The 131,702-nt window shown below is 39.5% G+C and overlaps 1 protein-coding gene across 2 annotated transcripts; it reads right to left on the reverse strand.

The window, feature by feature from the left end:
- Positions 1 to 2,366: 2,366 nt before the first annotated feature.
- Positions 2,367 to 111,366, reverse strand: LOC126335168 (cryptochrome-1). 2 transcript variants are annotated; one of them, XM_049998150.1, is made up of 11 exons: positions 110,982 to 111,366; positions 110,676 to 110,892; positions 110,419 to 110,562; positions 88,041 to 88,213; positions 60,331 to 60,492; positions 52,409 to 52,513; positions 44,936 to 45,180; positions 28,655 to 28,919; positions 27,594 to 27,841; positions 22,688 to 22,844; positions 2,367 to 11,715 (listed from the first exon to the last, which is right to left on the reverse strand). In XM_049998150.1, exons 3-11 carry the CDS (start codon positions 110,558 to 110,560, stop codon positions 11,590 to 11,592), a joined length of 1,623 nt encoding a protein of 540 aa, XP_049854107.1. In that variant the 5' UTR covers positions 110,561 to 110,562; positions 110,676 to 110,892; positions 110,982 to 111,366; the 3' UTR covers positions 2,367 to 11,589. The 2 variants fall into 2 exon arrangements, with proteins under 2 accessions (XP_049854107.1, XP_049854106.1); XM_049998149.1 differs by having other exon boundaries at positions 111,046 to 111,106.
- Positions 111,367 to 131,702: the final 20,336 nt, after the last annotated feature.

The raw sequence follows: 131,702 nt of genomic DNA on the forward strand, positions 1-131,702 counted from the left end.
CAGATTTAATAAATTGTTCCAGCACTGTCTTACAAAGGTTTTATTTTGAGGCAACATACCGTTTAGCAAGAATCTTTCATTGTGCAAAAGCGTTAACATTCTTTTTTTGTGATTTAAGCATTTTTCCCTTGAGAAGTGGCTACACTTTGAAAGTTGTTAATAAAAACATATTATTGCCTTGGTTTTACAGTTACAATTTGCAAAGGTTTGCTTCAATCGTACTACAGTGATAACTCCCCCCCAGTCATTACATTCTTCAACAACAACAACATACAACTAACCATTACCTTTTTTTTATAATGACATTAACAATTAGATATTTAGAGGAGTTGTGGAAGGCCTAGAGGCCATTTCATGGTCAACTAATTTATTTGATTTAGCTGGGAAGTTATCCTCTTGCAGCTTCTACACTGTACTTCAAAAACCAATACACAAAAGTAATACCACGAGTGTTATAAGGTTAAGATCAAAGGTGCAGTTAAGTTGCCGCATTAAATGAAGTCACAACACCTTTGTTTTGATTTACATTAATTTGGCAACTAAAATGAGTGCTTGCTGTTGTCTTTCTTAGTGACAATGTGAGTCATAAATACTTTGAAATTTGATATTCCATCTGTATTTAACGTAACATGGTTAAAATGAAATCTTTAATTGCAGTATTATGTATGACTTTCGAAAACTGATTCTCTTATGAAAAGGTAAACACAAAGGAAACAACACTGGTGATAAGAAAATGTTTAAGTGCTTACATTTATTAAACAGTAAATGGAATTTTATTTTGAAATTCTTGTTATAGATCAGATCACATAACAATGTTACACTTAGAATAGAATTTTTCAAATATATGTGGTTTCTGAAGACAATCAGAAAATATTCTTCACATTAACCTTTTAATGCCTGAATAAATTTCTAGATGAAAAATAAAAGTCAAACATTGTGGTGCTTTAGAGGTACCAGAAACACTCAGGAGACTGCAGCACTTGTCAGAAGCATTGATAGCTTCATGAAGAATCAGCATCTACTGGCATTGGCATTCAAAAACAGTTAACTTTCCAGTTATTAGCACAGCACTTGTATGATATGAAATAGTGATACTCAGCATTACGGGGTTAAATGAATTTTCTGTCAGAACATGACAGAAAAATTACATAGGAAACACATTCTTGATGTTCTGGAATTTCATCAGGTGATCAAATAAACAATATTTTACTGAACACTTGGAAAATGTTTTCTATTTAAAATAGTTTAGCAGACTTACAGTTTGCATGATGTCAAACAATTTTCATCACTATTCTTAGTCCATAAACTACAAAACCAAAACTTCACAAAAATATCAACACCTAATATTTCTAATATTATTAGTCAAAGTAACAACACATTTAGCAGAAAACAGATATTGCAATAATTAATTATGGCTATGCTCACCGTACATGAAAATATGTGAAAATTGTGGCCAAACACACAATATTAATTAAAAATATGTAATGTATTTTATACTTTTTCAATCACAGTTTTCATCCACTTAGATATTATCATATGTACAATGAGATTCTGGTAAACTGCACCACATCAGTTTCAGGATGAGATTCTTGGAGAGCTTCACAGCAAACACTGCTCCAAGAAGTAGCCTCAGCAATGAGGCCAAATGTTGCGAATAAATAGTTTGCCCTAAAAACTGAGGCAATGCAATTACCCAAAAGTTTGAAAGTGTCTGCACATTCCACACTTTCTTCTCTATGTGGGTGTAGCCTGTTGACCTGTCTTGGGCCTTCAAGGCTTGTACAAGGAGTTCATTATGGGTGTAACCTTACTGTAAAGTGCTACTGACTTTTGATAAAGCCTGAAGACAATCTATTGCTGTTGTCTACTTCTCTCTCAGAAATTAAACAGTTGACTGGGCAGACAATGAAATATAAATGTTTTTATTTGTCTTCCAAATAAGTATGAAAATATAAAGGTCAACTAGCTGATTGCTGAGTCGAGCTCTGCATCATCTCTGAAGTTGGAAAAGAAGTTTTCCCGTGGTAACCAAACTAATTATGGTGATGGTGAAACCAATTAACACACAAGTGGACTGCATTCGGAGGAATACTGCCAAGAAGCAGTTATGTGATATCACATGAACTGCTCATAAGGAAAAGCTTTTGTATCATATGGCTGAACATTAATTTTGATTCAAACATCTCATTCTTAATGAGACAGGTAATAGAGATAGAAGAACTATAGCCAAATGGCATGAATAACATCAAAGAAAACATATGCACTATAACTAAGGGTCACAAGAATTTTTGCAAGAAAGCTCTGATCATTTCTTTTTGTTATGGCACAGAAGTGTGAGGGAATTAAGCCTTCAGTTCTGAGATTCTCCATCCTGAGCCCACCAAAATATAGTGTTGAATGAGGCCAACAAACTGATATGCATTAAAGGGAGTTAGGGAAAATATATCAGTGACTACACCTAATTACATCAATCTCGTATAAATACAGTCTGAAAAGTTTTCTGAAGGGCACTCTGTTTGTTATGTTGACCTAATGGCACTGTCTTAACATGGAGTGTGGGAATTGAGATTTCTTTAAACTCTGGTATTGTTACATGCTGTGGTCATAATATTTCTCAGTAGAATGGGAGTTATATTGCATGTGTTGACACTAATAGTAAATTTATTTGGTTGGTGAGCAAAGCCTTTCACATTTATTTACGTTCACTAACAAAATTGTTTCTCCAGAAAAATATTACACTTTTACTGAGAAGATGAGGCAAATACAACTTGAATGTTACATTTTATACAATTCTCTTATGCAGTATACTCATTACAATCACAAAGTCATGATAATACTTAACATATTGGAGTTACATGATGAAACTCTAAACTATCTATTTTCAGTCTCAATTAAAGCTTTGCAGTGCTAAAATATAAATGACACACTCTGGATTTAAGCAAAATTATGGGAATTTTTACAATAAAGATGAAAAAAGGGACTGGAATGCAACAAAAATCACACAAGAGAATCAAAATTATATTGTATCAGCAGCAATGGGTCATTTTCTAATTACCACTGCAAGTCTGCATAATGTGTAAACATTTTTGTGTGATTTTTCTACATGTTAAAAATAGAACAATTTTAAATCTACCAATAATAAAGTCATAAAACAGGTAATATAAAAAACATTGATCAACACAATTTTTTTACTTTATTAAAAAATTAAAGACTTGTACTTTCCTTAGAGCACAGAACTGCCAGTCACATTGTTTTCTCTAATGAGATACATGAATAAACTCAAATCACACAAACTGTTGTCAAGCATGTTTTACACGACAAATATGTATCTATGTGTGTCACAGGAACAACATTAAATTTGTTAAAAATCCTCTAACAAACAATTAACACTAATACTACATTTGATACCCTATACACAGCCCATCTGATGACATCAAACAAGAAATATTATCACAGCCTGTAACTCGATCATTATCATTTAATTAAATCTGATATAATAATATATATTTTATCTGTGATTAATTTGAATAGAAATCATTAATGCAGAAAAAGAAAACGATCTGTCTAACATCTGCTGAAACTGGGACAAAATGGGCATGACTGATAAGGCATACTAAGAGTTACAAATATTAAAGCTTGAGATTTTGGAATGAACAGTTTCTTTGTCAGGAAAAAGGGGATGCCTCATGTGCAAGAACTGCATAACCTGAGAATGCAATCTGCCTGACACTGTAATTTATGGGGCTGAAGAGCTGGGAGAAAGTCATAGAAGCACAGCAGAGTGTGGTGAGGAGACCACACACAGTGCATCTGGAAGCCTTCAGGTGGCACACAAATAATAAATTTTTAATGCAGCAGGCACATATCAGGACTGTTTGCCCTCTACGTCTCGGCGTAACAGAGTGCTCAATGATTATATCATATTAATTTTCCACTTGACTGTGTTTGTTGTATACTTTAGTTGCAGTCAATTTTGAAGCTTTTTCCTGTTTCATCTCCAGGCATTTTGGTGCAGCTATCAAAATAGTATACACCTGGAAGTATATCCTGTTGTTGTACCACAGCATTAAATGCCTGAATATGAAGCAATAGTAGGTTTTGAAATCTACTGCAAATCAAGTACAGCAAATGCAGTTAAGAGGAAAATTAATAATAAAATTACCTTCATACATCACAGCAAAGCACTCCACAGATGATGTGTCCAATATTCAACAACAGGGAAAAGCAAGTTAGCCAATAGTTCTTCTCAGCATAGACCAATTTCATACTGCCAGGAGGCTTCTTGACAAAATGGGTCACTGTTTTCTATGGAATGTGGATAAGAAAGAGTCACCGTTACTGGGCAGCACCTTGGATTTCGACACCATGTGTGGCAGATGACATTGTGACCACATATACAAGGTAGGTATTCATCATTTACAGAGTAGTAGCTGCGTGCGAAAGAGTCGGTTTAGAGGGACTCAGTGTTGATCAAGCCTCAACCCTGGACTTGAATCCTGCTCTTGTTGTGCTACTCAATATTTAGCTATCCATACCTCCTCAGAACTGATTTTGTCTCTGATCTGCAGTTAGATCCTGTAGCTTCATAGTGTTCAACCAGACAAACGTTAAAGCAGTTCAGGTGACATTTATTGTTGTTTGTACTTTCCTCAGGAGTTTATTAGATTTTTTAAAAAAAAAAAAAAAAAAAAAAAATTATCTAGCACCGCTTTGCAGCTAGCTAAACCATACCTCCTCAATAAGTGTCAAGCAACATCTAGACAATTTACTGGATGCGACAGAGGACATGAAAAACATGAAAATATGAAACATTCCAATGGCACAGTTAAAGAGTACAAATCAAGCAAGTACAGGAGGTTCAGAATCAGTAGCCTTTTTTGTTCTTATTAAACATGTCCCATTTATCCCAATTTTTGGCCACAGCTCATTTTGATTATCTATGTGTTCATACACAGATCAAATAATATTAAGTTACATTTATTAATGGTAATTTTAATGCTTAAAATATTTCCACACTATAGTAATTATACAAACTGAAATGACTTCAAACAACGGTTAAAAGAAAGCACATTAGCAGAGTGGTTGCCCACTGAGCTAGTAAAAATACTTGCTGAATGCTTTGAAAAATACTTACTCTTACAGCTTTAACAATTAAGTATGCAACATGTTATATTTATCTTCACAATTTCAACTAAAGAATTAGTCCATACTGCTACTCACTTATGTAGCCAAGCCCGATGTAATGGTGATACTTAATTAACAGTACATACAAAAATAAATCTTCACTATCCTGACAAAATGTTGGACCTCCAACTGTTGGTCCTCATATATAAACAAATATATCACCCTGAAGTCTGCTAAAAAATTAAATGCATTTTCAGTCTACTGTTTTAGTCAAATGTAACATGAGAATTATATTAAAAATACAGCTTATTTTTCATACTCAAATGCTTGATCAAAAATAAAGATGCACTGTTATGTCTTTTTATTTCCTTTTGATTTGTCAAATTTTAAAAAATAAATCTGTTTCCTTCGCTTTCTTGAGGAACATTTCTTTCGTATATAGTACATGTAATCTGTACAAAACAGGTCCTCTTTACTATGGGATGGCCACTTTCATAGATGAAAACTTTGAAAATAATAATAACACTGCAAAATCATGAAAAATATTCTTGGCCCCCACTTAATGGAAGACGGCTACAGGTAAAATCCCACAAAACAAAAAATTTGTCCAGCCTTGTGGCAGACATTCGAAAAGGAAGATTAAAACACCTAGTAACAAGACTTACCCACAAAATCATAATCAAACAATAGAAAATCCAGTTTGGAATGTCAACAGTACAAGATAAAGACAGATTGCTATTTGCCATAAAGATGACACATTAAGTTGCAAACAGGAACAATGGCACTGTGGTCTGAGCTGCCAGAGATGGCAGTCATGTGTGCGTGAAGTGTGCTTGCTTGCATGAATGATTGTGTTTGTTTCCTTTTCTGAGGAAATCTTGGCCAAAAGCTAAAGTGTAAGTGTCTTTTTGTTGTTATTGTCTGCAACTTAACATGTCATATTTGCAGTAAGCAGCAAGCTAACTTTTCCTTATATTGTCCCCAAAACCAGAACAAACAAGGGATGACTGAAAACTACATCCTGGAGTCAAATCAGAAAAGATGTAGAAAGAGCACAGATAAATTCCTCAAGATTTTAAGTAGAAATTCTTATACATAAAAAAGTGGCATTTGGGAAGTGCATTTGGAGAACATGCAAAGAATGTATGAATAAAGTGGACTGAAGAAAAAAAAGAGAATGCATGGATAAAAAAAGAAAGAAAGGAGCAGACAGGAAACTCAGACTATTGAATCCTACAGCTATGCATGATCTGATAGGGTCTAATAACAATAATAAAGGTAAAGTCTGTGGCGCAAGCCCATAACTGTGCTACTGGACAGACTGCAGGTACAGTTTAGCCTTTATTTGCTGCGGCACTAAGAGGGGTCAGGTGACAAATGCAGCATCATTGGAGCATTTTACCACTGAGAAGGATCCCTGGTACTCATTTGATAGTAACTGAGTGGACCTGGCACCATCCAGAGGGTCAGGAATGAGGAAAAATCCACACCCTTACCCAGGACTGAACTGAGGATCTTCAGGGCCAGAGTCTAGTACTCTACCTGTTAGACCACAATAATTTCAATAATAATAAGCTAAGTGTTAATTTCTGCTTTTTCTTACACACAGAGAATATTGTTAAGTTATTGACAGACTTTTGCAAGAGGGAACAAACACCTAGGAGCAGTTAGGAGGGAGCTCTCATACAAGTAAGCAGTTTAAATGAAAGGATTGGTAATTACAAAAGCTATAATTTTTCAAGAGGTCAAAACTAACACTTCTGTTTCTCATGATGATATAGTTGCTTGAAAATGGATGAAAAGCTTATTTTTAATACCAATTGTATCCTGGCCTAAAGTATCATGGTTTGGTGTTCATTTTACAAGATTCCTCCTAAGAAACACATAACTTAGTGAAGAAAAAGATTCAGCATGATTACAAAGCTCTTTCCAAATGAAACAACATACAGCTGAGGTGTTGAGCCGTTAAAAAATACATAAACAGGTTGAAAACATTGTTGAGCATTCAAATAATATCCTTCTTCAGACTGAACTAAATTGCCCCCCCCCCCCCTTTCCCCCGTACACACACACACACACACACACACACACACACACACACACACACACACAATCCTGTCAACATCAAGGTCATTAGGGAGGAGCACAACCTGGGATCGTTTCAAGGAAGGAGAAGTAAAGTGGCTGTGCCCTTTCAAAGGAATCATCCCAGCATTTGCCTGGAATAACTTAAGGAAATCTTGGAAAACCTAAATCAGGTTGTTCAGATGCAGATTTGAACTATCATCTTCCTGAATGTGACTCCACTGTGCTAACCACTGTACCCCCTCATTTCGTCGGTCATGCACGTGCACCCTCACACACACACACACACACACACACACACACACACATGCACGCAGAGAGAGAGAGAGAGAGAGAGAGAGAGAGAGAGAGAGAGAGAGAGAGAGAGCACTTAAGTAACTGGGATTGCACAGTAAGAGTATCTTGTGGAGGAATTTGACAGCATATCAGGAACAGGCTGTGGGGTTAGGACTTGATTAGGGATAGGGATGATTTTCTGAGTTCACACTGACAGATGGAGTACAGATTCATTAAAAATAGAATGTATCTATAAGGAGAGAAGAAAAGAAATGATATGGGTGTGAACACAATACAGGAACACTCCAGATTAAACTGGAAAGAACATGCTAAAAGGAAAAGCAATGAAATAAACATGGGGAATAGAAAAATAAATACATGAAAAGCCCGTAAAAGGTTTGAAGGGGTAAGCAATGGCAACATAAACAGAAACTATACAGTAGGCTGTAGGATAGTTCCATAGAATGAGAATATTTCATGTATGATTTAGGACTGCCGTGCAGGGAAAGGTGAGGAAAATAATGAGCAGGAGAAAGGTGGATAGATCAGGGGATGACACACAATTATTTGATGATTAAATACTATTAAAAGATATCCAATTGTCAGGACAATGTAGCCATGCTTGTGCATGTTTATATTACTGTGCCTGAAGACTGCTGAATATCTCAGCTATATGGTGAATAGTTGCCTTTACTCCGTCCATAATTTATATTCTGCCCAGGACATTCCAACACCATTTGGAAAGAAAAGAAGTAAAATGACTTCATCATCAATGCAAGAGTCAACAGAACAAAAACATTTCACTGCTGTATTTCTGAATTATTTTATTGATGGTGGAGTACTCAGCTGCCATTACTGAGGAGAAAAAGAGTGCCGGCTGGGAGATATTATTAATACTTTAATTTATCATAGTTACATATAAATTAAATAAAATATGACCCACACTAAACATAGATGAAACAGCCAAAATTGACAAGTAATCAAATGTGACAGCTGACAGCAACAACAGAAAGTGCTTGATTAATCTCAGCATTTTAAGCCACTTCTCTGGAAGTATATGTGGGAACAGGGAAGATACAAATAATAATGTGTCATCAAGCACCAAACAGAAAACTGTATTCATTTATGTGATATTTTTTGCAAATTTTTGTTTGTTACATCTCCTTTCTAATTTTTAAAAAAAGTTATCATTGTTTCAATCACAACTTTCACATGTGCCCACTAAATCCTCATTTTCAAGGACAACATAGTGGCTGGCATTGTCAGTCCAGTCTGCTTCTCTGTCATTTGAGATCATTGGAAATGCCAAGAGCCTTTAACAGATAGTTGTAAAATGAACAATGTAATTTCACTAAAAATTCTCAGATACATTTTTGATTCATACAGAATTGATTTGGTCCCATGTTATGGCTTTTTTTAGGATATACTAGGAGAGTTTTTTTAGACTGTGAAATTATGCACAGAAAAAAAGACAGGTCACTAGTCAGTAAGGAGCTGAAGTTGTGACCAGTAAAGAGGGACTCTTAACAGAACAAGAGGTAATGGCACAGTAAGAACACTTTACACATTTTTCTATTTTTCAAATTCATCATTTTTTCCCTTCTCATCTGTAACAGACCACTTCAGCTTCATTCACATTATTCACAGTTCATTTTTAAACTGGATGTTGACCTATTGTTCTACAGCAATTAAAAACCAAACACTGATTTTGCAATTTGTCTTGAAATGAACTAACAAAAACAGCATACTGTGTTTTTCTGTGAAAGAAGACATCAAGAGATCTCTGCCTCACAATCTACACAGCAAAAGACAAACTAACTGTAGAGAATCCCACAATATATTTTGGTGTTTACATAATCTCCATTCAAACACTTTTCTTTTTCATCTGCTAAATATTTTTAGTCTTTGCTATATACATGAAAACTACTTATACCATCAGCTCATGTGAACATTATGTGAAGATATGGAGAACTGCATTAAGTTGTTTCTTTAGCTTTTAACAACAGTGATGTGTATGCAGCATATTAACCACCACATAACACACTCAATCTTTGTTACCAACAATTTCCATATAATTAAGCAGCATAACATCATGAAAGCAGTTTATTTTAATTGACAGTACTCCATAGAAATCCAATTAACTATTTGGTTTCTAGTTTTAATTGCTCTATGTCTCTTTCTTAGACATTTTTACAACTACTAATTTCATTGTGACTAAGTTTAGCACATCAACTAAGAACATAATGACATCTAAACATACAAGGAGCAGTGATTATGTTATTAACAAAATACATGGAAACACACCTGTCAGACATGTAGAGTATTTGAGTTTTTACCCCTATCTAATAGATGGTATCCAATAATGTACTACATTAGTAATTGAAACATTTTTCTACAAATCCATGTAACTATGTCTGTAACATTTACTATTTAGCATTTATGACTTCTACCTTTTTTATGAAATGGTATTCTAAATGTCATGATGATTAATATCAGTACACATATTTATAGGCTTTGATGTTTTGTTCTCTTTTCCGCAACTTTATCAATGACTCAATACTTCAGCTAACACAAGAGTAGTCACCTTCATTCCTAAATTATTTACATTGTGTCAGAACTTGCCTTACATATATAAATGGGATAATATTTAATAAATGTCATCCACAAGGATAATATCATGAGAGATTACATGAATCCTGCAGTAAATATCAAATTTTGGATTTTTAGCTATGATTTTCTTTTAAAGGAACTACTAAAAAAGGCAACTGAGAAAGAAATATGTGCAAGAATGATACAAGTAAGAGAGGAAACACAAAATCCTGTATGAGGAGAAACAAGAGATATTGTTTGTATTTCTTGTAAGGATATGAAAGTAATACAAAAAGTAAGGAGTATTTCATCACAGACCCTTAGCTCCAGTTAAGTTTTTACCGTTCCTTTGTTTTTCATGCTAAGTTAAGTGTAGAACCATGTGTAGTGCTATTCATTCAATGGGTCTGTTCCTATAGTAAAGTGTCATCCACTGTGAAATGTTACTTGTGATTGGCTTTTATGCAGCTGGAAAATGTTAGATGCACTAGCATGTATAGCAGACTTGATGTTGTATTTCACAGTACTGCAGACTTGTTACTGTTTATGGTGACGTTGTTAGTGCTTGATGATTAAAAACAGGTGAACAGATGTCAATGATAAGCAGAAATGGTATTATCAACTGTCATTTTGGACTGACAAGGAACAGGTGAACCGCAGCAGTAAAAGAATAAATGACTTCATGAATAATGCACATAATCATTGTTCAGCACGTACAGATTTGTGTGTGAATTTCTAAGAACAGATCAATATCTACCAATTTTTGTACTTTGAATGACCAAGCAAGTGCGTATTATCTGAAGGAATTGCTTAGATGGTGTTGGCAAAAGTGTGAATGTTCAGGGTGTTTATATGGAGTGGCACATAAAAGTACATAAAGTTGTGCTTGGCCTGTTTTTGCAGTGTTAATACACTTATATGATGAAATATTCTTCAATTATTAAATGACCCTTAGTGTTAGTTAATAATGAAGATATATACAGCTGTCCACTAAATGTGAAGCTGGCTTACAGACCAAAAACATTTAGTAATAATATATTAAATCCTCCTCCAGACAAACAGCTACTTTCCAAGGACATCCCCTAGATCATAGCTTTCAAGCAACTTTGGTGTAACAGTTAAACTCAAAACAAGTAAATAAGTACATAATATGATTCAGCCCAGTTCTCTCTCACTGATCAGTATTTCTACTTTTTTTTTACACCTTCTCGTGTTTGCGAATCTTATAAATTATTTAATACCACTGATTATATATTGACAAAACTGTGGAATCACTACAAAAAAACTTTGAATAAACAGTAACAACTCTGCATTCAACTGTCAATGACAAAAGGATGTGTTCATACTGGACAGAACAGATAATGTGCATCTTTACTTAATTTAACTTACAGCAATGACCACTTGGTTCTGAAGCTATTTCTACATACACATACAAAGGAAATTCTGCCGAGGAACAATGGTACTTTAAGATGCTAAGGAGATTTTTAATTAACATTTCCTTACAGTAAAAGTTTACTAAGCATGCAGTACATGTTCCATGCAGCTTTCTGGCAACCACATGAACTGCCTGGTCTCCTCCTCATTAGATGGGCAACAATGTGGAGGAGCTTTCATCAGCATGTCTCGGACTTGCTGCATGTACTAAAATTTAAAGAGAGAACAGTAAATATTAATGGACATTAAGTCCCTGCAAAAACACAATAATAAAGATTGTCAAAACTGAACTGAATTTTATTTGATCCTGTATGATTACATTGTGTATTGATACTGTATGACTACATTGTGTACATTAAATTTTTGTGTACTACGGGACACTTTTTATGAATAAAACCATCTATGTCATGTAATAAATTTCTTTATTTACTATGCCATTTCAGTTACTGCCATCACAGATATCTGCAGTCAATATTAAATGAACAAAAAGAGCAATAGGCATTTTTTATAATCCAGCTACTAAAGCTCATTCATCAAAAAGAGTAGGACTTGAAAAACAGCCTTCAGTTTCAGTGTTAAAAACCCATGCATAATCTGAGTATCAACTAACAAACTGGGTCAAAAAATTACAAATAGATGTAAGTTCCATCCAGCAGGTGAACCCAGTGTGTTGGATGTTGTCTTCAAATTTTACTTTCTTTTCTTTATTTTTCCACCTCGATGATTATAGCAGCTCCATCTTGCAGAAGAACCAGTAGCCTGCTCCCTGAGGTAGATAACTTGGCATGCAGGCATCAGGAGGTCTGCACATGTCACACTAGCAATCCTCAAAAAATATCAAAAAACCTGTTACGGCTAAATTAACTCTCTGTTCAAAACTGTTTGCAGAGCTCTGTTTCTGTGGGTAAAAATTTCTAGGTTCTCCAGTACATTCTAGGCATGTCCCTTTAGGGCTCTGTGCAACATTCCCATGCTTTCAATTAAGTTAGGTCTCGTAGTTGAAAGCATGGAAGTGTTGCACGGATCCCCAAAGTATGTGCCTTAAGCTTACTGAAGGACCTAGATATTTTTACCCACTAAACAGAGCTCCATAAACAATCTAGAATGAAGAGTGAATTTAGATATAACTGGATTCTTTGACTTTTTCAAGAGTTGTTAGTGAGATGTGGGCTAACTGTCGTGCTCTACTGCTGATGTCTGGGCCAAACCTAATCTCACACTGAAATTAAAACTGCAAATGGACCACTTGCATAGTGCATACTTATGAAATGATTGGCTACAGCTCTGCACAAGGAACTTGTCGTCTGTTCCTGGAACAACACAGGAAAAATGGAAAACCTAAGTCTGCTAGGGATCCAACTTCACACTGGCAGAATAATAGATGAAACACTGCACACAAGTTAACTGTCCACTGTATTTCAGAGATAAAGACTAACAAAAATGCTACTATCCAAAAGCAGCTTATTTTATGACCTCATAGTTATATGTATCCACAAAACAAAGAAAAATATATAGTATATGCGATGATAGGAAAATGCATATATCAGAAGCAACGTTTATATCATGGAAATACTACTTTCAGACAACTTGTAACAATTGAAAGAAAGTGCTGTTTCACAACTGTTCAGTGCCTGAGAACAAAAACAATAAAAACATGATGCCATGTTAGCTACAGCTGAGTTTAAGATGCACAAAACTACTACCTGCATCAAGAATATGCACAAGTGAATAGCCATCAGTAATTTTCTCAAAAAGGAAGTATGATTGGGACACATAATTTCTTAGACCTTCCAAGTGATTCACTGTTATCCGCCAGCGTTCCATATCTTTTCAACATGATATTTCGACGTCATAACTCATTGTCTTCACCAGGCGCTTCATGAGACTGGTTGGCAAGGTGACTAGGTTCCATAAGAACAGTTGACAGAAGATCTAAGGAACGCCAAACCCATACCAAGCTACGATAGGCCACTAAATCAGCAATAGCAAAACATTGTCTGGAACTTGAACACACCATGAATTATGAAAAAAATCAGGATCCTGTCTCAAACCCCCAGATTAATAAATCTATTCAAATCAAGATGGCAGAGAACCTGAACAACTGGGAAGCATGCCATATCAGTACAGTGTGGAATCCAGCTTTGGTACTACTATAAAAACAACGGAAGAAATTTCCCTTCACCTATAATGGACCTCAGATGACCAGGGGCAATATTAATGAGATCAAACCTCTTAGGGAGCACCAGGCAGCGACTAGCTCATCAGGAGACAGCCACAGAGGTCACAGACAAGTTTGGGAACAACATCAACCACCTGACACCTCAGGCACCACACAACCTGCGAGCAGACATAGGATAAATCGACACAGTTGCTGCAGCACGCATGGACATAATATGCAGCTCCTACAGCAGCCCGATGCTGCAGGAAATGCATCTTGCAGGCGCAGGGCAGGAAAATGACGCAGTGAAGCGAGAAAGCCGCAATGGTCACAAACAGCATAATAAATGTCTACTGCATTATGATTGTGCTAGGAATGCACCTGGTGAGCATGGACCTAATATGGAACACAACTGGATGGCTGGCACAGGGGAAAACAGCCACAACAGGCATGGACATAAGACAAAATGCCTTAAAATGGATATCACTGCCACAAATGACCATAGCGGGTGCAGAAGGCACAGTGAGCACCAGACACAGTCCTTGCATTGATATAGGACCCGATCAATGTGTGAACGAGTCTCAGGACACCTGATGAAGACGTTGAGTTATAACGTTTAACTATCATGTTGGAATGACTCTGAGCACTGGCAGTACACCTGATCCTACAAGATGACAATGAATTGCCAGGAAAGTCAAGGAAAATATAACTCAAGACCCTATGGGGATGAAATGTGCAAGAAGATGAAGCTACAGGGCACACTACAACAGTGCAAAGAGGCTGATGAGCTCACTCCACTTTCTATTCAGATGCAGAGAAAGAGACATCAGGCCTGTATTGCCAAAATTAAACATCATATCACATCTAAGGCGGCTAATAGGATTAAGCATTGTGCCAGTATGGTTCTGGTAAGGGAATGGATCCATGATATGCGGCATAGAGTCTATGTCACTTCCAGGGAGCTACTACATCTACATCTGGACTAGGAAAACAACTTACCACCGGAGGACTTGGGCAGGATGGACTGTATGTCACGGTCACTGGCAGCATGCATCAAATACAACACTACAGATTGACAATTGGCAAAATTTGAATGCATAAATAAGTGTAACAAATACAATACCCGCAAGACGGCAAATCTAAGTACTTGGAAAGAGTCTCAACTTTGCAGACCCTCCTATCAGTTTCCAGCTTCAACAGCTCTGTGAAGCAAGTGTTTAGTGCACTAACATTAATTGTTACAAAATATATTCGGATAGAGACATGCAGGGCACTAACCAGAGACAGGATGCCCAAAACAAACATTCCAGAGGTGAGAGGATGGTCCTCAAGAGTTGCAAGAAGATGAAAGCTCAGTGGTTTTACCCTTGGAAAAGGGGAACTCTGTCATACAGCTGAAGACAGATCTTGACTAGATGTGTCAACTTTTACAGGGACCTGCATACAGTCCATTAGAAAATGACCCCATGAACAGAATGGACAGAAAAACTCAGGCTCTGCTTAAAGAAACAAGACTGTTTGAGAAAATCGTCAAGCACCTAAAAGCTAAGACACCGGTACCACCCATACTATATGGCACCCACACTATATGGATTACCCAAGGGCCACAAATATGGTTTATGGCTTTGTCTGATTATAAGCACTATCAATGCAGCCACATACCCTACAGCCACCCATCTTCAGATGATGTTAGCACTATATGAGTGAAAGTGCATCCATTACACCCTCAACTCCTCGGACTTTGTGAAACATCTCAAAAATATACACATCTTGAACACAGACATCATAGTCAGCTATGATGTTGTGTTTCTTTCCACCAGGGTATCAGTTCAGGACACACTCGATTTAATCAGTGAGAGGTTTGACAGAGATCTGCTTTATCTTTTCAAGCATATTTCAACATCAACTACTTCCAACATGGAGGCCAATTCTTGAGCAAACTGGAGGAGTGTCAATGGATAGCCCCTTATTTCTGGTCAGGGAAAATCTGTATATGGAAAAATTTGAGGATGAGGCACTCACTACTCCTGCCTACCAGCTGATGTGTTTCTTCAGATACGTTGATCATTCGTTCATCATCTGGCCACATGGCTGGAAAAGTATGGACGAGTTCCTGGTCCATATGAACTCAAGACATCACCATGGTACTAGCAAATGATGGTCAACTCCTGCTCCTGGATGTCTGGTGAAGTGGTAGGCAGACAGCATGTTAGGCTACAGTATGTATAGGAAACTGACACATACTGACTTATATCTAGAGGCCAACAGCTGTCATTACCAGCACAGAAAAATAGAGAGCTGAAACATTTGTACACCAAGCCAAAACACTGTCCAACCTAGACAGCTTGACAGCACAGTTAGAACATCACAGCAAGAGTTCACAATGGTTAATCAGGGAAGTCCAACAAGTGCTGTATCTCATCAGATGACCTGATACAACTGGAAAGGAACAAGACGAAGAGACTAGGAAGGTAGCTTTTTTGCTGTAAGCAGGGCCTATATCTGCTAAGATCAGCAAAATCCTGAAGAAACATTACATAAAAGTGTGTTCTGTAAACAAGATCAGGGTGATCCTCCGATTGGTCAAGAGCGATCTGGGGTTAGAAAACTTGTATCTACCATATACCATCAGAATGGGGTATGTCTTACATCGGTCAAACCACAAGAACAGTTGACATAAGATCTAAGAAACATGAAAGACATACCAGGCTATGATAGGCCACTAAATAAGCAATAGAAGAACATTGCCTGAAATTTGAATCCACCATGAATTACAAGAAAACCAGGATCCTGGCTCAAACTCTCAGATTTTGGGATAGGGTAACTCCATGTCAATTCAACCAATTTGCGAAAATGTTCCAGCTGGTAGTCTCAGAAAATGTGTCTAAGAACCATGAAAGACATACCAGGCTACGATAGGCCACTAAATCAGCAATAGAAGAACATTGCCTGAAATTTGAATCCACCATGAATTACAAGAAAACCAGGATCCTGGCTCAAACTCTCAGATTTTGGGATAGGGTCATTCCATGTCAATTCAACCAATTTGAGAAAATGTTCCAGCTGGTAGTCTCAAATTTGGCTGAAATTTTGCACACCAATGCTACCAAGTGTAGAACACTCATGTATAAAAATTTTAAGTTCCCCTGCCAATTAGTTCCAGAATTATGGCCTGTGAAAGAAGGTAGAGTGATCCGGAAATTACAACCTGCATCTGGCAATCTATCTTCAGACCCAACTTCAGGTCTTAATAATTTTGGAACTATTCCACACAATCCAGTGAAATTTTTACAAACCAGTAACATCCATTTAGAGAACACACTCCATGAATCAAAACACCAACAACATATTTCTAAGGGAAAACAAAAAAATCCAAAATGTGATTTAAAAAATGTAATATGTTAAAAGGTATATATTGTAGGTGCCCTCTATGTGAAATATAATTCACTCAAAGAAAGTATAAATCTTTTTCTGGTAAGCTTAATGTGGCCTAAACATACACAGAACTCATCTTGCCATATCAGTAACACAAACTGAGTTACATGCACATGAAAATACAAAAACTTGAAAAATTACCTGAAAAACATGGATTTTCTAAGTGTGGTAGCACAAAAGGGACAAGTGATATCCAAGCCAAATTTCAAATACTGCATAAGAAGACCATAATATAATATGTGGCAAAATTTCAATTTTTTTTTGCAAGGCATTTGTGTACAATAAAAGTTGACAGAGATGTATTTGGTTATGTTTCTTTTAACACGTTTTAGCAAGTAATAGGGACAGAATGAGTCATTGTTAGGCAGGAACAACAAACGAAACATGCAACAATTACAGGTTACTCATGTTTTTTAAGATTCTAGTTCAGACTGGTCAGTACTGTTGTGGAAAGTCAGTATGGAGGCAGAAGAGTGTACCAGTGGTGCTTTTGTTCAAACAAGTTGCAGTATTGGCAGAGCACAAGCATCTGAATGTCATAAAACAACATATGGAACAAAATGTGGCATTCGCTTTGTACTGTATGATCTGGATGAATCGGACCAAGATTTGTTGCTATGGAGATCCGGGATACACCCTGTGGGCAAAAGAAGTACAGTTCCAGGAAACTTTAGTGTTTGTTATCACCATATGAAAGTGTTTCTGGATAAGTATTCTTTCCTACAAAGAAGTTGTTTTGATCCATTTCAGATTCATAAGAAGACAGTGAAGTGTAGCTTCAGAGAATTTGATATAAAAACAGTATTGAAAGTGAATCAGTCCGTGGGACTTAACATGAAACCAGGACAAAAGTTATGTTCCATGTGTTTTACACTGCTAAAAAATGAAAAATATTCTGATAATTTACATGAAAGTGACGAAGAGTATCAGCCACCTACAACCACAGCCGATGAGCAAATTAAATACTTCAGTGACTGCTCTTGGTTTGTCTCCCACAAAGATGGGAAAAGAGACAGGCCCAGCTATGGTAGAAGAAAACTACAAGAAGCTCAAATGGAATTAAAACACAAAATAGCTGACATATTAATGGTGGAAGAGGAAGAACTATCTGCGCCAAAGGAACAGAAATTATGCCAGAAATGCTCTGATTTGGACAAAATGGTGTATGATTTGAGAGAAAAATGTGCCACATCCACACGCCAAAAAAAAGTAGCCATTCTTACCCTTGCACCTTCCAGCTGGTCTATTGACTACACTGCAAAGGAATTCAATGTTTCCACATATATGGTAAAGCGAGCTAGGAAAATAAAAGCAACCCAAGGAGTGCTTCCACAACTTCAGCAGGCTCAGGGTAAGCAACTGAGTTCAAAAATTAAGGTGCTAGTGTTGAAGTTTTATGAAAATAATGACCACAGTCAAATAATGCCTGGGAAAAAAAGACTATGTAATGGTGAAAATGGGAAATCTACGTGTCCAGATGCAAAAAAGACTGTTGCTATGCAACATATCAGAACTATATGTAGAATTCACGGAAAGTATCCCAATACCAAAGTAGGTTTATGGTCTTTTTGCAATCTTCGGCCAAAATGGGTTGTGCCTGTAAGTGCAAGGGGACACACAACGTTTGTGTATGTGAGACCCATCAAAAGCTGATGTTTGTTGCTATAAAGGATTCTGGCCCGGATTACAAAGGTGCAATGAAGTTGCTAGTGTGTGACATAAATTCCTACCAGTGCATGATACACAGGTGTGAAAAGTGTCCTGGTAAGGCAAATCTTGCAGAGCACATGAATAAAAAACTGTATGGTGAACTCCTTATGGATGACGATGAACTTGTTTGTAATAAACAATAGACACACCTGGATTGCACAAGTCTTGAAACAAAGCAAAGTACAGTGGAAGATTTTGTTGAAATGTGTTGTCAAAAAACGGACAAACTGACCACACACAGCTTCACAGCAACAGCACAATCGGCTTATCTCCAGTTTTGTAAGGATAATTTGAAACAAAATGAAATTATAGTAATACTAGACTTTTCTGGAAATTATGCATTTATAGTTCAAGATGCCATCCAAGGATATCATTACGCCAGCAGTCAATCAAGTCTCCAGCCATTTGCGATTTATTATAGAGGTGAATCAGGTGATGTGTCTGTCATGAACCTGTGCATTTTTAGTGACTGTTTAATTCACAATGCCACTGCAGTTCATGCCCACATTCGCACTGTCATGGCATATGTGAAAAACAAGCTGCCTCACATACATTTTGCGAAATACTTAAGTGATGGGGCAGCTAGTCAGTACAAAAACTGTAAAAATCTAAAAAATTTATGCATGCATTACCATGATTTTCATATTCACGCAGAATGAAATTTTTTCACAAGACATGGTAAAAATGTTTGTGATGGTATTGGTGCTACCATTAAGCACATGTCATCATGAGCTAGTCTGCAGCACCCTACAGAAGGTCACACTCTATCACCTCTTCAATTATTTACCTGGGTACAGAAAAATATCTCTGGAATACAATCATTCTATGTTTGAAAGATGAGATGAAATCACTCAAAGAGTTGCTAAAAAGCATACTAGAACACGTTAAAACTGTTGCAGACACAAGGAGCCACCATCACTTCTCTCCAGCGGACTCTGACAATGTGCAGATGAGCAGACTGTCCGGTTATAACTATAGGTTCACGCCCAACATATGTCTCCATGTGTGTCAGACTCAGGATTCAGAAGCAAAAGCAGCAACATACAACCAGGTTGCTATATTACTGCTGTTTATGATGACAAATGGTACTTAGGATGTGTTGCAGAGTGCTGTGAAACAGAAGGTGATGTATTTGTGAACTTCATAGCACCAGCAGGACCAGCAAGATCATTTCATTGGCCACGTTTGGCAGACAGGTGTTGGATTCCCTTTGAACATATTCTTATGACAGTACCAGCTCCTACCACAGTGTCAGGAAGACAGTACAATTTGCCACTCAATGTACAGAGTACAGTAGCTAAAGTGTGGGAGAACTTCTGTTTGAAGCACAATCGACTGGTTTTTAGCAGTTAAGGTGCAGTAAACATTAATAATAGGCTCTGTTAATCTGTCTATATGTTGTTGCTTAGTGATTAAACAGTTGTGGGAGAGGATAAGAAGAGGCAGAACAGTGTATGATATGTTTTTACAAAACTGTGTTGTGAAACAATGGCCACACCACCAAATACATCTGTCAACTTCCGTTGCACACAAATGTCTTGAAATAACATGCTGAAATTTTGAGATATTATCATCATGGTCTACTTATGCAGTGTGTGAAATTTGGCTTGGATACTACGTGTCCCTTTTGTGCTACCACACTTCGAAAATCCATGTTTTTCAGGTAATTTTTCAAATTTTTGTATTTTCATGTGCATGTAACTCAGTCTTTGTGACTGATATGGGCATGATGAGTTCTGTGTGTGTTTAGGCCACATTGAGCTTACCACAAAAAAATTTATACCCTTTCTGAGTGAATTATATTTTGCATAGAGGGTACCTACAATATGTACCTTTTAAAGTATTACATTTTTTAAATCTCATTTTGGAAATTTTTATTTTCCCTCAGAAATATGTTGTTGGTGTTTTGATTCATGGAGTGTGTTCTCTAAATGGATGTTACTGGTTTGTAAAAATTTCACTGGATTGTGTGGAATAGTTCCAAAGTTATTAAGATCTGAAGTTGGGTCTGGAGATAGATTGCCAGATGCGGGTTGCAATTTCTGGGTCACGCCGCCTTCTTTCACAAGTCATAATTCTGGAACTAATTGGCAGGGGAAACTAATACTTTGTACACAAGTGTTCCACACATGGTAGAATTAGTGTACTGAATTTCAGCCAAATCTGAGACTATGAGCTGGAGCCCCAGGTTGAACTAACATGGAATGACCTGATAGTGTCATTTATGAATCTATTGAATTCAAGATAGCAGAGAACCTAATCAACAGGAAAGCAAGATACCAGCTCAGTATGTTGTGGAATCCAGGTTATGAACTACTACAGAAACAATGGAGGAAAGTTCCCTTCACTTGTAGGCAGCAACAACCTCCTCAAGAGACAGCCACAGCTGTCACAGACAAGACAGGAAACTACATCAACCCCCGGAACCACAGGTACCACACAAACTGTGAGCAGACATAGGACACAACTCCAGAGAATCGCCATCACCATGAGAGATTGCTGCATCATGCACAGACATAATACGCAGCTCCTACAGCAGCTCAAGTGCACCTTGCAGGCGCCCATCGAACTCAGTAGTGCAGGAGAATGGCTCGACCATCTGAGATAGCCGCACAGCATTACAATAGCGATAGGAACGAGTGTGGCAGGTGTGGACCTAATGTGGAATGCCTTGGGACAGCCGCCACCAAGACAAATGGACCCAAATATAAGAAGAAAACATGGGACAGATACCACCACCAGAAACGGCCATAGTGTGTGTGTGCGGAAGGGTACAGTGGACCCCTGACACTGTCCAGGCATAAACATGGGACCCGATCAGCTTATTGACCAGTCTGAGGAAACACCTTATGAGGATGATGATAGGCAACATCAAAATATAGTGTTGAGAAGATACGGAACACCAAGAGTACATCCGATTCTACAAGATGACAGGACTGACAGTTTAGTGCAACGTAACTACTGCATTACACTCTAATAGAAGTACGTATGCCAGTAACAATACTCAAGCAAGAAGTACTTTTTATTTACAACACACCTAAATATGGGTCACTGATGATGCTGGACAGTGACAGACAAAACTTAGATAACGTGGATGAATCTTTGCCTTTTCACGCCTTTCATTTCTAAATAAGGAGAAATGAAAAGAAAGGCATTGACATCATAGTTTCTTCAAGCCAAACCCAAGAAAATATTCTTTGTTTTAATATGTTTGCATATTAATACAGTGATACGTTAGCAATGTCTGAAGTTTTATCCTGTTGATACCAACAATGACAAGAAGCCAATTGTTTTCACTTTTCAAGGAGTACAATGGGAAAATAAGCAAAAGATAGAAAGAATAATTTATCCACGTTAACAGTGAGTGAGATCTGTGGCTGTGGATTGTATTACTTGTAGAAATACAACAACAAGACACATTTTGCATAGCTTTATTTCTGTTTGAAACATGTATTGTGCAAAAATAAAGCTTGCACAAAAAGTGGCTGGCTGCTGTATTCCTTCAAGTGATGATAGAAAGAAACTTCTGCAGCATGGACGTACTCCATACATGACACAAAAAAGAAATGAATGCTAAACAGTGGATATAACTTGGTTACATTATTACCCAAGCAGAGAATTAGTATCTGCCTGAAACTAAAGGAATACAGGTGATAAGTCTACAGACTCAGTACCACTGTAATGGGAATGGGAAAGTGTAAATTTTGTACATTTTGTTCAGAAGAGGCCCAATGCATTCACCTAGACTGTCACATACGGGAAAAAATTACTTTTTTGCAGATAACTTACAATTTGAAATTATAACAGTACTACACATTCAGTACCTCAAAAAGCAAGAAATTGTGGGATATAGCAACAATCATGCGTGGTACTAACTTGTTTATTCCTTCTGGAAGCATCTTGATGATCCACAATCCTCTCTGGGTAGTCCTTTCCAATAACACAGCCAGCTCGTTCTTGCACCTCAAGTGGTGCTTTCCACGGCTCATATAAATATTCTACCGGATAGTTTTGTAGTTCAGGTATGTAACGCCTATCAGGAAAAATATAAATGTTGTAAAGTATCAATGCTTACTAATACAGAGTAGCTAGCAGCGATGAAGTAGAAAATTTGCACCGTTTTATATAATTCATTGGAGAAAAATTATGTTTGTGCTACATAAATTAACAACAATAAAAATAAATTATAAATCACAAAATCAGCATGAGATTCTATGTACTACAACATCAAATTAAGACATACTGGATGTGTTCCAGGAGTATTTACTAACTGGTAGTTACGATCATAGTTGCCTAGTGACTATATGGCATTTGGCATTTATCGTAATGGCACCACAAGTAGTTTGGCAAGTGTGTTAAAATACAAAAAGACTTAATAAAACTGGTCAACATGTAACACTTTCGGCTCATAATGAAAGCATTATGTTTAGTGTGTTATATTAAAAATAACTGAAAGAAACATTGGTAAAACTGAAAACTGTGACAAAGACATTACATGTGCAGAGTGTTCATCATATTACGACAATCTACCAAAAACATCACCCTCAGATTTGTGGCATTGCAAGAAGCATGCTATTAAAGGCATTATGTAAGTTAACTGCAGATCTCTGTTAATATGAGTTCAAAATAAAAAAAAACATGGTTTTGCACATGATGAAGGTATCAAAGATGATTTAGCAATTTTACTCAACACAAAGACAATAAAGATAACATTACTGACTTGATTTAGGATGAGATACACATCCCAAGATCTGCATAAATCAAAACTGTGAAACAGAGAAGATGGAGACAAGCCTTACAGTGAGCTGTCGCCAAATGCTTGGGTTAGAAATATTGTAATTTACAATGGAAAATTATGTAGAAAATGTGTGAAAACAGTGAGTAGTGGAGATATGTGCTTAGAATATAAAACGAAATTTTACAACAATATAGGAAAAGAATGATTACTACTTAGCATAAAGATAAAATGCTAAGTTGCAGATAAGCAAAATTAAATGACACACTTAAGCTTTCAACCACAACCTGTATCGGAAAAGAGAAACACACACAGTTCGCTGAAATAATGGGTCTCACTAAATGAATGGTGGGTTTCATTAAACGAATGGAGTGTGTTTATTCGGGAGGACGACGGTTCAATCCCGCGTCCGGCCATCCTGATTTAGGTTTTCCGTGATTTCCCTAAATCGCTCCAGGCAAATGCCGCGATGGTTCCTTTGAAAGGGCATGCCCGACTTCCTTCCCCATCCTTCCCTAATCCAATGAGACCGATGACCTCGCAGTTTGGTCTCTTCCCCAAAACAACCCAACCCAATGGAGTGTGTTTCTATTTGTCTGATGAAAACTATGGCTGAAAGCTGATGTGTAAGTGCCTTTTAATTGTACCTCTCTGGAACTTAGTATGTTATCTTTAGGGTAACTATCAACCTATCTTTTCCTACATTGTTGATATTCCTACCAGGAGTTTCAATTGGTTAAACAAAATTTGACTTTCTATGAGTGCACGTAGATCTATATCTACGTCTATACTCCTGCTAACCACAGTGATGTACAAACAGGGTGTTACAAAAAGGTACGGCCAAACTTTCAGGAGACATTCCTCACACACAAATAAAGAAAAGATGTTATGTGGACATGTGTCTGGATACGCTTAATTTCCATGTTAGAGCTCATTTTAGTTTCGTCAGTCTTCCTCGATTCACCGCCATGATTTCATATGGGATACTCTACCTGTGCTGCCAGAACATGTGCCTTTACAAGTACGACACCACATGTGGTTCATGCACGTTGGAGGTCCTGCTCATTTCAGTCGAAGTGTTCGTATGCTTCTCAACAACAGATTCGGTGACCGATGGATTGGTAGAGGCGGACCAATTCCATGGCCTCCACGCTCTCCTGACCCCAACCCTCTTGACTTTCATTTATGGAGGCATTTGAAAGCTCTTGTCTACGCAACCCCGGTACCAAATGTCGAGACTCGTCATGCTCGTATTGTGGATGGCTGTGATACAATACACCATTCTCCAGGGCTGCATCAGCGCATCAGGGATTCCATGGGACGGAGGGTGGATGCATGTATCCTCGCTAACAGAGGACATTTTGAACATTTCCTGTAACAAAGTGTTTGAAGTCACACTGGTACGTTCTGTTGCTGTGTGTTTCCATTCCATGATTAATGTGATTTGAAGAGAAGTAATAAAATGAGCCCTAACATGGAAAGTAAGCGTTTCCGGACACATGTCCATATAACATATTTTCTTTCTCTGTGTGTGAGGAATGTTTCCTGAAAGTTTGGCCGTACCTTTTTGTAACACCCTGTATAATTTTATTGTGGATTGGAAGTGTGATACCTGCAGTATCACTATATCAAACGCAGATGTACTCCCAATAAACAATAAAAATGAGGTCACCAACATCATTGGTGAAATTTTAAGCACTATAAAACTGTTGAATGATGAAACTGGCACTCATTTTTTCCGGACAATTGCTACTGCTCAGGATGTTAGTGCTTTAAAACACCTTAATGATCAATGATATTTTATCCACAATGGATCCTGTGAACTCCATGCCTGTTAATGGCCGTTGGTGAATAATGCAACCAGCTACAAACCTTTTAAAATGCTTTTATTTTAGAGCCGTAAGCGGTTTTTGGTATTCATACCCATCTTCAGACGGGTAACGTTTCCAGTTACGTAAATGCTTTCAACAGCAGCATGACATCAGCTCCAGAACTGCACAAGAATATTTGAATATTTACTGTGACTTAAGTAGTGTCAATGGCAAAAACGTGCTAATATGGCTGCATTTATTTAGATTTAAGGTGAAATAGTTGCATTTACTTACATATATCCCAGTGGACTACATTTCATTTTGCCATAGCCCTTCCACAAGAATGTACAAACTGTTGCATTGTAAACAGTATATACATTCTAAACAAATTGCTGTGGCAAGTAAAACACACTTCAAAATATTCTTCAAGTCATTCAATGTGCAACCCAGACTGTCTGGAAGGAAGGTAACAAAAGGAGATACAGGTAAAACAACAGAAGCCATGGATAAAACAGAACAGTGTTATAATGGAAGAATGGTATTGCCACATATGTTCCTAAATTTCTCTGGAAGGTGGAGAATTCCTGAAGTCAGCTTCTATCAGTTTTTTCATTATTCTGCAAATAATTTGTGTCAATACTTTGCTTCTATGACTTATTAAACTGATGTTTGGTAATATTCACACCAGTCAGCCCTTGCCTTCTTTAGAATCAGGATTCAAACTTTTTTTATTATTATATGAAGGTATTTTGCCTGTCTCATACATCTTGCATACCAGGTGTAAGGGTTTTATCGTATAATGCTTGGTTCTTCCAATTCCATGGGGCTGATGTCTACTAAAGGTGCCCTGTTTTGAATTATGGTCCTTCAGTCCTCTGACAAAATCTTGTTGCATTATCACTCATCTCGTCTACCTCCACTGGTTATATGTATCTTCCATGTTTCAACCTTCTGGTTTTCTCTTTTTCTCCAACGGTTTCTTTAATCTGTCTGTGCATGTCACCTATCTTTCCCACAGCCATGCATGCTTTTATAGCTTTATATTTTTCCACTAGCCATTTCAGCTTTGCACTTTCTGTTAATCTCATTTTTAGGTGTCTGACAGTATGTGCTTTTTTTGTACTTCACTTTCGCTGCAGAGGGAGTATTCACTTAAATTAAAAATATACATAATAATTAAGTTTTTATATGTTTTATAATTTGTATTTAACAGCAAGTTTAATGGAGTTATATAATTTAGTGAAAAACTGCATAGCAGATTTCACTCAATAGAACTAGAACTAGAACTAGAAAGGTCCAGGAAAACTATGATACGTCATTTGTTAAGTGCTACAGTTACACAAATATGCAATAAAAAGTTTGTAATAAGGGGATGATTATGTGCACCATGGACAATATATCAGTATGGGCACATGAAACCACACAAAAGGTCCAGTACACTGAATGACATCAAGGATCACCACAACAAAAAAGTTGCACTCATGTTCTGAGGCTTCCATACAAACTTAATTACATGTATAGATAAAATAATTTTGTGTGGCTCAGTTGCCTGGTACAAGTCTTTCTTTTGGTCATCATTTCGATGACTAGCCCAATTACCCATCCAGGAAAAAGCACCCAAAGTTTAACATGTAATCCAAATCACAAGTTTCGTGTGACTCCTCCATCGTTGAGGTGTGAACGTCAGAGATTCAATCCCATAACTTCTCAAGTTGCAAGCATGTCTTTAGTACTAGACTACCAAGCTAACATATAGATAGTTCATGTATAGATTTTATTGAGTTTGTATCAAAATATATGTGGCCGTATCTTTTGATTTCACTAACTTAGAAGCTTACATTTTTCACACCATCAAGGGACTGTAGACAGTACTATGTGACATAAATGTCAAGGTGATACCTCTACCCTTTCCTGAGAAAAAGGAGTCTTAACAGTCAGGCAGACAGACAGACACAGGCAGGCAACAGAATGATCCTATAAGGGTTCCGTTACACCAACTGAGGTACAGAACCATGAAAATATCAACATGAACTTAGAGGACTGCAGATTAAGTGTTATTAGGAGCAAAAGAGTCACCTTTTCCTTGCAGTACTTAAAGGTAGAATAGTCACTGCATCATTCCACACTGACTCTGTGAAGGTTATTTCAATTTTTGGCTGTAAGTACAACAGCTTTAGCAGTGACATCGTATGAAAACAAACGAAACAGTAAAATATGAGACATTATGTTAACTCACTTTATATACTCCCCCCAAGGATCGAGCCGCCTGCCATAGTTAACTGGGCAAACACAATGTGAACAATCAAGAAGTTGTTCAAAAGCAGAACTGGACACCCACATCCAGTTGCCTGCACACACTGACCAGTCAGCATCCAACAAGTACTTCAAAAAGTGTTGCAAGCCTGCCTCCCAACTGATCCACAGATCTCCACGTGTAAGAAAACAGGCCACAGCATTACGAGCCACATGGTGAATCCAACCTTCCTGTGAGAACAGAGGGACATATTTTAGCTACTAATTTCCTCTCTCTCTCTCTCTCTCTCTCTCTCTCTCTCTCTCTCTCTCTCTCTCACACACACACACACACACACACACACACCTTTGATCTTTCCCCATGCTGCAATATCGTGATAGACATCACTGAGATATTCTCTGATGGTTGTTAGTAAATTTGCATAGATTTATTTTTCATTAACAACTTAACTCTAATTGTCAGATTTTAAATGAATAAGAGGCAATTGTCAGATTTTAAATGAATAAGAGGCATCAAAATTTGAAACCACAAAAATAACAGTTACATCATCAAACAGCTGAATTAAGAACACTTTATATATGCTATGGACATGATCCAAGTACCTCCAAAATTTTTATTATTCAGTTATTTTAATAGGTAATATGCATTCAAAATATATTTAGTTTTAATGCAACAAAGTATATTTTTAAGCTGCAAGTTACATGAATCAGTTATGTGCTAAGCACAACAAAATTCACTAAACTAATCGTGCCAACATAGCATTCATAATGAGACTCACTAGCAATCTAATCACACTTCATATTACTTTTATTGTTGTTTCATCACAGGTTAGAAGGAGATGAAATGAAAAAAGAAAAAGATAGATATATAAAATAGATCTGGTGTTACATTCAGAAAGTAGCTCTTTGACTTTATATGCTGCTGTGACCCAAGCAGACATGATGAGGTCAGCTTAAAAGCAGTTTAGATTTAAAAAATGGCTAACATCCCATTCAGATTCATCGAACGGATAAAAAAGTTGTAAGATATGTAGAAGATATTACCAGCTTTAGCTGTCGCATAGCAGCATCAATGAATGGATATCCAGTTTTCCCTTCTTGCCATCTCTCTAGATGTCCCTTCTCAGATCCATCTTTCCATGGAATGTTCAGGCATATTGGATTGTTTGCCATTTCACCATAAAACTCATTATTGACTGACATTGTGTAAAAATACTCTCTCCATATTAACTGGCCAGTGATCTTTTGGTTCAAAGGAAGATTGCCATTGTAAACAGAGTGGAACAAGTCATGAATGCTCCAATAAAACCTGGGAAAACAATATATGAGACCAGAATGAATATTTAACTCTACAATAGTGTGAACACTGTTTTGAAACTTCCTGACAGATTAAAATTGTGTGCTAGGTTGGGACTCTATCTCAGAACCTTGACTTTCGTGGGCAATACTACTACCAACTCATAACAATAATGGAAATTTGTGGATGAAAAAATCTGTAAAATAGGAGAAAAACAACCACTTACCTACAGATGATTGGTGCGTGGCACACAGAAACTTGTAACAGTAACAGTTAACACCAGATTCGAGCTCCTGCTCTTTTTCGAAGAGTACACGAACATATACACACAAACACACAACTAAACAGACACTCAAACATACACACTTACAGTAGCAGTGAGACTGGTTACTGAATATCAATTATTGGAAGTAGTTGTGGTGGTGGGGAGGGGATAGGGAAGGATGCCCAAGGCAAGGAGGGGGAAACTGAGTAGCGTGAGGTAGGTCTTTTGCCAGATGACTCAGCAGCCGCACAGCAAGACAAAATGTGGTCAGAGGGCAGAGTGTATAAGGGATTTGGGGGGGGGGGGGGGGAGGAAGATGGTGGTGGAGAGGGAGGGTAGAGTAAGGGAGATGGGAGTTAAAAAGGGGGGAGACAACTGTGGTGGTGGGATAATAAGATATATAAACAAATTTGGTGTACTACCATGGATACTCATATGACACCTTCCAATGGCAATGCATTTATGGGCTGTCTGGAGAAATCCTTCCTTTCCAGCCAATATTCCTGATATGAAAACCAATCTAGACCTTATTATCCTTCCCACAAACAAAGATCCTGAATTGTAATGACTATGTGATTGAGGATCTCTGCCAACTTTCTGACACCTCTGCAAACAATCATTACGACCATGATCCCATCCCAGAATTCCAACAAGACCTTCATTTGTTTCTGAAGGCCTTAGATCCATCTCAATACCTGACAGCATCTCCCTTCTCACAGCAGCAACATCCTGCACTCCTACCTTTTACGTACTCCCCAAACTCCACAAACCCAACCCCACAGGTGTCCCCACTGGTCATCCTATTGTGGCTGGGTATGATGCTGCCACTCAAAAAACTTCTGCATTTGTTAGCTGACACCTCCAAACCATTATCCGTAACCTCCCATCCTACATTCAAGACACTGCTCACTTCCTTCACCACGTTTCCACAGTTCCTGTCTCATTACTGCCAGGCTCCTGGTTGGTCACTGTGGGTGCAAAGGCCTTATACAGAAAAACATCCCCTGTGCTCATGACCATGCAGTCATGGAACACCGCCTTTCCCAATGTCTTCCTAATAACAAACCGACCACCTCTTCCTCATCCTTCTGGCCAACCACTTACTAATCCACACTTCTTTCACTTTTGAAGGCCAAATAAATACAAAAATATCCAGATCACTGCCATGGATAATCACACGACACATTCTTATGTCAGCTTGTTTATGGGCCATCTGGAGGAATCCTTCCTTTCTATTCCCTTTGTCCGGTTCAGATTCACTGATAACATTTTCATGATTTCATGATCTGGGCTCATGAGCAGGCACCTTTGCTCCTTCCCCTGTAACCTTAATGCCTGTTCCAAAAACTCATTTCACCTGGTCCTCCTCAACTCCACACGTCATCTACCTAGATGTTGATGTTCTCTTCTCAGATGTCTCCATAAATATATCCACTCATATCAAGCACACCAACCACCAACTATACCACAACTTAGAGAGCTGTCACCTGTTCTATGTCAAAGTGTCTCTTCCATACATTCTCATACCCATTGACACCACATCTGCAATGGAAAGCAGGAGTCACTGAAATGTACCAATAACCTTACCAGAGCCTTTACTGACACACAATATCCTATCCAGCTCATCAGTAAACAGACATCCAATGCCATCTACTCCTCTGACACCAATAATCCTGTTAACCACCCAATGACCAGCACTCGTCTAATCACTCAGTGTCACCCTGATATTGAAAAGCTTAATGACATTCTTCATCAAGGCTCTGACTACCTCTCATTGTGCCCTGAGATGAGATGAGGGAGTCCCACCCAATATCCTACACACATCACCCAAAGTAATGTTCCACTCCCACCCATCCCACAGAATATCCTTGTTAATCCCTGCTACACTCTTGCTCTTAATCCTGCACCTCACGAGTCATTTCCCTTGTGGTCGACTCACGTGCAAGACCTATTCCATACATCCACCCACAACCTCCTACCGCAGTCCAGTCAAAGACATCTCCTATGCAATAAAAGATAGGGCCACTTGTGAAAGCAGCCATGTTATATATCAGCTACACTGCAATTGCTGTGCAGCATTCTATGGGGGCATGACAAGAAATCAAGTGGCCACTCACATGAATGGCCACTGATAACCTGTGGCAAACCACAAAGTTGACCATCCAGTTGTTGAACATGCTGCACTCCACAACATTAATGACTTCAACAGCGCTGCTTCACTGAACAGCACAAGTTTCTCTGAACTACATGGATGGGAAATTATTTCTCCAGCGTACCCTGCACTGCTGCAATCCCCCTGGCCTAAATCTCCACTAACTTGTTTTCCAATTCCTCACCTTTCCTTTTCCCTTCTCTGTCCACACCACTCCTTCCCCTTCAAGATCGTGTACTACTTTCTCCCAACACTCTTCCTTCTCCTCCCCTTTTCCGCACTCTCTCTCTCTCTCTCTCTCTCTCTCTCTCTCTCTCTCCCTCCCAGTTTTTCCCAACCCTCCCCCGTATTTTTTTCCTCCTCTCTCCCTTACTTTCTCTCTTCCCTGTTTCCCTCTTCACCGTCATCATGCATCCTTCCCTAACACTCCCAGGCACATCCTTCCCTAACACTCCCAGGCAACTACTTTCAATAACTGATACTCCGTGAAAATTTTACAAATGCTGAGGATCCAGTTATTATCAACCTTCTGCAACTATAAGTAAGTGGTTGGCTTTCCCTTATTTTACCTATTACCAGCTCAGCTTCCCCGGCACAATTTACACACTGCCCTCATAGGTTCACTTCTGCCAGCTACTATCAGCAGTCAATGCATTGCTCCACAGTAAGCTATACTCTTTCTTTCAAGAGTGGTAGTCCAGTAAAATATGCAGGAGAGCTTCTGTGAAATATAGTGACAGAAATGAAGTTATGAGGGTGAGTCATGAGTCTTGCCTGCATAACTCAATCGCTAAGAGCATTGGTCGTCAAACTCGAGATTCTGATAAACAGTCTTGGTTGGGCACACAGTTTTAACCTGTCAGACATTTACTACATATATTTATTATACGAGTTCCAGTAAAATAAAAATGAGAAATAAAGTACTCAGCTCACCTTAGACACAACCAGACAATTAAAATTAAGGCAACAACAGAAAACCACAGGTGGATTACAACCAACGGTATGAGATCACAACTATGACTGCAATGCTGAAAATGTGGTAGTAGTGTTTTCTTGTAACAGAGAAAACTGGAATCATCCACTCAATCTTATAAAATTCCAGACAGTAAAATATTATCATTATTTTTGTTTTATTCATTTGACATAGTTGTGGGAATAACCCAAGTACAACTTTTACAAATTAATTATCCATTTTCTTGCTTAACATGGGAATCTTAAAGTCTTATTGTTCATAAGGTAATTCCACAATTATTGATGCTTATAGCCTATTTAGTTTACACAAAAATAATTTTTGTGGGTAAATATCTGTAATTTGAGGATTGGTAAAAACACCTGTATGTAGAATTTGAAGTGAGATAATAAACTGTTCTGACTTAAGTCTTATACTTCTGATTAAAAGACCTCACCCCCTCTACTTCGCAAACATCTTACTTTTTCGAAAAACATCATATAGTAAACTCTTGATTATCTTCAGTAATTGGGGACTGGAAACCTGAGGTTAATCCACAATTTAAGTATACAGTAATGTATTAGAATAGTTCAAAAACAAAAATTAATTACAATGTGTAACTAATGGTTATGATAAATTCTACTTTAATCATCATAGTGCGTGTGAAAACATGGAACTTACAAGCAATACAGAACAATTTAATTTCACATAACATTACACTACTCTTGAAGCAAATAATCTTGAACTGATTTCTGCCTCAGTGATGTAGCTTTTCTTTTAGTCTAGTAATCCTTCAGTCCACTGAAGTGATGATGCACGACTGATTACCGTTTCTGAAATTAGAGGAATGTTGTCATCTTTGTCACTGTCAGTTGCCTCCTTGGATTCCTCTTGTATTCGCTAAATGACAGAAGTGTCACTCAAAATCTAATGACCAAGCTGTGTGTGGTCAAAGTCAAACCAATACGAAATATTTTCTCTGTCAACAGTTTCTCACCCTGAAGTACTCTTCAAAACAGCTGCTAACGTTACTAATGAACAGTCTTCTTCGTAATAAGAGTTACTGATGACATCAATTTTAGGGTTAATGTTTTTCCATGACATGGCTATGGTTGATTGTTTCACCTTCAACACTTTCTACATTGTGTGTAGCACAGTTAATTGTTTCCAAAATGTTTGAAGATTGCTGCCCTCATCAATAACTTCTTGTAGTAGACTTCCTCTATAATTTTTCTTCATGGCAGCAATGGCTGTGATCCACTGGTTGGATTAAGGCTGTCACATTTGGGGTAAATATTTTAAAAATATCATCCCATCAGCCAATTTCAGAACATTTTCATTTGGATGCAATGGTGCATTGTCCAGTAGCAATACAGCCTTGCAGATGGACCCTTCACCAATAAATGTTCTCACAACTGTTGCACAAAGCAATTACAGAACCACATTTGAAATATTGTGTGGTCCATCCAGGCCCCTTTCTGGTGAAGATATGGACAGGTAAACTGTGCATTTATTTTCTTTTGAAAAAGCACAATTTTTTAGTATTGCCGATTATACCAAGTTTAACTTTAAAATGATTCCATAGCATTATCACAACACAATACAGTTATCCATTCCTGGCTCGATTAATAACCAGAGACACCATGCTCCATCTCAAAAGCTTAAGTCTTTGTTGGTAGACAGTTTCAAAAGAACTCGGTCTCGTCTGCATTGTATATTTACTCCAGTTCTAAATTTTCTCATGCAAAAACTCCTGGGAATCATTACAAAATTCAAAAGCAGCCTTATTATGCCCACTTATTTTTTTCTTTTTGGACAGCAATATTTTAGACTTTGTTAACTAGCCACAAAGATGCATTAAATTCTCCTTCTACCCCCAAGGTTTTGAGGAAAAACTGAGCTTGTGTGGTACATATTGGGTCAGATACTTTTATGCCCTCTGCCTTTTCTGTTGAAACCATTCCAATATGGCTTTATCCAGTTCTGCATATGTAGACATTTCCATAGCCTTCCACTTCGACAAATGAGTTAGAACTGCTAGCAAATTGGATTATTTTATCTTTGGTTTTTCGAAAATCACGGATCATTGTTTCACCACACTGTAAATCAATGTGAGATTTCATCTAACAACACTGACTTCTTCAAGTTTGTATACAATTTCCAATCATTAACACAACACATTTTCAACACTAACAGAAACTAATGACTATCTTCCTTACTATCCACTGCTTGCAGTGTTCGAGCAGGAGGGGAGGGGGGGGGGGGGGGGGGGGGGGAAGAAATAGACTATGGATAATTCTCAAGGCAGACAATTCACCCACAGATAACCTACAGTTTATTATATTTCAAAAGATTTTCAAAGAAAGTTTGCATCTTTAAGAATGTTTCATTTTTAAATGGTAATTATTTCCAAAATTCGGTTATCTTGTTATGTAGCCCTAATTATTCTGATTGCAAAAATTCTCATTAACATTAGGAATACATGTTAATTTGCTAATTATCTGATCTAGAAAACTCCATATTTTAGCCATTCTTTACAGGAACCATGAATCCCCACATGAGTACACACCATATTCACAAAATAGTCCATTTAATTCTGTAAATTCCATGTCATTTAATTTTGCTAGCTTTCCTAACGTAAATGAAATTGTAATAAAAAATATGAATTAATATTCATATGCATGTCTATAAATGTGCATAATGAATTATGCTTCAGCTAATCCTCTCTTACTCACTAGCAGGCAAATATCCATGCCTAATTATTTTTGTGGACATCAAGGAAGTCAGTCCCTCTTTCGCATTCATTTCATCAACATCTCTTTGAACAACTTTTATGTGTAGTGTATATGTAAACGAACCTAACTTCATGCTGTTTTTACACTGAATATATAGAGAAAGTGTACTTCATATTGTCACAGAAGCAGTTCAGTAGCACAGTCACCGTGGTGTAGTGGTTATGATACTAGACTGTTGCATGGAGGGTTGTGAGTTCTAAACCCAACTGGATTGTAAAATTTTACTTTCTATAATCGGTTCGAGTACATTCTAGAAGTATCCACAAATGTCAAGTTCATTGTATTGGAATGGTCTGCCACAGGCAGTTCGCTCTGCACTCTTGTATGTGCAAGTGCTGAATAAATCTTCGTTAAGTGACGTTAATGTTCATTATTCATCTAATTACACCTTTTTCTATGTGACATTATTCTGGTGGAGACGCTGGCTATGGAATATGTGATAGCGCACATTATCGACGACACAGTGGCTCCCATCGGACTGCAACAGAGCCAACGTTTACATGGTGAGAACCCAGAGTTCGAGCCAGATCGCAATTTATCGGAGACAGAAGAAGATAAGGACTTTACAATGGCAGCAACTGTGTGCCACCACATGAGACATCCTTCCGGGTTCTCTGGTGATGATGGCCAAAATCCAAACAAGTGGCTGAAGGTTTATGAGCGTATAGCCAAATTTAACAAATTGGATGACACTGTGTGTGTGGTTACTGTATTTTTCTACTTGGAGGGCACTGCCAAGTAATGTTATGAGAACAACGAGGAGAAGTTCACAAGCTGGGAAGTATTCCAGGCAGAACAGCGCAAGAAGTGCAAGCCCTACTCCTGAAGGAGGTTTCGACAGCAGACGACTTCATAAAATGGTGCCAGTATATTGAGACAATGCATCAAAAAATAATTCATGCAAAAAGTTTGAACGGCTTCCAAACATTGTGTCAATGTCTGTGATGGAGGAAGAAACTGATTTCACAAGTGTTCTTCATCAGACAGTGAGAGAGGAAGTTCAGAAGGCACTTGCATTGCACGACAAGCAAAAAAAACTGAGATGCTTGAAGAGACCATGAGGGAGGAAGTGGAACAGACATTGAACCCAATCTCTTTTCCTTCATTTCCCTTTAAAATGGTGAAAAAGTCGAGACCCAGATGGATTTACGTTTCTACAATGCCGCATGAGGAACCTGTTTGGGCACCAAGGAAGACTGACGTCTGGAGGACCCAGGATAACCAACCATTATGTTTCCACTGTGAACGACCGGGACATGTGGTACGTTATTGTCGAGAAAGGTGGCGGATATTTGATGACACCTGCGCCAAAAGACAGCAGATTAATCTTAGAACGACGCTAACTCCAGAACAACGAAGATGAACAAGATGATGTGGGTGCAGGACGACGTACGTCGCCATCGCCGCAAGCTAGTCGATGGAGAGGACGCTCCCAAACACGCCATCAAGGTCTCCATCGCCGTTTAGAAGCTCCAGCTGATCACCTGGTCGCTGCAATCTGGAAAACTAAAGGGTGCAACCTTCCTTGGAAGTGAGGCCGCCGAATAGAAAAATCCTCCCCGTAGATCACTACAAAAATGATAGGAAACTACATCAATGTCCTCTTGGATGGCTGACCAGCCCAAGCTCTTGTGGACTCTGGAGCATCATATTCAGTCATTTCGGAGAAATACGCCGCCCGTTGTAGAAAACTGTATTCATCAACAACAAAACATCCCTGCTGAAGGTGGCTAAAGGGAAATATGCAAGACCTATGGGAAGACGTATCACTTGTGTGATTATAAGTGGTCATGCACAGCCCTTAGAATTCCTTGTCTTATAAGACTGTTGTCATGATGTCATTCTCAGGTTGGACGTTTTGAAAGCTTCTCAGGCAATTATAGGTTGTGGTCACGCCAAGATTATGCTAGACGAGATGAGATACTGTGGACAGGAAGATGAGCATCCAAGTGTGTGGAGGCGATGTGTGCTGAATGAAGTGTTCATTCCTGCAGTCAGTGCTAGAAAGGTAACTGTTGTGTCATGCCATGCATCAACCTATGGATCTTGTAGTGGAATGTAAGAGAAGCACACCACTGAAGAATAATTTGGTCATTCCAGTCTCTGTCGTCTCGTTTAATAACAGATTCAGTGAATTGTGGATAGTTAACTGTTGCCAAGAACCGCAGATCCTTCCAAGATGCATGTGCGTAGCAAACGTTGAGCTGTTAATTGCAGAATAACTGACCATCCTAGAAACCTCCCATGCCAAGTCTGTGGGCGAAATTAGCACTACCACTACGAGACAAGATCTTCTATGTTGACTATCACCAGATCTCACCAAGGAACAACATAAGAAGCTACTTGCCATTCTTCAAGTGTTCTCTGAATGCTTCAATCTACAGGTGAAGAGCAAATTAGACAAATCGACGATGAAGCACCGGATTGGCACTGGAGACCATCAACCAATAAGCCAGAGAGCATACCATGTGTCAGCAATGGAACATCAAATAATTCGCAATGAGGTAGAGAAAATGATGAAGCATGACATCATTCAGCCTTCGCAGAGCCCATGGTCATCACCAGTGGTTCTCGTGAGGAAGAAGGATGGCAGTTGGTGCTTTTGTGTTGATTATAGGAAGCTTAATAAGATAACTAAAAAGGACGTTTACCCTCTTCCGCAAACTGACAATACACTATATGGTCTGAAGGTAGCTAAGTTTTTCTCAACCACTGACACGTACTCAGGATACTGGCAAATCGAAGTAGATGAGGCTGATTGTGAGAAAACTGCATTCATCACCCCTGAGGGCCTGTATGAGTTTAAGGTAATGCCATTTGGTTTGTGTAATGCACCAGCAACTTTTGAACGGATTATGGATAATCTTCTAAGTCACCTGAAGTGGACGATGTGTCTTTGTTATTTAGATGACATTATATTGTTCTCAGAGACATTTGATGAACACGTAAAAAGACTGAGGGCTGTTCTTAAGTGTCCCCAACAAGACAGACTGAAACTTAATCCAAGAAAGTGTCTCTTCGGAGCAAAAGAAATCAAAATACTTGGTCACCTTGAGTGAAATGAAGGTGTGCGGTCAGACCCAGAAAAGGTGAGATCTATAACTAAATTTCCTATTCCTTAAAGTATTATAGCTGTGAGAAGCTTCCTCAGATTATTACCGTTGCCTCAGATTATTACCGTTGTTTTATCAAAGAGTTTTGTATCAAAATCAGGCCACTCCAAGAGTTGTTAAAAGCTGATGCTAAATTTATCTGGGGTGGTGATCAACGAGATTCTTTCAATGTGCTGAGAAAAGCTATGATGACTGACCCTGTACTTCGTCTGTATGATGAGAGAGCACCTACAGAACTACGTACAGATGGAATCTGTGCTGTTTTGATGCAAATTTTGGATGGAAAAGAGAAGGTTATAGCCTATGCTTCTAGGACACTTACAAAAGCCGAGAGAAACAACTCAACGACAGAAAGAGTATGTCTTGCTGTGACCTGGGCCATGTGCAAATTTTGACAGTATCTCTATGGAAGGCCATTCACAGTTGTTACAGACCATCATTCACTTTGCTAGTTGACAGGTCTTAAGGATCCAACAGGACAACTTGCCAGGTGGGCACTATGTCTTCAAGAGTGTGACAATATCATAGTGTACAAACGTGGAAGAAAACACCAATATGCTGACTGTCTCTCAAGAAACCCTGTGCAAGACCATCAAGACTTTGATTAAGATAATGACTGTCTTGCTGCACTCCAGGATCCATCTGCTGAGCAGAAGAAGGACACCAAGATATCTCAAATGACGCTTTCCTTAAATCGGTCAGAGGATATGAAAGGGCAATGTAAGGTAGTTAATGGATTACTTTGCAAGAAAAACTTTGTTCCGTTTAGAAAGAGATTGCTACCAGTGATTCCTAAACACATGTGCTAAGATGTTTTACAGGAATTCCATGACACACCTGAGGCCAGACATTTAGGATTTATTAAGACATATGATAGGATCTGCAAGAGATTTTTCTGGCCAGGTCTATTTAGGAGTGTCCGTCATTATGTGTCGCACTGTTGAGAGTACCAGAGGAGATAGGCAGTCCCTCAGAAACCACCTGGCCGACTCATACCAATTCCACCAGCCAAAACGCCTTTCCAGCATGTTGGGATTGACCTCCTCAGAAGATTTCCAACATCTGCTAGTGGCAATAGATGGATTACTGTTTGCACTGATTACCTTGACACACTATGCCATTACAAAAGCCTTAAAAACGGCCGAAGCATCCGAGGTAGACAAATCCATCATGGAAGACATTGTATTAAAACATGGTGCCCCAAGGTCATTAATTACAGATTGAGGGAAAGTTTTTCAATCGAATCTTGTGACAGAGATAAACCATCGGTGCAACATTAGTCATCGCATGACGACAGCCTACCATCCGCAAACTAACGGGCTTAATGAATGCCTTAATAAGACCTTGGCTGACATGCTATCAATGCTCGTCAATGTTGAGCAGAGCAACTGGGATGAGGTGCTACCTTTCGTGACGCTGCTGGCCTACAACACCACCAAGCAAGACACCCCAGGATTTACCTGAGGAAGCTCGGCAGTTAGCTCAACTCCACACGCTGCAGGTTCAAGAAAACGATCCCCAAAGGTATGATGTGAGCCACTGCCCTGTTGTCCACCAGCCTGGTGACCTCGTGTGGGCCTTCACTCCTGTTCAGAAGGTTCGTCTCTCTGAGAATCTCCTCAGGTGCTACTTTGGACCTTATAAGGTTATAAGACCAATAACTCGTTCCCGGACTAGGAGGACATACCACCAGGATGCTGTTCTCTTAAGGAGGGAGCAATGTCGTAGAAGAAGCTCAGCAGCAAAGTCACCGTGGTGTAGTGGTTATGATACTAGACTGTTGCATGGAGGGTCATGCATTCTAAACCCACCTGGACTGTAAAATTTTACTTTCTATATTCGGTTCGAGTACATTCTAGCAGTATCCACAAATGTCAAGAAACATTGTACTGGAATGTTCTGTAACTGTATATATACTGTATGTGTTCTAGCCGGAGGCAGTTCGCTCCATACTCTAGTATGTGCGAGTGCTGAATAAACCTTTGTTAAGGTCCAAAGTAGCACCTGAGGAGATTCTCAGAGAGACGAACCTTCTGAACAGGAGTGAAGACCCACACGAGGTCACCAGGCTGGTGGACAACAGGGCAGTGGCTCACGTCATACCTTTGGCGATCGTTTTCTAGAACCTGCAGCGTGTGAGTTGTCAATAGGTATACATAATAGGAGGAAAACTTCATATCTTTCGGAGTTGTCCTTTGACGAGCTAGAGTAAACACACACACACACACACACACACACACACACACACACACACACACACACACACACACACACACACACCTACATAGTGTTGGCTAAATTAACAGTGCCAATCACACACACACACACACACACACACACACACACCCCTACATAGTGTTGGCTAAATTAACAGTGCCAATGTAATTTTTAGGCAGGTGGACTTGTTGTTGTAAGGATTCTGACAGGTGGGGTGGGTAAAAGAGGAGGGAGGTGAGGAGGCAGAGAGAGGGACTGGGGGTGGGTGGCTGTAGCTCAAATGGAGACAGATTGCTGGTTAGGAACGCCAAGAGGGAGGGTTGGCAGATATATGGGCCGGCATGACTGTAGCAGTGACACATGCTGAAAATGACGTGTAGCCATGAATTGTGTGAGGTTGACAGGACAGAGGAGGTGGGTGGAGAGTGGGGAGATAGTGGGTTACCTGAGTTTGAGGTCAGGATGGCTACAGGAATAGAGAATAACTTCTACCTGTGTAGTCGGAAGCCCGCGGTGGATGATAAGGTCCAGATGGCTCAGGCTGTGAAGCAACCATTGCCACCAGGTGGTCCACTTCATTCTTGGCAACAGTTTGGCAGTGGCCATTCATCGTAATCGACAGCTGATTGGTAGTCCTGGTCGACAGCTGGTTGGTAGTCACACTGACATAAAAGGCTGTGCAGCATTTGCAGCAGAATTTGTATATGACATAGCTGCTTTCAGAGGTGGCCCAGCCTCTGATGGGACAGAATAAACCTATGACAGGACTGGAGTAGGAGGTGCTGGATGGGTGGATTGGGTAAGTCCTGCACCTTGGTCTGCCACAGTTATGTGATATGATCTAAGAAGTTTTGTAGCATTGGTGGTTGATGGAACATCACTTTAGAAGGAACGGGAAGGATCTTGGTTGGGTGTCCCTCATTTCTGGGCAGAATGAGATAAATCAAAGCCATGGCAAAGGATATGTTTCAATTGTTCCAGTCCAGGGGTGCGCCTTTGTAGTTGATTCTTAGGGTTGGTGGGAGGATTGTGGGTATGCAAGGATATGGCACAGGAAATCTGTCTATGGACTAGGTTTGGGGGGGAGGGGGGGTATTACCTGCCTGTCAAGGTTTTTGTAAATCTTCCCTGCAAAGGAAAAACAGTTGTGGGACAGGATATGGTTGGTATGGTGTACAAGCAATGAAGTGGTGGATCTGGACTCTGAAGTAAGTTGGGGAGGCAGTTTTCGATAATGGCAAGGCCACGGACGTGAAGGATGTTGTGATATAGGGGTCGGCACCAACAGTGATGTGTGGGCGTCCAGTGGGTAAAGGGGTAGTGAAGGTTAAAATCTTATCCAACCTTGGCCCCCAGATTGGAGTAAGATGTTAACTGTCATCACCAATCCCACTCATATTGAACCCCTTCGTCAACCCCTCACAACACCTGGACACTGCCTAGTAGACCTCTTCAGTTTACCACACTCTCCAAAACTCCCTCACAACACCTCACAAAACTAAGAACCCAAGCAGACCCAAAACACTGTTGTCAACCTCTCCACCAAAAACCTCCACCCCATGCAAGTTACAGTCCTATCCAGAAGCTAAACCTTCAGCCCCCCCCCCCCCCCCCAAATTTAGCCATGTTGGAGTTGTCAAAGACCTACTCTTCTTTGCCTGATCCCTACAGTAGAAACACTTCTTTGCCAGCAGTCCCTCAAACCAAAGCCAACCTAATTCCAACAATAAACCTCCCAGTTCATATCACTATCCATCTGTGAACCTTATCCCCCCCCTTCCCCCCCCCCCCCCCCCACTTAACCACATTACCCACAGACTTATCCTACCTCATTACATTCTGGGCACCTGTGAAAGCATTAATGTCGCAAGCTAAATCTGCTTCAAATACTGCACAGCCTTTTATGTTGGTATGACTACCAACCAGCCATATACCAGGCTGAATGGTCACCACCAAACTGTGGTCAAGAGCGAAGTTAACCACCTGGTGACACAAAATGCAGCTGAGCATAGCAGGCTCAATTTCAATTGCTGCTTTGTAGTCTGACCCATCTGGATCCTACCCTCCACCACCAGCTTCTCTGAACTATGCAGATGGGAATTATCCTCACAACACATACTCTGTTCCCGTAATCGTCCTAGTCTCAGGTAACCAATGTCACCGCCACCTCCATCCACCAGTTTCTCCTTCCTCCAGCCTGTCCACCCCTCATGACGCTTTTGATCGGTTGCTACAATTGTGCCAGCCATATACCTGCCTCTCCTCCTTCCCGCATCCCTAGTTGGCAAACTGGCAGCCTTCCTCTGAGCCACTTGCAAACCACCTCCAGTCTCTATCCATGACTTCCACCTCCTTCTCCCTCTATCCATCCCAACTGACACTACAACAATTTCACCTGCTGAAAAACAGCATTGCAGGATTAGCACTGTTAGTCACCATGCAGGGGTGTGTGGGTGTGTGTGTGTGTGTGTGTGTGTGTGTGTGTGTGTTTTATTCTAGTTTCACAAAGGACAGCTCTGAAAGCTAGAAAGTCTTCTTTCTTTTGCGTGTACTTATTGACAACTTAATGCTTGTGCTTTTCGCTGAAGTTCAAAACCCGAGCTGCAGTGCCCGAAGCTTATCTATGAACCCAAACAATACTCAAAGCTTCCCTTCTTCCTCTATATGTTGAAAATTTTTCTTTTCTCAGTCCAGAATTGAAATTAGTAACTTGAGTTGCTCCAGTTACATAGGGTCAGAAAGAACGATCTATTTAACAAATCATCTACATATATACTCTGCAAAGGCGTAGGGTGTTTTTGGTGTCATTATCATTTTTCTGTTTCATTGGAGTAGGTTGTATGGAAAGGGCAACTCTAAGTAAGTTCTGTATGACCCGTGAGTTATAGTTTATTTGATTTTTCCTATTTTGGTCATTTTGTGGGATGTACATTGGACGAAATAATATGTTGCCCATTTCTTCCCTGAATGTACACTCTCACAATTCCAACAGTCAATTTCTCTGTGCTGCACAACAACTAATTTGTAGCATTTAGAACACCAGTTTGATGAGTACAGTGAAAAAATACACTACAGACCGGCAATATAACTGTATGCAGTATTGGCCACATTTTAGTGCATGTTTTAAGGAGCTCTAATACGAATACTACTACATCATATAAAATGCGTGGTTGCCTGGCATCTGTAGCAACATTCACAAAATGTAGGTATGATTTTGATGGCAAAATATATCAGTTTATGGGTGGTCTTACAATGTGAATACAGGACACATCCAGTGGTGGTCTTGTGGAATAGGTGCAGGATTACAATGGAGCTCTCTGTCACATACACTATAAACCTGGAGAAAATGAAACAAGTAAATTTTACTTTTATTACTGTTGATTGCCACAGAGAGAGGGCCAAGGTGTCAGTTAGCTGAAAGCAGCATTTGATAAATGAGCAAGAACTATATTTGTACGAAACACTCAATTTACTTGCCATTTCCAATCTGCATAAAATCTCGAGCTTTTGATGAAATCCTTGATTGTCCTTGTCAGAGACAAGAGACAGCTATGGGTGCTGTTCTTGTGACAATTTATAGCCTACAGACAGTTTGAGATTGGTCGGTGAACATCATAATTGTCAAACTGCTCAAGATTTTACCCAGATTTGATGCCGCGAGTAGATGAAGAATGTTTTATAAGAGGATGTTGTTGTGGGAAACTTCAATTAAGTGTGAACCAGACTAGTGGCTGACTGTTGTTGACAGTGCTGGTTCCTACGCACTGATTCTTATCTTGTTTATAGGTCTGCCAATCAAAGAGGAGAGAAATTAAACAAATTAAAACCTAGAGAGCAGAGGTCATGATTCTCCCATCACAGTTATTTACAGGCAGAAAATGAAAAGTTCAGATGATTCAGGGGAAGATTTCCACTTTCAGTGAGCTTCAACATACAAGGCAAACAGATTTCAGAAAGAGCAGATTTCAATAGTTTATTACAGACAAACTATATAAATGATAGAAACATGTTGTGCATGCCACTGAATAGAGGAAGGTTCAAAGCTTTGACACAGCTGCACTGTTGTTTGTCTGATGACAAATGGTGACTACACTTTGTGCACTGGAATTTGCATGAAGTACTACACTTTGTGCATTGGTACTTGCATGAAGTCAAGATCTTGTTTATTGTTTTTGGCCTTCAAGGTCACTAGACTTCACACCTTGCACTTTTTTCCTGTGAGGGTTCATAAAAAGACAGTCTCTGGCCCATCTATGACAGCTACTCTTCAAGTTCTAAGAAACTGAACTGTTGCTTCCATAAAAAGGGATCTGTTGATTAGTGTGTGGCATGAAATGGACTACTGTTTTGATGTTTCTTGAGCAATGCTTGGTCTTTATGTTGAGTATATGCTCCAGTGTCTGTGTGAATATAAAACTTTGAACCTTTCTTATCCACTGACATGACCAATGTGTTCCTATCTTTCACAGTTTGTAATAAACAGTTGAAATCTGTTCTTTCTTTTTGAATCACCCAGTACTTAAAATCGTGCACTTACTTGCGAACAGAGAGGCATCCAAAGCGAAGTGCTGCACTTTGACTGGTTGGTGGCCCCAGGAGGTCAGGTTTTGACTGATTCGGAAGATAGTAACCATCTCGGAATGCTGCTTCCTCTAGAGACAGGCGTTCTTTCAAGTGTTCCAGAGCTCGTGTTTCTCCACCAATCCAACGGATCATTTGTTCCCCACTGCCCATTTCAGGAAACACACCAAATTTCTCAGGTGTTAGAACACTGTCGACAACCTGCAATCAACATTTCTTTCATTCAGATTTGCTTCAGAAACACCAGCAACGCCACCAAAAACACTGCACCCCAGCACACTTTTCAATAAATTCATGCTACTCACTTCCATTTTCTTGTTTTCTCTTTTGTTCAGTATGTTCATAATGGTAATGAGGACACCTGCACATCATATTCAAAAGAGAAACCTGGAATCTTGATTCAACTGAGAGAGAGAGAGAGAGAGAGAGAGAGAGAGAGGGAGAGAAGTTAGAGTCCCTTACTCCTTGCAATAGGTTGTTCATTTTCAACCTACAGGCTAAGCTTCCTGCCCCCCCCCCCCCCCCTCCCACTCCCACTCCCCTCCTTCCAACCTTCCCCATTCAATAACACTTTCCATCTTGAGGAAGAATGTATTTTAAAAGACAAGAGTGAAGTTTTCTGCATTCAATTTTTCTGTTTGCACCTCCTGAAGATCAGTACTGACCAGTTTTTCATCCATAACAACCTTTTTAAAAAGAAATCAAAAACTATGCTTATTATGCTCTCAATTAGATAGCACAAAATGTATAACACACACACTAATAAATAACAATGCCACTGTTAACAATGTAGGAAAAGCCAGGTTGCTACTTTCCATAATGAAGACATGTCAAGTTGCAGACAGACGCAATTAAAAGACACTTAACATAAAGTTTTCAGCCGAGCCTTCATCAGTAAAAGAGACACACACACCAATCACACACACAGAAGCACACCTCATGCAAACATGGCTGCCCAACTCCAGCATCTCGGACTGAAATGCAATTATCACTTGGTATGCAACCAGCAATCCAGGCGAGGCAGGGAAGGGGAAGGGATAGCAGTGTATGGGTGGTGAGAGAGAGGAACACTATCAGGTGGAGTGTGCAGGGACTAGAATGCCAACAGGTGCAGCACCAGAAGGTTGTGGGGCAGGGAGGTGCAGAAAAAAGAAGCAAAGAAGGAGAGGAGATGGGAAAGACGAGCAGATGTGTTGGCAGAGGGCAGCAAATAAATGGGGTGAGAGATAAGAATGGGGAGTAGATGATAGGACAGAGGAGGTGGAAACTGTTGGGTGGAGGGTGTGGGGACAGTATGTTACCATAGTTTGAGGCCGGAATAATTATGGGAGCAGAGAATGTATGATACAGATACCTCTCATCTGCGCAGTTCAGGAAAGCTGATGGTGGAGGGAAGCATCTAGATGGCTCAGGTAGTGAAGGAGCCACTGAAATCAAGTGTGTTTTCTTCAGCGGCAGGCTGTGCGAAACGGTGGTCTACTTTACACTTGGCAACAGTTTGGCGGAGGCCATCATCCTGGTGGACAACTGGTTGGTAGTCATACCAACAAAAAAAGCTGTGCAATTATTGCAGCAGTGCTGGTATATGGCATGGCTTCTTTTGCAGGTGGCCCTAATGGGGTAGGATAAATGTGTGACAGGGTTGGAATGGGAAGTACTGGGTGGTGGATTGGGCAGGTTTTGCACCTGGATTTTCTGCAGGGATATGATCCTTGTGGGTTGGGATTGGGAGTGGCATAGGGATGGATTGGATGTTGTGGAGGTCGGGTGGGCAATGGAACTTAGGAGGGGTGCAAAGTATCCCAGGTACAATGTCCCTCATTTCAGGGCGTGATGATAGGTAATAACAGCCCTGGGGAAGGATGAGATTCAGTTGTTCCAGTCCAGGGTGGTACTGGGTGATGAAGGGGACACTCCTTTGTGGCTGGTTCTTGGGGGTGGTGGGAGGATTGGAGGTGTGAGAGGAAATGGCATGGGAGATCTGTATGTGGACTAAATCTGGGGGATAGTACCTGTCTGTGAAGGCCTTGGTGAGAACCTCAGCATACTGAGGAAGGGAGTTTTTGTCACTGTGGATACACCGTCCCCAGATGGCCAGGCTGTATGGGAGGGATTTTTTGGTGTGAAAGGGATGGCAACTGTCAAAATGTGGGTACTGTTGGTGGTTGGTGGGTTTAATGTGGACAGAGACGTGGATGGAGCCATCAGAGAGGAGGAGGTCAACATCTAGAAAGGTGGCACACTGTGTTGAGGAGGACCACGTAAAGCAGATGGGAGAGAAGGTGTTGAGGTTGTGGAGGAACAAAGGTAGGGTGTCTTTGCCTTGATTCCAGATCATGAAGGTATCATCAATGAACCTGAAAAAAGACTAGGAGTTTGGTATTTTGGGAGGCTATGGAGGGCCCCTCTAGATGGCCCATAAAAAGGTTGGCCTAGGAGGGAGTCCTGTGGGTGCACATGGTTGAGCCACAGATTTGTTTATATATCTTCCCTTTGAAAGGAGAAGTAGCTGTGGGTTAGAATCAAGTTAGTAAGGTGTCTGAGGAATGAGGTAGTGGGTTTAGAGTCTGAAGGACATTGGGGAAGGTAGTGTTCAATAGTGGTAACACTCTGACCGTCAGGGATGTTGGTGTATAGGGAGCTGGCACCAACAGTGACGAGTAGGGATCCAGGATGTAAAAGCGTGGGGATGGTGGAGATCTGGTGAAGGAAGAGGTTGGTGTCTTTGACGTGGGAGGCTAGAGTACGGGTAATTCTTTCAGTGGGGGCACAATAACCAGGATTGTTGGATTTTGGGAAGCATGTATAAGGTGGATGTGCAGGCTGTCATAGGAGTGAGGAGGGAAATGGATTCATGGGAGATTTTGTGGGAGGGTCTAAAGCTGTAAGCAGGGATTGCAGGTTGTATTGAACTTCTAGGATGGGATCACTCTGGCAATACTTACAGGCAGAGGCGCCAGATAATTGGCAGATGCCTTCTTCCAGGTAATCACTGCAATTCCTACACTTCCTAACAAGAGTGTGAAATCTGCAGGCATGATGATTAGGTCAGGATTTATTTTGTGGCTGTGTATGGCTATTCTTTCTTCTACTGAAATGTTGGTGTTCTGGGGAAGGATGGTGAGGCTAAGTTGTAGATAAGAAATTCCTGGAAGGTGGTTAAGTAAGAGGTTCATGGTTGGATGGTAGTATGAACTGGAAGAGACAAGGTTCACTGTTGGAATTAGGGTGGTTTTGGTTGGAGAATTGGTGGCAAAGAAGTGCTTCCATTGCATGAATTGGTAGAAGGAGAGTAGGTCTTTGACAAGTTCAACATGGTTAAAATTGGGTGTAGGGCTGAAGGTAGGCCTTTGGATAGGACTGAAACTTCTGTGGAGTTGAGAGTTTTGGTGGAAAGGTTAACAAAGCATTACAAGGAACGGTTTGGTGCTGGATTTGGTGGAGAGCTGGTAGGGAGTTTTGGGGGGATGTGGCAAGTTGAAAAGGTCAGCTAAGCAGGGTTTAGCTGATATGAGGGGTGGACGAGGAGGAACTCTGCGAGTATGATAGAAATTGGATAGTGGTGCCCTGAGGTAGCAGTGAGAGAAAGGGATTCAGTTTCAAAGATATGATATATGAAGTGGGGATTGCAGAGTATTAGTATTGTGCACAGGGAGCAGTGGTGGTTTTGGGATACCTGTGCCACGGAGATGTGTTTTTGCAGTACCAAGTTTGTGAGGACCAGGGATTGGTTGAATCTGAAAAGGTGTGGGTCATTGTGAAAGGAGGTGTTGGATCCAGAGAAAATCTGGATGGCTGGACAGCAGTTTTAAGCACCATGCTCCTAAATGTGAGTCCTATGTCTCATCATTATACCACCTTGCTCGAACATATTGCAATCACCAGCATTTTAAATATATTTTGCTTTAACTGAAACTACCTAAATGTGAAGAAAACAAACTATATGCAATTCAGGAATATGGGTCAAAACAAATACCTCCATCTGGTACGGCGCAGAAATGAGTTAGAAAGGGTATGATGTGTAGAACTGTTAGGAATGAATCTCGTCGAAGACTTAAACTGGAAAGACTATGTAACTAACCTCTCCCAGAAACTCAGTTCCGCAAGTTTTGCTCTGAGAATTATTTCTAAAGTTTGCTCCTCAGATGGTGCTAGAATGAGATATTTTGGTTACTTCCAGTCCCTCGTAGATTATGAAATAGCTTTCTGAGGTAAAATTAATATTCCACTTAAATAAATTTGTACATAACAGAAAAGAGGTATCCCAATGTTGTCACATAGCTCGGCAAGAGCGCACTGCAAGCCCCTATATTTTTTAAAAAAAATTGTTTGCTTATTGCACCCTCATTTTACTTACAGAAATTTATGTTGATAACAAGGGGTAGACTTGGTGACCTGCTAACCGACTCTGGTTACCGCAATCACAATACTCGCACATGTGCGTCACTCCTTATACAACAAGTTAGAACAACCTACACTTAAAGACACATGAGCCACTTTGGTGGCATTCTTTATAATGTGCTGCTAACATACGTAAAAAGGTTGGAGAAAATAATTGCTTTTGGACAGGAGTTAAAATCATTTCTTGTTAAGAAATGTTTCTATAATGTCAATGAATATGTTAGGCCCTCATTCGTTTTTGGGTTCTTTTGATTCTGTTAACTGATGTACCATCGGTGCCGTTCTTGTCTTTGCCAAGAATATTTCTGCTGTTGGTTTTCTGTTTCCTCTGTTTCAGACACAACATGATACATCTCTGCTATCCTGTGCAAGCTTTTTCATCTCCCAGTACTTACTGCAACCTACATCCTTCTGAATCTGCTGAGTGTATTCATCTTTTGCTCTCCCCTTACGATTTTTACCCTCCACGCTGACCTCCAATACTAAATTGGTGATCCCTTGACGCCTCAGAACATGTCCTACCAACTGGTTCCTTCTTCTTGTCAAGTTATACCACAAACTCCTCTTCTCCCTAATTCTATTCAATACCTCCTCATTAGTTATGTGATCTACCCATCTAATCTTCAGCATTCTTCTGTAGCACCACATTTCGAAACCTGCTATTCTCTTCTTGTCCAAGATATTTATTTTCCATGTTTCACTTCCATCCATGGCTACACTCCATACAAACACTTTCAGAAACTACTTCCTGACACTTAAATCTATACTCGATGTGAACAAATTTCTCTTCTTCAGAAACGCTTTCCTTGCCATTGCCAGTCTACATTTTATATCCTCTCTACTTCGACCATCATCAGTTATTTTGCTCCCCAAATAGCAAAATTCCTGTACTACTTTAAGTGTCTCATATCCTAATCTAATTCCCTCAGCATCACCCGACTTAATTCAACTACATTCCATTATCTTCGTTTTGCCTTTGTTGATGTTCATCTTTTTTATATCCTCCTTTCACTCCTTTCAAGATACTGTCCATTCTATTCAACTGCTCTTCCAAGTCCTTTGCCGTCTCTGACAGAACCACAATGTCATTGGCGAACCTCAAAGTTTTTATTTCTTCTCCATCGATTTTAATACCTACTCCGAATTTTTCTTTTGTTTCATTTACTGCTTGCAATATACAGATTGAATAGCATCGGGGAGAGGATACAACCCTGTCTCACGCCTTCCCAACCACTGCTTCCCCTTCATGCCCCTCGACTCTTATAACTGCCATCTGGTTTCTGTACAAATTGTAAATAGCCTTTCGCTCCCTGTATTTTACCCCTGACACCTTCAGAATTTGAAGGAGAGTATTCCAGGCAACATCGTCAAAAGCTTTCCCCAAGTCTACAAATGATAGAAACGTAGGTTTGCCTTTCCTTAATCTTTCTTCTAAGATAAGTCGTAAGGTCAGTATTGCCTCACGTGTTCCAATATTTCTACAGAATCCAAACTGATCTTCCCCGAGGTCGGCTTCTACCAGTTTTTCCATTAGTCTATAAAGAATTCGCATTAGTATTTTGCAGCCGTGACTTATTAAACTGATAGTTCGGTAATTTCCACATCTGTCAACACCTGTTTTCTTTGGAATTGGAATTATTATATTCTTCTTGAAGTCTGACGGTATTTCACCTATCTTGTACATCCTGCTCACTAGAAGATAGTGTTTTGTCAGGACTGGCTCTCCCAAGGCTGTCAGTAGTTCTAATGGAATATTTCAACTCAAGTCTTTCAGTGCTCTGTCAAACTCTTCACACAGTATCGTGTCTCCCATTTCATCTTCATCTACATCCTCTTCTTTTCCATAGTATTGTCCTCAAGTACATCACCCTTGTATAGACCCTCTATATACTCCTTCCACCTTTTTGCTTTCCCTTCTTTGCTTAGAACTGGGTTTCCATCTGAGCTCTTAATATTCATACAAGTGGTTCTCTTCTCCAAAGGTCTCTTTAATTTTCCTGTAGACAGTATCTATCTTACCCCTAGTGAGATAAGCCTCTACATCCTTACATTTGTCCTCTATCCACCCCTGCTTAGCCATTTTGCACTTCCTGCCGATCTCATTTTTGAGACGTTTGTATTCCTTTTTGCCTGCTTCATTTACTGCATTTTTATATTTTCTCCTTTCATCAATTAAATTCAATATTTCTTCTGTTACCCAATGATTTCTACGAGCCCTCATCTTTTTACCTACTTGATCATCTGCTGCCTTCACTACTTCATCCCTCAGAGCTACCCATTCTTCTTCCACTGTATTTCTTTCCCCCATTTCTGTCATCCCTATAGCTGAAAAATGCCACAGTAAATCTAAAAGGCATACAATAGATAAGTAAATAGTTAATAAACTGAATGACATAGGATTTGAGCAGATCATAGCAACAACTATTAGCAGGTCACATGTGGAATTTGGCACTCATTTAAAATTAATGCAACAGTGTAGTAACAATAATGGTGTTTAGTTTACAACTTTCTCATTAAGATAATGTTGCTGAGGATCTTGAGAAAGGAAAGATTACAGCAAAGACACCATCATCACTACCAAAAAATGGTTTGCACTCCCCTGCAGTCTAAAAATGAATCTCGACAACAGGGAAATATCTCGCAAAAGACAAAAGAAATATGTAGCTTCTCATCTGTAGTGACAACAATGGAGAATGTATTCACCAGCTGTTAGCAGTACACCTGCTTTGACAGTCTCTATTAGCACCAACTGGGACACAAATTTAAAACCTCTCATCAAACAGCATGTTACCCATTAAACAGAAAAAGCCTGTATAATTAACTGATAATTCCGAATCTGCTGCACAGCCTAATACTGCAAAACAGTAGTGCATCTCAAACAAACTAAGTGTATCTTTGTAAAGCATTCACTTACAGATGCAAAAGGCATCAAACAACCAGAGGAAAATAGCTGAATATTTATGCTAACTACATGTATTAGTATGTCATTTCTTAATACATGTTTCAGGGCAAACTAAATGAAACATACCTTCAATTCTGTAGAAAGGTAATCAGAGAGCTTTCCAAATGTAACACCTGTCCAGTCTATATTGTCCACAGGTCGTGGAGGTGGGCCAATAACACCAACTGTATGCTGTAAACATGAAATCAAAACACTTAATTATCAGTATATTAAAAACAAAGATTCCAAGACTTACCAAGCGGGAAAACGCCGGCAGACAGGCACAAGAACAAAACACACGCACAGAATTACTAGCTAGTAATTCTGTGTGTGTGTTTTGTTCTTACTAGCTAGTAATTCTGTGTGTGTGTTTTGTTCTTGTGCCTGTCTGCCGGCGTTTTCCCGCTTGGTAAGTCTTGGAATCTTTGTTTTTAATATATTTTTCCCATGTGGAAGTTTCTTTCTATTTTATTTACACTTAATTATCAGCTTAGACATATTACAATTTGATTCAATGAAACCGGATTCAGTTTCACAAAGGTCTGTAGTGGCAAGCTGAAGCGTAGAGTACAGTGAAATGCTTGCAAAAAATGCTATTGCTCATGATCTATTACCTTTATGGTGATACATGAGGAAAATGGTTTTTCTGCCTCTTGTACATAATTGCCTTCTTGCATAAAGCAGTAAATTTCAGAAATATGAGTGAAATTTATTATCAGTTACATTTATTCTGTGGAAGACTGATTCCTTGTTATTTATACCAAACAGTATGTCGTAATGCTACTTCTCACAATATAGATGAGAATTTAAGCACCAAATTTTCAGTCCAAAAATATTAATTATTTACATTATCTACATCATAATATCATGCTTCTTCTTCCACAATGATATATTGTGTTTAGAGCAGGTAAATGTTACATGAATACTTCGTTACTTATCTGGTGGAATCAGAGATGTCAAAATTGTTGGTCATATTTATATGTTACTTATGTTCACCGCAGAGGTCCTGAGGTGATTTTATGTGTGTGGTTTGCCACCACTTGATGAATAGAATTTTTTATCTATCCAATTAAATTATTATGAGGTGATTCATTGGATTTTTTGATAGCCTTATATGGCTGCGAGGATTTTTCTTATCAAACAACTTATTTTCGTTTTTAGAGACCTTCATTTATTCACAAAAACCAAACTGAACTCAACAGCACTCATACTGAATGATTCAATGCCTTATCGCAGTAACAGCTGTGATTGTCTTTATAGCCTTTTAAGGATACACAAATTGTTCACTTCTTTGCTATGACTTAAGATATAATTACAATTTTATAATTCAAATTATTTTTCTTCAAGATTCACATTAAAATTTTCTTAATATTTTAAAAATATGATTAAAGTGATAAGTTTTTTCATCCAATTTTGTTGAAATAATTTAAGTTCTCACATACAACACATTTCAATATTTTTTTCCTGTTCACTTTAGGTTTTAACACTTGCCCACAAGAGTTAGAATAACAATTAATAGTAACATTCTTCCAGCAATCTTAACATTTTCAAAATCACCATCTTTTTATTACAATTCCATGAATTATGTAATGTTAACACTTCCATGTCTTACAGGTTGTACAATAATAATCGTTACCAGTCACAATAGAAGGTGATTTTATTTAACATGACCAGTTTCAGGCTTGCACCCACCTTCAGGTAGTTTACAGTCATTTACCTGGTTCTACACTCAATGATGGAATTCACTGTTTGAATAAAAAGCAAATAATGTGATGATGGCTTTAAACAGTGAACTCCAACACTGAGTGTGGAAACATTGACATGAATGTACACCACCTGAAGATGGGCACAAACGCGAAACTGGTTTCTGTTAAATAAAATCACCTTCTATTGTGACTGGTAGTGGTTATTATTCTTCACACACACTCAATGTCTTACATCTCCCTATTTTTGATTCACCTGGTCAGTTATTTCAACTATAGAATAATGAATGTAAATAAAGGAAAAAGATTCAGTTTAAGCCATACAAATTGAAATATTAGCTACAAAAAATGAAATATAGAAGTCTATTATGGTGTGTCTAAAATGTGTATCATATTGTTCATTTGACGAATATTTGTCTGTGACATTACAAATAACTGATGATGGTCGAAGTAGGGAGGATGTAAAATGTAGACTGGCAATGCCAAGGAAAGCATTCCTGAAGAAGAGAAATTTGTTAACATCGAGTACAGCTTTACGTGTCAGGAAGTCCTTTCTGAAAGTATTTGTAAGGAGTGTAGCCTTGTATGGAAGATGGAAGTGAAACATGGACAATAAACAGTTTAGACAAGAAGAGAATAGAAGCTTTTGAAATGTGGTGCTACAGATGAATGCTGACAATTATGTAACTGTTGTATACATGGAAGAAGCCTGGAGATACTGAAAGATTTCTGATAGATTATATAATGGTAAGACAGAGATTTAGAAACCAGGTTTTAAACTGTAAGACATTTCCAGGGGCAGATGTAGACTCTGACCACAATCTATTGGTTATGAACTGTAGATTAAAACTGAAGAAATTGCAAAAAGGTGGGAATTTAAGGAGATGGGACCTGGATAAACTGACTAAAACCAGAGGTTGTACAGAGTTTCAGGGAGAGCATAAGGAAACAAATGGCAGGAGTGGGGGAAAGAAATACAGTAGAAGAAGAATGGGGAGCTTTGAGGGATGAAGTAGTGAAGGCAGCAGAGGATCAAGTAGGTAAAGAGACGAGGGCTAGTAGAAATCCTTGGTAACAGAAGAAATATTGAATTTAATTGATGAAAGGAGAAAATATAAAAATGCAGTAAATGAAGCAGGCAAAAAGGAATACAAAGTCTCAAAAATGAGATCGGCAGGAAGCGCAAAATGGCTAAGGATGTACGGATGTAGAGGCTTATCTCACTGGGGCTAAGATAGATACAGCCTACAGGAAAATTAAAAGAGACCTTTGGAGAAAAGAGAACTACTTGTATGAATATTAAGAGCTCAGATGGAAACCCAGTTCTAAGCAAAGAAGGGAAAGCAAAAAGGTGGAAGGAGTATATAGAGGGTCTATACAAGGGTGATGTACTTGAGGACAATATTATGGAAAAGAAGAGGATGTAGATGAAGATGAAATGGGAGACACGATACTGTGTGAAGAGTTTGACAGAGCACTGAAAGACCTGAGTCGAAACATTCCATTAGAACTACTGACAGCCTTGGGAGAGCCAGTCCTGACAAAACTCTATCTTCTAGTGAGCAGGATGTATAAGACAGGTGAAATACCCTCAGACTTCAAGAAGAATACAATAATTCCAATTCCAAAGAAAACAGGTGTTGACAGATGTGGAAATTACCGAACTATCAGTTTAATAAGTCACGGCTGCAAAATACTAATGCGGATTCTTTACAGATGAATGGAAAAACTGGTAGAAGCCGACCTCGGGGAAGATCAGTTTGGATTCTGTAGAAATATTGGATCACGTGAGGCAATACTGACCTTACGACTTATCTTAGAAGAAAGATTAAGGAAAGGCAAACCTACGTTTCTAGCATTTGTAGACTTGGGGAAAGCTTTTGACGATGTTGACTGGAATACTCTCTTTCAAATTCTGAAGGTGTCAGGGGTAAAATACAGGGAGCGAAAGGCTTTTACAATTTGTACAGAAACCAGCTGGCAGTTATAAGAGTCGAGGGGCATGAAAGGGAAGCAGTGGTTGGGAAGGCGTGAGACAGGGTTGTAGCCTCTCCCCGATGTTATTCAATCTGTATATTGTGCAGGCAGTAAAGGAAACAAAAGAAAAATTCGGAGTAGGTATTAAAATCCATGGAGAAGAAATAAAAACTTTGAGGTTCGCCAATGACATTGTGGTTCTGTCAGAGACGGCAAAGGACTTGGAAGAGCAGTTGAATAGAATGGACAGTATCTTGAAAGGAGTGAAAGGAGGATATAAAAAAGATGAACATCAACAAAGGCAAAACGAAGATAATGGAATGTAGTTGAATTAAGTCGGGTGATGCTGAGGGAATTAGATTAGGAAATGAGACACTTAAAGTAGTAAAGGATTTTTGCTATTTGGGGAGCTAAATAACTGATGATGGTCGGAGTAGAGAGAATATAAAATGTAGACTGGCAATGGCAAGGAAAGCGTTTCTGAAGAAGAGAAATTTGTTAACATTGAGTATAGAGGTAAGTGTCAGAAAGTCATTTCTGAAAGTGTTTGTATGGAGTGTAGCCATGGATGGAAGTGAAACATGGAAAATAAATAGCTTGGACAAGAAGAGAATAGAAGGTTTCGAAATGTGGTGCTACAGAAGAATGCTGAGGATTAGATGGGTAGATCACATAACTAATGAGGAGGTATTGGATAGAATTAGGGAGAACAGGAGTTTGTGGCATAACTTGACAAGAAGAAGGAACCGGTTGGTAGGACATGTTCTGAGGCATCAAGGGATCACCAATTTAGTATTGGAGGTCAGCGTGGAGGGTAAAAATCGTAGAGGGAGACCAAGAGATGAATACACCAAGCAGATTCAGAAGGATGTAGGCTGTAGTAGGTACTGGGAGATGAAGAAGCTTGCACAGGATAGATTAGCATGGAGAGCTGCATCAAACCAGTCTGAGGACAGAACCACAACCACAACAACAACAACAACAACAACAACATGTAACTAATCAGGATATGCTCAACAGAATTGGGCAGAAGAGAAATTTATAGTACAACTTGACTAAAAAAAATAAGGGATTGGTTGGTAGGACACATTCTGAGGCACTCAAGGGATCACTAATTTAGTACTGGAGGGCTGGAAGGAAGCATGAGGATTAAAAATCATAGAGGGAGACCAAGAGATGAATACATTAAGCAGATTCAGAGGGATGTAGGTTGCAGTAGTTACTAGGAGATGAAGAGGCTCACATAGGATAGAGTAGCATAGAGAGCTGTGTCAAACCAGTCTTTGGACTGAAGACCATACCAAGAACAACATTACACTGTAAAAGAGAACTGCATCATATCGGGAATCTGGTCATACATTATCTAATCAATAACCAACTAACAACCCTATTGAACGTACAATTACTGATGAGACAAAATATCAAAAGTTGATGATCTACAAGATGTTATTTCATTTGCAAAATAATCTTAACTCAATTTACTATACAACTATTTGTTTTTGTTTTCTGGGCCACACAATGGTCAAGATAATTAGACTAAAAATTAATTTAACACAATTACTTGATGGTGATAAAGCAACTAGATGTAGCTGTATTTTTTGGTCACAAAAGCCTTATAACTAAGTATTTCAAATAAACTCACAAATTATGACTGCCTTATCACAAAGTATTAAATGAGTTTTAGGTTACAGTTTGTTCAGCTAATGTGCTACAATCTAAGGAATGAACAGCTGTTGTCCAATTGCTACATGATTGGTCCAATTCACACAGTAATCAAATATCCTCTGCAGAAAACAAAGCTCAGTCACTTCACTTTGATTGATAGGCACACATAGTTATCAATGATTTTTCCAAGAGTTGCTTTGTAGGATACTTGTATGTTTAAAAACGAAGAAAAAACTGTAAATGTTCGTCAATCTCCTCCTCTGCAGGTGCTAATACTAAGATGATGAACGAAAAAGGACAAGATAGTATGATTTTCCATGTGCCACCCATAATTCATCTACTGATGAGTGGGGTGTCTGTCATTGGTTCTTGTTTACTTTTGTACTTATCAGCTGCTCAATGGTTCTTCTTAGTCTCAAACCATCTTTTCTAATACCAATTTTTCATAAAATAACTTAGCCAGCATAATTCCAAGCTCTTTGGCACTTTGAATGACTTTTAATGTGATACTTTCTATATATCAATACACTAAAAAACAGTCAGCAGAATTCCGAAAAAATGTAGTGCCCAGTGGAGAAATACATGTTGTTGTCATGGTCTTCAGTCCAGAGACTAGTTTGATGCAGCTATCCATACTACTCTATTCTGTGCAAGCGTCTTCATCTCGGAGTATATACTGCAACCTACATCCTTCTGAATCTGTTTGGTGTATTCATGGTTTGGTCTCCCTCTATGATTTTTACCCTCCAATACTAAACTGATGATCCCTTGATGACTCAGAACGTGTCCTACCAACCAATCCCTTCTTCTAGTCAAGTTGTGCCACCAATTCCTCTTCTCTCCAATTCTATTCAGTACCTCCTCATTAGCTACATAATCTATTCATCTAATCTTCAGCATTTTTCTTTGGCACCACATTTCAGAAGCTTCTATTCTCTTCTTGTCCAAGCTATTTATTTTCCATGTTTCACTTCCATACATGGTTACACTCCATACAAATACTTTCAGAAACGACTTCCTGACACTTAAATCTATACTTGAAGTTAACAAATTTCCCTTCTTCAGAAACACTTTCTTTGCCATTGCCAGTCTACATTTTATGCCCTCTCTACTTCAACCACCATCAGTTATTTTTCTCCCCAAATAGCAAAACTCATCTACTACTTTAAGTGGTCATTTCCTAAGCTAATTCCCTCAGCATCGTCGTATTTAATTCGACTACATTCCATTGACCATGTTTTGCTTTTGTTGATGGTCACTTTATATCCTTCTTTAAAGACACTGTCCATTCGGTTCATCTGCTCTTCCAGGTCCTTTGCTGTCTCTGACAGAATTACAATGTCGTCAGCAAACCTCAAAGTTTTTATTTCTTCTCCATGGATTTTAATTCCTACTTCGAATTTTTCTTTTGTTTCCTTTACTGCTTGCTCAATACACAGATTGAATAACATCGGGGATAGACTACAACTCTGTCTCACTTCCTTCCCAACCACTACTTCCCTTTCATGCCCCTCGACTCTTATAACTGCCGTCTAGTTTCTGCACAAATTGTAAATAACCTTTCGCACCCTGTTTTTTTACCCCCTGCCACCTTCAGAATTTGAATGAGAGTGTTACAGTCAACATTGTCAAAAGCTTTCTCTAAGCCTACAAATGCTAGAAACATAGGTTTGCCTTTCCTTAACCTATCGTCTAAGACGAGTCACATGGTCAGTATTGCCTCACGTGTTCCAACATTTCTACAGAATCCAAACTGATCTTCCCGAGGTTGGTTTCTACCGGTTTTTCATTTAATCTGTAAAAAATTTGTGTTAGTATTTTGCAGCCGTGACTTATTAAACTGATAGCTCAGTAATTTTGACATGTATCAACACTTGCTTTCTTTAGGATTGGAATTATTATATTCTTCTTGAAGTCTCAGGGTATTTTGCCTGTCTCATGCATCTTGCTCACCAGATGGAAGAGTTTTGTTAGGGCTGGCTCTCCCACGGCTATCAGTAGTTCTAATGGAATGATGTCCATTTTCTCTGCTCGTAAGTTATGAAGCATTACTTAACATAACTCTGAGAGTGACAGAAGAGACTACATGTGAAATTGTAATTGCTGCCTTCAGCTCATTAGCAGGAACAAATGGAACACAATTGTTGTTGGGAATTACGATTACGGTTCAGTATCTCTCTAACAACTATGCCATTAGACACAGAATAGAAGCTGGGATCAAACAAGGATGTGGGAGTAAATCAGTTGTGCTCTTTTCAAAGCAACCATCATGGCATTTAACTTTGGTGGTTTTGGGAAACTCCATAATTTTAGACAGCAGGAGAGGCACATGAAGCCCTCTCCTCCCGTGTTATAGTACAATGCTGTAACCACTGAACCATCTCAATTGTCTCAATGTTATGCTCAGTTGCACTGCAAAACAACTGTGCTAAAGGCTATTATAGAATTTCTATGCAACGTTTAGTACAGATGGACAGAATCCAAACTCATATGAACATCTGAACTTTTCCCTGGTGGAAACAACATTTCAAATTCATGTTTCATGAAGAGGTCTTGGGGTAATCCAAGAGCGTAAATTAAATAATGATCAATATTTACAGTGCCACTGAAAAAATTATTCGCTTATATTCACATAATTTAAAATGAATTATATCTTATACTTACCAAGAACATCTGGTACGTTAATGGGGGCGTACCTCCATTCGTTTTAATAACAACATTAGGATCCCAAAGTGTGTGAGAGACTTTTTCAACACAAATTATTCCATGCTCTTCACAAAACTTTTTAACAGCGTTATCTCTGGGACGCCAAATTGGTTCACAGTCCTACAAAAAAATGACACTTCTGTTAGCATTATTTACAATGAATTACATACAATACTTAAGATATTGTGTTAGCTATTTAAAATGGTTTTTGTGCAATATGTATGTGATGCCCTTATTAAATGAACTAAAGAAAACAAAGATTTTTGAACAGTAAACTGCTATTAGGCTGATGAAAAATTACCCACGAATATCTCAGGTTAAAGGACAAAAGCTACAAACCATTTCAGTAAAGTATCTTAAATATCAGAGTACTACACGATCCTACACTTCACTTTCCCATCAATACTCCCCCTCAGTAATTTCTAAATGTATTCAACAAAGTAGCAGGAGCATTAAGGTATAGTCTGACATTACAAATATGAATTGTCTTTCACTGAAACTTGTCAAAAAGTTTGAAAGAAAGAGATCTGTGGGTATAAGAGATACAAACAAGAGAGTCAGTAATACGCTGTTCGTTACTTTAGGTCAAAAGATGCAAATTAGGGGTGAAGAAGTGGAAAAAGTTCAGGTAAAATTATGAACTATATGAATCTCAAGCAAGCAGTAAAGGAAACAAAAGGAAAATTTGTAGTAGGTATTAAAATCCATGGAGAAGAAATAAAAACCTTGAGGTTCGCTGGTGACATTGTCAGAGACAGCAAAGGACTTGGAAGGGCTGTTGAACGGAATGGACTGTGTCTTGAAGGGAGGATATAAGATGAACATCAACAAAAGCAAAACGAGGATAATGGAATGTAGTCGAATTAAGTTGGGCGATGCTGAGGGAATTAGATTAGGATATGAGACACTTAAAGTAGTAAAGGAGTTTTGCTATTTGGGGAGCAAAGTAACTGATGATGGTAGTAGAGAGGATATAAAATGTATACTGGCAATGGCAAGGAAAGCGTTTCTGAAGAAGACAAATTTGTTAACATCGAGTATAGATTTAAATGTCATTTCTGAAAGTATTTGTATGGAGTGTAGCCATGTATGGAAGTGAAACATGGACGATAAATAGTTTGGACAAGAAGAGAATAGAAGCTTTTGAAATGTGGTGCTACAGAAGAAAGCTGAAGATTAGATGGGTAGATCACATAACTAATGAGGAAGTATTGAACAGGATTGGGGAGAAGAGAATTTTGTGGCACAACTTGACAAGAAGAAGGGATTGGTTGGTAGGACATGTTCTGAGGCATCAAGGGATCACCAATTTAGTATTAGAGGTCAGCGTGGGGGGTAAAAATCGTAGAGGGAGACCAAGAGATGAATACACTAAACAGATTCAGAAGGATGTAGGCTATTGGGAGATGATGAAGCTCGCACAGGATAGAATAGCATGGAGAGACCACAACAACAACAACACGAATCTCAAGCAGCTTATTTGCAAAGCATAGTAAAATGACAGTATTACAAGGACTGAATCATTACAGCCACATATGTATAGAAGAAGTAAGGAAGATTAAGGTTTAATGTCTAGTGGACGAAAAAGTCACTAGAGATGGGTGTATCAAAAGAAAACATGTTGTCATTGCATGAAATGAGTCAAAATCAGCATGAGGAAAAGAGAGCCAATAAATACAATATAAAGCAGGGCATGTGATAAATAACAGTGGAAAACAAAGGATGGGGATGGTAGAATTGTCTGATAACAAGGCAAGAATGAGGAAAAAAATTGACAATGAGCCAAGAAGAGGATAAAGGAAAAGACAGTATGAAAATATGGAGCGAGAAGAAAGGCAGTTAATAATAATAATAATAATAATCCTCTTGCAAGTATTTTAAAGCCAGTACTGCCCCTCACTTCCTGTATTTCACTCTCACAAACTGTTCACATTTTCTTCTTTCTATACTTTTACATATCCATGTAATTTCAGATTTTCATCTCTACAGTCTCTATTACTGATTTATCAACGCCCATAGCCTCTCCTATGTTGGTATTTGAAACATGGTACAGCTGGGAGATGCCACAACTTTGTCTCCGCAAGTCCATCTATAGTGCAAGCAGCTTGTTTCCACATTTCTGCTCTGTACACAGCAATGTTTTCAAAAACTGAGCATTATATCACCGTTTGGTACTTTTTTTATTTTGTTATGCCATAGGAAAAAGTTCAGTTGTCATACAGCCATCCTGCCTTGCATATTTCATTATTTATGTCATCTTCCCTTATTCCATGTCACGATAGCATAATCCCTTACCCTCCCAGATATTTAACCCTTGAGCTGGTGCGCCTATGTATGAAGTGGGCCAACAACAAATAATACTGTTTTGCATAATTCCACTGTTGTTTTAGAGTTGCAATCCCACCTCTACTAACATAGAGCTAAGCCATTTTATTATACATCCAAGAAAGCGGCAGCATTAAAAATAAACAGTGAGGCAGATGAGAAAAAAATGTACAATCCATGCATGAAAACGACCCAGATTCCAAGCAAGCAGCACAACACCTTAATGAGGCAGTTGTGTAAGAGATAATTAGTAACTAAATAAGTGTTTGGCACTGATCTGATGCAACTGCTCTCTTTAGTATTCCCAGGGGATCATTACTACACAGTAACACTTGCATGCAGCAACACAGTGATACAATGAAAGTTTATTTTATTATTGTTTAGTTAAAAAATGACTTAACTCTTACACTGTACATTTTTATCATAGTTTAATTAAACTAAAATTACACTGTGATTCTGCTCATAAATGTTTACCTTGGTGACATACAGAGACAGCTATGCTTTACATGTGTATAAAATATGCAGCACACCCCCTCCTGTAATCAAAATCAGTGCGCCCACTCGAGGTTTAAAAGACTTACACTGAGTTGACAAAAGACGTGGAACAGCGATATGTACATACGAGGTATGTTCAAAAAATTCTGGAACATTCGTAATTTTGTGATGATGGTGTGTTGGTGCAAATGCGGTTGGCATCTCTGCACACACCTGTATATAATGTGTAACTGCCCGAAGTGTCATTGTTGTATGTCTGTTAGTTATTGTTCAGTGTTGCATTGAGTAGAATGTTGTGTTGTGCAGTTTGCAAATTTAGAAATGGCAGAGTTAGAGGAGCAACGTCTGCATTAAATTTTGCATGAAACTCAACAAAACTCTACAGACACACACCAAATCATGCAGGAAGCCTAAGGTGATGGGTGTTTAAGCCATACTTTGTGTTACAAATGGTTCACATTGTTTAAAAATGGCCAGATGGAAGTTAAAGCTGACCCTCATTCAGGATGCCCTTCAACATCTACTGATGACATTCAGTGTCAGGAGTCAACAAAATTTGTGCCACAGTGACAAACTGTCAATCAGAACATGTTGCAATACCTATGAGAAAATGTGAGAAGGAAACAGTTTGAAATGTAGCGGACAATTCATGGCTCTTGCATCACGATAATGTACTCGCACATCCATCTCTGTTGGTGCGCGACTATTGCACAAAAAACGAAATCACTTTGCTACCTCATCCTCTGTACTCCCCAGACCTGGCTCCTGCAGCTCTTTTTATTTCAAAATTGAAAATCCCACTGAAAGCATGAAGATTTGCAACAACAAATGAGATAAAAGAAAATCTGCAGACAGCATTTCATACGACCTGACAAGGGGCATACTAAAACTGCTTCTGGAACTGGAAATGGCATTGGGAGCAGTGTATCTATTGTGGAAAAAAGTACTTTGAAGGAAATCATTCACAATAAGTGAAAGATAAGCACAGAAAGATTTTGTGGATAAAGTTCTAGAATTTTCTGAACAGACCATCAGATGGCAATAATATCGCATACACAAAGCATAAAAGGGCAATGCATTGGCGGAGCAGTTATTTATACTCAGGTGATTCTTGTCAAAGGTTTCCAATGTGATTATGGCCACATGATGGTAATTAACACACTCTGAAAGCAGAATGATAGTTGGAGTTAGACGCATGGGACATTCAGTTTCAGAAATTGTTAGGAAATCCAATACTCATAGACACAGTGTCAAGGGTGTGCTGAGAATACCAAATTTCAGGTATTATCTCTCACCACAGGCAATGCAGTGCGATGGCCTTCACTTAACGACTGAGGGCAGCGGCTTTTGGGTAGTGTTGTCAGTGCTAACTGACATGCAACACTACGAGAAGTAACTATAGAAATTAATGTGGAACATATGATGAACTTATCCGTTATATTAGGTGACTCTCCATCCAATCCAGATAACAATAGCTGTAGGAAACTCAGAAATATCAGTGTAAGATTGAAAGAAATGCCTCCCACGGGTGAGTGTGTTAAAATCCTTATAGTAAACAGCCGAACCATTCACAACAAAGCGCCACATTTTGAAGCACTAATGAAAAGCAGTGAAGCTCAGAGAGCTGGTTGAAACCTGAAATTATTAGCAGTGAGATTTTTGGGGAAAATTTAAGTGTACATCGAAAGGATAAGCAAATGGGAAATGAAGGAGTGTATTTATCGCAGTAGACAAAAAACTCAAATCCACATAGATATAAATTGAAGCTGGATGTGAGACTGTTTGAGCAAGACTCAATATCAGGGGTGGTCATAAAGTGATAACTGGATCCTTCTATCGCCCACCAGGCTCATCTCCTGATGTAACCAAAAACTTCAGAGAAAACAGGTCACTTGTACATATGTTCCCCAATCATACTGTAATCATCAGTGGAGACTTTAATCATCCAACAATTAATTGGGAAAATTACATGATAGTAGGCATGATATAGACATCCTGCGAAACTTTACTACATGCCTTTTCTGAAAACTACCTAGAACAGATAGTTAGGAATCCCACTCATGACTGAAATATATTGGATCTAATGGCAACAAATAGACCTGGCCTCTTTGAGGATGTCCATGTCGAAACTGGTGTCAGTGACCATGACACAGTTGTGGCAACAATGGTTAACAAAGTAAAACTAAAACAAGCAGAAAGACATATATGTTCATTAAACTATAGAAAAACTAACAAAGTGATAGAGGGGCTGGCCAATACTTACCTCAGCTCAGTACAGCCAATAGATACACAAAACAGAACAGAAAATTTACGTATCCTAGCTTTCGGAACTTTGTTCTTTTGTCAGGGAGGAGAGAGGGGAAAAAAGGGGAAGAAGGGAAAGTGGATTCAGTTAATGACAACCCACGTTATGAAGCAACAGGGGAAAGGTAAACAGGGAGGGTAGCAAAGATGGAGGCATGGGTGTCAGAGGGAAGCCAAAGATCTTCTACTGTGAGTACTGTGCCATCTTCAAACCAAAGAGGATGCTTACAAAAGTAAAGAGGTATATAGTATAACGATAAACGCAACTATCTAGGATGAAAAGATGTGTGAATGGCAAAAAAAAAAAAAAAAAAGGAAAGGGAAAGAGGAGAAGACTGAAGAGTAAATGGGAGTGAGGTTGGTTAACGTAGGTTTAGTCCAGGGGGATGGCGGGATGAAAGGATGTGTTGGAGTGCAAGTTCCCCGTTCATGCGGGCACAGACGAACTATCCGCTTAGGAGATGTCCAATACCGAGTAGCAGAGCATGCCCTCCAGCGTAATTCTAGGGACCTAGGAACCTGCTACACCGTTATGTGCCATTTGGCTTCTCCCACCCAACACCAGTCCCTCGGAACTGCGGAGATGGGAACTTACGTTCAGCTACTTGGAGATTATTTGAATCCATTTATGGACTTCATGTTCCCAAACAACAATGGATTTCTGTGGATGGGAATCTGTCATGTAACCAGCACAAAACTGTTGTGATTGTTTTGAGGAACATTCTGCGCAATTCAAGCAAATTATTTGGCCACCCAGACTGCCCAACATGAATCCCATCAAACATTTATGGGACATAATCGAGAAGTCAGTATGTGCAAAAAACCCATGCACTGGCAACACTTTCACAATTATGGATGGTTATAGAGGCAGCATGGCTCAATATTTTTGCATGGAACTTCCAACAGTTTGCTGAGTTCATACTTTGTCGAACTGATGTACTACACCGGGCAAAAGAAGGTCCGACACAATATTAGGAGGTATCCCATGGCTTTTGTCAGCTCAGTGTAAAATATGGCTCAGAACCTCAGTGTCTATCCCCTTATCTGACTGGCTCTAACCTACAGGCCTCTATGGTATTGTCGCCAACCTTCAGATAATCGGTTTTTCCAGACTAATTGTGAGGCCCCATCTCTCACACTCATTTTTTAACTTCCGAAGCATGTACTCAGAATCATCCTGGTCTTCTGCTACAATGACATGGTCATCAGTGAAGAGACGTGTGTACCAGATTGCATCCTCCACAGGGACTCCCATGTCTCCACATTTGCTCTTAAAGTCTAAGTGCTTCCTCCACACAAATTTTGAATAATGTCAGTGCTAATGGGAAACTCTTGTTACACTGAATTTCCGACTTCAATGACACTTCATTAGGAAAGTAGCAAAGTGCCATCAATAACAATAATAATAATAACAATAACAATAACAATAATAATAATAATTATTATTATTATTATTATTATTATTATTATTATTACTACAGTGTAAGACTATATGAGAAACTTGGTGGCTATTATATCTGATGCGTACTGACCTCACACAGTAAATGAAGACTCATTTCTCCACTCATAATATTAATGGAGTGAGAGGCATTATTTAAGAGAATGAAGGGAAGAATAGTTACATGAGACAGTAATAAAGTTGTGACGAAGCAAGCTGGGATATTTTTACTTCACCTCTTGTTTTGCCATCTGCCTCCTTAAAAATTCATTTTTTTTCATCTCTTACTACTAACACATGAACTTGGAGGATAAATGAAAGCTCCACACATCCGAGCCCACCACAATATGGACTAAACGACTGATGGAGTCACTGTCACTGGACACGGCAAGGAGGACATGATAATTAACATATGTGAGTATAATCTGCACTTTCATATAAGAGAAAGGTTGGTCCTCAGTTTTAAAGAATATAACACCAGATCTAATTCTGTGCTTAGTTTTATGTATGTAATTGATTTTTTAATTTATTTTGATTATTCCTAGTTAATACTTTCACTATAGGGTGAAATCAGTGATTGTTTTGTAACTTAAATTGTATTGTTGACGTATAAACAAACATATATTCTGTAATAATTGTAAACATTTGGAGGAACAACTAGTAGTATTCTCAAAGGATCTATTTGGATCTATTTGAAAACAGTTACTTAAGCCAGCCCTTAATTAATTCCAAAATAATTAACAGTTTTGTCAAAAGTATTGTTTGCATAATGATATCTGTTAATTTCATCATTTAAACAAATAATTTGGCCCTCTCTCCATAGTAGAAGAAACTGTTAAAAAGAACCAATTTTTTGACGTATTCAGTTAATCAAATGAGTTAAGTTTCATTTGTAATTTCTGTAAATTAAACATAGAACAATGTATAGCTTCAGTGCCTATTATTGTGATGCTATGCATGGGCCCAATTTTTGGTCCCGAGACAGTCAGTCCCTGGCAGAATTTCAGACGAGAAACCCATAATGGTTAGATCAACAACAACGCATCAACTTAACTGTGAAATAAGTGTAACACAATTAGGCTGTGTGTTAAAACAATGACAGTGTCTGTTCCATACGTACCTTTTTATTCTTCCAGAACTGTGAAATGTGTAGTTAGGCTTTTATTGCTCATAGATGTTCAACAGTAAATTATTCTAGCAGTATGTGGATGTTTACCTGCAAACTATTAATGAGGCTTACCGAAAGTTAAACAATAGTGCACTGGGCACATAACTGTGTATTATTGGGGGAATTGTGAACAGTGAAAGTAAAGAACAGTGAAACGCAAATGTGCACCTGTCGGCTACATCATTTAAAGTAGTCAGTGTTTGACTTCCACCCTCCATTTTCCAGCCCGTATAGCAATGCAGTACATCGACACTAAGGACCATCAACAAGGAAATAAAGTAGGCCAACATCACATGTGGTGTCCCAGGTGAAGACTACTTATGTGGGCACAATAAATTGGGACTCACAAACTTTGACAGTGAACTCGTGTGGGTGACAGTGATTTAAATGGAGGAGATGCAACAGCCAATCAGTGCTTGGGTTTCATGGCTGCAGTATGACAGCAGCCAATCAGAGAGCAGGTTCTATGGAAGCAGCCATTGAGTACAGGAGCAGCCAATCAGCACACAGGTTGACACAGCTGACCGAGATAAACAAGACGCCTCACCAAGAGAATTACAACTTGCAGCAGCCATGCAGACGATAAATCGAGATGACCAGTGCAGCAGCAGCAGACGAGTGACTAAAAACAAGGTAATTCATAGCAAAAGCCATTTCATATTAAGTGATGCATAATGATTGGCCTTAACGAACAAGACAGTGTGATGGGAGACATGGAACAACAGGAGACTGGTCTGTAGACCATGGTGGTTATAAATCAGATAAGAATGTAACTTTGAATGATGGGGACAAAAGTCCTATTGCAGATGAAATGATAAAAGTGTCATATACGTTGTTTGGTGATGTGAGCGAAATGGACGAAAACAGTACCAAAGTGGGTGAGATAGTTAAGGTTAAGAAGACGGAACCTAGTAGCGAAAGTCAGCAACAGCAAAAGTTTGCGGCAGATGGAAATTTCAAAGCAATGTTAAGGCAAATTATGAGTAGTCTGAGTAGTATCTGTATGAAATAAGACATTATAGGGTGGAAAGTAGTATGAAATAAGACATTAATAGGGTGGAAAGTAGTATGAAAGAAGGTATTAATAGAGTGGAAAAGAAAACAATAGCATCAGAACTGACATGGTTAGCTTAAAGGACAAACTGAAGAAAGAGATTAAAAAGGAGATTCAGGCAGTCAGCTCTAATCTTTCAGAATTAAATAACACGGTTGAGACGGTAGCTAAAGATTGTGATGAAAAGATAAAGACAGTAGCACATAACACTAATGAGAAATTAACATTGGTGAGTAGTAAATATGTAGAAGAGAGAAAGAAGCTTTGTGATGAGTAAGGTAGGATGTTGGAAGCTTCCGAAAAACAGTGTAAAGATGTAGTCAAAGCAGCCAGGAAATTTTGTGCTAAAAATAGTGTGAAACTTGAGCACCAAATCAATCAGATTAAAAATGAATTTGAAATGGAGATAGAAACTAAGTGTGCAGTAGTGGTAGAGGAAAAACAAGTAAAAGTAAATGAAAATTTAAATTCAAAATTGAGTGAAATGGAGACAAAGATGGAAGAGGTACAAAATCTAAAGCATAGAGAAAGTGAAAGTGGGTCTGATTCTGACACCAGTTGTAATGATGATAGCTATGACAAATCCAGTAGTAGTGGGGATGAGGTATTTAAATTTACAATCAATAATGACGGAATGTGATAAGTAAAGAAAGAACAAAGGAGGATAATATTAGGTCTAATGAAGAGATAAGAGTTTAAAGTGGTAATGAGGAAGAGAACCATGCTATATGTCATTTGACTGTGTCTAATAATTATTTTGGTAAGCAGGATGACAGTTTTTCTAGGGAAAAGATTAAAAAGGATTTGTTGTATGAAGAAGACCACATGGTCAGTAAAAAGGAAGTGTGACACCCTGTAATAACAGCAAATGTACAAGGTATTCATGTTAAGTGTTTGCTGAACAGTGGTCGTGATTTGAATGATATTTCACAGGCATTTTTTGAATCTATTAAGAATACAGAGGGTGTAGTAGTGATGCATGTTTCTGGAATATAAATTATTGGTGCTACTGGTAAGCTAACAAAGAGTGTGAAACAAGCGCTACCATTAACTGTGCAATTGCCAGAGTGGCTGTTGGAGTGCAGTTTGTTGGTGATCCAAAATCTCAACATAGATGTAATATGTGGGACTAATTCCTTGTGCAATTAGCAAGTATGGGGTTCAACATTCTGTGTTGGATTCACTTTGTGGATTAATGCTTTACCCCAACTGTCTGTCTCATTTTTCATGTTTCCTGAGGTAGTAACTCTTCTCCTATCCTAGCTGTAGTTTATAACTGAATCAGAATTATTCTGTCTCCTACTTTCATGTGATTTTGTGCAGCAGGATACTTTAGTATTGAAATAATATGCAAAATGTTTATCTAGTGTTATCTGTGTGTATATGTATATTACATTGTGTTAGTTATAAGCAATGAAATCATAAGAGGATGGAAGAAAGTAAATTGGTACCATGGTTAAAGAATTTCTGTCTAACAAAGAGGTAAGGTAAATTGAAAATGAAAGTTGTCAGCATATGTGGAGGATAATTAGCATCTGAAGTAATCAGCTCACTGGTGTGGCAGCAGAGGCAGTACGCAGTAAACACCATTTTGAATACTAAGTTATTAATATTAATTGTGGTATAATAGGAGTGTTTGTGTTCAATGCATTCGGTGTATGGAGGTACCTATCTAACCTACAGAAGTGTGTCATGGTACAGCCTTTTTTTCAAAAATTAAGGAATTACAACTGTAAACATAGTTGCCTGGAGTAATATGTGTGGAAAGAACAAGCAAGATTGGTTTGTGTTATCACCCTTCAGGCTTAAGCAGTTTGATAGAACACAGTGAGATAACAGTTTTTCTAAGTGATAATTTTGTCTGATCAGTAACGAGAGTTAAGTTTGCCTTAGCATAAGGATCTGTTGCTGTGGAATGTTTCTGCAGTAGAATCTATTTTCCAGTGGATTAGCAGAGAAGGTGTTTATTTATTAGATAATGAAACAATAAAATAATGATTGATGTTAGGATCTTAATGGTTAGGGAGCCTGTCTCTGCAGCAGAGATAGTTTTTGAGAATGCATCCACTCCACTAGCTAACAAGGTAAGAAAGATAAGTAAAATAATAGAGCTGACAGACAGGAATAATGAAAAAGATAACTGTGTACAAATAAATGTGGTGTAACTATATTGGGTGATCAAATTTTGAACTAGGCAGCATTGGGTACTGTGCATATTGTGCAATTCATGACACTGCAGCTGGGAATGAGAGCCTAACAGAGAGAACAATATTTTAGTGAGTACAAGTCATTCAATGCTGCATTATCGGATCTATAGGTAATCTGAAAACTTCTGTTTGTGTTCTGAGGAATTATGAGCTTAAAGCGGTAATACTGAAATGAAGAACAGTAAGTCTGCTGATTAACTGATAACTGTGTTGCTAGATTGATGTGAATATTCGGTAACATTTCGTGATTTTGTGAGGATTTGAATGAGAGTAGTGCTCAGAGTTGATTTGAGAAGTGGGACAATGATTTGGTACAACTTCCATTCCCTTAATTTTGACCTGAGTAGTAATTACGTTATGTGATGGTGACACTATTCTTTTTTCAAAACATGATGATTAGTATATCTATGCTACTGCACAGCTTGAGTTTTTGCTATTTTGCAAATAGGAAAGACAGCCAAATCTTTTAAGTCTAACCAGTTTCAGACAGTTATTACTTAGGGTAATGTTTTGCAGTGTAATGTGCATTTGATTTTAATTTTCTTTCTACTTGACACCTTTCATACTACAGTCAATTTCAGTGCTAATTATTGTGAGATTATGAGAACTTTGTAATGTATTTATTTATGAAGTAATGGCCATTATTTGCCACTAGTGTTTCTCCTTACATTTAAAAGTAAAAGTGAGTCTACTGAAGTACTGTATTTTGTCTAATTTTTTTATGTGCTGTGGCAGAGGAGAACCACCTCCAAGGGAACTGAGCAGTGCATTTCCTTACTACCTGCCACTTGGACCTGTTGAAGGCATGGACAACATGGTGAGAAAATGTGTAAAAGGTCATTAAAAGTCTGAAAGTGCTTGTGAAAAATACTGAACATGGAGCACATGAAATTTTCTGTCTAAAAAAAGTGAACTGCAATATGCAAAACTTGTGGATATTTTGTGCAATTTTACAATACACTGTATGTAAATATTTTGTATAAGGATATTCATATGGTCAGTTCATATAAGTATAAATTTGTGGGTAGATGGTAAAACCCAATGTCTGGGGTCACTTGTAGTCGCTGAATTGCCCAGTTAGTTATTTGCAATATCTATCTGGTCAATCCAATGAGGGGATGATGTGATGAAGTAAACTGGGATATTTTTACTTCCCCTCTTGTTTTGTCATCTGCTTCCTTAAAAATCCTTTTTTTTTCATCTTTGACTAATTACTATTAACATACATGAGTGTAATCTGCATTTTCATTTTAAGAGAAAGGTTGGCCCTTAGTTTTAAAGAATATAACATCAGATCTGATTTTGTGCTTAATTAATTCCAAAGTAATTAACAGTTTTGTCAAAAGTATTGTTTGCATAATGACATCTGTTAATTTCATGATTTAAACAAATAATTTGGCCTAACTCTCCATACTAGAAGAAACTGTTAAAAAGAACCAATTTTTCAATGTTTTCAGTTAATCGAATGATTTAAGTTTCAATTGTAATTTCTGCAAATTAAACGTCGAGCAATGTATAGTTTCAGTGCCTATTATTGTGAGGATACATATGGGCCCAAAGTTTGGTACCAAGACAGTCAGTCCATGGCCAAATTTCAGTCGAGAAACCTGCAATGGTTAGATCCACAACAATGCATCAACTTAACTGTAAAATAAGTGTAACATAATTAGGCTGTGTGTTAAAACAATGACAGTGTCTGTTCCATACATACCTTTTTATTCTTCAGTAACTGTGAAATGTGTTGTTAGGATTTTATTGCTCGTAGATGTTCAACAGTAAACTATTCTAGCAGTATGTGGATGTTTGCCTGCAAACTATTGATGAGGCTTATCAAAAGTTAAACAACAATGCGCTGGGGACATAACTGCGTATTATTGGGGGAGCTGTGAAAGTAAAGAATTGTGAAACGCAAACGTACACCTATCGGCTACATCATTTAAAGTAGTCAATGTTTGACTTCCATCCCCTATTTTTCAGCCCATATAGTAACGCAGTACGTCGACACCGAGGACCATCAATGAGGAAATAAAGCAGGCAAACGTCACAAAGTCTTAATACAAGATGGGTAAGGTAAAGGTCAGTGGAGAAGATATAGTGACAGTGTCAAAAGTGATAGGCAGAGAAATCTTTAGAGTTGGAAGTCACGTGATTTGCCACTTGGTGGGCACTCAATTGTCAACATTTACTGCTCAACGGGAGCAAAAATAAATTTACAAGAGAGCAAACCAGATTGTTGGAAAAAGCAAGGGGGTCAGCTCCACTTCTGAAGCAACAAAGCAATGAGAAAGCCTTGCCTTTTTCAGATGATGCCAGTTTATGTTTCATCCTTGATACAATGCTGTATAACACTATAAAGCTGCTGTATAACACTACTCTTAACAACAATTTTAGAAATCCTTTTAAGGATGATGGTAAATTGTAGTGCTGTGAACATCTGGTGCATTTTACCCAGAAGAAATATATACTAATCTGAGCAAAGGGTTTTATGGTTTTCCACAACATCTGACTCATTCTTGTATCCATAATGACCCTGATGGTGGTGTTCTTCTCTGATAGAATGTTTTATGTTGTACGCTCTAGTATTTGCAGAAGGCATAAAAACACCACTACATGACACACTTGGCCTGGTACTTCACAGTGACTTGGTAACAACTGGAGAATGAATACAACAAACTCACTTAAGAATTGAACTATGCAAGTAGGGCACCCTACCCATGCAGATATGTGCACAACAATAACACAGCACATGGCTGGCAATGGTGGCTAATGACTGAGCACAACTCCTAGGCTAGGTCTGTAGCAGTCTAATTCCTCAGAAGCACTGGCCTGCTATGCTTACCACCACTCACAAGTAAACACTTCCACAAGGAGATCTGCCCATACAGTGCAAAGATTGCACCTTCCATGGCAAGGTTCTGCACTACTCTGCTGTTTTACCCATGCCAGCACATCTGCCTCCATCAGGACATCCACTGGCAGGGATACTAAATCCCCCCACTCCCGAAAAGGCCACACATAGGGCCAAAAAAGGCAAGGCTCGGATCGCGACCTCCGGCGCAGAACCAGAAACTATGTAGCAATCAATCCTGACACTCAGGCAACTAGAAAGCTGTAGTGGTGACATTCCAACAGGGAGTGTGTGCAACTGATGGCATGATGAGTCAGCTGCTCCCCACTGATATTCACTACAAACATCAGCCGATCTTTGTGGCCTACCATGACACCAGACAACCACCCAACCAACCAGCTGAAGGAATAGGCCCAATTGGCAGCCCAAGGAGAAAAACATGGCAGGCCATGATGACCTGCCAATCCAAGAGACCCTGCAGATGGTACCCATGTAAACATTCCAACTAAATGCCCTCATTGACCACTGTCGCCCAGTACACAGCAAGAAACTTGACTATGCATCATCATGGGATGAGGCAGACACACACTTCTGCCTCTCGGTCTCAAATGTATGCACAAAGCGCTCCACCTCCAAGTTAGAAACTGAGTGAATACCATTGCAAATACAAAAGCCTTCAAACTCCCGTGACACAAACTGCCTACCATTACTGGACACAAGGGTCCTATGGGATCACTCAATAGCAAATAAAAAAGGGTAGGCATTACGAGGAAGACAGTTTGGCTGCATATGGGAAATTCAATAATGTATCAACTACCAACAAACATATGCACCCCAAAAGTTAATCTGTGAAATCGACATGCACACTGTCCCAAGGCTGCTCTGGGACCAGCCAAGGAGAGAACTGGCACAATGGAGCAGCCTGGTTCTGAGCACAATCCCCACAAGCACAAACCAGGTGCTGAATGCCATGATGAATCACTAGTCAGTAAATAAAATGTCACACCAATGCTTCACATGAGCCATACCCCCTTGTGACACATACAGCAATTCGAGTATGCGAGGACACACTGCCGGGGAACAACCACACAACCACTCAACAGCATTGCTCCTCTGTGGTGTGGCCAACCCTTCTGGACTGCTAAAATCATTTTCTGGAAAAATGGGTCAACAGCTGTGGTGGTCGTGATCTTTCATACAGTCAATGGAAAGAAATAGAAAATCCGGCGGTGTTTGCTACAGCGTGTCATCCGATGCCCCCCTCCCGGTAGCCACCAAAGTGTATCAGCATTGGCATGCTGGTGGTGGGGCGGTAACAAATGTCATAAGAACAGTTACTGAGAAAGAGGGCCCACTGCTCCAACCAGTGTGCAGCTAACCAGGAGCTCGGAATGAGGGTCAAATAAGGAAACTGATAGCTTGTGGTCAGAGATGAGGAGGAACCTCACCCCAAACATGAAAAGGAGAAACTTTAAACCCATAAATAATAGGTAGAGGCTCTTTTTCCACCTTTGCAGCCACTCAAAATGTTTTGTTTGCGAGTGACTGCACTGTTTCAGTGCCTAGCCACAAGGAGGCGGATCAGGTCTTCGCTATCACACGCTGCACACATGGTTTAGTGTTACATTACAAAAGTATTACAATGTTAATAAACTTTTAGCAAATGTATGAAAACAAGAAAAAATAAGAACATAGTAAATTAAAATCAGTACCACTTTACAAAAATAAAATATAAAAATTCTGAAGGAGAAGGAAGATATATAACAACAGATGGATAGGAGTTCTGCAGAGAAGAGGGAAGACGAAATTAATTAAGATATAAAGTGAGGATTGAAATAACGAGGTAAAAATCTATTTGTAGTGGTTATGGAAAAGAGATAGTTGGAGATCTAGAGTTATGTAGAGGAGTATAGAAAGTAACAGGTTCCATTTCCCCAAAAATAGTATGATAGCTCGAAAAGTGTGAGCGTATCGTACTCATGTGTTCACGTGATGTGCAGAAAAGTTTACATAGTACTACGTGTGTGCCCTGCAAATGTGCTGCGCTGTATTTTATATTATGTTTTTAGCATATTACTGACATAAACATTTACTAAAGGATTTACACTGGTGATATCTGCTGATGGACACATATTTTACACTTTTCCAATAACAACATCTGTTCTTACTACTAGGCTCTGTGTTGAATACCACAGCAAAGTTCTACTTTCTATTTCAAGATAATTTATCACATGTCCTACTCCTTAGACTGATTTCGTGTATCTGAAGTATTATACTTGTATACATTGTATACCTCCTAAAAACAATGCTGATATATTAATTTTATGTTACTTTCAAGGATACAGAACACATATTAATTACATATTACAAAGAAATACTTATCTCAGTACACAACACAATACACAAGAAATCATAAAATACCCAGAAAGGATGTAAGAACAGGCAACATCTGTGTCTTTTGTGAGTTTTAAGTGATGGTACTTCCATATTTGCACACACTATCATGGATTTATACACGTATTGTCGTATTTGATGCATATCTTTTGTGAAATTGTGAGCCCGAATAATGGGATTAAGGTTTTAAACAAAGCAACACATGCCACATAGGCGTGATCCTACAGGTGTGCAGTACAATTTTACATAATGATTTTAAATTACAACATAATTACATGTGAGAGAACTACAACATTACCAATATACAGTTATATATATTTTATGGACCTTTGCATTAATCTGATCTCAGATATGTTCACTCAAATAGAACTGATTTAAAAGTGTGCTAACAATCGTTTCAGAATACTCTTATTACTAATTGTTATAGAAGCTTCAAACATGCTAATTGTTCAATGCACTTCTGGTTTTCTTACATTTGCTTGCCCTTGTTGCTTAAAAGCTGAATTAAATACAAACAGACGATTATTAACACAAACGGACAACTTCATCTGCTTCAGAAAGGAGGCTAAGCACAGCACAAGCACTACAGTATTATGATTGGTCTACATACAGCCTTGTCTTATATAATATTGTTTTAACATTTAAAATAAGATTTTAATAATTTAGTTAATACTGGTATTAGCCGCTGCATGTCACACTTACTTATGATTGATAAACTAAAGCATGTGAACATGACAATATATGAGTTTTGAAATTGGTTATTGTGAATAGTTATAAGTAATTACTAATAGTTACACAGATTTACTTAAAGTTATACAATTCGTCTTCTATAGGGTCCTAACCCCATCTAGTCAAAACTAGATTAAGGAGATATAAAACATTAAAGGCTCTGAGCAGCACATTTATATATACCACCTGTAACAGCGGGCACAAGCCCTTTAAATGGAGCTACTTTTAAATTATAATTATTACACAGATCGGCTAAAGTATGTGCACTCCCTTCCTTTTTGGGGCTTCAGCCATCAGCTACTAGTGTAGTATAACTGCAAAGGGTGTGAAAGGTACTGATGACTACAGACATTTCCAGACCTCTGTTTATATGTATAATTCCAGTTGTTGCTAGTGCAGAATTTTCATATAATTGAAAAGCCTTCATAATTACTTCAAGGCTGGATACTTCAATTCAGGTATGTTCTCGATATTGACACTAAATCTCATTCTTGATCCATTTAACTTTGTGTGTCACTTCCAGAGTTAGTGTCAGTACTTGTATCTTTAGTGTAATTTTGGCCTTGTCTTGCATGAAGTTCCTGCCTCCTACCATTAGGATTCTGTCTTCTAAAAAGATCATACATTTCTGTAGAGACCTTATTGTTGTGTCATTGAGTATATTCCAAATTTCTTGGTTACGTATTTTTTGTTTTATATCTGTATCATCTAGTACTTGCCTCACGTGCGTAAGGGTATTACACTTAAGTGTAACATGTTCAGGGGTCCTCAAATCACCACAGACATTAATCCAACTAATCCAACACATGTTAGATGTACTGGGTATGGCCCATGGCCAGTTAAAAAGTGGACCATTCCACGGCTTGGATCTACATGTGTCAACCTCAGCCTTTCCTCAATATCCGGAAAGAAGGAGTAGACGCGATGACCCTTGTCAGAGGATTCCCATTCCCTTTGCCACATTCATTACGCCATTTTTTAAGTCCCAGTCTGTCTGTAATCTCTTCCCCAGTAATCTCTCGCACCTTATCTCCTCTTCCTTTTTGAAGCCAGTAGGAGGCAGCCCTACGTTTTATTGTGATGTCAATGGGGTAGATTCCCATGACCACACACAGAGCTTCCACAGATGTTGTGCTGAAAGCGCCAGCCGTTCTCAATAGCGTACTTCTCTGTCCTCTTCTAATAACAGTTTTGTTGGTTTGTAACACTAATCAATAGTTCCACTGGACAGCAGAAAGCATCTTCGAAGCGTAAGTGATGGGCTGTTTGGTACCATCCGGGTTCGACGGATGGACTGGGGCGTGTTACAGGCCAAGGTCAAAATCTTACCTGGTGTACAGGAAGTCAGGCAGGGAACAAGGCACAAACACTGTTTCTGATGGCAATCCACAGAACAGACAAACTTAACACCCTCCAGGCAAAGACGGTTGAGAGGCTGCAGATGTGCGCAGCCTGGAGAATGAACCGAGCAGAATTATGAAATATTACCCAAAAAAGACTGGAATTCCTTTAGGTTCTTGGGAGCTGAAAGATTGATGAAAGCCTTGATGCAGTCATCCATGGAGATGAGACCACCTATGACTAAGCACATGACTGCACCTTGAAAAGAAAAAAAAATCCACTTTTCCTGCTTGGAACAGAGGCCACTCTCCAGGAGGCATTGGAAAACTGACTGAAGGTTCCTTAAATGCTTCTCCTGGCTAGGGCCTGTGACACAGATGTCACAAGATACCTGATCCAGTAGGGAATGTTCTGAACCAACTGCTCCAAATATCATTGGTAAATACATGGTGCAGACGAGATTCTAAATTGTAAGCGATTAAACTAGTGGAGGCCAAAATGGGTCCTGAGGACCAAGAAAGTCTGAGAAACTGTGTCCAATGGCAACAGCAGATAAGCATCGAGTAAGTCAATTTGGGAAAAAAACAGCCCCCCTGACAACTTTGCGAAAAACTCCTGTTGCTTTGGAATGAGGTACAAATCCATGACACATTGCGCATTGACCATCTGTTTAAAAGTACCAAAACGTAGCAAGCTGCTGCTGGGCTTCTGAATTACCACCAAAGGAGTGGCCCACTGACTCAAAGAAACATGAGAAATGGCACAATGATCAAGCCAACGTTGCAACTCAGCCTTGACCTTGTTGCGCAAGGGGAAGGGAACGGGGTGTGGGTGGCAAAATTTTGGAACCCTTAAGAGCTTAATAGAAAAATGTCCCTTGAAATTTTCTGCCCGGCCCATGGTATTCTCAAACAGAAGGCTACAGGATGGCTGCAAGGAGTCAAAATTGTGAAAAGGAATGAACTGAGACACTAAATGCACTTCAACCATGATCTGAAAGCTGAAAACAGAAAAGGCGTTGGGCCCAAAGATATTTTGCGCTAACAGTGAACTGACCACAAACAATGTAAGTGGCCATTCCACATTCTTGTAGTGCACAGAGATGGAGAATTGCCCTACTACAGAGAGCACTGTTGATGGAGTGACCATTGTAGCTCTAGGCACCCCAAGATCTTGTATGCATCCAAATAAGTAAGACTGACTGATGCTCCTGTGTCTATTTCAAATTCAACCGGCTGCCCATCCAGAATCAAAATCAGTGAAATATGCTGGGGCAACAGGTGCAATGCATCAGAGGCAGCCCTAGAGTCTAGTGAAAACATCAGGGAACTCGGATGACAAATTTATAGGGCCCATCGACTGTCACAGACAGTTGTCAAATGGCCTACCTGCCAGCATACCCCCCCCCCCCCCCCCCACATGGCCTCCACATGTGGGCAGTTGCATTGAACTTGCACACCCGATTGAGTCACCTGCCAGTTATCAGGAGGGACATCCCTTGCCACCACCATAAGCTCATGCAACTCCCCAATTTAGGCAACATAGGCCAAAGACAGGTCGGACAAGACCAATGTCCTAGTTTGTACCTCAGGAGCTAACCTGACAATCACATCCCTTATCAGCACGTCTGCACTTTTGGGACACTTAAAATCATTCTTGTGCGATAGGTCTTGTGAATCTGCGATCCAAGCCACATATGACTGTCCAGGGCGTGTTTGGTGCTGGTTAAACTGCGACCGTACCACTACCACGTGTGTCTGATGGCCAAAATATTGGGTAAGCAACTGACAAAGCTCATCAAAGGAATGCTTCTCAGGCTCAGTGGAGGGTTTCAAATTTTGGACAGCTTCATACAAACCCACGTTGCTGGACAACAAAGTGGCCCTATCAAATGGATTGACAATATGCCTTATCTGACAGTGACAAAAGAATCAGCACAGATAATTCTCCAAGCTTTCACAGACTCATCGAAACCAGCAAACGGTGTCAAGGGTCGTAAGGGTAGAGAAGGAAATTGCCCCGCAGGCAGGTGGCCTCCCACCAGCGAGGTAAGGGTGCAAAACCAAGTCCGCATTCTGTATGTGCTTCTGTTGCTGCCGCTGCTCCAGCTGCTGTTGCTCCTTCCACAGGCACAACTGTTCCTGCCACCACTGCAGAAAATGTGGACCCGTGGTTGCCCAAAGTGAACACTATGAAAACAGTAAAACAAAAAGGAAAACACAGGGGCATTACGCACGTAACAATGTGTCTCATATCACTTTAGTACCTGCACAAGGTCTTACAATGCTGCTACTCACTACAATCAGTACGGTGTTGCAAAGGCTGACCATCACTTGGTAAAAACCAAGCAAGAGAACCTCGTGAATGTACCGAACTCGTCAGGTGAACTAAACCATGGGAAGCAGAGCGCCCGTAACTGCTTAGGTAAGCGTACGACAACTCAGCATGCATTTGACATTGACAGATAACAATTTAGCACATGACAACTCTCAGCACAAGTGCTGGGCTAGGTCCACGGCCTAGATGCAGGTGCACTGGCCTACTCAGTTTACTGCTGCTCACAAGTAAACACTTTCATCAGTGGGTCTGCCCATATGATACAACATGTGCCTGGAAGACTTCTGAAGTACTTTGCTGTTCTATCTATGGCAGCTCATTTACCTCCATCGGGGCATCTGCTGGTGGGGATACTAAATAAGTCATAATAAACTATCACTCAAAATACTGTCAACATAGTCCATGAATTATAGAAACTATTAACTAATTGCCAATCAATGGTAAATGAGATGATGGCTGATAAAGAATGGTTTTTCTAATACTTTTCCAATAATGATATATAGCTTCCACATCCGAAAAATATAAAGAGCTGTGTCTTGTGATTCATGCTACATAAGAAGCTCTGGGATAATATTGTCTGGTCACCAAGGATGGCAAACACAACAAGCATGTATCACTAATTTTTAGTGCAAAACAATGTTGCACAAACACCATCTGCTTGTTGTCACAACCACAATTGCAGTGACAAGCTAACATATATTGCACTCTCAAGTTATTTGCTTAGCAAAACTACTCAACTCTATAATAAGGACAAATGACACTTTCATATGAAATTTGTAACAAAGATGGTGGAGTATGCTTTTGCATTTTACTTTTACACAATCGGCCCAGAGGACAGGCTTCTCTTCCACAGAATTCTATTTCCTACTTTCTGCTGTCAATCACCCTCACTTTTCATTGGTTTGCCTACTGGTCTTCTCCCTCAGAGAGTCACGCCCATTGATTTCAAAGAACATCCACGTTTAACCATTTGAGCAACCTGCCCTGCTATTGTAAGTCATTTGGTTCTCATCAGGCCTATAATATTTGGTATGTTGTAGATCTCATCCAGCTCACAATTATGAGAAATCCTCCATTCCTCAGTGATCTCACCTTTTGCTGGACTAGAGATCATCCTTAAGAAATTCCATTCAAAAATGAGAATATGATTTAAGTCTTTTCTACGGGCACTCCAAGTTTCACAACTATATAGCCATACAGGTAGGAAGAGTGTTCTGTACAGCTGGAGTTTGAAATTCCTCGACTGACTGTAAGTTTTCAAAAACTGACTCAGACTGTAGTATGACTGGTTAGCAGCTTGGAACCTTGCTTCTGCCTCATGTGAAGCATTCTTTGTAAAGATTACCTTCTAATATTTAAAATTATGAACACTTTCAAAGCATCTGATTATGACCAAATGGCTGGAACAGTTTCTTGAATGGGCATGGGCCCTATCATCAAATATTCAGTATTTGATTTATTCACAAGGACACCAATCCTGCTCAATGACGCCTCCATGCTGTCACTCATTTGCATCAATTTTTCCTTAGATCTGAACAATAGGGCCACATCATCGTCAAATGCGAGATCTGTGATTTTCTGACTCTCTACCTCAATCCCACTGAAATTCTTATAGAGAGCTAGCTACCCTCTCATTATCATTTTGAGCACCATGTTGAACAATATCAGTGACACGTCATCTGCTGTCTCAACCATGTGTTTATGTTCAAGCTCTCCATGTCTTTGATCCAAAGCTTGTGAGCTAACGAGCATTTTGCTCTCATTTAAGTATATGGCCAAAAGAGTCAGCCTTCAGGAATTGTGAAATGAACCCTATCGTCCAGGACCGGATGCCACAAAGAGCACAGATTCGCCACGAGATGGGGAAACTCACAGGCGTTTATTGTCTATTGAGGCCTAAGCGCTGCAGAGTGCGAGTGAGACAGACGACAACCTACGTCATAGAGAAACCCAGTAGAAGGCTTGTATGGCCAAGGAGACGTAGCAGTGTTAAATATGCCGGACTTAAGATCAGCCATAAAGGGAAACATTTATGAAAACTATTTAATTCTGTAGTAATGCAGGGAATTAAGCCACAGTAAATTTAATCTGCCATCCTCCATAAAATTTCATGGTGAACCCAATAAAACATGAATATTTATTTTCAGTTAAGCATCAGATCATCATTTCCTCCACACAAAACACACTGAACGATGACAGCATGGCACCTTATTGAATCATTAGGTAATAGAACATTTGTTGTAAAGTTTAGTGCATAATAGTTACTTTTGTTCTTTATTGATTTATGAGAAAGCACATTGGTGCAGGGCTACTGGCCGTGACATTCAAATTTAAGAAATTGTATTGGTTTTATGTAAAAGAAATTAACGTTTATTATGTAATGGATATTATTGTTATTTTGTTTAGAACATGAAAGTGGTCAAGCTTTGATTATTTAAATATGTTAAAATGTAAAGTAATGTAGAATAAGCTGTAGCCCATCATATGGACAGCTTCAGGAAAGGGAACTGCTCTAGTCAGTTGAGCGAAGATGTTCGGCACACGGGAAACACTGTTGGAGATGGGCAGACAGCGGTGCTGGTCGAGACACCAAAGGGCACGGTTCAGATTGAGATGTGAAAGCTGACAGTCAGTCTTTAGGCAGCTAGGAAGCGAAACGACTTAGAAAATTTAACTTTGTGTGGTATTGCAGGACTTATTCTCTGAGCGGTGAGTAGCTGCGCACCTGGTGTGAACTCTTAACTTTTCATGTAAATATCAAGGTGGAGTATTGGACTTGTGTCACGATGAGATTGTGAATGATTGAACTGCGTCAAATGGATATGTGCTCAAGTGTAATAGTAATTCTAAATACAGCCACTTTCACTATTAGTTTTCTTCCTGAATAAACATTACTCTAACTAAATGTGAACTGTGAGGCCTACATCATTTATGGGTCATTAATTTAGTTCCCGATATTATCACTACTGTTATTAAATGTTATGTTAACTTTGTATTTTGCAAACTTGCCAGACAATTTAACCAAAGGGTCACAAGGGTCTAATTCAGGGCGTGTAAGGCGACACGTGCGGTTCAACCCCTAGATGAGTTTGAGCCAAGACATTTTGACAAAGAGGAATTGCATGTGAGCCCGAACATATATGGTATGTTAGCTCACAAGCTTCACATTGCCTTTTGAATCACTCAGACAAACCCAAACTAGGGTGACAAATTTCTTGGTTATTTCAACTTGGATAGGAAGTTCATGAGGCTCTCCCGATGAATGCGGTCATATATCTTCCTAAAATCTATGAAAAATACATGAAATGTTTGCCACATTCCCATATCTTTTCAGTGAGCTGTCGCAGTACACAGATGTTGTCCAAAAGCAAATGGTCTTTTCTGTAACCACCGTGATATTAATCAAACATTTTTTTCTGCAAACAGTTGCATTCTATCCAGTATACAGTTGGACAAGATATAGCAGATGTTCAGAAGAACGTATCCTCTACCTTTCTAGTGTATGCATAGGGCACAAGACCACTGTCTCCCAATCTTCTGGGACCTTCTCCACAATCCAGATCCTCTTGATTAGTTGTTAAATTTTCTTGTGCAGTCTCCCCTGTCCAACTTGAATGACATCAGCCAGGATTCCATCTTCTCCTGTACTTTTGTTGTTTTCCAGCTTCATTATATGATTCTTTATTTTATCCAGAGCATGCACAGGATAATCTAAATCGGTGGGTGGGGGGTGGAGTTTCAAACTTTTATCTTACCTGATGTACTTAACACTAACTGCTGGGGGTGGGGTTGGGAGGGGGGGGGGGGGGCTCCGAGCACTAACCTAAGGACAACACACAAACCCCGCCATCACGAGGCAGAGAAAATCCCTGACCCCGCCGGGAATCGAACCCAGGCGCGGGAAGCGAGAACGCTACCACACGACCACGAGATGGGGGGGGGGGGGGGGGGTGTAGCTGGAGGTATATACAGTTAAAACATTTCATCGTGTGGTGGGGGTTTCAAATTAAAAATATTGAATTTACGATAACTAAACAGAATTTTATGGATTTTTTTCCTGATCATTTGATAGATACTTACTTCTTAGGTCACACTGATACTTGTTTTGAGCCACATGCAGCCTGCAGGCCTCAGGATGAACACCTCAATCTACCATGCCATGGGGTTGGAACTCTAACAAATCTTCAGATTCATCATAGTTGAGGTGCTTCCTGAAGTACTGTTTCTATCTCTCAGCAATGCTGAAGTCACTGGTGAGTATGTTGTCTTAGACAAACTTTTGATGGCTCCGATATCCCTTCCCGAATAAGTGAACTTTCTGGTACATCTTTTGATCCACTTTTGCCAAGATATCATATTGAACCTCATCCATCATTCCTTTGCTGTACATTACTTTGCTCTCCTCAGTGTTTGGTTGTTCTCCATACTTCTTCAAACTGTACTTTGCCTCATGCAAAATTTGTGTCTCGCAGCCAGCTCGTCTTGTCTTCTTTTCTCTTTTCTAAAGTCTTAATGCACTTGTCCCCCAACAAAATCACTGGCCTCTTTAAGAATGACTGTGTTTGCCACCTCATTTACTGCATCCTAGACTTCTTCCTACAGTTCCTCTGGGTTCTTTTTTGAATCCTTTTCCTGAAGAATTTCAAGACTGTTGCTGGGTCAGAGCTGAAATTCATCTTTCTTTGCAGTCTTTAAGTACACCCACATAGTCATGCACCACTTCCTTAGGATTGTTTCTAACTCTGGCTGTGGGTTGTACTTGCAGCCAGCATTTTGCTAGGACTGTAGCCCTTGTCGTCTTTACATCCATCACCTACACCTTTGCTTTCATGTCAATTCCTATGTGATTTATCTGATTAACTGTTTTACCGCCTGGCAAAACCCAAGTTCCTTTATGGATATCCTTCCAATGGAACTTTGTTCTGCTGATGAACATCGCTTTTGAAGTTGCAAACCTTATGGACATGATGCCATTGTTGTTTTTGAGCTCATGTAATCTGTGTCTTCCAGTAGTTGAATGGAATATGTCTTCTCTTCCCACTTTAGCATTCATATTGCCCAATAAGACCTTACAGTTGCTACTGGGATGGCATCCATGACTACCTCCAACTCTGGTCAGAATTCATCCTTCACTTGGGAGGTGCTTCCTTCTGTGGTTGCTTGGCAGTTCACAAATGACATATCTTCATGCGTATTGTTAATAATGCTATTTAGGGGTCACTGACAAAAACCCTAATAACTCAGTAGTAATACAAGCCTCACTCACACAAAATCCCATACCCAGTTTGTGTCCTGCCTCACAGCTCCCACAAAAGACTGCATACTTTTCAACATCAAGGGTACCAGTATTCTCCCAGTGAACTTCCTGTAAAGCAATTAAATCCTTCCTATATCTTTCAGTCTCCTTGACTAGAGTGGTTGAAACACCTGTTTTTATAAACTGTAGTCCACATTCAAAATTATATTCCTTGTTCTCGCCCTTTTCATACATCTATTACTATGAAATTCCGAGGCTTTCTTGTAGTCTGTTACCAAGTTTTTCATGATGGTGTGGTAATCCATCACCAACCCCAACCTGGAGGACTAGGGTTTCTGATTTAGGGGTAACTTTTCTCTAGACAAATTATTTTCTCTACAGCTGTTGAGGGTTATCTCCTCTTTCCTTAAAAATGTGAAATGATTAAGGCTAGGGAATGGGAAGATACGGTGCTGTGAGACCCACTTCATCTGGTTCATAACTAAGACTTGTCTGGCTTGGGAGATCTCCCCAGCAGGTTACGCTACCACCAGCATAGCTCTTACTGTCATATGAACACACAAACCTCTCTGTCCTGTCCAGATGGACAATGCTACTTGAAGGTGGTGTCTTCTGCAGAGGGGATGGGTACACAACTGAGTAAATAAATAAATAAATACTATTTTATTCAAAGACACACAGGAGAGGAGTTTCACAGACTATTAAGTAAGGAGGATGCAGACTTTTTAATACATAATTTGACCCATATAAACTTGCATTTTGGATTTTTATTCAATCGAACAAGCAAATCTGCAATGATCATTTTGTTTTTTACAACAATGTTTAGCCAGTAACGAAATGCTTCCATATAAAATAAATACTATTTTATTCAAAGACACACAGGAGAGGAGTTTCACAGACTATTAAGCAAGGAGGATGCAGACTTTTTAATACATAATTTGACCCATATAAACTTGCATTTTGGATTTTTATTCAATCGAACAAGCAAATCTACAATGATCATTTTGTTTTTTACAACAATGTTTAGCCAGTAACGAAATGCTTCCATATCTGAATGGTTAATGTCACTGCCTTCAGTGTGGTAGAACTTGGCTTCGATTCCTGGCAATATCTCAGATATTTTCTGAGGTAGAAAGCACCCGATGGGATCCACTCAGTCCTTGTGAATGAGGATCTGCTTGAATAAGGAAGCAGCGGCATCATCAGGATTCATCTACTGGCAATAATGCTGGAGAGATTGGTGACATCTTCCACAACCATAGATCATTCCCTGCACTGCCTTGTAGGTAGGAGTCGACCAGTCAGAGCGGGTCTAAGGCCTAATCTGTGAGTGGTTTGTACTTACTTTTTATCCAGTAGCTTTTGACGAGAGCACACCAATTCTTATCACTAACAGTGTGTTGTTTGCAGTCAATTTTACATGTTAACAAAAATGTTTTTGTGAAACACGCTGTTTTGGACGAGGTACTTCAGTTGTTCTTCAGATCCATTTTCAACATTTAAAGGCATTATCGAATAATAACTGACTACCCACAAGAAACACAGGAATCAACTCCCCAAAATGTCAAATATTATTCCCGAAAATATGTCAGAATAATGCATGACAGTAAAAATTTGAAGAATAAAACACACAAGAGGAAGTAATACATTTAGTCCTAAGCAATTACACTTTTAATGCTACCATTACTACAGCCTAAAGTGAATGCAAGACTATACCACAGAAGAACTGCAAGAAAAAGAAAAGGTTATCAAGCTGCTGAGCCATACATACCTGTTCAAAACAAAGTTTATAAAGACCTAGCTCTTCATGCAAGCCTTTAAACACAGAGACTGGGTTGTTGTGAAAGACATACAATCGTCCACCAACTGCTCTAAGCTGCCTGTCAATATCTTTGAGGGATTCGATCAGAAACCTCATTCTGTTGAAACCTACATTTTTTGTGCCTGAAAAATAGTTTTTACATTACTATCACACAAAAATAATTCAATGTTCACACAAAGTATGATATCAGTTTTATCTTTTTTTTTTTAGAATTATTCTAAATTCAATTATTTTAGAAAAATGAACAATCCAACTGCAAAAGAGAAAAAAATATCTACTTATCAAACAGAATCAGGACAACAAGCACAGACTACTGTTTAGTAAATTATTGTCCTTCCCAACAAAAGGTTTCTTCGTCTGAAAAAAGATGAGACTTGGTGAAAGTGAGATTTAACAGGAATTGATTAGCAACATCAGTGTAAAACAAATGTGAAGCAATACCAAAAGGAAAGAAAATTTGTTCCCTTGACCTAAATAGTTTCCCTAATGAATTCCTAATTAATTACAGTTCTTTCAGACCTTTACTCTTTATTGATACTGAGAGTATCTGCACACACCTTAACATAGCAGTTGGATGTTCAACTACAGATAGGGTTTACTTTTTGCATAATGAAATGCTGAATACACTTTTAGTGTACCATCACTAGCACTATACACATTATCATGAACACAAGATCAGTCAATACTATGGCCACAAACAAACAAAAAAGTTTATAAACTCAATCTCATTCTTTGCCGCATATCATAAATAAACTTTGCAACTGCAGTTACCAATGAGACATTAGTTACTTAATTAGTCATTTAGTTAGTTATGTGTTAAACAGATCATAGTCATGACAAATGTTACGATATGTAACATGTCAATTGAATAAACACACGACACAATAAATACAAAAAAAAAAAATTGTGTGCCTGCATGTTGGCCATTTACAAGTTATCTTCTATGTAAATGATTAATTATTGCTACTTAAGTGTACTTCTGTGGAGCAGAAGTTGTTAAGGAGAAATGTCTTCAGTGTACATTTGAAAACACTTCTATCACAGATCGGACATTTTATTTCCATTTGTAGATTGTCAACTACTCGTAGTTTTAATTGCATATTTCACAACTTCCTGTGTCAAAGCTAGATTCATTTGAAGGATAATGTCAATCATTTCTCCTCCCAGAACTGTACTTGTGAATATCTATGTTGTTCCCAAACTAAAAATAACTGATCAGCCAGTGTAAGCTCCAGTTCAAGAACCCACTGACATCAACTGCCACGGCCAGACTGCCTGTAATTTATCTAGTTTACTACATTTTTTCAAGTACTTAAAACAATAACATAAAGTTATGTTTATCACTGTTGTAACTCTATAATGTAAGCACATGCAATCAAACAACTTGCAAATACAAGTGCCTCCATGGCCGGCCGTGGGAGGTTGCCTCACATCTGGAAAGGTGGTGCAGCAAGCACTGTGTTGTGTGCACAACAGGCCAATGTAAGCTGATCGAGTGAGCCCTCAGCCTCGGTCCTGTTTACTTACTTACTGTATGCTCAATAATGAGACTGTACGTTGATGTGTTCTATAGTTATGAGACTTTGCACTGTTCTATACTTCATTAAGTGTTTTGTGGACCTCTTCATGTGGAAGCAGAATAAAACTTGGTTGGTGTTACTTATAATGTGTCTGTACAATGATAAAACAACTTGGCATCGAGCACAGTATTCTACTCCATTTGTTTCATTTCTTGGTTCGAGATACAACCAACATATCAGAGGAACAAATTCTTAAACTCTTGTTGAATAAAGTGAGCTCTCACTGACCAGGCTCTCTATGGCACTAAGCAATTTGGCAGCATCACTGACGTGCCAGGTTCCACAGTCCTTTCCTCTGTATGATGATTCTACACAAGACGGGGACACACATGAAAAACACCGTCAGCAACATTTTCAAACTTTTAGAGTCACTGACCCAAATTTGTGCAAGGCTTTATTTTTGCCATGAATTTCTCCTCATGTCTGTCACCTTTTGTCCCTGCTAGCTCCTCTTCAGGAGCCTGCCAGTCTCTCTTTTGACAGACTTTGTCAGTTGCTCTTTAATTATCATTGCAAATGTACTCATGTTACAGCTGCTCAGGCTGAGTAGCCATTTGTTCCTCCTCTCCTCCTCAACTGCCATTGGTTAGCTCACAGGTAGATTACGATGTTGCAGCCATGCAACAGCCTTCATGCCACACAGGGTAGTGTTGTGATAGGCAGCAGCAGCAGTCAGCATCTCAACAGTAGTCACATGCTCCTCTTCTGTTGAGCCCTTTTTGATTTGTTCGATATGAGTGGGCTATGTGCCCAAAGCATTGGGCGATGTGACCCATTGTATTAAAAAAAACACACACACACACATATTGCATCTATGTGCAACTCTCAACCTCATTCACCAGACATGAACATGAATGTGAACAGTGTTTCTGAAGTGACAGTAGCACCAAACAAATTCTACATTGAAGTACATGTGATGGACAAGATGTTAGAACTGCAAGTGGATATTCACTTTGTTGAATTCTTAAACCTGCGTCATTCTTGGATTAATGGTGTTGTCCACTCTATCTTTCCAGATGATGACAAATACCCACAATGGGGCAATTTTCTACGTATGTAGTGTACAAAACAGTTGTTTAGCCTTTGATTTTTGTAGTGCTGGGTGATGCCAATACTGAAAAATTATTTAGTTAGACACCTTCAAAATTTTTGGGCTCTCTATTTCCAATGAAGTGTACGTGGTATCAGGCAGGTTCCATACCAACAACTGGACACACTCTGCTTGGAATATTCCTTCATGTTTTTGGAAGATTTAAGGTGTGCTACTGACTTCAAAGCTCACATTACAATAAAACCAATGGCACGACCCTTTTTTTTTTTTTCCAAACTATCCAGTCCCATTAGCTTTACAGGAGCAAGTCAAATTGGTATCACATCGACTCACGTCTATGGGTGTTATCACACCCTTCTCCTCTAGTGAATGGTCTACACCTTTCGTAGTTGTCACAAAACTAATGGCAGCCTTCAGCTCTGTGCCTGTAAATTCACAGTCAACTATTGATACTTGTCCCTTACCACATCAGAATGTAACCTTAGCACAACTTTCCAGGGGCCAAAATTTTCCCAAAATAGACCCATCAGAAGCATACTTACAACTGCCTCTGGATGATGATTCAAAATCAAACCCTTCAGGTTACATCAATACCAGCACCTGCCATTCAGTGTGGCTAGCACCTCACCCTTTTCCAATGATTTTTGGAGCAACTCACTGCCTTGGTGCTGGAGTGCATTAACTACCTGGATGATACCGTGGTCTCAGGTTCCTCAACAGATTAACATTTGTGGAACCTTTGCGCCTTATTCATGGTACTAAAAGCCAACGGTTAGAAATATAATTTGGACAAATCACAATTTCTTCAGCTGTCTATCATCTATCTTGGTTTGAAGTCTCGTATGCTGGCATCAAGCCTTTACACCAGCACTTTGGTGCCATTACAGCTTGGCTGCATCCTATCAACGTAAAAGGGTTGTAAGCCTTTCTTGGAATCATACTGAACTACAATGAATTTCTTCCTGATGCATACACACTGGCCCACTCATTTAATGTTTTCTTACATAATGGTGTTCCTTTTCACTGGCTGGCCACCTGTGAGTGTGCTTTTAACCTATTAAGGTCAACATTACATTTGACATCTAGCTTGGTTATCTTCCAACAAGTCCAACATCTTTTTTTGGCCATGAACACTTCCCAGTATGGCCTTGGGGCTGTTTTCATGCACAAATATATGGACAGTTTCGATTGTCCTATTGCATATGCTTCCAAGACTCTTGAATCAGGCACAACAGTGTTGCTCACAGATAAAAAAAACAAGCCTTCGCTGCTGTATAAATGCTCAAAAAATTTCATGTTTTCCTTTATGGTTCTAAGTTTCATTTGATTACTGGTCATAAACCTCTGGTTTCTCTTTTCAGTCCTTCATCATCTTTATCAGGCAAAGTGGCCCATCGCCTGCAATACTAGGCTCTTTTTTTTGTCATCCTATAACTAAACGATTCATTTCTGACCCACAGCACAACAATCTAATGCAGATGCTCATTCTCGTTTGCAGGCTGGCCCCAATCCAGCATTTAATCAGGATGAACAGTTGTGTCTGCATTTAGACATCAAAGCCAAAAACAATTGTGTCTGATTTTCCCACTACCAGTTCTTGGATTTTTGCAACTGTCACGGCCGATCCTGTCTTACATCAGGTTGTTCAATTTGTCCATGTACGGCCAGGTAAACCACCGGGCTGAGCATTGGATTATTATACCACTGCCTCTCCCTTTCTGATGATGTGTTACTGTTGGGTACTGAAGAGTTGGTGTCCAGGGTTGTGATCCTGTCCACATTGCAGAGGGATGTCATGCGCCTCCTCCATCTGGACCATTGGGGCATCTCTCATACAAAATTGCTGGCCTGCCACCACGTGTTTTGGCCAGGTATTGACAATGAGAACATGCACATTGTGAAAGCCTGCCCACAGTGCACTGGCCTGCCTCCCACTGCCCCTGGGAGTGTATTCATGTTGATTTTGCAGGTGTGTTCCTTAATTCCAATCTCTTGTAGTAGTTGACATTTTCTCAAAACTTCCATAGGTGGACTCTAGTCGGTCACCGTAGCACTGTGGAGCTATTTCACAGCCACCAGCTCTGTACACTGCTTCATTTGGTTTTGCTGATGCCCGGCCACCCACCAGTACCTGCCTCTCAGAGATTCCATCTGCGCTCTGCTGTCTGGGCCCGCAGATTTGCGAAGGGCCCTAAGGAGATACCAGCAGTCATCCACCACTGGGCTTGGTGTCACAACACCTTGACCAGCTCTGTCCACATGTGACTGACAATGCAGCAGAGAGCTCTTTGACCTGTAGCCACCTCCACAATCTGCACTGGCCCTCGCAGTGCGGTCCACACCTCCCGCAGGCTCCTGCGGTGCGGCCCACACCACCTCTGGGTTCCTGCTGTGCGGTCCACACCTCCTCTGGGTTCCTGCGGTGTGGACCATGCCTCCTCCGGCGCTTGCGGTGTGGTCCACACCTCCTCCGGCTCCTGCGGATCGGTGCACACCTCCTCTGCCTCCTGTTTTCTCTGCTGCTTCTATCACCAAGTGCTTCCTGTGTGTGGACATGGATACAGCACTATCATCACAAGTGCTCCCTTATGGCCTCTGTCAGGGGAGTGGGCACCACACCTGCCCACATCCACACCATTTCAGACCATATTCTCCTGTGAAAGCACAACTCCTGCTCCAGCAGTCATTACCTATTAACTGCTCCAGCAGTCATCACCTATTGATGAAGATATGGACATCTCCACAACAAACACTTTTCCCCAAGGGTGAAGGATTCTCTTAACCCTACAGTGCGAGTGTGCACAATAAAACAACAAGTGTTACAAGTGCCTCCATGACCAGCACAGAGAGGTTGCCTCGCAACCTGTACATACGGCAAGGCAAGTACTGTGACGCATGCACAAATACCCAATATAAGCCTGGTGTGCCAGGCCCTCGGCCTCACTATTTTTACTTACTTACTGTATGCTCAATTACAAGACTGTACATTGATGTATTCTGTAATTATGACACTTCATACCATTTTATTCTGCATTCAGTGTTATTGTGAATCTCTTCATGTGGAAGCAAATTAACAACTTGGTTGATGTCACTTCTGATATTGTGGCTGTAAAATGTTACAAGAATCGTATTAGCTGATTTAATTTACTATGTCATTAAAGCAAGTGTGGTTCCTCACCAGTGAGTATGTCATGTCTTAGGTTAGAAATGACCCCCGTATGGACAGTGAAAGTTCTCCTTTCCAAAGACTCTGCCTACTCACATGCACAAAACACAAAAAAAGCTCACTTGTTTTCTTTGGACTTCCGGAACTACAATTACAGTTTATAATGCAGCAAATTTTAATACTTCTGAAAGTTAGTGAAAACTTAGGCTGTTCTTGCCTTCACAGGAAACAAATAACTTAATAATTCTCATCATTCGCTCACTACATCCTGAATAATAACACCAATGTTTTTGTTAACACATTTTTATGGTATGTGTCACCCAATATGTCAATAGAGGTGCCTGTAGAACAAGTAGCTACACCACACGTCACTGCTGTTGTTTAGTCGGCAGGTATTTTTTTATTTAATTGTAGTTTCATTCTGATGACTATTTTTTATAAATCTGTATTACTATTGCACTTAAAGAGAAGTACATGGAGCTACGAAATCTATGTGACAAAAAGAAAAATGCATGCAACTTTTTCCCGTACTGAAGGCAAAGGGGAGGGGGTGAGAGAGGAAGGACAATATGGACAGTAACCTTTAATCTGATAATACGGTAATGGCAAAGTCATTAGAGACAAGCAAAAGTTTGGACTTTGGACTGGCAAGAGGACAGAGAAGGAAATCACTCGTGCTTTTGAATGAATCATCCTGGCATACACCTTCAGTAATTTGAGGAAATCGTACAAAACCTAAATCTGGATGGTTGTCAGGGACTAGAACCGATGTCCTGCTGAGTGCAGCGTCTTACCACTGCATCACCTGGCTCAGTGATAATACTGTAAGCTGTGCAAAGTCTTGACATTGGAAAGACAATTCAGCCCTTGCACTGAACAGAAAAATATTACAACCATACAAAAAAAATAGGAGCCAGCAACAGAGAGCCAGTCTAGACTGCAAACAATTTCTACAAGGACAACAAAACAAAAGAAAAAAATTAAAACATCTCATAAGCTCTCATTAAAAAGGAAAACAGAGCAGGATGGGGTAGAATGGAACAGTGGATATGGTGAAAGTGCATTTGCAGTGTCTGCTGTTACTGTACTGCATGCCAATGTTGGTAATAACTAGCATGACGAGTAATGGGACTGAAAAAAACAAAATGTGAATTGGTTGTCAGTTGCCATCACAATGCGTGTTTTTAATTTCCTGTGCTTTATAAATAAAGCTACCTGGGATTTTTTTCTATCAGGTTAAAGAATTTAACCACACTGTCATAATTTTCATCAAAATATAAGACATACAATTATGTTATTGCAGTAACTAATGTATATCCCAGGCTACACTACATTTCTACCTATTACAGCAATCCTATTTTTGTGTTGAGATTCACTGACTCTGCCAACTCACAAGCAAACTGTCACATTCCAGACTAACGTAGGTCTTGGGCTACAGGTCAGTCTGTGAGCACATCTAGTCCCCTTCCCCCATTAACATCAGTTGACATCACAAACTCACAACCACACTGACGAATTGTAACCTAACCTTGGTGTTGAGCTATGTTACAGGCCAGTCTGCAGTCTGACAGTACCTCTTTCTCTTCCATTCACAAGCAAATTGTCACATTCTATCATAATCTATATCTTACACTTCTCTACAGGTCAAAATGTCAATACATACCCCCCCCCCCCTCCATATTCACTGGCCTTATCAACCCTAAATCAAACTCACATTTCAACCAAACCTAGACCTAGGACTATGCTACAGATCATTTTTTCAGCATAACTTGTTTCCTTTCCGCTCTCCATACCAAAAACAAATGTAGTCAATTTGTATCTTCTGCCAAAGGAAATAATTAGATTTAGCAATTCTCACTGGCTACCATACGAGTAGCTACAAATTGCCAACACTGGCTTGCAATGCAAGAGCCATAAAATACAATGTGTGCTTCAGCCAGGGATAGCTTTCTTTATACAGACTCACAAACTAATTATGTAATGATGAAAGCACCTGAAAAAATAAATACATTCTATACAGAAGTACATATTTCAGCAAGTATACTAACATTGCTTTTATTTGTAAACAAACCTGAAATAAAAAAAATTTCAAGCATGACACCTAAAGTATCAGTTTCTTATACTGGGTGATTCAGGAGCAATGTCACATAATTTGTGAGGTGATTCTACATGCGAAAATAAACTGAAAAAGTCCTTTGAATATGTGTCCAATTTTTTATCATTACAGAACTAGAGGAGGATGAGGACTACAGCCATCCATGAATGATTATGAAGACAACTATGACTATTACTTACAGAAACGCTGGTAGGCGCTGTGGTGGGCAAAATAATGCTGAGACAGATGACTGATCCATCCTACAAGACGTGTTCAATAAGCCCTCCACCCATCTCAGTGCACTTGTCAACATGCTGGAGGGTGTGTTGTGTTGCACATTGAGCATCATCTCAGCAGGCTTTAATACACACAACAGTGTCAGTGATGCAAGATACATTCTTCATGTGTATCCACTTTGTGGTGTACACATTCACCTTTAACCAGCCTCACAAACAGAAGTCTAATGGGGTTAGGTCAGGTGATCTGGCAGGCCAGTTAATGAGTCCGCCATGGCCAATCCATCATTGAGAAAATGTGTTACCCGAATACTGGGATACTTGTCTGATACAGTGAATCGGTGATCCATCATGTTGCAGGTACATCTGCCATCGTCGTTCAAATGTCATGTCTTCTAAAAGTGCCGGGAGGTCTTCTATCAAGAAATGTGTGTACGCTGCGGCTGACATGCGATTTGGAACACACAACCTATCACCAGATCGTCAATCAAACCACACCAGACATGCACTGAGAACCTAACTTGGAATCCTGTTTCCCTCGTGTCACGTAGATTATGCATCACCCATGTATGAGAACTGCAGATGTTCATAATACCACTCAGTGTAAATGTATCTTTATCTGTAAATAAAGTGTATTGCATGATGTCTCTGTGTACAGCCAACCATTTACAAAATTGTTCTCTGCTTACTGAGTCACCTAGACACAGATATTGCACAGGCTACATATGGAATGGGTACAAGCCCTCAGAACGTCATATATGCCACATTTGCATTTGTGGAATATAGAGCTGTGTGTACTGGTATTGAGACACTGCTGTACCATTGCAATAATGTCTTCCCTTTTTTTCAATTGAGGGACGACGTCACATTTTGATGTTATGTGTACTTTGGGTAGTGTACCAGATTCACGCAATGTTCAAAAAACCCTGGGAAATACCCTGGCACAGGGGTTCACTGACCAGGGAAATGTGTCTGGCATTCAGCCACAGCTGCACAGCCACTACAATTACAATACCTGTACACAAACGACATGTCTGCATATTCTGCATGAACCGTGAACACAATGGACTTGCTCAATTAAATAACACTCAAGCACAACACACACATGGCCTCACGACTGCTCACTGATCAAATTTAAGATTGCACACTGGATACGCTTCCAGCTGTTGCCTTGGTGCAACGATACAGTGCTGCCATCTGCTGGAGAACCCCCACACCTCCTGTGGGCTGAATCAGTCATCTGTTCCACCATTATTCTATCCACCTCAGCACCTACACAGCATTTCAGAAAGTAATTTTCACATTTGCCTTCCTATTCTTTCATTGATGTGTGTAGTCTTCAACTCGCTCCTTTTCCACAATGATCAAAAGCCCGACACATGTTCATATGACTTTTTTGGTTTATTTTCACATGTAGAATCACCTCACAAATTATATGACATTCCTCCTGATTACTTAGTTTGAGTCAACCAATAACAAATTTTCTATTTGCTACCACTGAATCAACATCATCCAAACCAACGGCACACAGTATCCTAATTCACACCCAAAGCAATTCAGTGATTTGCATTCCATCTATGACAGCATCTGGCAACACAAAAGAACAGCATGCCCATACTGTAAAGCCTCTAGTACTGACTGTGACTGTTAGCATCATAGCAGCAGCAGGAAGGCAACAAAGCCCGTGTTATAGATGTAGATGCATGCAATACGCACAAAGCACCCAGTGGGGTACCCAGAGATAGGCAGTTGTGTATGGATAATACCACAGTACATAAAAAGATCCCTTCTCAATTGGATACCACAGCAACAAAAACGCTGAGTTCACCAGCAACCTACCAGACAGTAGAGATCCATTTTATTCCTGAATAGCACAAGCAGTCACCAGTTACAACCTTACGTATACAATACAAATTGGCGACACAGCTCCAACCCATGATTACAGTTTGAGCAAGCTCCTTCTAGTTATCTGTCCTTTGAATCTTTACAGTAGCTTTTTCTGAATACAATTATCTCAGTTTTTAAGATACGTAAAATCAAATTAAATCCTGAAGGTTTTGGAAGTTACTGTGACCATTGTTGTCATTACACTACCTTTAGGTTTTCAAAAGTCAATTTAGTGTGAGTCATATCTGAGATCATACACTATAATAAACTCAGTGGTCTATGCAAGGAATTCTCCCTCTTATTTGATCAAGAGCCCTCTGCCACTGATGGGTACTATTTTTCATGGAGCATGTTCAATACCGAACACCTACAAAAGGGTACATGTGAATCTGTGGTGATATCATCACGAAAATTGTTAATCTATCCTCAATAGATCATGTAACATTCAGAAAAGTAGTTGTTCTGTTGGGCAGGCAGTCACTACCTAAAAACATTAACTAAGTGGTAGTATATTTTCAGCTAGGTCTTGACAATGAATAACATTAGTTCAAGCTTGATCAATGTCATAAACTCTCTTTCAGCACTAGAAACATTTTTCTGCAGTTTTATATAATAGTTTCTATATGAGATTCCACATTTCAAGAATTACCTCATTAACTGGAAGCAATCAAATTGCCCATCTACCCAGGTTTTCTTCCTTTTGTAACACATATGTTTGCTTTGCAATCTATGATGTGCCATCCTCAAGCCAAAAGTCTAGTACTTGGGGCATGTTCCCAGATTAGATAGGATAAGACTGATGAATGTTCAAATCTAAGTTATCAAACCCCCCATTAACCATGGACCTTGTCGAGATGCGGAGGCCTGGGTGCCTCAACAATACATATGACCACACCAAAGAACAATGACAATGGAGGGATACATGTGGAGACACCAAACTAACCTGTGGTTCCCAAAGAGGGGCAGTAGCCTTTTAAGCAGTTGTAGCATCACAGTTTGGATGATTGCCTGATCTGGCCTTGTAATATCAGATAACATGGCACTGCTATGCTAATATTGCAAATAGCTCAAAGCAAGGGGAAAGTACAGCTGTTATCCCCCTCACCCCTCCTGTGCTGCTATGCTGCATGCCTTAACGAAGATGGCATCATCTTGGGTAAAATATTCCAGAGGTAAAAAGAGTTTCTCTTTCGGACCTCCTCCTAGGGATTACTCAAGAGAACGTCATATGTCTTCAGGAAAAACAAAACTGAGATTATAAGTGTAAAATGCCATGAAAGGGAAGTCATAGTTTCCGCTTGAAGGAAGCTTATATCCTGCAAATTACGTCTCTCACTTGCTTATGCAGAACTTTATCACTTACCACTACCATCAGCGATGACATCTACGATCACATTTAATGCTCACATTAGCTACGGAATCCACAGCAGAGCGCTCAGAACACTACTGAACCCTCATTGGCTGTCAGAGTATGCATGATGTCATGTGGAATCTTTTATCATTCAAAATCTTAAACATGGCTGGAGGCTACTGCAGAATGCAAAAAGGTGAAAAAACAGCCAAATCAGTTGCAATAGTAAAAAAGTTTATTAAAATCCCCTTACCTAGCTTTTGAAGTCTTTAAAAATGTCTTCTTCAGAAGGATCAATGACTGACACTGGATATATAATGTTGTCACATAATGTTGTTTATCGTACACCCCCCAACATTATGTAACCAGTGTCAATCACTGATCATTCTAATGATGATGTTTTAAGGATGTCGAAGACTAGGTCAAGGGATTTTAATAAAACTTTTTACTATTGCAATTGATTTGCATGTTCTTCACCTTTTCCTCATGAAGAATGTTAGATCTCTTAATTGGGAAGGTACATCAGAAAATTCAAAAAGGGAAAAGGAAAGGTTGAAATTAGATTTAGTAGGAATCAGAGAAATATGCCAGGAAGGACAGGACTTCAAGTCTCATTAGTGAAGGGTTATCACTACAAAATCAACTACAGTCCGATCCACAAACAATGGCAGTTCACGCATGTCAAGGCATGGACGGGAAAGGCGCTGTTGACGATTCCAAATGACAGTTGCAGTACACACGAGTGCATGCTTTCCACTTGAAGGAAGCTTATATCCTGCAAATTACGTCTCTTGCTAGGTTATGCAGAATTTTATCACTTACCACTACCATCAGCAATGACAACTCGCAACAAATGAAACAGAAATTCACTAAACAACTCACTAAGATCACATTTAATGCTCTCATTAGCTACAAAATGCACAGCAGAGTGCTCAGAACACTATTGAACGCTCACTGGCTGTCAGAGTATGCGTGATGCAGGTGCATGAAGCAAGCCTAAACTCAACCGCCATCGTTCGTGACTTCAACTATAGCAGTAAAGCAGGAGAACAACTGATCTTGAATAAGAAAATACAAATGCAGGTGGGCTAGTATGAAAACATAGTGAGCACATTGTCATATCCAAGACAGACCCGAAGCCCATACCCACCACATTAGTGCAAGTTGATACGCCCACTAGCTCAGCAAATGACAAAGAAACTGGAAGAATGTCTGCCGAGATAAAGGAAATTATTCAGATAGTTGGAGAGATGAAAATTTAATTATGATGGTTGACTGAAAATTAGTCACAGGAGAAGGAAGAGAAAGAAAAATAATAAAACATGAACTAGGGGAAAGGAATTACAGAGGAAGCAAACTGGTAAAATGTTGCACAGAACATAATTGTATTATTGCTACCACTTGGATCAATAATCATGAAATTAGACTGTATACTGGAAGAGACCTGGGGAGATTGCAAGGTTTCACATTGATTTAATAATGGTAAACTAGATATTTCAGTGCCATATTTGACACACTTGTTTACAGACAGCAGACTGAAACTGAAGAAATTGTAAAAATGTAGGCAATTAAGGGGATGGGATCTGGATGAATTGAAGGAAACAAAGGTTGTTGAGAGTTTCAGAGGGAGCATCAGGCAACACTGGACTGAAATGGGTGAAAGAAATACAATAAAAGGCAAATGAGTGGCTTTGAGAGATGAAATTTGAAAGGCAACAATAGACAACACATGAAAAAAGGCAAGGCCTATTAAAAATCCCTGGATAACACAGGAAGTATTCAATTTAAGTGGTGAAAGGAGGTGCAAGGTTGCTAAGCAGGAATGGCTAGAGGACAAATGAAAGGTTGTAGAAGCCTGCATAACCAGGGAAAAGATAGAGGTCACCTACAGCAAAATTAAAGAGACCTTTGGAGAAAGGAGAAGCAGCTGGATGTATATCAAGAGTTCAGAAAGCAAGCCAGTAGTACGTGAAGAAGGAAAAGCTGAAAGGTGGAAGGCATATAGAGGGCTATATATGGTGAAAAACTTGAGGACAACATAATGAAAAGGGAAGAAAAAGTAGGTCAAGATAAGATGGGAGACATGATATTGTGAGAAGAAGCTGACAAAAGCACTGAAGGACCTGTGGAAACAAGGCCCCTGGAACGATGTTCCCTCACAATTACTGACACCTTTGGGAAAGCCAGTCATGATAAAATTATTTCACCTGGCGTGCAAAATATATGAGATGGGCTAAATACCCTTAGTTTTCAAGAATAGTGCAATAACTCCAGTTCCAAAGAAGCCAGGAGCTGACAGGTGTGAATGCTACCAAACCATCAGTTTAATGTAATGGTTGCAAAATACTGACTCTATTTATCCACAGAAGAATGGAAAAGCTGGTGGATTCCAGCTTCAGGAGAAATGTAGAAGCATGCGCGGCAATACTGACCAAGTGACATATTTTAGAAGGCAGTGTGAAGAAAGCCAAACCTATGTTTATAGCTATTGAGACTTAGAGAAGGCTCTTGACAATGTTGACTGGACTACACTCTAAGAAATTCTGAAGACAGTGAGGATAAAATACAGGAACTGAAGGGTTATTTACAGCTTTTACAGAAACCAGATTGGTATCATCAGTGTCAAAAGCCATGGAAAGGAAGTCATAGTTGAGAAGGGAATGAGACAGGGTTGTAGCTTACCCTTGACATTATTTGATCTGGACATTGAGGAAGCCTTGAGGAAACCAAGAAAAAATTTGGAAAGGGAATTAAAGTTCATGGAGAATAAATACAAACTTTAAGATTTGCCAATGACACTGTAATTTTCTTAAAGTGGACAAAGAATTTGGAAAAACAGTTAAACAGAAAGGATAGCATCTTGAAAAGAGATCATCGGATCAACATCAACTAAAGTAAAACAAGGCTAATTAAAATTGAGTTAGGTGTTACTGGGGGAGCTAGATTATGATATGAGATATTACAAGCATTATTAGCTTAGTTTTGCTATTTTGGAAGTAAATTAACTGATGATGGCCAAAGTAGAGAGAATATAAAATGCAAACTGGCAACAGTAAAAAAAGCATTTCTGTAGGAGAAGAATTTGTTGAAATCTAATATACATGTCCAGTCACATTAATATAATTACCATCTATTTTTAATGTCAACCTGCAGTAATCACTCAAAGATCGCAGGTGGCACCACTAGCAGTGGAGAGTATATAACGCATGTTGGGGGGGGGGGGGGGGGGGGGCACGGAAAACACATTGTCATAATGCAGAAACATAGGCTGGCTCAAGCAATCAAAATGTGCACATCACTGCTACTGCACAGCGCACTACGAGTCTTTGTCGAGTCTCAATGTTTGGTGACATGAGAAGAAGGCACCAATGACAAAACGTGCTTTGGTAGAGGAGACAGGTGTAGCCTCGCCTTCTCATGTGGAGGAAACCACTGAACAAGACACCAAGACAGGCAAGCTGGAAACAGCTGCATAATCTTCTATCACCACAGACTGGCCGCTCTCACCAGTCAAAAATGAAGAAAGCGCCAAAACAGAGTTGAGGGGCGACCAGCTGTCGCCCCCCTCCCCCGCACCCACCCGGTAGAAGAAGGCCTGCCGCAGGTGTTCACCCATTACATTGGCAACATTCCATGGAAGGAAATGCGCACCAATGTGGCGCAGTTAGCCAAGGCAGGAAACAGTATTAGAGTAGTCAGCCAAGTTCTCAAAACCTACATCAGAAACAGCAAGGAGTGACAGCACATGGCCAAGGGCTTCAAAGAGCATGCAGTCAAGAAGCCAACTACCAATAAGAGCAGAAACAACCACTGATACAACCTGAAGGTGCTCATCTGAGGTCTACCTTCGCAGATTGAGTGATGAGAGGCAGTCAACCTCTTTGACGAACTGGGCTTCTGGTGGGGTACAGCTGACAAGAGGCCCACCTGGGCCTAAAAACTGATCAAGGACTTCGACAAATAACTGCAATGCTATCACTGCTGAGCGCAAGTGAACACAATAGCAGACATTGCCCAAGGTATCCGGACACTGCCCCACATGTGCCAATTGCAATGGCCTCCTTGTGGCAAGCTGGTGCAGCTGCAGCAAGCATCAAGGTACCCCTGAGAAGAAACTACATCAAAGACACAGCTGCGGCAAGTGGCCGTCAGACGGGGACACCAATGTGATGCTGGAGAGGAGGCACCCAACACCCACTGAGAGTGGGAGTTAAGACCTAACGATGTGTGCTGCAGTGCCAATCACCGATACGTCTATGTGGCTAGCCAACCCACTGTTGGCAGAAGTTGTGTTGGCTGCCATTTCACCAGTGAAGAAATAGGCACCACACTGAGCACCACCAATTAGGAAGCTGCTGCAGCTAGTGCAAACCCCACCAAGATGTTCACAGTTGCAGAACACGCAACCAATCACTGTTGTGGCCCCTGCAGTGATGCTGATGATGCAGGAGACTATGGGGGCAGCCATTCAAACCAAGCTGTTGGTCACCCAAACAATGTCGGATAACTAGAGGACAAACTCTCAAATCATGCAATCTGCCATTCCAAACATCATCAAATCCATGCTAGAAGTCAGACACTTAAGGCCCTGTGGTCCTTCTAAAATATAAAACACAGATGCAAGAAATGAAAAACAATGCAGTCGTTGTCATAATGTGGAAATGGGCCAATCTATCTGACATCCTAAAGGGCATGATTGTTGGCTTTCCAGCCAGGAGTGGAAGCACTGCCAAAATGGCCAACTTTCTATGGGTTTACATGCTGCCATGATTAAAGAACACCATGCATCACAAAATGGCATTATCCAAAACTGGCACAAAAATGGGTGTGGTGCACCACGAGCCGTAGCTGACATCTACATCCATACTGTGCAAACCACGGTGAGATGCAAGGCAGACGGTTCCTCCCATTGTACCAGTTATTAGGATTTCACCCTGCTCCATTCACCTATGGAGGGTGGGAAGAATGATTGTTTGAATGCCTACGTGCATGCAGTAATTATTCTAATCTTATCATCATGATCCCTGTGTGAGCGATACGCAGGGTGTTGTAATATATCCCTAGAGTAATCATTAAAAGCTGGTTCTTGAAACTTTGTAAATAGACTTTCTCAGGACAGTTTACATTGGTCTTCAAGAGTCTGCCATTTCAGTTCCTTCAGTTCACACGCCCATTGATTAAATAAACATGTGACCATTTGTGCTGCCCTTCTCTGTATACGTTCACTATCCCCTATTAGTCACGTTTGTTGTATGTCCCACACACTTGAACAATATTCTAGGATCTCTTTTGTAGACTGATTCCACTTCTCCAGTATTCTAACAATAAACTGAAGTCTACCATCTGCTTTACACATGACTGAACCTATGTTACCACTCCATTTCATATCGCTACAAAGTGTTACAACCAGATATTTCTATGAGTTGGCCGATTCCAACAATGAACTCATTGATATTATTGTTTACGATACTACCTTCTTGTTTTGTGAAATGTACAAGTTTACCTTACTGAACATTAAGAGCAAGCTGTCAATCTCTGAACCACTTCGAAAACAAGATCAGACTGAATGTTTATGCAGCTTCTTTCAAATAGTACTTCATTGTAGGTAAACACATTGCCTGCAAAACACCTGATTTTACCATTAATGTTGTCTGCAATGTCATTCATCTACAACATGAACAGCAAGGGTCCCAACACAATTCCCTGTGGCACACAGATACTTCTACATCTGACGATGACCCTCCATCCATGATAACATGCTGTGCCCTCCCTGACAAAAAGTCCTCAATCCAGTCACAAATTTCACTTGATACCCCATACGATTGTAGTTTTGATAATAAGCAAAGATGTGGTACTGAGATAAATGCTTTTTGGAAATCAAGAAGCACTGCACCTACCTGGTTGTCTTGATCAAAAGCTTTCAGTATGTCATGTGAGAAAAGTGCAACTTGGGTTTCACATGATCAATGTTTTTGAAAACCATGATGGTTGGCATGTGTCATGAGATACCTCATTACATTTGAGCTCAGAATGTGTTCTAAGATTCTGCAAGAAATTAATGTCAAGGATATTGGACAGTAGTTTTGTAGATCACTTCCATTACCCATCTTGTAGATGGATTTGGCCTGCTCCTTTTTCAAAGAACTGTGCACAGTCTTTTGTTCGAGAGATCAACAACAAATTATAGTTCAAAGAGGGGCTAACTCAGCTGAAAAATTCAGCATGCAATTAGATTAGATTAGATTAATACTTGTTCCATAGATCATGAATACAACACTTCGTAATGATGTGGAACGTGTCAGGTTAATGAAAGATGTCTGTACAAGATATTACATTACACAAAATATTGCATGACACTAATGCTTAAGTTAGTTTTTTTCCCTACCTTAATTTATATCTTAAAATGCAGCCAATGAGTAGAAGGAGTTGTCATCTAGAAATTCTTTTAATTTATTTTTAAATGTTGGTTGACTATCTGTCAGGCTTTTGATGCTGTTTGGTAGGTGACCAAAGACTTTTGTGGCAGCATAATTTACCCCCTTCTGTGCCAAAGTCAGATTTAACCCTGCATAGTGAAGATCATCCTTTCTCCTGGTGTTATAGCTATGCACACTGCTATTACTTTTGAACTGGGCTGGATTATTAACAACAAATTTCATAAGTGAATATATATACTGTGAGGTTACTGTGAGGATCCCTAGATCCTTAAATAGATGTCTGCAAGATGACCGTGGGTGGGCTCCAGCAATTATTCTGATTACACGTTTTTGAGCAATGAATACTTTTCTACTCAACGATGAATTACCCCAGAATATGATACCATACGAAAGCAGTGAATGAAAGTAGGCATAGTAAGCTAATTTACTGAGATTCTTATCACCAAAATTTGCAATAACCCTAATAGCATAAGTAGCCGAACTCAGACGTTTCAGCAGACCATCAATGTGTTGCTTCCAGTTTAACCTCTCATCAATGGACACACCTAAAATTTTTGAAAATTCTACCTTAGCTACAGACTTCTGTTCAAAGTCTATATTTATAACTGGAGTTGTGCCTTTTACTGTACGGAACTGTATATACTGTGTTTTATCAAAATTTAAAGAGAGTCCGTTTGCTGAGAAGCACTTAATAATTTTGTGAAAAACATCATTTACAATTACATCACTTAGTTCTTGGTTTTTGGATGTTATTACTATACTTGCATCATCAGCAAAAAGAACTAACTTTGCATCCTCATCAATATGGAATGGTAAGTCATTAATGTATATCAAGAACAGTAAAGGACCTAAGACCGAACCCTGTGGGACCCCGTGCTTGATAGCCCCCCCCCCCCAGTTTGAGGAATCAGCTGTTGTATTAACATTACATGAACCTGACAGGGATTCCATCGGACCCTGGAGCTTTGTTCAATTTTAACAATTTTAGCTGTTTGTCAACACCACACACACAAATACTTATTTTACTCATCTTTTCAATGGTATGACAATTAAATTGGGGCAATTCTCCTGGGTTTTCCTCTATAAAGGAGCATTTTAAAATGGAGTTAAGCTTTTCAGCTTTTGCTTTGCTACCCTCAATTTTCCTGTCTCAGTAGCTAGGGACTGGACACAAACTTTGATGCCAATAACAGCCTTTAAATACAACCAGAATTTTGTGAAATGTCACTTGACAGTATTCCGCTAACATAGTCATTGAAGGCACCATGCATTGTCCCCTTGACTGCCAAATGTGTTTCATTCAACATCTCTCTATCTATAGCCCTGCACTTTGTTCTACACTTATTATGCAGTAATTTCTATTTCTTTAGAAGTTTTTTGCACTGACTGTATACCATGGACATTTCCTCCATTATGAACTGTTCTACTGGTTACATATCTTCCTGTGCTTGGTCAACTATTCTTTTAAACTTGAGCCAGACTTCCTCTACCTGTTCCTCACCTGTGCTGAAAGTTTCAAGTTCCTCACTGAGATATGACACTATTGATTTTTTATCTAGCTTACTGAACATATACAACTTTCTGATTGTTTTAGTTACCCTTTGTACTTTGGTAATCATTGTTGCCACAGCTGACTCATGGTCACTGACACCAGTTTCGATGCAGACTCCCTCAAAGAGGTCAGGTCTGTTTGTTGCGATTAGATCCAATATATTTTCATCATGAGTAGGGTCCCTAACTATCTGTTCTAGGTAATTTTCGGAGAAGGCATTTAGTAAAGTTTCATAGGATGTCTTATCACGCCCACTACTAACAAAACTGTAATCTTCCCAATTGATTGTTGGACGATTAAAGTCCCCACTGATGATCACAGGTGTGAATTTACTGGCCCCAGATTAATAAAGGGGCTATCAACAGAGCCTCCTGAATCACCTTTCAGCGAATGTTGCTCTCTAAAATCCTCTGCAGCAGTCACCTGGTTCATGCTCTCATGCTGAGTGCTGTGCATCAGCCACAAAGGCTGAAATTTGCATGCCAATACCACATCTGGCTACACAGTGAGTGGCAACAGCTGGTCTTCTCAGATGAATCACACTTTACACTAAATTGGACAGATGGCCATTGGCGTGTACAGCCCTGCAACAATCATTGGAAGGATCCACACTTGAGGAGGGAGTATTATTGTCTGGGGAATGTTTTCATGGCATTCCCTGGGTGATCTTGTCATTCTGGAAAGAACAAAGGGCCAATACACTAATGCATCTATCATTGGGAACCATGTCCAATAGTACATGCAGTTTGTTTGTTACACCAGCAGGACAATGCAATTATGTCACATAGCTCTCAGTGTATGTTCGTGAATCGAATACCACGAGGAGGGTTTATCATACTCCCCTAGTGACCAAACCCCCTGGTTTTAAACTCAATCGAGAATCTGTGAGACCACTTCAATCCAGCTGTCTGTGTCATGGATAATCAACCAAGGAACCTAGTGCAGACGACTATGGCACTGGAGTTGGCATTACTCCATATTCCTGTCAGTACCTTCTAGAAACTCAGTGAATTTCTTTAAGCTTTTCAAAGTTAATGCTAAAAATATAAAATAAAATGCTGGAGATTAGGTGGGTAGATTGAACAACAAATGAAGAAGTGCTAAATCAAATTGAGGAGAAAAGAAATTTAGAAAAAAAATCTGGAACACAGCTTGACTAAAAGAAGGGACCATCTTAGATGGAAAACAGTCCCGAGACATCAAGGAATTGTTGATCTCGTAATGGAAATAAGTCCGAGGGTGGAAAGTGAAGAGGGACATCAGGGGTAAAATACAACAATCAAGTTGAAATGGATGCATGTCATGGTAGTCGTGTAGAGATGAAGAGGCTCAGAAAGGACAGATTAGCATGGAGAATGGCACAAAACCAGTCTTTTGCTGAAGATAACAGCCGTAACAAAACCAACATCACCAAGTCACAAGTGCAGCTCAGAATAATTAACTATTATCTACAATCCCTCTTAAAATCGCAATGATGGCTACGTGATAAAAAAGTTCTGAAATGTCAGTGTTTCAATCATTTTGATTCCAAAATGCACAGTTTTCAATCAAGGACTGTGTCACAAGCATTTCACATCATGTCACACTCATGTATGCAATAGATGTGCACATCACTGTTTTAAGGTACTGGAACAGTACTATCATATTGCACACAGAATGGGATCAAAATATTTAGTTGTAGATGCCATCATCACCAAACAAGAACTATTCATAATGTAAAAAGGAAGAGTTAGCCATTTACATAGGGCTCTGTACCTTCACTGATTACAAATATGGAGTTCCAACCCACTAGTCCTTCTTGTGAATCTTGGGTTTAACTCGTGTTTTCCTGTGTGCATGCCAAAACAGCTACAATGTTAGGGATTTTCATTAAGTATGAACAACTTATATTGCAATTCTTTATAATACACTGACAACATACATAAAGAGGTTGGAAACGGCTTTTATGTTTATGTGGGTTATGGGCACTCAAAAGTGAGGTCATCGGTGCCCTCATTTCTTGCTAAACAGCATTTCTACAGTGTAACTGAATATGTTAGCTGGCAGAAATATTAAGCCCTCCTTTATTGTTGAGTACATTTTGTTCTGCTAACAGGTGAAGCATTTTTGAATTGTGTGCATTTGCACACGAATGTTTCTGGTGTGGGTTTTCTGTTTTCTATACTTCAGATGCAGTGAAGTACACCTCCTCAGATAAAAGTATCAGCTGCAAGAATAGTTGCGATGGATATAGTGTTGACATGTGTTTCTGTGTTTATATTTTTCAGAAGCATAACATTACAAAGCTTATATTCTTCAGAAGTATAACATAACACAGCTTTACATTCTAGTTATTTCACTGATTATGTTTCTTGTGCATGATGTAAGCTTCTCGTGGCCTATCTTCTCAATTTTTTTTTTTTTTTTTCAGATTGTACATCAGGTGAGAGGGTTACAGAAAGATTAGGGCAGGACATCCATCCATCTTGATTTGGGTTTTCCAAAGTTGCTAAGATGAATACTGGGTTTGTTCAATTGATATAACCATGCACGACTTCCTGCTTAATCCTCACCTATCATATCCTACTCTATAACTTTTTATGCATATATTATTTCTGTATTTATCTGACTTGTCCTAGAGGTCTATTGATGTAAAGAATGGTCAAACAAATAACATAATAAACTAAACTGATTAGTTTCTAATTATAAAAGTAGGTTCTTGTAATGATCTAAGAAACTAACTCTTATCTGACTTAATGCAAATGCCTTTAATCTGAAAGAATAAGAAAATTATTTTGTCTCTAGGGAGTGTATAATTAAACTAAATACCAAGACAACATTAGCTATAAAGTCACTTTCACATCAGCTAATTCTAAATCCCATTTAAATCTGTGGATACTATCGCTTTGACAGTGCAAATATAATTCTGAGTTCATTTAGTAACACAGCATGACATTGGTCCAACTTAGTTGTTTATGAAAATCTATGATTACCTGCGCTTTCTCCATCGAAAATGAATACTGCATAAAATTCTTCGCTTTCTTTCAATGCTTCGTGCAAGGCTGGGTTGTCATGTAAGCGCAAGCCATGCCGAAACCAATGAACAGTAACCTTCCGTTTCATGCCTCCTGCCATAGCTGTTGAAACAATAGCAAAATGAATAATCAGCTAAAAAGTAAAAAGGGGCGAATTACAGCTTAGTGTCTGTCCGAGAAATATTTTATAGTCAAATACAGCATGTTGACATTACCTACGACAATGTATGGACTGCTGGCGTATTCAGGACTCTCAAGGCACTATACCCTGTGTCGGCTTTAACAGTTATATAAGTATACAGCTGGTGATCAATAAACTGGATGCTTCGTTTTTATTTTGAGTTCAATCACTGGCAACACTGTAATCATGGAATTATAATTCCATTTAATATTCCAACAGCTGTACTTGCAGCGTAAGTGTTAAACAGCTGACTGAAATGAACACCAAATATTTTTGTATGAAGCTTAAGAGATGTTTGTTACACAACAATACACGCAACAGTCTACATAAAAACATTTACTTTTGTCAAAACTGCAGTTGGCGTCATACAGTGTCAAATTCCTTTTCGTGTTTAGAAAACGTACTTGTTTATCATGCTGTAGTGCAACTGTAAATTGTTGGATCGGCTGCTAGACAGGAAGAAAATCTTTGGAAGGCGTAAAAAAAAAAATTGCGACTGTGCATAACAGACGTTATGTTCGTGGCATAAATTCGCTTGTTATATGATTCTGAATCCGCGTGAGTAGCAGAATTCTGCTCTTACCTGGTCAGGTGAACTCACGAGTAGAAATCTAATATAACGGAATCAAGGTTATATTCGACGACATGTAAGCTTCAACAGAAGTACAATCGGCTCATTCGCAACAATGCGGGGTGGGTCTACGTTCCGTAGCACAAATCTTGTGCCTTCTCTAGGAGTGTGCTCCATGTTATATAGTGTTTCCATTTTCTGTATGCTCTGCGTTGTAGAGTGAATAGGATTCCTATGTTTAATGTTTCGATTTTTACTAGAAGTTTCTGTATCGACGTACCGATTAAAAGTATGAAGCTAAAATCTGCAGAGCCTCGACATTTCTTGTAATACTCTTTCCTGGTCCTCAGAGTTTGTGAAAAATCAGTTACATTGTTAGCTTCCTCTATTCTCTTGTAGTCCAGCAGATAATGGCGCTGCAGCCCCAATGCCTCTGCCATATTTGATGTTCTCTTCACTTGAGACGCGTGATTAATACCAATGAAAAATTCGGCAATGGCTACAACCTTCCGCCTGCTCTTACAATATGATTATTTCTTGAAGATAATCTATTTTTGTAAGATGCTTATTCCCGAATTTACGTAACTATTGAATCCTTGTATAACATGGTCAATAAGTCTTACTCGACAGCTTCTAAGTTAGAACTTCTGGCTTCAGCATGTTCAAAACAAGTCCTGTATATATTGAGCGTCTGAATGAGGCAGTGAGACACAAATATTCTCATTTACATATACCTCCGTATCTCACAAACCACTGCATAGTGCATGGCTGAAGATGCATTGTACGGTAGCTCTACACTATTTCTTTTGTGTTATGAGTGAAAGATGGCTATTTACACTCTTTATAAACAATTGCCCTTACAGATGCCTGACAGGAACTGTGCAACAAACCCCATTCGTCTTCCCTATATAGTACACAATTTACTCAATTATTATGTATCACAGCAGCTTTTAGTATAAACCCTTAAATATTTATATGGTGTGACGTGTTTTAAGATGATCGCCGTTTATTCTTTATTCGTTTGATGTCGGGGTCTTTGTTGTGGCCATTAGATGATCATCATTTATTTTTCATTCGTATAGTATCAGGTTCTTTCTCTTTGTTATGGTTATTATCTTGCATTTATCGGCATTTAGAGAGACCTCTCATTAGAGCACTTTTTTCCAAATACCTCTGCATTTTCTTACGACTGTCCAACGACATTGCTTTCTCGTGGACATTGTCACCAATAAATTTTACAATGTTGCTGACCCTGTATGAGTGATTTATATTTGGAACGTTAACGGTCCTGTTGCGCTTTCTTAGGCACACGATGTAGTGCCCTTTTTCTACTGAACTTTGTCTGTCCAGGATAACATACTGGGTTATGTTAGTCAAATATTTACCGAAACAGTTGCATATTCTCTATAAGATTGTATTGTCCAATACAATTGGTAATTGTAAGATAGTGGAATCTCCCCTCATGAACCATGGACCTTGCCGTTGGTGGGGAGGCTTGCATGCCTCAACGATAAAGATAGCCGTACCGTAGGTGCAACCACAACGGAGGGGTATCTGTTGAGAGGCCAGACAAACGTGTGGTTCCTGAAGAGGGGCAGCAGCCTTTACAGTAGTTACAGGGGCAACAGTCTGGATGATTGACTGATCTGGCCTTGTAACACTAACCAAAACGGCCTTGCTGTTGTGGTACTGCGAACGGCTGAAAGCAAAGGGAAACTACAGCCATAATTTTTCACGAGGGCATGCAGCTTTACTGTATGGTTAAATGATGATGGCGTCCTCTTCGGTAAAATCTCCGGGCGAGGACTATTCAAGAGGACGTCGTTATCAGGAGGAAGAAAACTGGTGTTCTACGGATCGTCGGAGCGTGGAATATCAGATCCATTAATCGGGCAGGTACGTTAGAAAACTTAAAAAGGGAAATGGATAGGTTAAAGTTAGATATAGTAGGAATTAGTGAAGTTCGGTGGCAGGAGGAGCAAGACTTTTGGTCAGGTGAATACAGGGTTATAAATACAAAATCAAATAGGGGTAATGCAGGAGTAGGTTTAATAATGAATGAAAAATAGGAGTGTGGGTAAGCTACTACAAACAACATAGTGAACGTATTATAGTGGCCAAGATAGACACGAAGCCCATGCCCACTACAGTAGTTCAAGTTTATATGCCAACTAGCTCTGCAGATGACGAGGAAATTGAAGAAATGTATGACGAGATAAAAGAAATTATTCAGGGAGTGAAGGGAGACGAAAATTTGATAGTCATGGGTGAGTGGAATTCGACAGTAGGAAAAGGGAGAGAAGGAAACATAGTAGGTGAATATGGATTGGGGCTAAGAAATGAAAGAGGAAGCCGTCTGGTAGAATTTTTCACAGAGCATAACTTAATCGTAGCTAACACTTGGTTCAAGAATCATAAAAGAAGGTTGTATACATGGAAGAAGCCTGGAGATACTGACAGGTTTCAGATAGATTATATAATGGTAAGACAGAGATTTACGTACCAGGTTTTAAATTGTGAGACATTTCCAGGGGCAGATTTGGGCACTGACCACAATCTATTGGTTATGAACTGTAGATTAAAACTGAAGAAACTGAAAAAAGGTGGGAATTTAAGGAGATGGGACATGGGTAAACTGAATAAACCAGGGGTTGTACAGAGTTTCAGAGAGAGCATGAGGGAACAACTGACACGAATGGGGGAAAGAAATACAGTAGAAGAAGAATCGGTAGCTTTGAGGGATGAAATAGTTAAGGCAGCAGATGATAAAGTAAGTAAAAAGACGAGGGCTTCTAGAAATCCTTGGGTAACAGAAGAAATATTGAACTTAATTGATGAAAGGAGAAAATATAAAAATGCAGTAAATGAAGTAGGCAAAAAGGAATACAAAGTCTCAAAAATGAGATCGGCAGGAAGTGCAAATGGCTAAGCAGGGATGGATAGAGAACACGTTAGGCAATACTGATCTTACGACTTATCTTAGAAGAAAGATTAAGGAAAGGCAAACCTACGTTTCTAGCATTTGTAGACTTAGAGAAAGCTGATGACAATGTTGACTGGAATACTGTCTTTCAAATTCTGAAGGTGGCAGAGGTAATATACAGGGAGCGAATGGCTATTTACAATTAGTACAGAAACCAGCTGGCAGTTATAAGAGTTGAGGGACATGAAAGGGAAGCAGTGGTTGGGAAGGGAGTGAGACAGGATTGTAGCCGCTCCCCAATGTTATACAATCTGTGTATTGAGCAAACAGTAAAGGAAACAAAAGAACAATTTGGAGTAGGTATTAAAATCCAGGGAGAAGAAATAAAAACTTCGAGGTTCGCCGATGACATTGTAATTTTGTCAGAGACAGCAAAGGATTTGGAAGAGCAGTTGAACAGAATGGACAGTGTCTTGAAAGGAGGATATAAGATGAACATCAACAAAAGCAAAACGAAGATAATGGAATGTAGTCGAATTAAGTCGGGTGATGCTGAGGGAATTAGATTAGGAAATGAGACACTTAAGGTAGTAAAGAAGATTTGCTATTTAGGGAGCAAAATAAATGATGATGGTCGAAGTAGAGAGGATATAAAATGAGGCTGGCAATGGCAAGGAAAGCGTTTCTGAAGAAGAGAAATTTGTTAACATCGAGTATAGATTTAAGTGTCAGGAAGTCGTTTCTGAAAGTATTTGTATGGATTGTAGTCGTGTATGGAAGTGAAACATGGACAATAAATAGTTTGGACAAGAAGAGAATAGAAGCTTTCGAAATGTGATGCTACAGAAGAATGTTGAAGATTTGGTGGGTAGATCACGTAACTAATGAGGAGGTATTGAATAGGATTGGGGAGAAGAGGAGTTTGTGGCACAACTTGAGGGCAGAATGGAGAGTAAAAATCGTAGAGAGAGACCAAGAGATGAATACACTAAGCAGATTCAGAAGGCTGTAGGTTGCAGTAGGTACTGGGAGATGAAGGAGCTTGCACAGGATAGATTAGCATGGAGAGCTGCATCAAACCAGTCTCAGGACTGAAGACCACAACAACAACAACAGTGAAATCTTTGTACTTTGCAGCATCTATCATTTGCAAGCTGCATTTGAAGCGAGTGGTTTATTCCCAAATAATGCTGACTGGGAAAATTTACTTTCCCCTCAAAAAATTTGTAATTTTAAAATTTATAATTCGCTCTAGCATCCTGCAACAAATGGACTTTGAGGATATTGGTCTGAAATTCTATTAATACGTACGTTTACACGAGTCAAGCAGTATTTTGTCATCTTAATGCGTCTGTTCACAGTACAAGAAATTCTCAATAAATATGAACTAGAAGAAAGCTAATTTCGCAGCTTATTCAGTGTAGAATCTAATAGGAATTTGGTTACTGCCTGATGCAATTTACGCTTTGGATACACTTAACTGTGGGTGTTATTCGAATATATATCGTTTGTGACTGTGTGGGCCCACCAGAGGTTGGTACATACAAGTAGTATCCTTATTCAACTGTGAAACTTCATATTTTGCTTTTACATCAGCTGCTTTCAGTTTCAAAACCATGCTAATCCACAAGATCCTGAATCGATGGTTTGAATCTGTCCATTATCTTGCTTATGACCAGAACTTCCTTGGACTTCTCATAGATCTTTTGACAGAATATGACTATGGAAATTATCCTTTGCTACATATATAGTAATTCTTACGGAAACACAAGTTAGCATTAAGATTTATCCACCAATTTTTCTGCAATCTTTTGTATAGCAAGACTGTAGTATTCTCTATTTTCGGAGCATTCTTTGAATGCTTGCATTAAACCAAGAGGGGTTTGTGTCAGATTTGATTACTTAGTGCATCAACACTGTTGTGTTAAACTTCAAGACAAAAGTAACTTTAGCTTGATGTGCCACTGTCAAGTAGCATAGCTTGGCCCATACATAGAAATAATTGCTAAAACATAGCACAGAAGATAACTGAGATAAATAGGCATGAGACGAACAGAAATGACGCTTTTCTTCAAAAACAATAACTACACTTAAATTATTCCGATTTATGGTGGTCCACTGGACATGGCAAAAGATGTGGTATGGTTCTTAACATGGCGTGTGGTGAGCACGGACGGCAGCGTAAGCTCTGCAATGTGCTTCCATGCTGGCTAAAAGACTAATAGAAGTTCTTGCGGTATGAAGTGCCATCTACATCTACATCTACACTCTGCAAACCACTGTGAGGTGCACTGCAGAGGGTATGTCCCATTGTATCAGTTATTACTGTTTCTTCTGTTCCATTCACTTATGGAATGCGGGAAGAATAATTGTTTGAGTGCCTCTGTGGATGCAGTAATTATTCTAATCTCATCCTCATGATCACTATGTGAGCGATACATAGGGAGTTGTAGTATATTCCTAGAGCAATTATTTAAAGCCAGTTCTTGAAGCTTTGTTAATATATTTTCTCAAGGTATTTTAAAAACCTGCCAATTCACTTTCTTCAGTATCTCTGTAACACTCTCCCATTGATTAAACAAATATGTGACGATTTGTGCTGCCCTTCTCTGTATAAATTCAGTATACCCTACTAGTCATATCTGTTGTATGTCCCACACACTTGAACAATATTCTAGGATGGATTGCACAAGTGATTTGTAAGCAATATCTTTGTAGACTGATTACACTTCCCCAGTATTCTACCAATAAACTGAAGTCTACCATCTGTTTTACACACGCCTGAACCTATGTGACCACTCCATTTCATATCGCTACAAAGTGTTACAACCAGATATTTCTATGAGTTGGCCGATTCCAACAGTGAACTCATTGATATTATTGTTTACGATACTACCTTCTTGTTTTGTGAAATGCTCAAGTTTGCCTTACTGAACATTAAGAGCAAGCTGTCAATCTCTGAACCACTTCGAAAACAAGATCAGACTGAATGTTTATGCAGCTTCTTTCAAATAGTACTTCATTGTAGGTAAACACATTAGCTGCAAAACGACTGATTTTACCATTAATGTTGTCTGCAATGTCATTCATCTACAACATGAACAGCAAGGGGCCCAACACAATTCCCTGTGGCACACAGATACTTCTACATCTGACGATGACCCTCCATCCATGATAACATGCTGTGCCCTCCCTGACAAAAAGTCCTCAATCCAGTCACAAATTTCACTTGATACCCCATACAATTGTAGTTTTGATAATAAGCGTAGATGTGGCACTGAGGTAAATGCTTTTCAGAAATCAAGAAACACTGCATCTACCTGGTTGTCTTGATCAAAAGCTTTCAGTTTGTAATGTGAGAAAAGTGCGACTTGGGTTTCACATGGTCGATGGTTTTGAAAACCATGATGGTTGGCATGTGTCGTTTTGTTCAAGATACCTCATTTCATTTGAGCTCAGAATGTGTTCTAAGATTCTACAAGAATTTGATATCGAGGATACTGGACAGTAATTTTGTGGGTCACTTCCATTAACCTTCCTGTAGATGGATTTGACCTGCGCCTTTTTCAAAGAACTGTGCACAGTTTTTTGTTCGAGAGATCAACGACAGATTATAGTTTGAAGAGGGGCTAACTCAGCTATAAAATTCAGCACAGAATCTGACAGGGATTCCATCGGGCCCTGGTGTTTTGTCCAATTATAACGATTTCAGCTGTTTGTCAACACAACACACACAAATACTTATTTCATTCATCTTTTCAGTGGTATGAGGATTAAATTGGGACGATTCTCGTGCGTTTTCCTTTGCAACTAACATTTTAAAATGGAGTTAAGCTTTTCAGATTTTGCTTTGCTACCCTCAATTTTCCTTTCTCAGTAACTATGGACTGGACACGAACTTTGATGCCACTAACAGCCTTTAAATACAACCAGAATTTCTTTGGATTTTGTGAAATGTCATTTGACAGTATTCCGCTAACATAGTCATTGAAAGCACCATGCATTGTCCCCTTGACTGCCAAATGCGTTTCATTCAGCATCTCTCTACCTATAGCCCTACGCTTTGTTCTACACTTATTATGCAGTAATTTCTATTTCTTTAGAGGTTTCTTTACACTGACTTCATACCATGGACGTTCCCTCCCATTATGAACTGTTCTACTGGTTACATATCTGATCCAGGTGGTTTTCAGAGATAGCATTCAGTAAAGTTTCGCAGGATGTCTTATCGCACCCACTAATAACGAAACTGTAACTTTCCCAATTAATTGTTAATTGATTAAAGTCTATACTGATGATTTCAGTAGGATTGAGGAACGTATGTACTACAGAACATACCGGCAACAGCATGGTTGACTACTGCTGGAAGGTCTTTGGTGCATGTGGACATGCTGCAATACCTCATCCTAATGCATGTTCAAGGGGTTTTAAGTCAGGGAATGGGCAGTGCAGTTCTTTTGCCAACTATCCTATCGTTCCAAGAGCTCCTCCGCCTGTGTAGTTGGACGTGGTCACACATTGCCATCTATAAAAATAAAATCAGTGCTGAATGCACTCCTGAAAAGACGCACATGATGGTCAGTAAGCCCATATAACATTGACCCCTCACACCATAACACCTGACTTGGCCAACCATAACAATAATTAAAAAATTTTGTTGGTGCTGAGCAACGGTCATGTAGTATTTTTTGAAAGAATAAACTGACATCTGATTCTGTATTATTGTGTTTATCTTGTGTAGTATCTATATTTCAGGTGCTACGCATTATCGAGTACAATAATAAAATTTCTTAGGCCATTAAATCAATGTATCTTGTAAACTCAGCCTATCATAGATAAACGAGAGCTCCTTTGTGCTGACTATACCAGATATGATGTGTTAATCGTCTAAGAACTTCGAATTGTAGCCAATAATGATGTAAAAGCCGAAATCTACATAGTACAGAAGAAAAGTACTTTAATATACAGACAAAGGACGTTAATTCTTAAAATAAAACTATCATGTTGGACACTGTTTCTGAATACATTAGGCTTTCCCATCTCTTATCATATGAGGGCAAGTCTGTCACTGCAGAACATAATAGTTTTGATGGTCCAGGTGTTATAGTGTGGAGAGACTAATACTGCAACGGGAATACTGACCTTAAAGTCTTTGAACCCCATACACTCACACCCAACGTAATTGCGAAAGTTTACTAATTCCCCATATGTGCATTCACAGAGTAGCATTCGGTCCTGACTTCAGTTTAATAGATGACACACAATTACATCAAACAGCATATGTGGAGAAGCACTTGGAGCAAGAGGATATTCAGTGACTGAAGTGATCTATTTTTTACACCAACTTAAATTCAATTGGGCATATTTGTGATACTTTGGGGAGACATATTACAGCACATCCACATTTACCAAGTTTAAAGGATGTCAATGATAAGATTTGCTGCTGAATTGCTATTCTCAGTAAAAGTAAACTAGAATTACAGAATCTGCTGAATGGAATGAACAGTCTAATGAGCACAGACTACAGATTGACAGTAAATTGAAGAAAGACAAAAGAAACGAGAATCAGTGGAAATGAGAACAGTGAGAAACTGAACATCAGGACTGGTGATCACAAAGTAGATGAAGTTAATGTATGCTGCTACCTAGGCAGTAAAATAATCCATGACAGATGAGGCAAGGTTGACATAAAAAGCAGACTACATCTACATCTAAATCTACATGGATACTCTGCAAATCACATTTAAGTGCCTGGCAGAGGGTTCATCGAATCACCTCCACAATTCTCTATTATTCCAATCTCCTATAGTGCACGGAAAGAATGAACACCTATATCTTTCCGTACGAGGTAGGTCGATGTCAACAAAATATTTTCGCATTCGGAGGAGAAAGTTGGTGATTGGAATTTCGTGAGAAGATTCCGTCGCAACGAAAAACGCTTTTCTTTTCGTGATTTCCACCCCAAATCCTGTATCATTTCTGTGACTCTCTCTCCCATATTTCGTGATAATACAAAACGTGCTGCTGCCCTTCTTTGAACTTTTTCGATGTACTCTGTCAGTCCTATTTGGTAAAGATCCCACTCCACGCACCAGTATTCTAAAAGCGAATGGGCAAGCGTAGTGTAGGCAGTCTCCTTAGTAGGGCTGATACATTTTCTAAGTGTCCTGCCAGCCTTTGGTAAGCCTTCTCCACAACATTTTCTATGTGTTCTTTCCAATTTAAGTTGTTCGTAATTGTAATACCTAGGTATTTAGTTGATTTACGGCTTTTAGATTAGACTGATTTATCATGTAACCGAAGTTGACGAGTTCCTATTAGCAATCATGTGGATGACCTCACACTTTTCGTTATTTAGGGTCAACTGCCACTTTTCGCACCATTCAGATATTTTTTCTAAATCGCTTTTTAGTTTGTTTTGATCTTCTGATGACTTTATTAGTCGATAAACGACAGCATCATCTGCAAACAATCGAAGACGGCTGCTCAGATTGCCTCCCAAATCTTTTATATTGATAAGGAACAGCAAAGGGGCTATAACACTACCTTGGGGAACGCCAGAAATCACTTCTCTTTTACTCGATGACTTTCCATCAAGTTCTACGAACTGTGACCTCTCTGACAGGAAATCGCAAATCCAGTCACATAACTGAGACGATATTCCATAAGCACGCAATTTTACAACGAGCCACTTGTGTGGTACAGTTTCAAAAGCCTTCCAGAAATCCAGGAATACGGAATCGATCTGAAATCCCTTGTCAACAGCACTCAGCACTTCATGTGAATAAAGAACTAGTTGTGTTTCACAGGAACTATGTTTTCTAAACCCATGTTGACTGTGTGTCACTAGACCGTTTCCTTCGAAGTAATCCATAATGTTCGAACACAAAATATGTTCTAAAATCCTGCTGTATACCGACATTAACGAAATGGGCCTGTGATTTAGTGGATTACTCCTACTATCTTTCTTGAATATTGGTGTGACCTGTGCAACTTTCAGTCTTTGGGTAATGATTTTTCGTCGAGCGAACGGTTGTATATGATTGTAAAGTATAGAGCTAATGCATACTCCGAAAGGAACCTAATTGGTATACAGTCTGGACCAGAAGACTTGCTTTTATTAAGTGATTTGAGTTGCTTCACTACTCCGAGGATATTTACTTCTACGTTACTCATGTTGGAAACTGTTCTCGATTCAAATTCTGGAATATTTACTTCGTCTTCTTTTGTGAAGTCATTTCGGAATGCTGTGTTTAGTAAATTTGCTTTGGCAGCACTGTCTTCGATGGTATCTCCATTGCTATCGCACAGAGAAGGCATTGATTGTTTCTTGCCGCTAACATACTTCGCATACGACCAGAATTTCGTTGGATTTTCTGCCAGGTTTCCAGACAAAGTGTCGTTGTGGAAACTCTTATAGGCATCTCGCATTGAACTCCGCGCTAAGTTTCGAGCTTCTGTAAAGGATCACCAAGCTTGGGGATTTTGCGTCTGTTTAAATTTGCCATGTTTGTTTCGTTGTTTCTGCAACAGTTTTCTAATCCGTTTAGTGTACCATGGAGGATCAGCTCCGTCGTTTGTATAGCTTATTTGGTATAAACCTCTCAATTGCTGCCTCTCTGAATTTAAGACACATTTGGTCTACACTTATATTAATTTGGAATGAGTGGTGATTGTCTCTCAGGAAGGTGTCAAGTGAATTTTTATTTGCTTTTTTGAATAGGTATATTTTTCGCTTATTTTTCGAGGATTTGGGAATTACAATATTCAATCTCGCTGTCTTCACTAATCCCTGCACTGGTTTTGATGCTGGTTATTAACTCAGGATTATTTGTTGCTTAGAGGCAAGTGTGTTTTCACAACTGTTTACTATTTGCGTGGGCTCCTGAACTAACTGATCGAAATAATTTTCAGAGAATGAGTTTAGCACAATTTCGGATGATATTTTATGAGTACATCCGGAATTAAACATGAATTTTCGCCAGCATATCGAGAGTAAATTAAAGTCACCACCAACTGTTGTCGTATGAATTGGGTATGTGTTTGAAATCAAACTCAAGTTTTCTTTGAACCTTTCAGCAACTGTATCATCTGAACTTGGAGGTCGGTAAAAGGTTCCAATTATTATTTTAATCCGGTTGCCAATAATGACCCCTGCCCATACTAACTCACAGGAAGTATCTACTTCAATTTCGCGACAAGTTAAACTACTTCTAACAGCAACAAACACGCCACCGCCAACCATGTGTAGCCTATCTTTTCGGAACACCGTTAGGTTTTTCGCAAAAATTTCGGCTGAGCTTATATCCGGGTTTAGTCAGCTTTCAGTGCCTCTAAAGATTGAGCATCAATGCTTTCTATTAGTGCTTGGAGCTCTGGTACTTTCCTAACACAGCTACGACAATTTACAACTGTTATACCAATGGTTCCTGTATCTATGTTCTTCCTGTGTTCAGCCTGTACCCTTTGTGACTGAAGCCCTTCTTCTGTTTTCCCAAGACTCTCTAACCTACTAAAAAACCGCTCAGTCTACGCCAAACAGCCACTGCTACCCATGTAGCCGCCTCTCGCGTATAGTGGGCACCTGACCTATTCAGCAGAACCTGAAACCCAACCACCCTTTGGCGCAAGTCGTGGAATCTGCAGCCTACACGGTCGCAGAACCGTCTAAGCCTGTGAGTCAGACCCTCCACTCAACTCTGTACCAGAGGTCCACAATCGGTCCTATCGACTATGCTGTAAATGGTCAGCTCTGCTTTAATTTTGCAAGCAAGACTGGCAGCCTTTACCACTTCTGTTAGTCGCTCGAAACCATAGAGAATCTCTTCTGATCCAAAGCGACACTCATCATTGGTACCGACATGTGTAACCACGTGCAGTTGGCTCCACCCCGTGCTCTTCATGGCATGTGGGAGGACCCTTTCCACACCTGAAATGACTCCACCCGGTATGCACACAGAGTGCACATTGGTTTTCTTACCCTCCTTGTCAGCCAAATCCCTAAGGGGCCCCACAACATGCCTTTTGGAGCTCCCAACTACCAATAGTCCCACCCTCCACGATTGCCCGGATCTTGCAGGCTGAGTGGATTCCTCTGAAACAGTACAGGCGACAGCATCTGGCTCAGCGACAGTTTCAGCCACAGACAGCACCTGGAACGTGATTGTCAGACAAACCAGGGAGGCCTTACGTGCCGCCGCCTGGGAAGTCTTTCGCCGCCTGCTTCGCCCCGGGGCGACCTCCCAGTCGACCACAGGTGAGGAGTCAGCCTTAGTGCGAGCAGTAACTGGGTTGGCAACCGCTGAGGACCGATCGGAGGACTCTGACGTGCTGGACGTCCATTGGATCCCCACGGTTGGCCCACAAAAGCGGTGCCCATCCACTGCAGCCTCGAGCTGCGTAACCAAAGCCATCACAACCTGAAGCTGAGAGCGAAGTATCACTAACTCGGCTCGCATCTGCACAAAACAATCACAGTCCCTGTCCCTACCAAAGACCGTGGAAAACTAAACTATGCAGATAAACGGACTATCGGCGCGTGCTGCGCATCTCTAATGTAGACCCTGACAAAACGCATGAACTGTGTCTAGTAATACGCAGATATTCGAGAACATAACTACCGAAGCACTCACGTGAAACTAAATAATTTGCCCCTGATAAGGAACTTGTAATTTTTCACAAAATCGGTTTACTTTCTGACGCAAACTAAAACACGAGAACTGTGGCTATTAGATTTTAAATTTACACGCAGAAACTCAAGAAACTAAGATATTAAAGCACACAGATGATATAATAAAATTCGCTCCTGGTTAGGAACTCGCAAATGTCACAAAAGCGGTTTAATTACCTGTTGCTGCATCTGTCGCGGTCGGCCACTACTGCCTGACTAGCACTGGCAAAAAGGGTACTCCTGGCCAAGAGAAGTCTACTAGTATCAAACATAGATCTTAATTAGAGGAAGATATTTCTGAAAAATTATGGAGCACATTATCGTATGGTAGCGAAAAATGGACAGTGGGAAAATCAGAAGAAAAGAGAGTAGCAGCATTTGCGATGTGATGCTACAGAAGAACGTTGAAAATCAGGAGGACTTATAGGGTAAGGAATGAGATTTTCTGGAGAATCGGCAAGGAACGGAATATATGGAAAACACTGACAAGCAGAAGGGAGAGGACGGTAGGGTAACTGTTAAGACATCACAGAATAACTTCCATGGTACTAGAGGGAGCTGTAGATAGTGATAAGTGTAGAGGAAAACAGGGATCAGAACACATTCAGCAAATGATAAAGGATGTAGTTTGCAAGTGGTGCTCTGGGATGAAGAGGCAGGCACAGGACAGGAATCCGAGACAGGCCATATCAAATCAGTCAGAACACTGATCACTAAAAAAATGCACCAACCACCAACCAGCAGTTCTTAACTGCACTGGTGCAGGAATGGAACACCCTACCACAATCTTGCCAACCTTGTGGGCAGTATGGAAGAATAGGAAATTTGTGGTAAGATCTTATGAGACCAAACAGCAGAGGTCATGGGTCTCTAAGCTTACACACTACTTCATCTACCTTAAACTAACTTATCCTAAGGACGACACAAACACCCTTGCCCGAGTGAGGACTCGAAACTCCGACTGTGACGAGACGCCTCAGGCCATGCAGCTACCCTGCGTGGGAGCTAGTATGGAAGCTCAGTGCAGAGCTTACATTGCAATCCATGGTGATTATACACTCTATTCAGAATCAGGTCCTGCTCTTCGTAATGTGCAGGGGATCGTAATAAAAAGCGGTGACTTGAGTATACGAGGCTTGGAACTTTAATAGTGGCAATCATTTATTTACATCTCGTACAAAATAGATACGTGTTTCAAAGTTTTAATGACCTTCAAAGTAGTCGCCAGCATTATGTATAACCCACTGCCAGCGATGTGGAAGTCTCAGGATACTCTTAGCAGTGCCAATCATGTTGACAGTTCGAACGGCGTGGTCTATTGCCCAACGAATTTGTAGCAGCTCTGAAGCAACTGTCGTGAAGTGTTTCCTTCAGTTTAGATATCGAGTTGAACTCACGAGGGCTTAAGTCAGGGGAGTGCAGTAGGTGGTGCCGTGCCGGGTTTTAGATACATTCGGTACTGTATGTGGATACTGTCTGTGAAATTTGTTGCGAATATAGTTAGTAATAGAGTAGCAATAAAGTAAAATGCAATGTCCGATGGAGACGTTTTACTACATAGAAGACGCAAAGTGGTCTCATTCCCTAGTTCTGGATAAGTATAATCTAGGTAATTTCGCGCCATGAGTTAACCTGCCCCAAGGCATACACATACTTTATTTTGTTAAATCCTAAATGTAAAGTTATCCCACTTAAAGAGTAGATTATGACAGCATTTAAAATTTTCAAATTTGGTCAATAATAATATGAAATACTGGAAATCCATGTTGTTAGACAAGCTTTCTGCAGCAGGGGCTATGTGGTAGTTTTAGCCATTTACTAATTACACTGGTGTGGAAAACGAAAGAACGAAAATAACTTTTGCATGATGGCCCACTGTTAAGTAACATAGCTTAATGAAACTTGGAACATACCAGTACACAGAAATAACTGCTATACAGTATAACACAGAAGATAATTGAAAGAAATACGCAATGAGATGCACGAAATGACACTCTTATTCAAATAGAATAGTTATGAGGGTTGGAAGTTTAACAGTGGCAACTATTTATTTCCAGCTCATGCAAAACAGATATGTGTTTCAAAGTTGATGGCACAGCATTGAAATCGGGAGCAATGTGCGGAAGGATTACACTTCAGTCACACTGAACGATTCTCTTCAGTTGTCGTTGATCCCATTCTTGCAGGATCTTTTTCCAGCTGCATCGTTGTCGGAGATTTGATGTTTTACCATATTCATGATGTTCATTGTACACTCGTAAAATGGTCGTAGGGGAAAATCCCTGCTTCATCGCTGCTTTGGAGATGCTGTGTCCAATCGTTCCTGAGCCGACAATAACACCACATTCAGACTCACTTAAATCTTGATAACCTGCCATTGAAGCAGCAGTAACCAATCTAACACTGCACCAGATACTCGTGCCTTATATATATGTTCACAACCGCAGTGGTGTGTTCTTCCTGTTTACATATCTCTGTATTTGAATAAGCATGCCTATACCACTTTCTCTGGCGTTTCAGTGTAAATGGCGATGGGCTATCATCCCTTATAAATGCGATATGTTACATTGTTCCACTGTTGCGCCAGAGCCGAGAAGGATGCCGATGCTGTGCCATTCAGATGCGATGTCGATTATCTTCTCGGGGTTTGCTCTAGGTTTGCGACTTTACCCATCTAGTCATGTTCTACGACTTTCCATGAACCATTCTGCACTGCTGAAACACTTCATCCCACACGAGCAGCAAGTTCCTGGATGGATGCATCATATTCTCTCATGCCAATAAGGCGCCCTTTTTCAAACCCACTTATTTGATGGTATGGTTTGCGCCTATGTCTGCGAGGCATCCTGCATGTCTGCTCAAGTCACACTGATCAGTTGTCTTCGGTTTATAGCGACAACGAGAGCCACATGCACATTTTGCCAGTAGGTGGTGATGCGATGTGATATTGATGATGACCTTTAAGCTGTCGGCGACATGGTCCAAATGCTAATCATTTCTGCATGTACATATCCCGTGCATAAGTGTACTTAACATCAAATATTTAACACATTAACTCATTAAGTGATTAGAATTTTTAAGCTCTTTTATACATGGGAGTTTGATTCTTTAAAGAACTGGGGGTTAGGTTTAGTTGTATTTATGGCCTGAGTGAGCTGTAACCACAACTGTTATGTGTTTGTTGGATTTCAAGAAGTACTTTTTCTCAGTATTGGTCTTCAATAAAATTTAGATTTGCACTAATTGGCGGGGAACTATGGTGGATACCTTTGGCAGAGATCTGGTGCACGTAAAGATGGTAGTAAGTGCCAAGATCGCCAGTGTTGTGAAATGGATTAACACCCAATACAATAGTGACTAACTGGACAACATATCCCCTATCAGCACACACCTCACATTGGGACTATGTAGGCAGTCACACAGTCGTTTTATTCGAACATCACATTGATTCACTACTGAAAAGTCGATCACTGCATTAAGGATGATAACAGAACAGAATACACCTGAAACGACTTTTGTTGATATGACCATGTGTGTAGCTGAACTTAGTTTTGGTGACTAGAACTTCGAAGAACGTATTTTACTAAGCTGCTTCCTCGATGAACCTACCTGACAAAACATGTGTCACTGGTTCAAAAAATTGGAAACTATTTTCCTCAGTCTTATCTCCTTATTTGGGAGCAACAGTGTCAGTGTGGCTGTTTATCGACTGATTGCAGGTTTGCTGCTTTTTAGAGGTCGTTTCTACACAGTTCCTCCCCCCCCCCCCCACCATGAACAATGACTTTGCCATTGGTGGGAAGGATTGCATGCCTCAGCGATACTGATAGCCAAACTGTAGATCCAATCACAATGGAGGGGTGTCTGTTGAGAGGCCCAAAAAACATGTTGTTCCTGAAGAGGGGAGCAGCCTTTTCAGTAGTTGCAGTGGAAACAACTGGGCTGATTGACCGTCTTGTAACATCAACCAAACTGGCCTTGCTGTGCTAGTACTGCAGATCCCTGACACCAACGAAACTACAGCTGTAGTTTTTTCCATGGGCATGCACATCTAATGTATGGTTAAATCATGATGGCATCCTCGTGGATAAAAAATTCTGGAGGTAAAATAGTCCCCCATTCAGATCTCCATGTGGGGACTACTCAGGAGGATGTCATTATTAGGAGAAACAAAACTGGCCTTCTATGGATCAGAGCATGGAATGTCAAATCCCTTAATCAGGCAGGTAGGTTAGAAAATTTAAAAAGGCGGAATGGATTGGTTAAAGTTGGATATAGTGGGAGTTATTGAAGTTTGGCGGCAGGAGGAATAGGACTCCTGGTCAGGTGAATATAGGTTTATAGATACGAAATCAAATAGGCATAAACCAGGTGTAGGTTTAATAATGAATTAAAAAAGAGGAAAGTGGATAAACTACTATGAGCAGCATAGTGAACACATTATTGTACCCAAGATACACTAAGTTCACAACTACTGTAGTAGTACAAGTTTTTATGCCAACAAGGTCTGCAAATGAGGAGGAAATTGAGGAAAAGTATGATGAAACAAAAGAAATTATTCAGATAGTTAAGGACGCAGAAAATTTAATTGTCATGGGGGACTGGAATTCGATAGTAGGAAAAGGAAGAGAAGGAAAAATAGTAGGTGAATATGAACTGGGGAAAACGAATAAAAGAGGAAGCCACCTGCTACAATTTTGCACACAGCAGAATTTAATCACAACAACACCAAATTTAAGCATAATGAAAGAAGGTTATACATGTGGAGGAGACTTGCAAACTAATGGCTCTGAGCACTATGTGACTTAACTTCTGAGGTAATCAGTCGCCTAGAACTTAGAACTAATTAAACCTAAGTAACCTAAGGACATCACACACATCCATGCCCGAGGCAGGATTCTAACCTGCGACTATAGTGGTCGCTTGGCTCCAGACTATAGCGCCTAGAACTGCATGGCCACAATGGCCGGCAGACTTCCAAACACCAGAAGGTTTCAGGCTGATTATATGATGATAAGACAGAGATTTCGGAACTAGATTTTAAATTGTAACACATCCCCATGGTCAAATTTGGACAATTTATTGGTTATGAACAGTAGATTAAAGCTGAGAAACTGTAAAAAGATATGAATTTAAGGGGGTGAGACCTAGATAAACTCAGAGAACCAGAGGTTGTATAAAGTTTCAAAGGGAGCATTAGGGAACGATTGAGAAGTACAGTGGAAAGAAATACAGTAGAAGAAGAATGAGTAGCTCTGAGAGATGAAATAGTGAAGGCAACGCAGGATCAAGTAGATGAAAAGGGAAGGGCTAGTAGAAATCCTTTGCTAACACAAGAAATACTAAATTTAATTGATGAAAGGAGAAAATGTAAAAATGCCGTAAATAAAGTAGGCAAAAGAGAATACAAATGTCTAAAAAATGAGATTAACAGGAATTGCAAAATGGCTAAGCCGGAATGGCTAGAGGACAAATGTAAGCATGTACCACTAGGAAAGATAGATGTCGCCTACAAGAAAATTAAAGAGACATTTGGAGAAAAGAGAACTTCCTGTATCAATATCAAGACATTAGATAGAAAAACAGTCCAAAGCAGGCTGGTTATGATTCTTATGGCTGTTATCTGTAGTTTGAAAATTGTGTTCATATTTTATGCATTTGTTTCCCAAAAAATAATGTCATAGCTTAGAATTTAGTGTACATATGAATAGTATATAACTAAACTACATACTGGTAATAGGATTCTAAGTGCTTAACGTACTGATGACATTCTGTTTGCAAGTATCTATGTGTGTTCATACCACTTCAAACAAGAATTAATATTCATACCTAGAAATTTTGCATTTGTTACACAGTCTATAGAGCTGCTATCTACATTTAATTTAAGATTGTATTTTCCCCTCTTCAAACAGGAATTCGTGGCATTAGTTTTCTTTATGTTCAATGTCGCTTTATTGCCTATTGAGCAATCATAAACTTCTCTTTGGAAATGGCTTTTCAATTTTCAATTTAAATAATGTGGAGAATTTAGAGAATTTCATATTCACATTGGTTTCGTTATACACTTCATCCCAGCTTTGTTTTGCTAGTTCCTTTGAAAAATTTATTATTTTGATTTACGAATGATGTTGTTTGTAGGCTTGTAGTTTAGGGAATGATTCGATGTCTGATGTTTACTGATGTTATTTGACAGAGACGGCCTGATAGTCTGAGATCTTTTACAGCTACATCACATTTTTCCCTGTCCATATTTGTGGGCACAAGGTCAATAACTGATGCAGTCATTGTTGTAACCCTTATTGCACTGTTAATCAATAGGTACATGCCAAAACTTTGAAGGATATTTATGAGTGAGCCGCTGGATTCATTTATGATATTAATGTTTATGTTAATGTCCCTACACAGAATTATGTTGACCTTTGTACTTGAGACTTCATCTAGAACTTCTGTTAATTTATTGAAAAAAGTGCCCACACTACCACTTAGAGACATACACACATAAAATAATGAATTTCTTGGTGATATCAAGCACTGTTAAGTAAATAGCTGATATTTCAAAGTGTTTGTCCTCACTTGCTGTATTGAGGTCATGTCTTTATTTAAACTGTGTTCCTCTCTCTGTATCAGTGCTCAGTAACACAAACTACTGTGCAGTTCAAAGACTGGAGCTCAATCTCTAATAGTTGTATTTTATTTTTTATTCATTGCATATTTTGATGGAGGATTGTTAAGTATGTGAAATGCCCCATGTTACTTTTTCCAATTGTTTGTTTTTCTTTGTGACATCTGGTATGTGTGATATTTGGAGTGTTAGAACCTGTCTTGTGAGTGATTGTTTTAGTATTTTTCAAAGTTCTGGAGATATTCTTTCGGCAGGGGAACTTGTCTGGATTTATCCTAGAATCCTGCCCACGACAACAGGTATTTGACCATGTGTGGCCTGAGATCCACCCCCTATACTTTCATCAATGAGCTGTATTAATCTTCCTTTCCCAGTTCTGTTTATAGTCCCAACAGGCACCAGAGAAATAAGCCTCACAGCTCCATCGAGGTGTGGCCAATCATGATGCCAGAACAGCTCGACAAAGTGTACGCTGGTGCCATGAGGCAGGGAAGCTATCTTGTCTAGGTCACAGCCTATCTTATACGCCCCATCCCTTTCCAAACTGTTTCCTGCCCCATCTACTATCACTACATGGTCCTCTTTTGTAAATTCCTTACATAAAGACACTAAGTCTTCTATCACGTGACTCAGCCCTGCATTCGTGTTGAAGATACTGGTGGCCTGGTACGCTGCCCCTAAATTTTCCTGTAACTGAGGACCTACACATCGCCCATGGTTACTACCTAGCAGCAGCACTTTCTTCTGCCTAACACTTTGTACCCTCCTGGGCTTCTTGGCCTTGGTTGAGGTGTGCTGCAAATTTTCTGCTCCTTGTTTTACCTGAGCCTTTTCTGCACTTAGCTCTGGCAGTGGTAGATACCTGTTTTTGCTGTTGATGATGAAACTGTCAGATCGCGTTCTCTTTATTCCTATCCTCCTACTAGCTTCCAGTTTCCAACCACACTCCTCCCCCCATCTTCCTTGATCCTTCCTTGCTTTCCCTAACTGTGCCTGAAGGGCACATATTTACTTTTCCTGTTCCCCAGTCGAAACATTCCTACTGCATACTGTGCAGTTCCAGGAGAGAGCCTTTTCTGTTCTCCCAACATTCTCCTCACTGTATCTTCCCCTCTCCCCCCCCCCCCCCCCCAGGGAAAATATTTCCTACAAGATTGGCAACAAATCCCTTACTACCTTATAACAGCTCCCACATTTCCACTCATGGTCAGTTTCAAAAGAATAATTAAGTTTAAAGAATGTTTAAAATTTGTCAAGGATGTGAGATTTGTTGCA

The sequence above is a fragment of the Schistocerca gregaria genome, chromosome 2 (assembly GCF_023897955.1).
Source record: "Schistocerca gregaria isolate iqSchGreg1 chromosome 2, iqSchGreg1.2, whole genome shotgun sequence".
NCBI lineage: Eukaryota > Metazoa > Arthropoda > Insecta > Orthoptera > Acrididae > Schistocerca > Schistocerca gregaria.

Excerpts from the sequence above, each read along its gene's own strand:
- LOC126335168 (XM_049998150.1), bottom strand. The coding sequence starts at position 110,560 with ATGGCAGGAGGCATGAAACGGAAGGTTACTGTTCATTGGTTTCGGCAT. Across the intron at positions 88,214-110,418 it reads TTTCGATGGAGAAAGCGCAG|GCACAAAAAATGTAGGTTTC; the intron begins GTAATCATAGAT and ends ACTATTTTTCAG. Across the intron at positions 52,514-60,330 it reads TAACGTACCAGATGTTCTTG|CATACAGTTGGTGTTATTGG; the intron begins GTAAGTATAAGA and ends TCATGTTTACAG.